Source organism: Triturus cristatus, chromosome 3_1, assembly GCF_964204655.1.
Source record: "Triturus cristatus chromosome 3_1, aTriCri1.1, whole genome shotgun sequence".
Taxonomy (NCBI): domain Eukaryota; kingdom Metazoa; phylum Chordata; class Amphibia; order Caudata; family Salamandridae; genus Triturus; species Triturus cristatus.
Genome location: NC_140583.1, coordinates 851,997,737 through 852,141,915, shown reverse-complemented (window position 1 = coordinate 852,141,915; position 144,179 = coordinate 851,997,737). Strand labels below are relative to the sequence as shown.

Genomic DNA, 144,179 nt, shown 5'->3' with positions numbered 1-144,179 from the left:
TCCTATTGTAATATTCAAAGCACTAATAAAATGTGTTTTCAAAAAAAGAAAAAAACGTGTAGAAAAAATGCACTAATGTTCTTTTCTCCCTTTTGTAGGACAGCAATAGTAATCTATGGTTGGGGCGTTGCGGAGAATCTCTGGGCTTATTATGTCCCACAACGTAAAAGCAGAATGTTCAGCTCTAGTTGGCGACTGACTGAGCAGGGCTTGGGCACAAATCGACTGGACTTTGATCCCTCGTGATATGTACAGCTCAAAGTTAACCGTAACTGTTTTAATGTGTAAGCGATAGCAAAGGGCACAGCTCTGTTGACTGTTCCCACTGGGAAAGTCTTGTTCGTCCACAATTTTCAGTCAATTTAGAAAGAAAATGGCACTACATTATGAGCCAGGTTTTCACATTCAGTGCATTATGCAAAATCAGTATACATGTTATAATAGTGATGATCATGCCACATATTTAAAAACCGAATCAAAACAATAAGGTTTGGAGTAATAAATGACTGCACAATATTGGTCGTAGTACACTTCTGCAGTCAACCATTAACTTGAATTTGAAACGAGCAAATAGTAATGAAGAACTTTCAGAAAATTGCTTTGACCTACATGTTTTTTTACCTTTACTAAGTATCTCAACGTATCAATGCTGGAAGTGCAGAGTATCCAACCGGATCCCGGATCCACAGCTGCTATGAGTCATATCTGGCACCCTGCCAGCCCCAGTGAGAGATGCAGACTTTCTTTGTCCTGATGCCGACACCAGGATGTATCCAGCAGCGCAGCACTTTGGGTGCTTTGCATCCAGTGCTTCTACTCGCAGTGGGAGAAGACGGCCTCTTCATGTTAAGTGCAGTTGGGCCCAAAACAAATACCTCAATTGAAGGGCCATCAGCACTCCTTTTGTTCGATCCTCTCCTGTCTCAGAGCTAGCTGGAGGTTTAACAACTTGATGTCAGGAAGCAAACACAATCCGCTTGCCTCTTCTCAGGTACTCGAGAGATAAACTATGGTTTGGAGACAGGTATTGAGTTTTATAAGCTTTAAGTGGGAGTTATGTATGGACAGTAAGAATGCAAAATAACTCTTTATATAGCTCATTATAACTCTCCAAAAGAGACGTTTTAAGCAACCTTAGAATAACAAGATTGAGAAAAAAATGTCAAGGCTTCAAACTCATGCTTTACTGTCTGCATGAAGCTCCTTGGTCCCAGTTCATAACTCGGTACGTCATTCTAAAAGGATAGTAACTTGCAATAAACCAGGATTTCTGAAACAGAGGAAGTAACCCACTGAGCTAACTGCATAAAAGACAAATAGGTGGCCTGCTTGCTACATGCCCTGCTTTGCAGCAGACCCATTAATCCTCTATTCAAATTTATGATGAGTCAAAGATGTGACTAGACTGCATATAGAACTTTCCAGCATCTCTCCAGCAACTACAGTGAACACAAGGGCTATCTGAGCCCTCTTATGCCATGCAAATGAAAGGGTACACAGAGATATCTGCAGCAGATACCTTAACCCCGTATGCTATTTTAAAATGCAGTGTTTGCGAAAATTAAGGAAGTCAAAGCAGATTCACTATTACATGTGTCCTTGTTTGCCTTAAAATATAAACATGCAGTCATTTAGCAGCAACGGCTCAACAGATCAATGTAGGTACTTATATTTCACCTAAGGTTTCATTCTAAAATCCTACACTTAGATTTGACTTTTTATGAAAAAAGCATTAAAATTATTGGTTTGTGCCTGTTAATTATCAGGTGTGCATTCTTCTAAGCTAAACGCATCTTCCATTATAACTGTTGTTCCTGGTTTTCTTGACTTGCCTCATTTTCTTGTGCTTCACGGTAAAGTGTGTGTAGTGTTGCCTGTTGTAAGGAGGCTGTGCCTTTGTTTCAAAGGTGAAATATGGTTTGCCATGATCAACAGCTATTTTTCAAAGATGGCATTGCCTTATTCTCTAACCTTAGGGACATAGAAAGGATTCAAAATCTCAACGTAAAATGAAGAGTATAAAAAAAGAAGAGGGCCAAACAAAGGTTCATCCCACTGCAAACTGATGAAGCGCGAAATACTTAAGATAAAATAAAAAGCACAACCCACTTGGTTGTAAGTTGTTGACGTTTTTTGATTCCACCACCAGGCCGACAGTGAAGCCATCCCTTAGGAACAGGAGATAGGATGATGTAAAATAGCATTTGTGGTGATTCTTAAATTAGTTAGAGTTTGGTTCGTCAACATCCTGTGTTGCCTCACACCACAAACCCGGTTGCCATAGCCTGCTCAAAGTTTATTTTCAATGGAGTGCAGCTTTTTCACATGCTCACAGGGAACGGCCCTGATTTCGCAACCTTTCCTGTTTTTACCCATAGTCACACTGCTCACCTGAACTTTAAAGTTCTGGTCCTGCAAAAAAAGCGGAAAACAGGCACTGACACTAGCACACTCGAAGGCCCCTTGGAATGCCACTATCATCACTTGCTGGGCAGCTGGAGCCACGATTGCAATAGCAAAGCAGTCCCCTCCAATACAGGAGAGCTATTAGAAAGCTAATAATACGGAAAATGTTTCCGGATCCAGCCCAGCAACTGAAGGATATTTCAAAGGTTAAGAATCTGTGGGGAGAAGTGTCTTTCAGAAGGGATATCATTAGGAAATCTATAATAATGATACGGTTTAGGCTGATCTAGTTATCAACTGTGTTTCACTTTTGATTCCTGAGATGTTTAGTATTCGATTGTGGAGATATTTATTATTATGATGATAATTCACGTTCAATTATTTATATGAGAACAGTACATAATAAACAATATAACAATATTTGCCTGTGCACTAATTCTGGGGTTTAGGGTCCAGTTTTGCAATATCTTATGATATATTATGTGCAGTTCCTGAATGTCGATTTAAACATTGCTGGTACTAAATGTCAGATTACTGAGTACAAAAATACTGATAATGGAAATATCAACAGTAAGCATGTATTTCTTTTCTACATTAATATATAACTTTTCTTGTGTAGTATTTACTTTTTTGTTTTTAAAGTTAGATTATGTAATGTAAAATATATTGTTAACATTTTAACTTTCAAATGTTTATTTGTTTTTAGTTGTTTTTTATTGGGTGTTGGATAGTTTGTGTTTTACAGAATATGTTTGCATTTTAATTGAATATTTTAAGTAATACATTTTATATCATGTTTAATTATTGCATTAATTGTATATAATTCTATATTATTGGATTATGTGATCTTGGCTGTGGGTATTATTAGGGAATATCATAGGTAATGTTTTAAAATAAAAAACACATGTTTTCGTGTACTTAAATAGTTTTTCTCAAAAGAGTATTTAATACTTTTAAATTATTTTATAAATTATATTTGAGGATTTTTTTACAATTTCCATTAAAAAAGAATTAATTTATTAGCTAACTCAATAGAAGTATTTTAACATATAATCTTATAATATTATTGATGTTTAATGTGTTTTACTTACATTGGTTATAGTTTTAAATTATGTAATATTTTTGAAAGAGTGTAGGATAAAATGTTTAAATTAAAGGTCATTTTGTTTAATAAAAGTAATGTTTTGACCATACTATTGGGTATCCTAAGGGATTTATATTTCGGCAGACGGGATAACCGTTAACATTGTGAAGGAGGAATCCATCCGCCAATATCTAAATCAGGCCTTAGTCTCTGAAATGGAAGTTGAAATCCTCCAGCGGGGAAAGGCCTAAGGCTGTATACGGTGAAGCCTCTGGAGGAGAGCAGAGAGCTACTAATTGAGGTCCAGTTGCAGGTTAGTCTTGGCAGGAATAGCTCTCAGAGGGAAAACTCAAATTTCACACCCTCTTTCTGGTTGGTTATTTTTCACATGTTGGCCCAGTAAAGAGCTCTACCTTCAGACTTAGGGCCACATATACAATATATACCACCCTCCGGATTTCTTAAAGCAATGCCAGGAACCACCGTCACGGTGATTTCTGTAAATGCTTTTCTTAGTTTGGTGCAGCATGACAGAGCCCTGCACCAAACTTTTTAATATTATTATTTTCAAACAGAAAATTCTGAAGCGGGATTTTCTTTTTGAAAATCAAAAAAGAAAATGCTCCCCACATCATGGGAGCCCTTTCCCATGGTGAGGGCAGCATTTAACAGTTTTCACTGCTCCTTACCACCAGGGTTTTTGTGATGGTGCCGGGCATTGAAAACCAACCTCTAATTTCTTCCATCTAAAATAGGTGGCCAGAATAAGAGGTCTGCCTGCAACGGCCCTTACTCCACAGAGCCGTCAGAGACGTTTAATCACAGCGGAGATGGAGTGGCCTCCACAGTGATTAAAACAGGACAGTCCGCATACAAATTCAGTGGGCGGACCATTATCTTGGCGGTAAGCATACTCTGTTGCCGTTGGGACAGAGTATGCTTACCACCAATATATAAATCGGTCCCTTTGTCTCCTTTTTGGAGCTCAAAATCTTCCACTGGTGCAAGCCTGAAATTGTATCTGTTAGAAATTGGGTTACCTTGGCAGAGGTATTCACCCTGTCGAGGCAGGAACCACAATCCTTGTCAGGGTAAGTGTAGTACACACTAAGGCCCTAATTACAAATCTTAAACAATATAGGGTTCGGCCCTCAATCAGCAAGGATAGGCCATATATAATCTCTAACCAACACACTATTGCCAATACTGATGTACACTCAATGCATCATTCAAACTAGATGATCACACACCTCAGTTGTTATGATCATTGCATGATTTATTTCCAGAAAATATTTGTAATTGATTTATTTATTTTATTTGTTTTTTAGTTTTGCAAAAAAGTCTTAATTAATATTTTATGGATCCAAGTTATTTAGAAATTAAATAATTAGAACAATTTTACAGAACACAGGGACAACACACTTACAAATTGCTCTCATATTTCTCACTCTCAGGTCTACCTGTCAAAAGGTTCAAGTTCAAGTTCAAAGGTTATTGTCTGATTAATTAAAATCTTCACAATATATTCACAGCAGATGCAGATAATGTATATTTTTTTCATAAACAGTGATTATACTCATTAAAATCATACAACTAAAATGCTGTTTTGTCCTAACCTTGGAAACATAAGTACAATTTAACATCATTATACTCATTAAAACCCTACGGACTAAAGTGCAATCAAAGGACTAAAAGCTGTGTGCATGAACCTGATGATGGCAGCTTTTAACAACATCGTCTTTAAGTCTAACCTCACACTACAGAAAAATCTTGGTTACATCATCAGTGGACTGACCTCACAGGTTATATTAATACAGTAAGACTTAATAAAGGAAGCATTTGAGTCTAAATGCATTCATGGGGATTTGAGCTATATTTGCAATACTGCCACGGGCAACCCTTGCAAATGCAATTACAACTCATTAAAACAATATGGGCTAAAGTGCATTGGGAAGGATAAAGGCTATATGTGCAATCGTTATAGAGACGGTATTAGCAGGGCTGTCCTAAGCCTGGTATCACAGATATAATTTAACATTATTTGACTTATTAAAGTTATACATACTAAAGTGCATTCAAAGGGATAAAGGCTGTGGGCCTTACTACGAGTCTGGCGCTCCAACTCGCAGGGGCGCTGCGGTGACATTCTTTCGATTGGGGCAGTCTCTTATCCCTGGCAGTGGCACGAAGGTCTTGAGGCCGCAATATCCTTGAGGTGACCGCTACGGACCGCCAAGCATATTACGAGTTTATTCACTGCTAATTTTCATGGCGGTGCGACAAGCCCCCCTTGTGCTACTGTGCAATGGGGTGCCTGCAGGGAGGCACATGGTGTGCCCCTCTGTCTGTATGCACCCCTATGTTCCTGCAGAGAAGAAAAAGCACAACATTGTGCATTTCAGTACGTGCAGAAACTTGCTTTGGCGTTCCCACTGCGGTGCCTATTTCAAGGGCATCGGCTGGGAACACCAAATAACTGCCCACCAGAGACTTAAAAAGTTTTAATCTGGCAGGCGGTCTGTTTTGGCTTTGGCGGTGTGGGAGCCGGGCATCGGCGTGGCAGCCCCGCTCACACACCGTCAAAGTCATAAGAAGGTCCTATAAGTGCAATCGTACTGATGACGGTTTTAACAGCATCATCTTAGGCCTGACATCACAGGTGCAATTTAACATTATTTAATTTATTGAGACCATATGGGCTATAATGCATTCAAACAAATAAGGTCTATGGGCCTTATTACAACTTTTGACTGCCATCGCCGCACCTGCAGGAGGACCGCCATGGCCATAGTGCACCTGCCCACCGGATTCCATGCTGTGCATGCCACACCATGCAGGAACGAAAGTGCACCTGAAGGAGTGCACCACATGTGCCCCCCGCATGAAGCCCTATGTCCAGATGTGGCTGGGGGCCCCTGCATCTCTGCCACACTTTTCATGGTGGGCTTCCTGCCATAAAAAGGACAGTGGAGAGACAAGTCATAATATGCTCGGCGGTGCCGGCATCGGCACTGCCAGCACATTACTTCCACTGTCCACACCGCCAAGGGACCATGGATCCTGGCAGAGGCAGCGGTCCTGTGGCCGACTTCCACTAGTAATACTGTGGGCGTGCCCGCAGTGGTGGCGGTGGTCAGACCGACACAGTGAGCACAGCAGTCCTGAGGACCGCTGTATTCGTAATAAGGCCCTGTGTGTCCGATCATGTTAGTGAGAGATTTTGGCACATCATCTTATTGTCCTACATCGTGCTACAGGTGATCTTAACTACATTATATTTTACCTGGCCTCTCGGATGGACTTATACAGGATTACGAGCAGTGAGCCCTCAGTTCCTCTTTTATAATGGCATAGAACTTGGAGATTCTTGCCAAGTCTATAGAAATTGTGTATGTATATATATAGTAGATGGTTTCCTTACATGATCAAATTCCTTGCTGCAAAAATATTGGCCTTAATAGGAGGCACCTTTGTAGCAACAATTCGGGGCAAAAAGTCAGTAGGGATCAGTGACTCCCTGGTTTTGAATTCACAAATTGCCAAGGCCAGGTACCTGGGGGCAGATGTACAACCTATTTTTGCAGTCGCAAAGGGGAATTTGTCCCCTTTCCAAACGCAAAAAACATCTGCCCAAAGTACTAACCCTATTTTGCGAGTTGCTAACCTATTAGCGACTCGCTAAATATGGTTAGCGACTCGCGATTAGGCAGGAGCATGCCAAGGGCATCTATTTCTAATAGCGAGTCCAATTGCCATACCATTGAAACAGTTGCAGTTTACCACCCTTGTCAAAAGGGTTGTAAGCCACTCGCAATCAATTTTGTGAATCAGTTACTATATATTTTTCAAGAGCAGGCAGCGGTCCCAGGGACCACTGCCTGCCCTTAAAAAATGAAACTGAAAAGTTTCTATTTTTGTTTTAAATGCATCCCGGGCAAAACAGGCTGCATTTTTTTTTAAAAACCTCAGGGGAACAGTCCAGCTCGAACTGCCAATCTAGGTCCTACCTAGACCAGAAACAAGCATCCAAGGACCATTTTCGGGGTCAAGACTGATTTGCAGATGGCCAGGTCTAAACTGGGGTGGCATGGTGAGCAAAAGAATGATGGATGTAACCCAGATCTCTTGAGTGGGGGTAAATGTTTTGATTTGTTCAGCATTCCATCCATCAATTGTGTGTCGTTTGCTTATTAAAAAAGCAGTCACAGACATGGTGGTCTGCTGACCCCAGCAGGCCACCATCCCTGGGAGTGCTAGCCCTTCCCAATGGGGTTGCAAATTGCGACAGCCTCATTAATATTCATGAGGCATGCAATTTGCGACCCCATTGAGAATTGCAAACAGTGTCTGAGACACTGTTGTACATTAAGTTTAGCGAGCCACAAACTGCTCGTCGCAATTTAGCGCAATTTGTGACTCGCTAAACTTAATGGTCGTACATCTGGCCCCTTGTGTTTAGGATGCTCCTAACGGCCTGCCTCCCCATGGTGGCTTTCAAGTATGGTTGACAGAACATATCCATGTACGAATTATAGAGTGTCAAGTCACCTGGGGTTTGCATAGTCACGGAAAGGTCATAAGGTCATGCTCTTTCGAAAGAATTCTTTCTAGCTTCTTTAGGCTGCTCTTTGAAACTGGCAGGGTAAGGGCTTGCTGAGTTATGTTTTACAAGATAAGATTTAACATTGTAACAGCACTGTGGAAGTAATGTGCCCAGGGACTGCATACATCATTAAAAATAATGGTACGTGTGTATTTCATTGATACAACATCAGCCCTGATTACTTGATGGTAGCATTATGATTTTTTATTTACATTCCATATCCACATTTGTTAGGCCAAATTCTAGCCATATTAGTTTGACTCTTGTAGTTTTTGGAAGTCCAAACATTTTACTGTAGGCTGCTATATGACAGTGTTTCAGTGAGTTTTCTAGGATGGGCGAGATGGTCGGAGCTTATTGTAGGCAAGAATGTGGCTCGAATTACAGTGCGTATCAAATCCGCTGTTGGGCACTGAAACTTATGACGTAATTTAGCTATGGAGGATGTGGTTTTCACCGATTTGACCTCTATTGCCCTTGCTTGAAGAGAGGCTGTGTCTGAGGCAGACAACCAGACCCTGAGATAATTATGTTTGTTTGTTGGGGCGATATTCAAGTGACCAATGTTCCATGATACCTGCAAATTCTTTTAAATATTGGCCAAAGATTAGGACTAAGGTTTTTGTAGTGTTCATCATTAATGTGTTTGTGGTGTTATGATTTCGCAAGATGTTCAGCGCCCTCCTCATTCCGACACGAGTGCAGTCTAGAATTACCAGGTCATCGGCATACTGTCTGATGGAAAGCTTAAGTGATCAAAGCCTGGGAGGATACAGATTCCCTATCATTAATGTCTGACCCAAGTCTGCCGTATACAGTTTGAATAATATTGGTGCAATGATGTATCCTTGCTTCAAACCCTTATTGGTGTAAATCTTTGGTATGGCATGGGATTGTGTTAATTTTACCTGGGTCCTGGTTTCTGACTATAGGGCAAATATTGCACCCAATAGCTGTTTATGGATCCCCCGTGCAGCAAGTGTATCCTTTAATGTTCTTTGATCAATGTAATCAAAAGCCATGCTGTAGTCTATAAAGAAAGCATGTAGTGGGATTCAGGATTTTTTATTGCTCTACGCATCAGGTATGAAAGGGCCATAACACTGTCATTCGTAGAGGCCTTTGGGTGGAAGCCCATTTGATAAAATGGTACTATATTGTTGGTGGTGACCCAGGCTTCCAATTAGCACAAAATGGGCTTAGCAAATGCTTTCCCTTTTACGTCCAGCAAGGTGATTAGTCAGTAATTTTCTGGTGCTGTGTTGTCGCCCTTTCTATGGATGGGATATAGGTTGGAACCCTCCATGAATCTGGAATGTTGGATGTCATCAGGCTGTTCCTGAAAAGAATATACATGTAGGGTGCTCAATATTCTGCATCTTACCTACACATACTTCCAGGCAGTCTGTTTGGCTCAGGAGCCCCATCCCTACATATGGCTTTAAGGATTTTGGCAGTTTTCACCTCTGTTACCTATATTCAATCATCTGTGAGGGCTTCATTCAGACCGTCAAATAATTCACGCAGGGTACCTGCTGGTATCTTGGAGTCAACGTATAGACAGCGTGCATAGGCTATCTATCCAGTTGTCTGCAGAAACACCATTGTCTTTTCCCATGTTTTTTTTTAGCAGGCCATTTACATGGGTCCAGAATTGTCGCTGTTTACCTGGTGTGAGAAGGTAAAAGAAATGCAGCCAATCTTCCTTCAAATGCGTTTGTTTTAGAGCCCATAGTATTTTAATATGTACTTTTCTGATTTTACTCTTTCTTTTAGTTAGCCGACAGAGCCCTTTACTATATTTCAATTAATTGTCCCTGAGGAGTGGCTTGTGGGTATATATCATTAATGGCCATTTTTGATCTTGGTGCTGTAAGTGGTTAATGCGGAGTGAAGGCCCCTAATCAGGTTCCTCCAGGCTTTCTCTACTTAGGTCACGCTCTGAGTAAGTATGAGGGAGTTGTGTTGTGCCTTCAATGTCTGGCACAAGAGGTTATTCCATGGTCCCCACTTAACTCTTTTCTGTAGAGGGTTAAGTTCAGGTGTTAGCAGGACGCCTGCGGATATGGCAAGGATGTGAGTGGTGGTATGCACAGTAATTGTTATTGTCACTGGGTGGTGATCGCTACTGGTACCTTGTATTCGACACATCTCCTTCACAGATAGCGACTCAGAAAGATGAAATCCACTGTTGAGATGTTTCTATAGGTGGATTGTCATTTGCTCTTAGAGATGTCCTGTTGATCACTTGTATGGAGGTCAAGTTCCTTATTGTAAATCTCTAGGAGGTGAGAATTCACTTCCTGCTGGTTATCTTCCGTTTAACCTAAATTTTGTGTGTTAAAATCACCTTCAAGGATGATCTCTAATCTGGGTTTTGATAAGTGATTTCCCGTATTGCATCACAAGCTCCCATGACAATCTTTTTTTACTTTCTTAATGTGGGTTAATGTATATGTTCAGTACTATTGTGCTAATAGATTGGCCTTCTGAATCTAAGCCATGGAGTTCGAGTGCTTTCAAGTTGTGACTGAGTATTTTTTATATCTTTTACGTTAAGTTGAAGATTGAGTTCTATGAATATAGATAACCTGCCAGGAGGCCTTCCGAAAAGAATTTTCTTCTGGGCAGTTTTGTGGAATCCGTAATAGCCTGGGATTGAAGTGACCACTGTGGTCCAGGTTTCCTGTAAACATACGTGTGCTCCAAAAGTTAAAGATGTCTTTTTGCTCTAGTAGGCCTGCTAGTCCAGCAACGTTCCAACTGATCACCCTAATACTGTCTTTTACCCTATTTTTATGTAATTTCGGGGTGCTAGGGGAGCTGCTGATCCCTTGACTCTAAGGCTGCTGATGGCCATCCCCAGTTAGTTTGCACGGCCGATGGAAGGTTATCTTTTGCTCGATTGGCAGAAGTGTTGTCGCCCGGCCTATTTGTCAAATAGACTGTTGTGTTTTTATCTCCCATGAGGGGATCAGTGGCTACTTAGTGCCTGACTGTAAGCCGCTTCCTCCACTAGGCTCCAGATTGTCATTTGATGTTCATGATAGCATGTGGAGGTACTTTTCTACCACTGGCTCGTTGATCAGTATACCGTATGTCTCAAAGTGCTTGTTTTCCTTTAATATGTTTTTTTCATAACCAATGTCCCTTCATTCTGTTACTGTTGATTCCTTAGGATCAATCTAAGAGCATGTTTTAAATTGCACTGTTATTAGTTGTTCCGATGTGAGGTACTCTTTCTAGTGCGGGAATGTTTTTTAATAAGCGTAGAATATGTGCTCTGTTTAGTATGTCATATCCCCTCTTGTGATGTATTCGGGAGTAAATATGAAGGTTCCAGTAATGGGAAGTGAACAGAAGTGTCCCCTTCTATAGGCGATGCGTGGCCGATGTCTCGATGGCCGTCTTCATGTGTAGCCTCACGGGCAACATGTTCCTCCTTGGGTTTGGCCTGACGGGCGTTATTAACATTTGTAGGACTTGCCGCCTTCCAGTTAGTACAGGTCCCGGTGGGGGCACCTGTGCCAATTCCAATACCGTCCCTGTGCCGGGCAGCTCTTCGTGGCAGGCATTATTTACTCTTAAGATGCTCCCCACCTTCCTTTTGGTGCAGGCTGCCTGTCATTCAATCTCCGACGGACGCCCTGTGCAGGTTCTGTTATTTCCGCACTAGGGGCCATATGTAGGAAGCCCAATACCGGTCGGTAACGGCCGATTTTCGGTAAAAATCCCGTTACCGACCGGTATTCAGGCTTTTGGTATGTAGGGGGCACATTTCAGGATTCGGTAATTTACCGAATCGGTAAAATTACCGAATCGGTAATTTTACCGATTCGGTAAATACCGAATCCTGAAATGAGATGTAGGGGGAGTGTGTGGGTGTTGTGTGGATTCGTTATTTACCACCAACTAAAAGTTGGTGGTAAATGACGAATGGCTTTGAAAAAGCATTTTTTTGCACTTAGAAGTGTGCAATGTGGCAGACATACATGCCCTTAGGGCATGTATGTGTGCCACATGTGCACACATGCAGGAATCAGGGGTGCAACAGGGTGTCACTGTGACACCCTGCCACCCTTGATTGTGCTCCCCCCATTACCGAATCGGTATTTACCGATTCGGTAATGGTAACTGGCTTCCCATTGATTCCTATGGGCCTCCTGGCCCATAGGAATCAATGGGAAGCCAGTTACCATTACCGAATCGGTAAATACCGATTCTAAAATACCGACCCATTCCGAATCGGTAAATATTACCGATGGATTACCTACATAGCATTTACCACTTCATAAATACCGAATCGGTAACATTCTGTATTTATGAAGTGGTAAATGTTAGGCCACCTACATATGGCCCTAGGTGCTAATCCCGTAGCCTTTATCTGGTGGTTTATACTAGCAGTTCTGCCGCAGATGCACCCCTGCTCTTCCCCTGTGAGGATTTCTATTTATTCCTAAGGACTTGGCTTGTTTATTGGGATTACAACTGAATTTTCTCTTTTGTTCTCAGCCTTGACCCCTGCTCTTCTGCGTTTAAGGTCGCTAGATGGTTCTCAGTTGTACAATGTATTGCTTTTCCTGAGCTGATTATATAATCTTTATTTCTTTAGAGCCTTTTCATTGAATGCCGTAGTTTCTATTTTCCCTGCGAGAGAGGGGCGTGTTGCTTTTCCACCTCCTGTGGGATATTTCTACTGAATTTTTATTCAAATTCCTTTCCTCCTGTGCTTAGGATGTCTATTTCATCACGAGGGTAGGACATCTAGGAATCTTACTAATTACTGTGACTTGTTGTCACAGCATTGTACTTTACATAGCAACTTCTCTCATCCTCTGTCCATAGACACTAACACCCTTGTCCATTGCGAACTAGGTCAGTCATCATTATGCATCCCATCCAATGAGTCTTGTACAACTGTACATGGACCTTTGCCCCTCGCTTACTACAGTCTTGAAAGAATTGCAGGATAAAGTAGGATAGGGTGGGAAAATTATGGACACAGATTTTGGAAGCCTTCATCAACCTCTACGACATATTATTTTTGCAAGAGACGTGGGCCTTGTAAAAACATCACAGATTAGGTTATTGCAACTTTGGTACAGTTGAAGCACCTTCCAAAGCCGGATGTCCCGCTGGTGGCTTCTAACTTGGGTCAAAAATATGTGAAATATAACCTTAAAAAAATTGGAAATCTCAAGCAACGACATCTTGGGCCGGACTATAAGGGGTAGGAATGGCAACAAGATTGATCTTTACAATAAAAATAATCAATCTGTGCAGAAGAATAAAGTATCGCCCACATTACAAAAGCTTGCTACAACAGAGCAAATAGCGTACCTCTCATAATTGCTGGATATTTTGATACAACATTTCATGGCTTAGCCTCGGGTATTGACTGAGAGGATGAAGCTAGAGGCATACCCTTACTAGAGAGTGAACCTGTATCTCCATGGTCAGTGCCTGCCACACAGCTATTGTCAATTATCCTGAATCATGGTACGCAAGCTTGTGATGGGAAATTCACATATGATAGACAGAGTGCCCACACATTTGCATGGTGCGCCAGCCAGAGTAGAATTGATTATGATTTTCTTAGACAATGATCTTTGGCATGCAGCGATTGATTTTTTAATTTTGACCAGATCGTATAGCGATCACAATGCTCTTAAGCTATCACTGAAAGGTAATCTGTTGAGAAACACCTCAGATTCGGGTGCCCTGTCAGAGACAATCATAACATTGGGTAACAACAGAAAATCCATTAACTGGTCCAGACAACTTACATTTATGAGCAAACCAAGTGCTCTAGCAATAGTTTGTGAGCGGCAAACCTGGAAACACATGATCAAGAATTACATTACAATCTCAGTTCACCGACAGCCGGTCTATTAAATCCTTGTGTCTCCAAGCTGGGGGAGGATCACACAATCTCCCCCTATATTCATTCCATTTGTCCCAGATCTGTGTCCATTTAGTGGGGCACCCTCTAGATATATATATGGCCTTCTCTGTCACCATAAACCAGTCCATATCCTTCCGCCATTCATCTAAAGTTGGTGGGTCTCGAGCCTTCCACTTTCTAGCTATATTTCTTCTGGCAATCATCAGCCCCAGGGTCACCCACATTCGTTCTTTAGAAGTCAAATCTGTCGGGCCCCAGATGTTCAGGAGACATCATTTGATGTTACAGTCAATTTTTGTGCCCCATTACTCTTTCCATGCACCCTGCAACCGCTGACCAGTACCTTTGAATAGTCATACACTCCCATATGATATGGATTAAAGTACCCTCTTGACCACATTTCCGGACTCACCCTGCCTCCGTGCCATATCCCATTCTCACCATTGTTGGTCCAGTGAGGTATATCCTATGAAGTATCTTCCATTGCACTAGCCGGAGCCTCGAGGAAATGGCCACCTCCGTGGGAGAGGCAAGTGCCTCAAGCCACTCTTCGTCGTCAAGCCCCGCCACATCATAATCCCATTTTGCTTGAACCCGGAGTAGAGAGTTCATCGTGTTATTAATTAATTTTTTTATATACTAGCGATATGGCTTTCTCCGGGAGGTCTCTGTCTAAGACCCTATCCTCAAGCAGGGAGAATTCTGGCGGTGTTTCCCCCTTTCTAATCACCGTTAGTAAAGAATGCAGAATCTGCAACTATCTATAGTATTCAGTGTCAGCCAGCTCATAGTCTGTCCGCAGTTGGTCAAAGGGAATAACGCCACCCGCTTTCCATAGGTCTCCTACCCTTGAAATACCAATCAAGTCCCAACAGTCAAATACCTAGGTGCGCCCTAACTGGATGCTTGTTTCCGGTCCAGGGAAGACATGGCTTGGCAGTTCGGGCTGGACTGTTCTCATGAGGCACAGGGTCAAGACTGATTTGCATATAACTGTGTCTGAACTGGGGTGGCAAAGTGAGCTAAAGAATGATGATGGATTCAACCCAGATCTATGACTGGGTGTGAGTGTTTGAAAAGTTTCAGCACTCCGTCCATCATCTCCTTCTGTTTGCTTTGTGCGCCCTAACTGGCCTAATTGGTCTGCATGACAGAGTGGTGTGGCCAGCGTGATCTTGCCCTAAGCTCTTCGTAGCAGCCTTCCAAACTTGGACTGCGAGTCCCGTGGGCCCAGTCAGCTTCATCTTAGCTGGGTTCGAATACTGTGCGCCCATGAAGCTACCCTCAGGCAGGAGCCATCTATCCATTTGGTTACCTGGGTCTTCCGGTGGCCGATATGTACATTGATTTATAGCTGCGAGTTGTTTCGCCCAATAATATTTTTTGATGTCTGGGAGGCCAATTGCCCCATTGTACCACCCAAGTGTTAGCTTCTGAGTGGCGAATCTTGGTGGTTTACCGTCCCACAGATGTTCCCTGAGAACACTATTAATGTCTTTAAAGTATGCAGACCCCACTGGGTGGGGCGTATTCTGCAAGACATATACGCAGGAGGGACATCATTTTAAACAGGGCTGCGCACCCCAGGAGGGACAAAGGGAGCGATCTCCAGTGGAGGACGTCTCCCTTAAGTCGCCGTAGAGGAAGCTGAAGATTATGCTCGTGAAAACGCGACGTGTCTTTCGATACCCATATGCCCAAGTATTTGAACTCGTTCTTAGCTTCCATGATAGTGAAACCCCTGGGTAATGAAGGTGGCGCCCCACTTAAGATGTAGAATACAGACTTTGACCAGTTAATCTTATATCCAACGAATCTGCCAAAAACAATGAAGATATGCAATATCCTATTAAGAGAGGCTGCTGGCGACGCTAAGTATAATAAGATATCGTCTGCGTACAATGAGATACGGTCCTCCCAAGCTTCACCCCATCTGAGTCCCCTAATCACTGAATCTCTACGTATCCACATTGCGAGCGGTTCGAGTGTCAAGGCAAAAACAAAGATGAAAGGGGGCAGCCCTGCCTGGTGCCTGTCATGCCTGGTGGACGGACGGGTGCGCAGGTCCAGTATATAAGGACTCGAAACTGGAACGAACGCGCTTAGCGTTCTAGCTCCAAGCCCTGTTTCCGTCTTTGACTTCGTTTGCCTGACTTCCGTCACGTGACTTCCTGTTCCCGTCCCGGAGTCGTTGTTGTCTTGGATTGTTTTCCTACCGAGTAGAGAGCACAAGTTCTCCGGCGTTATTGTGCTGTTTGTGACGCCGTTTCAGTTCGTTGCTCTTGTGCCTTGAGCGGCAGAGTTTCCCCGGTGTATCCAGTCTGTCTTCTCTGGGTTTCGCCGTGGTTACGAATTGCCTGCAGCATCGTGAAGCCACTCACGTCTTCATCACCTGAGTGAGTGTATCTGCGCCTTTCCACCGAGGCAGATTTTCCCCCTTATCCCAGTTCCTTATTTGGTCCCCCGTTTTTGTGTGTCTTTTACCTGATTGTAGGCAGTACCCCTATCTCTCCTATAATCTGGTTTTGTCATAGTTTGTCATTAGTCGTTCCTACGCTCATTTGTCCAGTTTGGTTGGAAGTTGAAGTAGAGCAGGATTAGCCCTTTTTATCCGCGCTGTCTTCTGGCATTCTACTGCTAGCTTGGTTCTGTCGCCCCCCTAAGAAGAAGGGATAGCTAGCGTGAACCACCGTGCCTCAGTCTTGTCAACACCTTCAGAACGAAAACGGATTACTGCAACACTAACCACACACCAACTCCACTCTTCTTAGGAGACACTTTACGAAGAACATACTGTTCCAGATTGAAGTCATCTTTTAATCCTGGTCAACATTCGATGTGCATAAGCCTTGCAGAGTGATGCCCCATCCTGATTCACATCAGAAGTAGCTGTGCTTGGTAGGCAAATATACAGACAATATTCCTGAAGAGATAAGGGGGCTGTATGTTGTGTTTGTTAACCCATTCTTTATGTTACAGCAGAGTGTTGCCAAGTCTCGAAGACCTCTTCACCCATCCATAAACCGGACCCCCCTCCTTCCCTTGTTTTGTTTCCCTGTTTTCCCCTGTTGAGTCATCCGCTACTCTAGTGTTTGATAGAGTCGGAGAACCACAGGGGAGGATTGAGGCATACTCTACTGATTCCTGACGCTCCTGCAGAAAGACCTCAGATTCCTTACAGTGCCCCTGCTGAGTGGAAAGGTACCTGATTTCCTATTGTTGACTACCACTTGGGGCAGCAGATCTTTATAGAGTTGTCAGATCCACCTGATGTAGTCCTCCCCACACCCCACTTTCTGCAACACAGCGAATATGGAGGGCCATTCGATAGTATCGAATGCCATGGCCGCATCGAGAGACATCACCACCGTACCTTCCCTGATCGTCATAACTTGGTTTAGTACACCGTGAAGTCTACGCAGATTGAGGGAAGTGTTTCTTGCTGGCATAAAGCCTGATTGGTCCGGGTGGACTAACTTTGTGATAATCGAGTAGCCAACACCTTTGCCAATATCTTGGCTTCCGCGTTGAGCAACGATATTGGCCTTTAGGAGGAGCACAGATTTCTCGGCTTTCCTTCCTTAGGAATGACCACAATTGTTGCAAGCCTTTGGTCAGCTGGAAGTCGTCCCACCTCCTTACTCTCTTGGGACATTTTAGTTAGGTAGGGTGCAGTTTTACTCATAGTAAGCTTACATAGTTCAATGGGCAAGCCATTGGGACCCATTGCTTTACCCACCGCAATTCCTGTAAGGCCTTTTCTATCTCTATACAAGTCAGCCCTTGGTCCAATTCCAAGCACTCTTGCTCAGTAAGCAACAGCAGTGACATATCCTTCAAGAAGGAGGCCGCCTCCTCCTCTGTATATGGCGTCTGCGACGCATAAATGGTCCGATAGTATTGGCCGAATGCGTCTGCTATACCCTGCGGCTCGGTGAGCCTTATACCCGGCCCTGCTTCTATTTCCACCACTACTCTATTTGCTTGATCCCTGCGGTCCAGCCAGGCCAGCAGCTTCCCCTCCTTGTCCCCAATGTCATATATTCTGTTAAGCGTTGCAATATATTGCACCCTAGCTGACTCAGTCACCAAGTCGGTATATTCTTTTGTATTCAACTGCAGAGCCAGCCTAGTGTCATCTGTGTTGTAATATAGAAGTTTACTCTCTAACTGTAATATGTCTTCTTCCAGGCGAACTAGTTCCGCCTGTTTCTCTTTCTTTGACCCTGCGATCTGAGCCATGGCTACACACCGGATGACCACTTTGTAAGTCTCCCACAGTGTCAGAGCTGAGTCCACTGAGCCCTGGTTTTCCTGGAAGTACACCTCCGTGTCTCGGTGATTTTGTCAATTATTTGGGGGATTTTGAAGCACCACGGGCTGATAGGGGCCGTTCTACCAACGGTGGGCTTGCCCACCTCTAGTCAGCACCAAACGGGCGAGTGGTCTGATAAGCCCCTGGCAAGGTGGTTCACCTCTTTGATACCACTCATTTGGCTCGCCAACGTCACCACATAATCTATCTTGGACATACTACGATGGGCCCCTGAATAGAAAGTATACTGCTGTTCTTCCGGATGGAGCCTCCTCCATGTATCAACTAAACCCATTGCACCCAAAAAACTGTGTGTGTGCGTTTGGGAGGGAGGCAAAACTCTCTGAGGCCATATATCCAGGGAATCTGAGACAATAGAATTGAAATCCCCCACAATCACTACTCTTCCCTACGGCAGGTCAAGAAGGAGACTTCCAAGGTCCCTGAAAGCCGGGGCTTGGAGAACCGGGGGTATGTAGACTGGGACTAGATTTAATGTGCAACCTTCCCACGTCCCTGTGATCGCCACAAATCTACCTGGGTTATCAGTCAGGGTAAGGTCAATCGTCATTGGAAACATTTTGTGCACCATTATCCCCACCCCCCTGGATCCCGAGCCAAACACTGAATGTGCCACAAGTTTAAAGCCCAGCCTCGACATTGCGTTACATGCATTTCCTAATAGGTGCATCTCCTGTATGAAGATCACGTCTGGGGTATGCCGTTTATACATTGAAGCACAATTCCCCTCTTGATCTTCTCCCCCAGTCCATTAACATTCCAGGAAAATCAGTCTGAGTTCTTGCTTAGCTGTTGGGTGCATACTCGTCTAGAGTGGTAAATTGCTGTCGCAGGGGAAGCCCCTTTATAGTACCTAGTGTTTTTTGCGGCGTTTAATGCCCATACTGCCCTACCATGTGTCCATGTCGCCTCGGTGAGCGTGCTCATTTCGCTGTCCCTAGTGCACCACTTGTTGTCCGTCTTGTCCGAACTGTATTTAATGAACAGAAATAAACTTCCCTTCCACCCGTTCTGATGCTAGTAAGACTTACTGTGCGATTAGTGTCATAGTCATACAATGTATTGGAAATACTGAGCGACAAGAACCCCACCCCCCTTAACTTAAACAACAGTACCCCTCTCCCTGCCTCCCTGCATGGTGGTATCAGAACCTCGTGCCACCCCAAACTTGCAGAGTGCCTATCGCCCACCCTTATAACTCAAGGTGCACGTGCTCAACCTGAAACACGTTCAAACAATTACTAATTTGCATACATCACTTCTTGAATAACAATGTTCAGTCCTGCACCGACTATATGGAATTGCAGATCGTGCCTGTGCCCCCTCTAGCGTTGTGTTGGAGAAACCAACCGTTACCAGGCCCTGTGGAGGGGTGATTGCAGTGACTGCACAATTACAATAAGTCATAGAGACCAGTTCTCACATGGCGCCGTCGTCTTCTGCACGTTCTTTTGGTGAGGATCTTATCCCCTGATCCCCTCGAGGCTGCTCTCGACCATTACGCTGACTTTGGTGATTCTTCTTGCCGCCGAGACGCCAGCCGTCAAGCCAGTCCCATGCCTCTTCAGGGGAGACAAAGAACCAGACCTTTCCCTCTAATTTCACTCTTAATTTAGATGGAAAGAGCATTGCATATTTAACATTCTTGTCCCGCAGTGCTTTCTTTACTTTTAGGAAGCTGCGCCGCTGGCGTTGTACCCTGAGTGTGAAAGGATATCCCTATAGTTGAAGAATCTCGCTACTATAGGCCTGGGGGGGGCTCCAGCTTTTGGTTTGCACCCTGGCACTCTATGCGCCCTCTCAACAGTGAAGAATTTCGACAGTCTAGTAGGTTTCAGGTAGTTCATGACTAGCTCATTCACAAACAGGTCTGTTGCTTGGTCCTCTGCGCATTCCGGGACCCCAGTATGCGTATGTTGTTGCGCTGTGAGCGCCCCTCATATTCATCCAGTTCAGGCTCCAGTCGCTCACTCAGAGAATGCAGGGCATCAACCCTCTATTGTAGGGTGGTGGTGTTTTTAATAAGGGAGCCCGCAGTCGATTCAATGTCTTTGAGCCTAGTGTTCATGGATCGCATGCCGCTCTGATTAAGGATACTTCCGAGGACACAGAATCGATCCTGGACTTCAGAGACGTTCTCACGGTTGTGATAGCAGTGAGGATATCCTGCAGGGTCGGTTCCTTTATCCCATCAGCATTCTGCTGTTTCTCGGGCGGGTCTTGTGGTTCGTTTTGACTGGGACCGGAGCCCTTGTCCCATGCATACTTGTCCAATTTGGCCTGCATAGAGGCCATGGTGCTGCGACCCCCCACCATGCTGAAGCAGCGTGAATCTGCGCACAGGTGCGTGGAAACCGGCCAGGCAGCCCCACTAGCTCATTAGGCGGTTGCCTCTGGGTTGCGTCCGCTCTCAGGGGAAACCACAGCTTGTAACAGCTGTTACCTCTGGTGTTGTGCCCCTCCGGTAAATCTTCCACTTTTGCGCCCCTAGTGTCCCGAGGAGCGGCACGTTGTCAGCGTTGCTTTCTGCCAATCACCGGCCAGCACTTGATCTTCAAAGTGTACTCAGAGGTCCCTTCAAAGACACAGGTCCTCCCCCATCCACCTGTAAGTGCGGCCACAATTCCTCGTTGACCCCTTAATGTCATGGATGTGCTGACGTCTCTCTGCTACAGCCGGTGTCTGCTCCCTTGAGGCGTCACGACACCTGTAACTGCTCACGTTAGTACTGCGTAGTTTTGAGCTGCCAACCAGCCTCTCGGGCCAACTCCCAGAACTCCTCACTGCTAATGGGAATGGTTCAGCTCCGTGGCGGCTCCCTGTAGCCGGATTGTCCCCATGGGCCCCGTGCGCTCCTTCGGGCGCTCCCGACTACGATCGGGTGATTCTGTCCACAGGGGGAAACCAGAGGGAGGGAGGGGGGGACAACTGCAGCACATGTCTTACGCTGCCCTCCTGTTTACCGCCTCGGGGGGGGGGGGCAGGGCACTCTGTGATCGGATCACTTGCCCCCTCCTTACATTAGTTAGGCCCTAGCAATGCAGGCCCCTCCATGACGCCTCCGCTTCGCCAGTCTCCCGCAGCGCCGATAGCGCTCAGGCCGCTTCTTCTTCAGCGCGCTGTTTACTGGAGTTACCCCCACCGGGGTCTCTTCACCGTCTGTTGTTTCTGGGCATGCAGCTCAGCGGTCTCTGCAGGATGTACGACCGGAGGAATAACCAATACCAATACCTCCGCCACCAATGCAGTTTCTCCAGAGCGGCCGCGACATCAGGCGAATCTCCGGCGTCTCTCCACCAATTTGGTCGGTTCACGGCTCAACATGAGCCCGCAGGAGTCATGGACACAGAGCCGATGACCACAGCTCAGCCATCCCGGATGTTTGGACGGATAGTCTCATGAACGGGTGCACTCGGACCGAGCCACCTCAAGGTGCGGCCATTTTCCTCGGCAGTTGGCCAGGCCCCCCATTTAATGGTATTCTTGAACACCTCATAGAGCACCCATTAGACACAGCTTCTCTACCTGAGCACCATGATGACCTATTTAAGGCCTTGCATTATTTTTGTTCAAAGGAGTTCAAATTGCTTGTTCAGCAGTTACCTGCTTGTTACTCTTAAGAGTGTCGTAAGGTCATAATAGCAATTAATTGAAGCTGTTAAGCAAGGAGCCCGTGAGGCAATTTGCATTGCACGCTCAAAATGCAAACAGATTACAATTACCTCCAAACAGAATTGGATTGACTCAAATTGGTTAGCCAGGTCATCAGTGATGTTATCAGTGATGTCACTGACCATGTCATGAATGATGTAATATGTGACGTCATCAGCAGTGCATTGCGGGGGCGCGAGTTATAGTTAGCTGAACTAACTATACAGGCGGAATTTCTATGGTTTTGTATGAGTGAAATGTCCAACTAACTATAACGTCCCTGAAACCTATGGTTTTTTCAGTGAATTCCAAAGGTTTCTTAAATGCTATTTGTAACTATAACGTCCCTGAAACCTATGTTTTTTTCAGTGAATTTCAAAGGTTTTTTAAATGCTAATTTCTAATTATTTTGTTCTTTAAACCTATAGTTTTTTCAGTGATTTTAAATTATCACTTCATTGTCAACCTAGTGAAAACAGCCAATATCCCCAGTTTTCCAGCAATAGCTTCCACAAAAGAAAATTCGTCACAATGAGAACAACTACTAACGGTAATAATACACGTCCCCGTGCAAAACTTAACACAAAAGCACCAGTTCCCGATATTTTCAACGAACAGCCAAATCTGGGGTGCAATCCAAAAACAGGGAATAAGCCACGTTTACAGTAGGTATCTAACATCTGCATTTTACTGGTGTAAACCAGGACGACTACCTACAATGTGAAAGGGATCGCAGCCCAGAATCACATCTGAAGTGCAACATATGTCATAGAGTTACTGATCACGCAGCTCAAACACCCATGAAGGCCACAACACTCACTGCCACCAGCCTCAGGACGTCCCCCACCGGACCACACCCCTCCTTAATACCACGAGGCAGCACAGAACAGTACAGCGGACCTTCCAAAAACGGCATGGTCCCTCAGCCACACAATACTTCAATGTTGGCAGATATGGCAAGCAAATATGTGTGAAGGACGCAACTTATCCATCAATAATAATAATGCACACAATACCAAGTCTAGCGGTGATGTGCTGGACAGACCTCACTATACAGATCATAAACCTCTCCATCTGTACATATACTGCTGGTGCTTGTAGTGTTGTGCACAATAGACGCAACCATGTTACCTCAGGCAGTGGGGAAGATCTTGGACATGTAGCTGTGTTGTCCTCCCCTGGAAGCGGAAGCGCAGTGGGCTGGTCCAACGTATGCCACTCCAGCGTAGGAGTATGAATAAATAAGTCGGGGCTCTGGGGGTGGTTCACTTGTGAACTGTGAAGACCAACGAGTCTGCCAGAGCGGCGGGCATCACCCTGCCACGTGGCTGCTGCCATGACCGCACGTCTCCTCGACACAGGCCCCCTGCGAACCCAGCGGCACAGCACCGCAGACTTATGTCTGTACAGACTATTGCCTTCGATCTACACTGCGGACAGCAGGCATCAGAATTCAGATGGAGTAGAGATTGCAGATGACGCAGTCATGGACCCAAGATACATTGCTCTCAGTGCGGCCCTCTCAGACCACGCATCATCGCAGGGTGCACACACACTGACTACTTCAGGTGCCAAAAACCCACTGCACCACAAGTCATCGTCACATGGCCTTATCGAGGCAGAATTCAATAGACAAAAGACATCGTTCCGAGTGCGGACCCCCGGACCACGCATCATCGCAGGGTACGTACATGCTGAGCGCCAAAGGTACTACTAACTCAGTGCACCGTAAGTCATCGCCACGTGGCCTTATTGAGGCAGAATTCAATAGACAAAAGACATTGGTCCGAGTGCGGCCCTCCCGGACAACGCATCATCGCAGGGTACGTACACGTTGAGCGCCAAAGGTACTACTAGCTCAGTGCACCACACGTCATCGCCACGTGGCCTTATTGAGGCAGAATTCAATAGACAAAAGACTTTGGTCCGAGTGCGGCCCTCCTGGACCACGCATCATCGCAGGGTATGTACACGCTGAGCGCCAAAGGTACTACTAACTCAGTGCACCATAAGTCATCGCAAGGAAGAGTGAACAGTCTTATGTCAGCAGTGAGGCATACTATCACTCGAAAATCACCCAAAAATACTTATAATATAAAAAGAACAGAAGAATCGAAGTACATTAAAGATTACAATCCGGTGATTTTGAATATGTGGAATGCAAATATGGACATACAATATGTTGCAGATAACTCAATTGCTGTTCCTCGCATACTATCCAAATAGAAGCCCATACCTGGAAAACATATGTCTATATGAAATACTGCAACATTATAGTTTTTAAAAAAATGTTACAGAAAAAATAAACGAAGGAAAATATTCTGTACTTGGATCTGATGGATGTTTGGTAAAGCATGCCAAAGGAAATTTGATTAATCACAGGAAATTAAGTTCTGATACTCCAGATAAGAGAGAGTTTTTCTATTTAGCTCTTCTGCAACTCTTCAAACCTTGGCGGACTGAAATGGGCTTACTTGGAGATTTTGACTGCTATGAAGATTCTTTCAATGTATGTAAAGATTGCATTGGATCTACAATTTTCTAAATTATCTCCAAATGTTGAATGAAGAGATTAATCAAGAAAAAACTATTGCAGCTGCAATTGCTCGAGATAGTTCACAAATGGAAAGAATTTGCTGCTTATCTGTTTGTGGAAGGTTGTTTTGAGTTAGGTACTGTCAATGTATTTGTAAATATTATTACAATAAATGAGAAGAAAACAAAATGCCAGCTAGAGCTGTCCATAATGACTTAGAATTAGTTGCTATACCTCCTAAACTTACCGATTTAAATACATACAAGGCCATCCTTATACAATCTGTGCACCCTTTTCAGGCTATAATTCGTATGCAGCCTAAAACAGGTAAGCTGCCTTCAACAGATCTATAAAGAAGTTTAAAAGGAAGAGTTGTGTAATTTACCTTTAGATTTTAAGAAAAATGTTGCAACTGTAAGTGTAGAAAGAGACGATACTGAACCTGTAGTCATTCTTGTTAATGGTGTACCCACAAAGAGTCGGAAAATATGGCAAGAGTTACTACATGTCACGAAAGTCCAAAAGGCTACATTCTTCATTCATTCATCATACATTCTATCTGGTGCAAAACAATATTTACTATAAAATTGTAAATGTAGAAGGAGAAGAAATAACTTTAGAAGATGAAACACATATTTCAAGTGGACAATTCAAGAAAAGAAGACATTTATGAACACTATACTATACATCCTCTACATTCAAAAGAACTGATAGGACATACTATTGAATTGTTCCAGATGAAAAAAGCAAAATGAACTCCCATGAGTGTGTGGGAAACAAATTTGGAAGCTTGTTGTTTTCCACAGCTCTTCCCTTCTGAAAAAGGTAGACGATATGATGAACTACCAGATCAGATTCTAGCTTCAGAATACCGTACTTTACAACTGTACTCAGAACAACCAAGATTTCCTCAGTGTATTCCATAAATGTTCCATCATTTGTTCCATACACCTACACTGGGGTCAGCAGAGCTCACAATTTAAATTGAAACATGATTTATTTATTAGAGAGAATTGTACTCTATGTCCTCGAACTTTGTCAAGAGGAAGTGACTAAAAACATTCCTTGATGTCTGTGCTGACTACTGCCTTCGATGTACAGTAGCGATAGCAGGGCTCTCAATTCAGATCGGCGTCATTACCTCATGTTTAGCAACAGGCAGAGGTGTTACTTTCTTTCTCTTGCAGGGCCGCCCAATAATGTATGCAAACCTAGCAGGGCAGGGGGCCTGAGCAGAAGTGGCCTCACTTGTTTTTAAGTCACCAGTTTAAACGAATCTGTGCATTTTTTTGTATCTCCCCCACCCCCCCTTTTCTAAATAACATTTCGCCAAAGCAGTGTTTTGAGGAAAGGCAACATGCAAATGTGGGCCACTTTTATTTTTAGCGTGCCCGGGCCGATTTTGAATCTTAATCCAACGCTGCTCTGCCATTACTAATTCTGTACTATCTTTCAGATGTGGGAGCTTGAGAGTTCCACTAGGTCGTGGCACGTGGTTGGAGACAGAGCGGTGGCGTAAACGTAAGCTGTGATGGTTTTGTACACAGTGTGGGCACTCAGTGTCCCTCCTCATCTCTTCCTTTCTCTCCCTCATACTCTTTCTATCTCCCTCTTCCTCTTGCACTGTTTGTCTTTTTCTCTCTCTCTCTTCCTCTGTTTCTCTGTTCCTCTCTCTCACACTCTTTCTCTCTCTCTTCCTCTCCCTCACTGTTTCTCTCTCTCTCTCTCTCTCTCTTCGTCTTTCTCACTCTTTCTAGCTGTTTTCTTCTCACTTTATTTCTTTTTCTCTCTCTCTCTCACTTTCACTGTTTCTCTCTTTCTCTTGCTCTTCCTCTCTCCTTTGATGGACGCATGACGCACAATCTTATCTTGCTTTTTATCTAACAGGCTGTGAATCACGAATCGACGTTCACCACCCCCCCAATAGCACCAAAGCTGAACGCGCGAAAAATCTGCGATGATGCGTGGCCATCCTCAACACATGACCAAGTTGCTTCAGCATGTGGTGGACCCTCTTACACACACGCCGGTGGCGGAAGGTGAGCAGAGAGACTTCTTTCCGCAGCAGCGGGCAGTCACCTCTTGTCTCTCATTCTTTTTTTCTCTCTTCCTCTCTCTCACTCTTTCTCTCTCCCTCTTCCTCTCTCTCACACTGTTTCTCTCTTTCTATCTTCCTTGTATCTTACTCTTTCTCTCTTCTTCTCTCACTCTTTCTCCTCCTCTCTCTCTCACTCTTTCTCTCTTTGTCTGTCTTCCTCTCTCTCACTCTTTCTCTCTTCCTCTCTCACTTTCTCTCTCTCTCTTCCTCTCTCTCACAGTTTCTCTCTTTCTCTCTTCCTTGAAACAGTGTGCAGTTGAAAGTACTCTGCAATAACTAAATCTATACTATCTTTCAAATCACTAAACTTGAGGGTGCACTATGTCCTGGCACGTGGTTAGAGACACACCGGTGACACAAAGGTGAGCTGCGAAGATTTTCTCCAGTGTCAACACTCCCTCTCCATCTATTCCTTTCTCTCTTTCACACTTTTTCTCTTTCTCTGTCTCTTCTCTCTCCCATTCTTTCTTTCTCTCTTCCTCTCTCTCACTCTTTCTCTCTTTCCCTCTCTCACTTTCTCTCTCTCTCTTCCTCTCTCTCTCTCTTTATCTCTCTCTCTTCCTCTCTCTCACACTGTTTCTCTCGTTGTCTTCCTGTCTCACTCTTTCACTCTTTGTCTGGCTTCCTCTCTCTCACTCTTTCTCTCTTCCTCTCTAACTCTTTCTCTCTCTTCCTCTCTCTCACTCTTTCTCTCTCTCTTCCTCTCTCTCACACTGATTCTCTCTTTCTGTCTTCCTTGTATCTCACTCTTTCTTTCTCTCTCTTTCTCTGTCTTCTTCTCTCTCACACTGTTTCTCTCTTCCTTGTAGCTCACTTTCTCTCTTCCTCTCTCCCACTCTTTCTCTCTCTTCCTCTCTCTCACTCTTTCTCTCTCTGTCTTCCTCTCTCTCACACTGTTTCTCCCTTCCTCTCGCTCACTCTTTCTCTCTCTCTCTATCGCCTTTGCTGGACGCATGACGCACCATCTTATCTTTCCTTTTGTCTTGCAGGCTGTGAATCACAAATGGACCAGCGATGACACGCCACGGCTGTACAAAGTTTTATTTGTTGTTTTGTTTTAATAAAATGTTTTATATGTAAATCTATACATGACTAAGATTCTTATTTCTCCAACCTCACTAACATCTTTTTATTAATAAGTTAGCAGGGGGACACTTCCGGGCCCAAGAAGGTTGTTGGGGGTATGCTGGTGATGTGGGAAGAGGGTGCGTTACCTGCTAATGTGGGGAGTGGTGATGTTGGGCACAGGGAGCGTGAAAGGATTATCTTCCTACTGGTGTCCTGGAGTGGAAGTCGTGCTTCCTGGCGCTCACCTGTTTCTCCTTTATTGTTAATAAATCTTAAACCTTCACTGCGTCCAAATCATCATTACACAGAGCTCCCCTATATTAAATTTCCCCCAGAACCTTTCTTTTATATATTCACGCGATGCGAGGCACAAGATGGCTGCTAACAGTTCCTGGTTTGAAGTGTTAGCAGCCAATCAGAGGACACTTCCTGCTTTGAAGTGTTAGCAGCCAATCAGAGGCAAGCTCGTGCTCAGGAGTTAGGCACCGACCATATATATATATGTATATATTTTTCCTTTAATATCTCAAAAACTACTGAACGGATTTACACCACTACAGAACCGCGCTTTCTGGACCAAGATCTTTCTCCCTGCCAAATTTGGCGTAATTCCGTTCAGCAGTTTGACCTGTAGCCTTGTTTAAAGTTTCCTATAGAAAATGCATTGAGAAAACACGTTTTGACCCCCCCCCCCTTTTTTCTCAGTCCCCCCTTGACCAATCATCCCTAAACTTTCAAGATAGGAGCTGATCAAAAAGAGAAACTGTTTGGAAAAGTTCGTAAAGAATCATCAAACGACGCCAAAGTTATAAGCAGATGGAGGGCTCCAGGAGGGGGGCCGCGCAACCCCCCTTCCAACATGAGTGAAGCCCGAGACTGCGGGCACCCCAGCAGCCCCCCGTAGCCCCAGCGAGCCCCCGCTATTATTTTTAAAGAAATGCCCCCGGGACCTAGCCCACCCCGGGGTCTCATTAAAATAAAACACGGGAACCCGCGACCCCAGCACGAATTGCGCCGATTTCTTTTTTTTTTTTTTATGTTTTCTTTACCCCGGGGGTCCTTCTGGGACTCCCTGAGCAGGTCTAGGGGGTCAGGGTGTTTCTACCCAGCCCCCTTCTCTTTTTTTCTACCTTTGATTCTCTGTTTTCTAGCGACTCGCTTCTACCGAGCCACAAGATGGCTGCCAACACTTCCTGGTTTGGAGTGTTAACAGCCAATCACAGTGAAGCTCGTGCAGAAACTTTTATTTTTCTAATTTCTCAGCCACTACTGAATGGATTTACACCATTTAAAAAAAGGTCGCTTTCTGACCCTCGCACTACCTTTGTGCCAAATTTGGGGTAATTCCGTTCAGTAGTTTCAGCTGTAGCCTTGCACAAAGATTCCTATGGGAAATTGATTATTTGACTCTTATTTTTTTAATTTCTCAAAAACTACTGAACGTATTTACACCATTTAAAAAAAAGGTCGCTTTCTGAACCAAGCTCTACCTTTATGCCAAATTTGGGGTAATTCCGTTCAGCAGTTCGGGCTGTAGCTCGTAGCAAAATTTCCTATGGAAATTAACATGGGGAAAACGTGTTTTGGGACCCCCCTTTTTTCTCAGCCCCCCCTTGACGAATCACCCACAAACTTTCAGGATAGGAGCTGACCTGGATAGACTTTTGTTTTGCAGAAGTTTGCAAAGATTCTACAAACGATGCCAAAGTTATTAGCAAATCAAAAAAAAAAATTCCTATGGAAACTAGGTTTTAACTATAACTACCTACTGGCCAGTAGGTAATATATATATATATATATATATTCACTTAAAAAACCATAGGTTTCACACAGGATATAGTTAGGTGGACATTTCACTCGTAAAAAACCAATGAAATTCCCCCGTTATAGTTAGTTCAGATAACTATAACTCGCGCGCCCGCAATCCACTGCTCATGACGTCACATATTACATCACTCATGACATGGTCAGTGGCATCACTCATGACATCACTGATGACAGCATCCTTGTGATAGAGTGGCGGTCGCGCGAGTTATAGTTATCTGAACTAACTATAACGGGGGAATTTCATTGGTTTTTTACGAGTGAAATGTCCACCTAACTATAACCTGTGTGAAACCTATGGTTTTTTAAGTGAATTTGCAAGGTTTTTTAAATGCTAATTCCTAACTATAACGTGGGTGAAACCTATGGTTTTTTAAGTGAATTTGTACGGTTTTTTAAATGCTAAGTTATGTATTTATTAATATATATTTTTTTTTGAAGGTTTTTCACCGTGCGCGCATCGTGCGCGTGCTTTGGGCACACGGTGCGCTTCGCGCACCGTGCGCGCTCGTTGGGCACACGGTGCACGGCGCGCACCGTGCGCGCACCCCGCGATTTTTATAAAAATGTTTATTTCACCCATGGGGGTCCGTCTGTGACCCCCTGACAAAGGCTAGGGGGTCAGGAACTCTCTTTTCACGTTTTCCACCGTTTTTCCCCCTTTCCTTTTCAGTGCGAGAGACAAAATGACGTCCGACACTTCCTGATTTCGACCGATTCGAATGTTGACTGACATCTAACAACCAATCAGAATTTCGCTCGCGCACGGCACCGTGCGTGCACGGCACCGTGCGCGCACGGTGTGCGCGTATAGATATTTATATGCTTTTAAATGCTATTTTCTCAGGAAATACTGAACAGATTGACACCAGACCTGCAAAAGGCACTTCCCTGACCTGAGGACTACCTCTCTGCCAAATTTCAAGTAATTCTGTTCAGCCGTTCGGGCTGTACCTTCAACTAAAGGTCCTATGGAAAAATACATGGGGAAAACGCGTTTTGGGACCCCCATTTTTTCTCGGCCCCCGCTTGACGAATTACCCCGAGACTTTCAAGGTAGGAGCTGAGGGGAGCGCCCCATTAGTTTTGAAACTTTCGCAAAGATTCGTCAACCGGCGCCAAAGTTATTCAAAATAGAATTTTGAGATTCCCTATGGAAACACGGTCCGAACTATAACTATCTACTGGCGACCGCCAGTAGATAATATATATATATATAAGGTTGCCCTCTGTGAGTATGACCACTCGGAGAATTACGCCTCTCGGAATGAAGACTGCAGCCCCTTTGGTATTCGGCTACTCAAAATGCTGGCTCAACGCGTTTCAGAAGCAAATCCTTGATCACGAGCCAAATGCTGAAAGACAGACAGCCACAAGAGTGTACATCACCTGCAGTTTTATTAACAAGCTCCAGCCCCAATGGGTGTATTCTCGCTTCCTTGTTGGCGTGTACAACAAGGCATTCTGGTATATGCAGTCATTACACTCTGGTAAACCCCAGTGGGTGTTGCCACATGTCTCCAAATAATTTGCATAATAATACCCAAGTGGGTGCAAGCAGGAATTGTATAGGGTGCTGCCATTACACAGTCATTCATTTCTTCGCATCCACTGTCTTTTATCACTGTGCCCGGTCCTCCTGACACAGCGGGTCCGCACTTGTGCGGCGGGTCAATACTCGCGTCTTAGGCATCGCCGCTAATATTCCATCAAAAAAGGTTGCCCTCTGTGAGTATGACCACTTGGAGAATTACGCCTCTTGGAATGACCCGCCGCACAAGTGCAGACCCGCTGTGTCAGGAGGACCGGGCACAGCGTTAAAGGACGGTGGATGCTTAGAAATGAATGACTGTGTAATGGCAGCACCCTTTACAATTCCTGCTTGCACCCACTGGGGTATTATTGTGCTTTAATTTTTTGAATAAGTAAAATGGTTATATTTAGTTCAAAATGAATTAAATATATTTAATTTGTATTATATTAGTGTTACTTTTTAATATACTTAAAGTGTAATATTGATATTTATATATATTTTAAAAACGATATTTGTATAACAATATTATTGGCAAAGATATTGTTAATTCAATATTTTTGTCATGTACATTCTAAATTTAGCATGACGATATTTTTGACAACAATAATTATGGGCCTGATTATGATGGCGGTGGGACAACCATCCGACTGCCATTCTGTCAGGAACGGAACCATCCGGCAAGTTGTTGGCAGTCCCGCCATCGGGATTAGGATGCGATCGCCTTCAGGGAGGGCGCAATCTATATATTTTGTATTGCCGCATATGCTGCGGGCTGCTGCACTTGCCACAGTCCAAAATAAACACATTGCAGAAGTCCCTGCACTATGTGACAGGCACCATGTGGTGCATGCCACATGGTGCAGGGATATGTAGGGGTGCACCATAGGTGCCCCCTAAGACCCTTATCGAGGCACCAGGGGGGAAGGGAGGCTCGCTACGGCCCCAAGTCACTTTCTGCCTGCCTTTTCATGGCAGGTATACCGCCCTGAAATGTCCGGCAGAAAGGAACATTGTAATCCCTACGGTGGTGCCTGAGCAGGCACCACCACTGTTGTAGGGATTGCAGTCCCTCTGACGCACCGATGGGTCCTTGCGCCTATCGGATGCTTGGCGGTTGGTTTCTCCACCCAGGCTCCATCCGCCCACCCGCCATCATACTGCGGTGGGTGGTCATGCAGGGTCCGATAGCAGTGGGCCCGCCACCAACGGCCTGACGGTGGCGGTCCCACCGCCATCGTAAAGGGGCCCAATGTCATGAAATTTTGGTACGGCCATATTTCCAGAAGCAATATTTTGTCATTGAACCATCTCCTATTTCCTTGTGTTCAGCCCCTAATTTTGGGCAGGATCTTAAAGCCCTTTGGCTACTTACGTCAGTTAAACTATGCACCTTTGGTGTTCCTTCATCAGAGGCCTGCTTGTAGCTAGATGAGGGGTTGAGCTTACAGATTTTTGCATCTCTTGTATCACTTTAATTTTGTTGCTTATTGATAAATATGGGGTCTACCTAGACCTAGGCCTAGGAAGGGATCTATGAATAGTATTGTGTTTTCTTACGATGGAGCCTGATCGGCATTCCAAGGCACCTATTGCACTTGGCTTTTCCACCTTGTGAGTTCTTCATCCTGGGTATGCTTGGGGCAGGTCTTCCATGGGGGCGATTTCTTTGGCTATGCCCTGTAGGGACTGGGCCTGATAGCTTACTCTCTCATGAGTCCAGCTCAGCACATAGCCAGTGTTTTAACTTTCTGTTGAATTTTCAGAAATCAAAAACTCAATGGGAGATCTTACAACTCAGAGGGAACACTGGTGTCCGATCTCGTTGATGCCGCTCTTATAATCGCAGTGCCAAACTTACCACGGCACTGATACTCCTCATGTCAGCAGCAGTACTGAAACTGAGTAAACATGCATTAGATGAAGTGTCTTGCAGGGCATGTACTGGTGCTTGTATTTTCGTCTCTTTATGCTTCACAACTGCTATGATTGAACCTTGACAATGACAAACTTTTAGGTGAGGAATTTGATGACAATTGACTTCATTCAGTTTCTACTTGCCTCAACTCATGTTGCTGTATGGCCTTGTGGGAGTGGTTGGAATGTCTCTGGAACTTTCTGGTATCTATTTTTTTTCCCAACGTGATGCACTAGACCCTGTTTCCATTTTCTTTAATGAACGTGACGCACTTGATCTTTCTTTCGCTTTGCGAGTTACAAAATGGTTTTCTTTCCAGCGGCCTGTGCATATCTGTCCAATGACGGGACATTTACCTTCATGTGGAAAGGAAAATCCACATCAGTAACATAACTTATTTTCTTTTGAGACATTACTTTATGGTCTTCTCCCTTGTGTTTCTACTCACTTTTCACACTCAGCACTTATTCATTTGGGCCATTCCGGCCTCCATGTTAGCTGCTTGTCCATCAGCTCTTTTTTCCACTCAGGCAACCATGAGTACTCGCTCCAAGCTGAGTGTCTCTTTCAGCATTCGTTGTCTAAAGGAATTGGAGAGACAACCATCTATTACTCCGAGATGCATGGCCTCTTCAGCATTGAACTCATTAAACTTGTCATCCATTGTTTCACCGCCTTTCTGCCTTTCTTGGTTGAAAATGTACCTTTCATAGTCGACATTTGGCATTGGATTGAACATAGTGTTCAACACCTCCTAGATTTGACAGAGTGGTACTTCACCACCTGGTGGTATTTTCTTTATCACTTCTTTCACTCCTTCACCCACTAAATTCTTCAGATATTTAATGATCTTTTTGTCATTTACTTCTTGTAGTGCATCAATTAAATCATCAAAAGTTTTGATCCAGGCAGTCCATCAATCGCCAATATTCTGTTTTCTGGCGCTATTGAAAGGAGACAGTGATTGTAGGAATGCAGTAGCATCATAACCTGTGGAACTTTCTGCTGTCAAGAGCTGAGCTTGCTCTGGCATCATCTGCTGCCCACTTGGACCGGCACCTTTGTCATGCACTAGCCGTGTGGTAACGATTGGGTCTTCACGTTGCTCTCTGGCTGTGAGGCCCTTTTTTCCTTGCCGGTGAGTAGTGGTTTTGTTTCTTGCACAGGTCCTTCTCTTTTCTCACCCTTTTTAGACACTCACCCCCAGTCACAGATTTGGGTTTAATCCATCATCATTCTTTAGCTTACTTCACCACCCCAGTTCAGACCCAGCCATATGCAAATCAGTTTTGACACGGTCCCTCATGGAAACAGTCCAGCCTGAACATCAAGTAAGGTCTTCCCAGGACTGGAAACAAGCATCCTGGGACCAGTTTTGGGGTTTCCCTCTTCATCAGCCATGCTAACTTAAATCCAGTGGCAAAGTGAGCAAGGTACCCACGTCTCGGCATACTTTGCCAACTTAGGGTGAACAAAGAAAACACAAGGAGATGATGGACCGAGCGCAGAAACCTTTTTCAGACACTCACTCCCAGTCACAACTCTGCGTTTAGTCCATCATATTTCTTTAGCAGACTTCACCACCCCAGTTCAGACCCAGCCATATGCAAATTAGTCTTGATCCTGTTCCTTATGGGAACAGCCCAGTCCGACCAGGCTTGGTAGTTCGGGCTGGACCGCTCCCATGAGGAACAGGTTCAAGACTGATTTGCATATGGCTGGGTCTGAAATGGGGATGCGAGTGTCTGAAAAGTTTCAGTGCTCCGTCACTCATCTTCTTGTGTTAGCTCACTATTTGTGTTCCTCTAAGGCTAATCTTTTGATGCAGCCAAAAGTCAGACACTCTCTGGTTGGTGGCAAAACTTTCTCAGTTCTGCTGTCTCGCCTTTTGAATAGTCTTTCAATCTCCCGTAGGAGGATCGCAATACACAGTCGTTCAGGAAGCTGTCAAAACCTGGTTGGTTACCCTGTAATTTTGTGTGTAGATGGGAAATGGGGCCATTATGCACACCACCAGGATGCCTTTGCAGGCAATTGTGTGCTCTATAAATGTCTTTACTGACTGATGAATTGGTTCAGTCATTTATTTTGAATTTCTTTGTGCTTTGTATTCTAAATATCAACTATAATCTTGGTGTTTATAAAATTGTTAGATAAATCTTTCATATCGGATTGAAGATTTATTACATTTTTATTATGTTGTAGGGATATTTTTACCATTGATATGTCTGATCTCAATATTTGTCTTAGTCTATTGTACTGTTTCGAAAACAATATTTCTGTTTTTGATCATTTGTAGAGGATATTATTGTTTTCAAAATGTTACTTCTTCTATATCAGATATTATGGTATTTTACATAGGTTGTGTGGAAAGTCAATATGTTTGTACTCCGTATTTAGCCAATTATATGTTTATCAGTTTTTATGTAGTCGATATTGTTATGGCAGCCATATCCATGATGTGTACTGTCACTTATCCCAGAGTCACAGGACTTGATGTATTACTGTTCTCCAATTGATTAATCAAGGTATTCCTTTGGTAAACTTGGCATTCTTGACTAGCAAGTTGAACAGTCAATGCTTACTCTTGGAGACAGAAAAAGGTTTAAACCTCTAATATTTCAAAAGAGACCCAATTACACTGAAAAAGCTTAATCACTTATGTTGGTGTGGTGTGAACAAATGGTAATTTAACCAACACCCATCCCACATGGTCATCACAGAGGTGAGCATAAGTTGCCAACACAGTCAAATACCATGATCGCCGGGAATGCAACTCATTGAAGCATCCCTATTTGAGATTTAACCACTAAATCCCAGCAGTGCAGTTTTATGACATGGCTTCACATAAACCATGCAAAAGAGTCTAAGACAAAAAATATAGCCTTGTTCTCAAAGGTCGTGTGAGACTCCAGGAGAACCAACAATGTTGAGCTCCATGCCCTCAAAAGGCCCGGACTACTGGTAGTGCTATGAGGGCACCTGCACATATTGCAATCAATTTGCAAGTCTGAAAAATCAAGCAAAGCCTGTGTGATTATTTCCATGCCAGGAAGTAGAACATTTATCCTTTCCCTTGATGTCTTGATTCTGAGGCACTTTGCCAATAGTAATTTGTGAGCTAACTACAAAGCAAAATTCCTGTGGACCAAGAAAGACAACCACCTTGAGGCCAGTACTAGATTCAGGAGCTGAGGGTGACCTGAGAAGCAGCTAATATTCCTAAACAACTTGAATTGCCCAGTGTTTTTGCCTTAAGAATGTATCTCCACTATCATGTGCCGTGCCTCCAGAGTGAGCAACTCCAGAGTGTGAGCACCGTCAAGGCCTGACAAAACCCATCACTGTCTGGACCTCGCACAGCTATGGCAGGCTACTAACCTGGAAGCTGAAAGGTGCCAGACACTACTTTGCACTGCGCTCTGCACTTAGGTTCTAGCTGAATCCTTCTTCAACTTAGCCTATGTTATTGCTCTCTGTGGAAGTTCCTTCTCAGAGGTCTACATCGTGGTCTACATCCTAAGAAGGAAGCACATCTGCAATTTCTAACTCAACTAGGTTATTCGCCAGCTCCCTGCTCAGCTCACTTAGGCCTGAGCCTACATCTACACCACAGCAATGGGGTAGTAAAATGTTGGGTCCAATGCTGGTTTAGCTGATCTTAGGTTCTATGTGATAGATGTATTGGGGTTCTCAAACTTGTAGTTTTCATGATAATTCGGATAACAGGATCTCATAGAGCACTGAATGTTTTACATCCACAAAGACTGTGTGGACATACTGGTGGGAGTTTAGAGGTACCCTCGAGAGATCCTCATGATTTGCTTACTAATCTGACAAAGACATCAAGACTGATTCAATGCGAAGACCAGCATGCCCTTTGGTTCATAAAAACAGGTTGGAAATATATTGGTTCAGCCATTGCAATTTAACAGAAGGCAAAGTACCACTTCAGAGGCTTGGTTTCCGCATTCTTGACCTAATTGGTTTCCTGCTCTTGATCGAAGGATCCCCCATGGCTTCTGTCTCTGCTTGTAGTCATGTTGGTGGAATTCTTCTCTTTGTGGCCATTTCTGCTATGTGACCCATGCGTTCCGCTGTACTCTGTTAACCACTTATTCATTGCTTTGGTCAGCTGCTTGGGATCAGCAATCTCAGTATATACCCAGTGTTACCTCACCTACATAAGATAATTTTCCAAAGACCTTGATAACACTAGTTTCTTCAAATCATAAGACATCAGTGTCTTTCTCTAATACATCTAGTCATCACATGTTCTTGTCATGGCATGTATAAAGCTCCACTATAACACTAAACAACCCGGGTCTGGTGCTAAGTCAACAGAGATAGACAAAAAGCATATCTACTGGTTCAGACATCTCCAGTTGGAAAATAACCCTTCTGGGAACAGAACCCATCAATCACCGAGGAGTCAGTGTGTTGTCATCATCTGGGTCTGTCTCTCTTGATACACCGCAACAAGTCTAGGTGGAACGACCCGTTTGCGAGTAAAGAGAGATGGCATACAAGGGTTGCAGTCAGATCTCCACTAGAGATGACAAAAACCAAAAGATGAACTCTCGCTCACGTGAGAGGGGTTCTAAAAGTGCAGCACTAAATCATAAAGAGTGAATAAAAATGGCTAGGGGAACTCGAAAGTGCTTTAATTGGTAGAGTACCTCTGCCAAAATTAAAAAGCAAAATGGCAACCTAGCATAAATACATTGTCATTATGCTCATTGTCCATAGTATCTGGTCGACATGTTTCTGCCCGCTGCGATCTAGAAAGTATCAAGGGCATTCATCAGGACCTAATTTGCTGCTACTATGTAAAAGGTGTGAAAGTATAAAAATATAACAGACATTCCTACCACCGGTTGAACTCTACGGATGTCAAAACCGGATACCTAGGAAAGTAAAGAGACAAGGATAAGAAAATGCGAGAAGTCATCAATGTCGACTAAGCCAGCAAACAACAGTATATGAGTACCGTCCTGGAAAGCACAAATAATGTGTCATATACATCCATAAATTTATTAGATTGTACTTACCCCAGAGTTCTGGGTAATACCCTCACCTCAACCTGGCTTCTACTCAGGGAAGGGGGCCCCGCTCTGATAGAGAGGAGAAGAAAAAAGAAAGAAGGCTCTTGAAAAATGCCCAAATCTTTATACTCCCCATCTAGATGGCTGAAAAGTATAGAGTTTGTCCATGTCAAAATGAAGTAAAATAGGTGGAGGCATTAAAGAGAGAGTAGATGATGCCTTGGAACAAGGTTGGATCACGAACCATGAGGCTATGTTTTTGAGAACCACTTTTCCAGTAGTTCCCTACTTCTATGTATTACCGAAAATACATAAAGGAGTGTTACCCCCTCCAGGTAGACCCATAATCTCGGGGATAGGGTCACTCCTTGAACCCCTGTCTACCTTTGTAGACTTTTTTCTCAAACCGTTAGTGAAAACAATGCCCACATATGTGGAGGACACGAAGGATCTTCTGCGCATCCTGGAGGGAATGTCATTTGACTCCACACAAGACTTCCTCGTGAGCTTTGATGTGGAGTCACTATACACCTGCATTCCACAGGATGAGACTCTAGCCGTTATAAAAACACTTCTGGAAACCACAGATCTGCAGAGTCCCACGCCAGTCGAATTCATCATGTTCTGCGCGACACTGGCGATGAAGGAGAATTTCTTTCAGTTTGAGGACCAGTTATTCCTACAGATCTCCGGAACATCTATGGGGAGTATTTTTGCCCCTTCTTTAGCCAATCTTTATGTTCATCAATTTGAACTGGCTGAGGTATTGTCTATTACTAATCCGTTTCTAGGCCATATCTTGTCCTGGAAACGGTACATAGACGATATTTTAGTCATCTGGAGAGGTCCTATGGAAACAATTGAGAACTTCCACTCATGGTTAAACAACAGAAATGATTTTCTAAAATTTACCTGTGTGGCTTCAAAAAAGAACCTTCCATTCTTAGATCTTTTGATTAGTTCTCAGGATGGCACTCTGACTACAGAACTATATAGAAAACCGATGGCTCGGAACTCGTTGTTACACTTTCAGAGTTTCCATCCGAGATCTCTACGAGAGAACTTGCCCTTTGGGCAATTTCTCCGTATTCGGCGCAACTGTTCTACAACGTCCAAATACTATGAGCATGCCAACCAACTTTCTTCTCAACTACTGGATAGACAATATCCCAAGAGAGCCGTAAAAACATCTATGAAGAGAGCCTACAACAATCATAGGGAGGCTCTCCTGGAGAAACGAATTTGGAATCCTAACAGTGAGAATAACAGGATCACTTGTGTCAACACCTTCTCCAGCTACTCAAATGCTCTGAAGAAGAGCATCCTCAAGAATTGGAGAGTAGTCAAAATTGAAGGGAAGACTTTGCCTCCTCCTCTATTTGCCTACAAAAGGAGTCATAACATCAAGGATCAACTGATACATACACGCCCCCGAGCACCCCAGAGATCTGAGGTTGTGCCCTTGTGGGGTTTACCTCCAGTAAAAGGCCATTTTCCCTGTGGGAATTGTTCGGTGTGCCCCCAGACATCACACATCACAGAGGTTAATATCGGGACGAATAGACCTTGGCGGCTTGACAAACACACCAACTGCAACAGTGAGAGAGTGATTTATCTCATAAAGTGCCCCTGTGAAATGAACTATGTGGGGATGACATCTCGCAAAATTAAACTCAGGATTGCGGAGCATAAGAGCACCATTCGGTGCAAGAAGAGTGCTACCAAACTCACCAACCACTTTATTTCAGCAGGCCATAGAGAAACAGACCTACGTTGGGTAATACTTGAACAACCTTATATTCCCCAACATATTATGGACATCCAACGTTTTCTCCTTTGTAGAGAACAGAAATGGGTTTATCGCCTACATTCAGATGTGACAGGACTCAATGACGATATTCCTTGGCTTTTGCTGTGAGTTCTGTGTGGGTAGTCATGAGTATGTCCCCTATTTCACCCTAGTCAACACTTTGCTTTTGCAGGTCTTATACTGTTTTATAGGTCTAGCCCTGCCTCTCCACCTGTGAGTTTTGTGCACAGAGCTCAATAGGTTCATTTGAAGGTCTTCTCAAAATGTCAACACATACATAATTGAATCCATCCTCGAACCTTCTTTCTTTTATTCACACGCCGTATCTTAATACGAACACACCATAGTTCTCCCATGACTGACGTGTTCGATAAGAATTTAGCTGTAACGGGTCTTGCCTTCAATCCCTACGGTTTCTGTCTGTTTGGCCAGGCCCTACATCTACTTCTCTGGCTGAGCTGGGTGAATTGGCATGCACACATATAGATATGCGCGCTGGCAAGGAACACAGTTATTACACATTTTTGTCATGCAATTCCTCATGCAAAGTTGATTTTACCTGTGTAAAGTCTCTTTAAGGCTCTCGCGTCATTTCTACACGTAACAAATTCCAAAATAATTGTAGCGGGTTACTCATATCAGCTAATACACATGAGGACATTTCCGTTGTTCGGAAATTAATCACGTTCACAGTGTGAGAGACAATGTCAAAGCACCGTGTAGTTTGTGAGCTGTCTTAGAGTAGTGTCTTTAACACAATACATGCGCACTCTCAGACATAACAGTATCACACGTTCAACACATGCGCATTACTGCACGGCGTGAGCTGGGTCCTCACGCTGTTTTTAATACAACAGGCAGCGCTGTGGTCACATGCGCACTTTCAGGCACAATAGTATCACACGCTCAACACATGCGCATCACTGTACGGCGTGAGCTGGGTCCTCACGATGTTTCCAATACAACAGGCAGCGCTGGGGTCACCCCGTTGTAACTGACCCACCTGTTCATAGTTGAGCTTACTATATAACATTGCCTCTCGCTCACGTCGGCACCTCCGGTCTTCACTCATAGACCGCCCCGGGGCACCGACGGAGAGGTAAGCATGGCTCACACGCTGAAATTGCCTTTTTTAGATAGAATCTGTTTTTGGACAATACTGTAGCCTCTAACACTGGCGCTTTTTAGAAGAGCACCTTGGGACTCTAAATTACTTTGTTTCCATACACTATATCTCACGCTAAAGTGTTAGAGTTTCCCTCGTTGTTCTCAAGTAATTCACTATATTTTTGTAAAGACTTCATTGCCATTAACGTTTGCCTCCACCTATTTTACTTCATTTTGACATGGACAAACTCTATACTTTTCAGCCATCTAGATGGGGAGTATAAAGATTTGGGCATTTTTCAAGAGCCTTCTTTCTTTTTTCTTCTCCTCTCTATCAGAGCGAGGCCCCCTTCCCTGAGTAGAAGCCAGGTTGAGGTGAGGGTATTACCCAGAACTCTGGGGTAAGTACAATCTAATACATTTATGGATGTATATGACACATTATTTGTGCTTTCCAGGACGGTACTCATATACTGTTGTTTGCTGGCTTAGTCGACATTGATGACTTCTCGCATTTTCTTATCCTTGTCTCTTTACTTTCCTAGGTATCCGGTTTTGGCATCCGTAGAGTTCAACCGGTGGTAGGAATGTCTGTTATATTTTTATACTTTCACACCTTTTACATAGTAGCAGCAAATTAGGTCCTGATGAATGCCCTTGATACTTTCTAGATCGCAGCGGGCAGAAACATGTCGACCAGATACTATGGACAATGAGCATAATGACAATGTATTTATGCTAGGTTGCCATTTTGCTTTTTAATTTTGGCAGAGGTACTCTACCAATTAAAGCACTTTCGAGTTCCCCTAGCCATTTTTATTCACTCTTTATGATTTAGTGCTGCACTTTTAGAACCCCTCTCACGTGAGCGAGAGTTCATCTTTTGGTTTTTGTCATCTCTAGTGGAGATCTGACTGCAACCCTTGTATGCCATCTCTCTTTACTCGCAAACGGGTCGTTCCACCTAGACTTGTTGCGGTGTATCAAGAGAGACAGACCCAGATGATGACAACACACTGACTCCTCGGTGATTGATGGGTTCTGTTCCCAGAAGGGTTCTTTTCCAACTGGAGATGTCGGAACCAGTAGATATGCTTTTTGTCTATCTCTGTTGACTTAGCACCAGACCCGGGTTGTTTAGTGTTATAGTGATTTGGTTAAGGGGATTTACAACCTGCTGGTCTTTAAAATTCTTCCCTTGGGCCTTCTCCCACTTTGTCCTGTTGTTATTATGTATAAAGCTCCCCCATGAGACTTGTTAGCTCTTACTGTCATTATTGGAATTTGTATGGTATTGCACAGGGGCAAACCCAGACCATCTGATTAATGCATTGTTCATGAAATCATATCCTATTTTCAATGAACTAGATTATTGCCTTGTTCCCACTGAAAAAAAAAATGAGAGCCACGTCTCCTCTCCACTCAGTTTCCTCATCTTACAAGTGGGTCCAAAACAATATATCTCTGTAAAAATACTGGATTGGTTCAATACCAGATCCTTGAGGACAGTGGGGTGAAGAGTAAACTACATAGAAATGTTCTGCTGGAGCTGAAAAGCAGGCTGTGATAAAAGCATTCATGTCAGAACACTGGCAAACATTTTCTGCCCCATTACTCTGTCTTTCCCTCTCTCTCTCCACTCTTTCTCACTCCCTCTCTATTTCTATGCCTTCTTCTCATCCTGCTGCTGTCTTCAGAGCATGTCTACTTCAAAGTCTCTGTGGATCTTTTGCACATCTTGGACTATTGGAACAAAACTGGAAAAGAAATTGGGCACTGGGAGTCGGAGCTAAATGGGGTAAAGTACTGGATGGGATCTCTGATGGAGTCTATTGCCTCAACAAAGTGAAGAATATTCATGCCCACCCCAATATTTCGCTTGACAAAGCTTTTAGATAGGTTTGATGCAACAATGTTATCAATTCATTTAGCCTGGCCAGGTGCGCATTGCACATTGCATTAAACCCTAAATCCAATGAAAATACAGTGTTTGTGATCCCTGATAGTTCCCAAAAGTAGTAGGGAGTACGTGGGTTCATATTTTTTTAATTACTTTACAGTGCAATTTTTTTTATAATTGAGTATGAAAACTAGAGTGGCTTGGGATCCCAGAAAAAGGTGTCAGCCATTCCTTTACAGTTTGCTATCACGGAAGGGCCAAAATCTAGTATTTGAATGGGAATTTGGGTAAGTATCCTTTTCAAAATGGCAATCATGCCTCTGATCACATTAACCATTTAAAAATAATTCAGACAGCTATAAAACACATTTTAAGTCATTTCTTCATGTGTTTCCTGTTTAAAGTTTAGATTTCAAAGAGGGAAAAGATATAAGATTTTACTGATTAATGATTTGCTTTTGTTGGCCTTCGTGTAAAAATATCACCAAGGATGGTAAAATAACAGCCAGGTGACTATCCTAGGCAGAAGGGATGTAGGACGGAAGAGAGAAAGACAAGTTAACTTGTACATTTAAGCATTCTTTATTTACAATTAGCATTTGTATATTTTAATTACTGTATTCTCACAAATTTACATGAGGCTGGAAGATCTTTTTTCTTGAATATGACATCTGTATGCTAAAAGCTTTCTGTCAAAGGATACCTACAGAGGCCTGTGAGACTAATATACAAAAGCATTGTTCTGAAAACAAAGAGGCCATGCTGAAATAATATTTGGCAACCTCCGGAATCAAATTAAGAAACTGTTATATTGAGTCACAGGGAATTGAAGACCAACAAATTGCTCTTCACTTTCAAATGGATACAAAATTTAAAGAGAGCTTGGGCTACATCTATAGAGTCTCATCCAGCATTTAGTATATCACTGAAGTGTAGGGTCCCTCAAACAGAGCCACTTTAAGTGTGCCCTCTGCCATAGCTCCTGAACAAATCTGAGAGCAGAACGGGACAACTCAGTGAGTTTTAATGGCTGAGCCAGAATCCCTTTTGGCAAATATAAATGCTAAGTGGGGTGCCATTTTTTGGGGCCACACTACATTCCTTTTCCTTTGTAAGACAAATGAAAGATAAGAACCCTAAGGATGGCTAGGGTTTTTTTTTCCCTGTTAGGTGATGGTATTGTTTATTTTCTGGTATTGCATGGGGAGCTAGGTAGGGTACTATGTATTGTAAGGACTGCTCTAAATAAAGCGGCTTTTCAATGATGTAGGAACCTGTGGCAGAGTTGTCACCTTTGACTAGCTCCAAACAGGATTAATCAGTGATTTTCATACCTCTAAATGAAGCCGGGGAGTTTTTAATTTACAGCGGTACTCTTTGCCACCCTCCCAATCTCTAATTGGCCCTTCCTTGGGGTCCTGAATATAAATGAACAAATAAAAACAAATAGAAATATACAAATTTATACAAATATACCAGCAACAGTTGGCTATACATTTATATTTAATTGAATAATTTGGAACTTATTAAAATACACATGCAACTCTTACACAAACTACATGATACTTTATTTGTTCCGAAAGTTGACTGTAGAGTATGTCAAGAGGAAACGTATTTACCTTGAAAGCAGACTCCAGTCCATTTGACTCATGAAATGCCACATTGAGGACCTTTGCCAAATGATGGTCAAAGTCATTCATCTGTTGAGTGTATCTCTCATGATCATAGAGGAATTCCTGCAGAAAGACATTGAAATGTCAATTAAAACATGAATCTGAGCACAGATTTCAATTCAAACATTTTTGTGGGCCTTCATCAGGGTGCTATCTATTTTTCCAAGCAGCAATGGATTTTGGGTGAAGTTTGAATTTAGGAATCAAAGGTCAGTAGCCAATATTGCCATATCTTGAACAAATCATTGTATTTCTACCCTTCACAACTATCCACCTGTTAATGAGCGTAGTTTAAATTAAAATCAATACTACACAATATTTATACTGTTTACAGCTTTGGCTGTATAAAGAGTACTCGCTGCAATATCTGAAGACACAAACATGGCAGCAACCTCTACACAATGAATCAATGTAGGTTTTCTAAAATAAAATCTCTGAAACCTGGAAGGCCGGATCCATGGCAGAGTTTCAGGATTAAGGAATGGCTTTGTAAAGGAGATCAATTTAGATTATTTGTATAAAAATGTATCCATCCTATGTGTAGAGCTTTAAAATCTGGCAAAGAACCAGCTCCTCACCCCCAAAGCTACATTGGCCTCCTCTACTCTAAAAACATTAAAAAGCTAATTTATAGTTTGGTGGTTGGTTTGCCCACTATGTTGGTAGATATCCTGGTCCACCTTATGGACATAGCCCAGGGTAGAGCTTCTGAATGGGGAGCTCTATGCCTGTTGTGAGTTTGATAGTGTGGCAGGTACATTTTAAGCACAGCTGAATGCTAAAAAGACACCATGTTAATGGGACCTGCTCCACAGACATATTTTGGTTCTGCATAACGAAACCCACAAGAAGGGGTATCATTCGGGGAAACAAAATGAAAATGTCCATGAAGCACAAGGAGTTTTCTTTCCCAGCGCATCTGGTACATTTTTCTATTATCCTGCCCAGGGCTGCTGTGTCTGGCAGGGTGGTCCAAGGTAGAAACAAATCAGGGATGGTCATTACACCTTAAATAGGTCAAGGGTTTCCAAGCCAGCTGAGACTTCACCATCAGAAACTCAGCAATTCCCTTAAATATGAATGAGGCAGCAGACCTGTACGTTAAGCTTGGACAGGATCGTATTCAAAGTATGGTGGAGCTCTCACTCCCCCAAGCACTTAATGATCCCCTCATTAGTACATGACACATTTTGGCAATTTGTCCTTGAATTATCATTTGAACCCATGAATTCTATCTGTTAATCTGTCATCAAATTTTGGTTGACTAATAACTTACTCTGCATTCCCTCCTACAATTTACTTCTCTTTTCTGCTTCTTCTCGTTCTCCCGGACATCTTTAACTCTGTCTCCCATCACCATTAACTATTGTTCCTTCTTCTAGTGCATACAGTCATGGTATCATTTTCAATTCTTTAACTATTCACAACCAACTCTCATGTTACACATTTGCTATTTTCTATTATATAATTTGCAAACAGATATGAGTATGTATCATTTGCTAAACTTCTTCTGTCAACCATCTGAAACCTTGCCTCATTTACTATGGCGATTAACCTCTGTGTGCTCTTCTGCCTGTGAAAGGATTTACTCTTCACTCAGTTGTGCATGCTCTTTCGAATCTAAACTTTTCATCTGATGCATTTATGTGTTTTGACTACATAAGCTTTCTCATCACTTTGAATTTCACTACTTACATACTAACATTTAATTGTTTATCCTTGCTTGCTTCTCCTGGTCTTTCCGATTTTCTTACCTCTTGAATACCTGCTCACAACCTTTGCCCCACCTCTCCTTTCCTGTCCTCAACCTCTGTGGGATGCCTCTCTGATTCATTCTTTCTCTAAATCGGCCCCTAAACCTTTGAATTTCCTATCTTCTTCGAATCACCTATTACTGTTTGAAAAAACACCTGGGGGGTGGAGCTGATGGGCCCCATTTGTCTCCCAAACCTGGTGATCAGACGGCACCATGGATGCAGCAGATGTGGGGAAGTATCTCAGTATCTCAGCTCTCAAGCCTTTGGGCACTTTACTTTTAAGGCTACTCATTCTACAAATGACATCACCTGTCCATCTGAGCCTGACCTGAAGTTAGTGCACACCGGAGGCACAGAACCAGGAAGTGCTGGCAGTGGCTTTCGGAGGGAGGCAGAGCATTTGGAGAAATCATCAACCAATCAGTGAGCATGATTGAACTTGCCATACAAGAGGACACTGGAATTGCATGTTGAAAGAGGCAGAATATGATATAGTCCTGGAGCATGTGACCAGCCATATTGTATCTGGAGTGCAAGGGGACTTTGTCTTTTCCCAGTATGGGGCTGGAGTGCAACTGCATTCTGTCTGTGTGACTTTAAGCATCCTTCACTTTGATAAGCTTTTACCCCACTGGATTTCCATTCACTCTGTATTCTTAGCCTGACCCTTGCAGAACTCATTTGGGAGCGGCTGATAGACAGTGATGATATGACAAAACAGAAGAAAAAAAAAGAATTCTCTAAACCCCACACTACAGAATGTGGCAAAAAAGCCAGAACGAGACAAATGATGAATCATCTGATAAGGTAGTGAGCAAGAGAAAAGGGAACAGAGGTGAGAGCAAGTATCAAAGCCTTCGTAGAACGTGCAGTATTTAGCATATGCTGTCTAATGTCCTGTGAGAAGATACTTATTTATTAACAAGTATTTGCAATGCAATAGGTCTCGCATTTACACGAGTTTAAGCTATTGGCATTGTAAATGACAATGCCTTTTATTTATGTTTAAAAAACAAAATCTAAATAAAAGGCATTGTCATTTACAATGCCAATAGCTCAAACTCGCGTAAATGCAAGACCTATTGCATTGTAAATGCTTGTTATCATCTAACATTTGAGAAAGGATGAGGAAGAGAGAGAATAGGTAAACAGTTACGAAGGAAAGCATGGACCCAAAAGAACATCTAGAGTGAGCAAAGGCCACTTGAAGTGTAGGGTGTTGGGAAAAAAGACATCAGGTGGAATCAAAACTAGTGAGAAAACAAGGACGATCAGGCAAGTGAGCCCTCCTAAACACCCAACTTTATCCAGGACTAAATATCGCCCCTGGGGGACGGGGTAAGCGATCTCCCGCTCACTGTGGCTAGCCTGATTGGCCAAATAGAACTGAAAAAAGACTTTTCTTCCCGGACAGTGGGGGAAACATCAAGGGGCTGTCTTCTGTAACAACCCCCTCTGCAGGTGACGTGGCCTTTCCAGCTTGCTGGCTCTTTCGATGAGTGCATGGTTCTCAGTGCAGCATGGCCACCCCCGACGTTGTAAGAAGTGTTCCCTCAGAGGACGAGGTATCGCCTCCGACCAACAACAGAGGTGAGCGTTTGCTGGTTGGTTTACTGTATTAGTTAGATTTCCACAGTCCTTATCGATCGATTGATTGATTAGTAATGCCTGTCTGTCAGAGTCAAACGAAGGCAACGGTATAGCTAAATATGATCTTGAGGCAATCTAGGCCCGGCGGTCAAAACCGGGCATGTTGTAATTAAGGTCACCGGATAACTTCATGTTCTCCACTCTTACATTATTTTAAGTTGCCCATTTGTTTCAGCAGAAATTAACCTAGTCTACAACTCCAAAAATTGGAGGAGGTGGCCTAATGGACAGAGATGGAGAACATGAATCGGGCGTCGGCTCAACATCCTGTGATTCTGGGCCAATCACTTGATCTCCCCGTACCTAACAAAAACAAGGATATGAATGAAAAGCATATGAAGCAAGCTTTCAACAGGAAGTGTGTGTGGCTCACAGTATTGAGAAAGGAACGGAAGCTCTGGAAGCTTTAAAAATATACTGTGATTAAGAAACACAATTAACAGCGTAGTGTTTTTTTTTATCAGAAACAGGGAGCAAGCAGCAAGATCTGGCTTGACGATTTACGGCAGCATCCCGGGTGTGGCAGTTGGCCACCAAACCGGACTCGCCAGGGCTGTGTGTGGCCAGAGGAATCAAATTAGAAATGGCTGGAAAATTATGTGTACGCACAGTTAAACCAGTGGTGCGCGTGCACCACAGAGGAGCAGGGCTGGGAATCAAAAGTAGTGGTGCGCGCGCACCACAGAGGAGCGGGGGGAGGGAGCGTGGTAGCTGCGCGTGTTGGCCACCGTCAGGAATGGGCAGAGCAGAGGCGGGACATGCGCCGCCTTTGCCCAATTGTGTGCTGGCTTTTTTTAAAAAGAGCACGCGAAAGCCAATAGAGCCGCGGGAAGAAAAAACTCACGCACGAGCGTGTGAGCAGCTTTACAAATCCCGTACATAAGGGCTTTCGCATCTAAAGCAGAATAGATTTGTGTCTGGCCACAATCTCAAAGGCAGCATGTTACACAGTGTGGCGCTTCAGCTGTACAAAAAGCACACTCTCCATAATGATGGAGGGTTATCTGAGGTGTAGTGCTCTAAGGACAACTGTTAGTGCCCAAAAACTAGCCCAGGTGACAGGATAGCCAGTTTGAGATTACAGTACTGCCAACATAAGCGATTTGTAAAGCTTGGCCCACAGCATTCTGTGCAAGTTGCAATCAAAGTAAGATTTTCACTGGATATTCAAGGTTAATTTAAATACTGTAGTCAAGATAATCTGTTAGAAGACAAAAGTAAGTGAAACAGGCGCAGGGTACATTTATGGATTTGGCTTCCAAGAACAGGGTGTTTCCAAAAGACCCCCTTAATTCAGCACCACTATCAAAGGATTGGTGGGTGGGTATTTTCAGATGCCGACTATTTGCTTTCAGACGCTCCATTTCAAAAAGCTTATATTAACATAAATTGAGTGACATAACATTTTATTATTTTTGTATAAACATTGTTCATAGGTAATAGGAACTGAATACATAAATTGTACAGAATATCAACAACAGTCCTTTAATAAAAAGAAAGAATAACATTCATTTAAATATTTGGTTTATGTTATCTCTCTCTCTCTCTCTCTCTCTCTCTCTCTCTCTCTCTCTCTCTCTCTCTCTCTCTCTAACAACTTCTGCCCATGCACAAGGATCCCCCAAACAGCCTTGATGCCTAGTGCAGGAGGTCAGGGGATTCATAAGAAGAGGAGGAGGGACTGACCTCGATATCCTGTGTTTGTATAAACTTGAGTCAGGACAGATTGCCAGACTCTTATAATAGGGATTCTTGGGTCAATCACATTAAGGCCAGGGTACAAGAATAGGAAAGATACAAGACTACGTAGAAGTTGTTTGGCAAGAATGTTCTTTCTTCCCGATAAAATCAATCAGATGGTTGAGAAAAATCATTCGGGCACTTGCAGAGGAGAAAAAAAATTATCCTCCCACTCCTGCCAATCGCACAGGCTGATAGAGGTGTGGCTCTAGAAGCTTTACCCAGGGGCTTTCATTTACTCCAGCACTAGTTCCCACAGGAATGGCCCCGTCTGAAGAATTCTCAGACGATCCTCCTAATTTTCAGTCAATCATGGGACAAAGCTTTAGCAGTATCATTGTTTCTCAGTACAACGTTTTAGAATAGGCCACAAGGCTGATTTTAAATCATAGCCTGTGGCTCTTTAAGTATACTTATTTAGTGTAACAGTTTTAGACTATCCTTAGTAAGAAACAGACTCTATTAGCTTATCATGATCTCAGAGAAGAATTAATGAGGTACACTGATTAGTTGTTAATAGGACCACCACAACTACAGTAATAATTGGTCTCACCGTACATATTAACACTCAGCAAAAATCAGTAAATATGATGGTATTCTAAACGACCTGAAGTCTTCTCTCGTTGAAGGTTTGCTAGGAGACCACTTGTCCAGAAATCATCTTAAATAAGAGACACGTAGAAAACTGGAACTTATTGACTCTCCTGCTTTTGCAGTACTATTGGGAACTCCTTTGCTTAACAAACATAGGGCCTGAGTTAAACCTTAGCAGATGGGTTACTTCGTCACAACGGTGATGGATATCCCGTCTGCCTAAATATAAATCCCTTAGGATATAATGGGATTTATATTTTGAGGGACGTGATAACCCATCCGCCAAGATCTTACCCAGGCCATTAGTCTTTTAATTAACTGAAAAGAATAGACCATCACCTTTTTTCATACATCTTTTGTGCTAACAAACACTCAAAAACGCTTTCCTGGGAAAGGTTCAACTATGCCTTCCTTTAAACTGCTGTGACATTAAACTAGAGTTATGTCTGCTTTTGGTGTCATGATACAAGTAATTTAGGGAGTAATTTAAGGATGTTTTCAGTAAGAAGTGGGCAAACCAAATACTTACTCATTGTCCCTAAGAGAATCCTATTGATCTGAACCATGGGTCCTAGATCATGTATCCTGTATGGTAGGATTTATTCACTGACTGAGAAAGAGAATTCTATGCTTCAAGATTATTTGAAAGAAATTCTAGAGAAGAGATTCTTGTATCACTGTAACACTGTAAGGAGCTCCTATACCTTATATCCCAAAACCGGAAGGATAATTTCATCCCTGCATTTACTGTACCACTAAATGCAATCATTATTCATAACAGATATTTCTTACCTCTCCTCTCAATTTTACTGGATCAGATTAGGTATGCAAACGTATTTTCAAAGTTAAATCTGTGAAGCGCCAATTATTTGGTATGGATATGCTATGAGACTGAATGGAGAATGGCCAACAACACAAGATATGAACACTTTGAGTACTTAGTGATGCCATTTGGGTTGTGTAATACTCCAGCAGTCATACAGCACTTCATGAATGACATCTATTTAGATGATGTACTATTGTTTTTTACAGAGAACCCCTGTGAAAGAGATATTGAAAAGACTAAAAAGATTGCAAAAATGGAAAAATCTATCTTTGATGCCCCATTAGTATTCCAGATCTCCGACAAAGGTGTTCTTATAGATCAGGAGAAAGTGGAAATGGTCAGAGAGTAGCTCGCACCAATGTTTTTTGCTTGTATGAACTCTGTTCCTTTTATTTCATGGTTTGTTTTTCATGTAACTGACAGGCAAGCACTTTTCCCCGATGGAATACAAACTTAATTCCAGAGAGGCAGACAGACAGACAGACAGACAGACAGACAGACAGACAGACAGACAGACAGACAGACAGACAGACAGACAGATAGATAGATAGATAGATAGATAGATAGATAGATAGATAGATAGATAGATAGATAGATAGATAGATAGATAGATAGATAGATAGATAGATAGATAGATAGATAGATAGATAGATAGATAGATAGATAGATAGATAGATAGATAGATAGATAGATAGACAGATTCATTCACTGAAATAAAAAGGTTAAAGTGACTTAGGCTTAGGTAAAAACATATGGTAAAACATAACATTTGAAACTCAAAAAACACTAGATACCAGATATAGTTTACTGAGCTAACTAGAACTGGAGCACCCACCCTCCTCTGCTTATGTCCTCATAAATTGCATTGCTCATGACATCATCAATGCCATCATTAATGACATCACTGATAACATCTCAAATGTATTGATGGTATTGACCATGTCATGAGTGATGCAATCTGTGAGATCATAAGAAGAGCATGGTGGGGGCACAAATTCCAGTTAGTTCAGTAAACTGTAACTGGTGAATTATAGTGTTTTTGTAAATGTAATATGTTCTGCTTTAACTGACATTTTCACGTAAGTATAACATCACTTTAACATTTGGTCTTTTAAGTGAATTTCTGGGATTTTTAAAAAAATCAAAGTAAGATAATATTACACCACCAATTATAAAATTGCTTTAACCTTTGTTTTTTTCAGTGAATTCCTAAGGATTTTTAGCATACACTAAGGTCATCTTACCATACTCAACCACAGTTCAGATGGCAAAACCCCCACTACGCACGACCTTCACTGCAGTTTAAAGAAAACAGCTTCTCCAAGCAAAGTACCGCAAAATACATAAGTACTATAAAATAACATAACAAGGTCTGGTCTCATAGTGGACTAATGAGCACCCTGTAGGGGTCTGTGTTTAACTTCATGGTCACAGGTTCAAATCCTGGCAGGTCCACTCAGCCTTTCATCCTTCTGATTTGGATAAAATGAGTACCACTGAGTTGGATAACAATAAACATCTATTATTCAGCTGCAAGAAACCTTTCTGGGTGAATGCCTGCTTTACAAATACATGTTATATTATAACCTATGAATGAATGAATTCTTAGAGAGCTTGCATATGCCCGTAGGTGTCATGGTGCTGGTAAAATGGAGAGGGCATTGTACTGCAGTAAACAAAAATCTAATGAAGCTAACTGGAATATCACCTGAACTACGTATTTGAAAACAGCCATGTTTCAAGAATTTCCAAAATATGTGCAAGCTATTTTGGGTTGTTAGGTGCATGGGTAGACCATTCCATAGTTTTGCAGCGGAGAAGATAAAGCTTCTACCTCCCCAGGTTGCTTTTTTGATCTTTGGTACCACTAAGTTGAATGAATGGGTAGAACGAAGTGTTCTTGTGGGAGCATACCACAGGAACCTATTTTTTAGCTATAAAGGGCAACAGTCACGAAGAGCCTGTTGTGCACTACACAGGGCCTTAGAGATGGTTCGCTTTTTTACTGGTAGCCAGTAAAGTTTGGGTAATGCATGAGATATGTGTTGAGCTTTTGGGATCCCTGACAGAAGACGGGCAGCAGCATTATGAAGAACTTGCATGTTTTTTGGAGGTCCAAGCGAATACAGGGGACATTTATTTGTAGTATTATCAAGGTGTGGAAGCATGACGATATAACATGGTTGATTGGGTCTGAAAATGTCAGCTTATCATCAAAAATGAATCCAAAGTTATTTACCGTTTTGGAGTGGGGTGGGAGCGTTCCATGATATTGTCATATGTTGATATCTATGGATTTTTGTGATATTCATAAACCTCTCAGCCTTTGATCTCATGGTTTATGATGCCACCAGTATTATATACTTCTGTTAAAACACACTATACTTTTTTTTAAAAACATTCAATTACTTTTTCTTAATTATTCTTTGAAAATGTGAAACACGTAGGCTTTGTATATGCTTATTAAACTGCAAATATATATTTATTTTTGATGTTTACATAGATTTTTAAAATATATAAAATAAGTATACTTTCTTTTTTTTTTCTTTTAGATAAGAGACAATCTTATTTTTCTTTACATTATTTTTTCACCAATATTTTACACAATATTGGCCCAATTCACAAAAGTCAATCTGACAGCAGAGTTCTAGACATATGTGAATATCTGGCTTTGCCAAGGTGGAGAGCACCACAAGGATGGTATTTACCAACCCTAGCTGGAAATTTCTGCCTAGTAGTAGGATTTACAAGTGTACACTCCATCACATCAGGGGGTCGAACCATATACAACAGAAATGACCAGAAAGTTAGTAACTAGTCTCTGCCCCACAGGCAGAAATCTTCACCAAAAAGGCAAAGAAATCTACCACATGGAGGAGAATGCAAAATAGAAGGGAATAGGGAAACACCTACCAAATGACCAAATCTCACAAACCTGACACACAATAAACCTGTAATCTTACACCCTAGCCCGTGCCTCTACCAGTTCAACTTCCTCACTAACAGGACACTGCTCAACAGCTTCAAACTGCAAGATTCAGCAAGCCCCCTACAAGAGGAATAAACACTTCACAGAGGAGACAGACTTTGTAGTTACCTTTCTAACTGATCACTACAAGGAACTGAGTGGCCTGTTTTCATACACCTTCAGGGGAGTGAAGTAGAGAGCCATGCAGCAGGAGTTGTCAGACTAGGCATTGGTGGCAGAGGCACAGCACCATGGGAGACCTCAGAAAAAAGTGGTAGAACGAAAGCAGGCTGGTGAAGGAATAGGGCTCCCAATTGATATAGGGACAAATGCTCTCCCTGCAGGGAGACCTATATCCCCTCTCCATTTACTCTCCCAAGAGAATTGCATCCTCACCAGAATGCACCCTGAACTTCTATGTGGGCTGCCAGTTCTGGAGAACTCCTATGTAAAGCCAGGTAGGAACTGTACAGCCCTCTCGCAAGACTAGTTCTTGTATCAACACTCATCTTACTCTGTCCTCCCACACCCTTAACAGATATGCACGGCTACACCTCATACACAACCTCTAACACCTCTCCTTTCCAGAAAGAACATTTATAACAGTGTTCTTAATGCACTCTATCTTTCTGACATACACTACCCCGCTCTAGGTGGAGCAAGAGCACCTCCACCTGGGACAGGGAGATGCATTGGTGCACTCAGCTGGTGACAAACCTCAGTAACTGTCACAAGCATCGTCATGAGCTTACCTGTCAGAGGTCCACAGTGTCTCCACTTAACTCTGTGTAACTATCCAGTAGTCAGAGGACAACAGCCATTATTTTGACATGTACATGCATGGTTTGGGAGAGAGAACTTGGTTTTAGAAATACAACTAAATGAGTTACAGATAAAGTTATCAAAGGACTGGTAATATTATGCATTGACATGTGGAATTACCATATTTGTTCATTTCAAAATAAAGGTATCTACCTTGCCAGAAGGCAGCATACAGTTTTGTTGGTGCAGAGAGACAAGTAAGGACTTTAATTGGGTTTGGCAAGATCTATTATTGAAACGGGAGAGAAAGTGAAGTTCGAAGAGGCTACCTGGTATGCCTTGCAAGGAGTAGCCATATTAGAAAAAGACATGAAGGCTGTGGTGGGTGTGCATTAGTGTACAGGAACATTATGTTTATTAGGGATTAGAAGCTGGAAGATGTTTCCCATCTGTTGTTGTGCACTTTGTTGGATCAGCATTTTTAACCATTGAACATGAACATGTGTTTGTCATGGAGATAACCAGATTTTTTTAATGCTTGGTTCTACACTTTGTCTACTTATCTTTTACATTGACAATCTTCAGAAACAACATTGTTTTCAGTAAAGATTTCCACTTAACTTGTGAAGTAAAAATGTGTTGTGTGTGAGACTCAGTCCACGAAAATTAGAGAACTGATAGTTTGTAACTATGCTGAATGCTGGAGGACGTTTGCTAATCAAGTATTGAACTCTTTTGGTATCTTTCTAACAAAGATGATTCCTAGCGAATGTTTGTAACTACAATTTAAGAATGTTTAGACTCATGATTGCATGGAATAATGAATGTTTCTTTTTTAATTGCTGTCAAGATAGAATGTATTCGAGAACAAATAGTCAAGAATGACGAAACAATCGGAAAGGCAAGCTGGTGAATCTAGAGAAGAAATACAGTATTACAGACTTGTTTATGTCTTTCATGCCATGCAGGGTCCTTCACCTGGACATAGGTTGAGAAGAATCCTTATCCTGATAAACTGTTCTGTGCTCCTTTGCCGTTTTCTCCAGTGACTCTATAAATTCTATCCTATGTAGGATTTTAAGTTGAGAAGTAGGTGGACAGAATGGAAAACATCAGCATCCATATACCTTTGTGGTTCGGAATCAAGCTAATGATATGAGGTGTGCAGCCATGTCAAGGATCACAGTAGGTGAGAAGTGGTATATAACAATGGCTGCCTGTAAATCATGTCTCTCATCCTCAAATATTTTATCTACAAAATGAGGGGCAATGCACCAAAGATATTCCATGTCATAGTGATTTATTTTTTATCTTTGCCTTGCTTTATTACGTAAGCAGGCTATGTGTGATTGGCTGACATTGTAATTAGTTTCACCTGTTGATAGATGTGGCAGAGTCCTATTCAATCCTTTCCCCCTTATAGTAGCAGGTAAGTTGCTGTGTTCGGGCCTTGTGGTAATAGGTGTCTTTTATAACTTGAAGCTATTTTTAAAATTTTAGTTTACTAAATAAATAAAAAAATTCAAACATTCAAAAATACTTTTTCATTTAGGTTCCTATTTTTAAATTTGTTGTGTTAGTGTTACTCATTGCCTCCACTGATTTCTATCAGTGTGTGCTGCAGTACCAGTGATGGCCATGTGTGGTGCCTTACCTTCTCCAAGGCTAGACTGGAGTTAATCCAAGCCTATTTTGCCAATAGTAGATTTAGGTGTAACTTTTGTGAATAGCAAATGTTTCACGGGAGAAAGTGGAAAGTGGAGAGCTCCAGCCGCAGATCTGTAAATAGGCTTTGTGAGTACTACAAGAGTACTACTTCCTGTACTCATATATATTTCTGTGAATAGGCCCCATGTTTTTTAAATAGATATTTTGCTAAACTCTATTGGTATTTTTTACATTTGTAGTAGATATTTTAATCTCAAGTGCATATTTTGGCCTACGATTTTTCTATGATGTTTTTTTAGCTCAATATTTTTATAGTTGATTCTCCAATATACAACCCGGACTTGCTTATAGTGCAATCAGGCAGTATCCAAAGAGATGGTCTGTAGATCAGTCAATGGGCAATTTGTGTTGGCTGTTCATAGGCCTGTTTTAATGGACCTTTTGATTTCCCTGATATTAAAACAAATATTGCCAGTAGAAAGCTAAAATCCATGCAGTCTTCCATACCTTGAACAATACTTCAACATCTTGTCTTTACAAGTTCAAATCTGTCCCAATTTGCAAACATAGGTCATTTTTTTAGTTACTTAGTTCACTAATGGGAGTCGGCTCTGATATCCACACGGACAAATATTCATGTTGTTTCCATTGCTTTGGGAGGAATGACTCACTCAAGACTTCTTGATCTGTGAGTGATTGCCACAACAACATATCTGTAATTTTCAGATGTACCGATCATTGTGTGTTTGTGTGCATATATGTGTGTACATGGGTGTTTACCAGTAACAACATTTACTACAACTTTTATTTCACTGTTTGAAAATGTCTAAACCACAATTTCCGCCACTGAAATTGCAAAAACATAAATCTTTCCACATTTCAAATGTACTCCTATTTAACCCCTTATAAGGACCACTTATACTTTAGCTTTCTATTTTTATAGCATATGGGGAAGATAAAAGGAAGATAAAAGTAAACATCTGCAGATGTGCGTTTACCATATTCCTGTAATCCAGGGGATCATACTTGCTTTCCTGGAATACTCTCCAACTTTCTTGAAATTCTTCATTCATAATGTGGATTTCTTCGCTGAGAATTTTGCCTCGCATTCCTCCAATTGCAATTCTCTCTAATTTGAGAAAATCGATGGCTGAGATGAACATTTCCTTTAAGAAAAAAACACTTTTCACTTTGTGTGCTTCGATTTGCACCACTAGCTTCTCATTCAATCATACAAATTACTTGTTTTTATGTCTGCTCCTATGTTCTGCAGGCTTTACAGAAGGTAGATTGATATTTTGTTGAAATAATTGTATGAGAATGCAAATAAATGCTCTGGAAACAGTGAAGCTTTTATTTAATATTGCTAATCGCTTTGGGGGAATAAAGAACTGAACAGTTCACAGGAGAACGCAGGAAATAGTATGCTATTTCTGCGGCACCCCGTTACCTTTAGTGCAGCCACTGCTCAACTAGCTGGAAAGTTACAGTAGCAAAGATTACCAGGAACAAATATTAACATGAGTAACCCAAATATGTGATCGTTAGTCTGAACCTCATAATGCAAGTGCATAAATGACATGTCCCTCTAAACTGGCCTATTGTGGGATTTATATTAGCCTCAAACTTTTCAGATGCATTGGCTCACAATACCACTTACTTTGCACAAAGGATGAATCATCTTCAAACAACAAAGAGGTATGTGGGGGGCAGCAGCAAAAAGCTGTTCTTGCAAAATAATCATTCCTATGGACAGCAATAAACTCTCGGTTTGGTAAAATAGGTAAAAGCGCGTACAGTAGGGTTAAATACACTGAATAACTTGATGAATAACCCATTTGTGAAAAGGGGAAAAATTTCACTGTAAAGGGATTTTAATCATCCCCTCCACACAAACTTTTAAACCATTACAAAGGTTACCCTACTTCTCTCTAACAAACCTTCATCTCCGCCTGAATGACCCAATTTCTCAGCAGAGTGGTAACAAGGTAATTTTAGTTGAGTACTGCAAACTAGTTTGTTTTCAGGATCCATGAATCCCTTAACTCCTTCTCAACATAGCTCAGCGGTTTCAGAAAAGGAAAAAGCACACTTGTCAACTCTGTGAAAATGGGTACTGGTTAAAGGGGGTTAAACCCCACTCAAGCAATAACCACAATCAAATAACACAAATGTAGTCAGGCTTAACTTACACAATGTGTAAAGTATTTATGCAGCACAAAAACAGTAATACAGTAAAAACAAAATACATGAAAAATCCCACCACAATTTAGAAAAATAGAGCAAAATGAAATACATTATTTGCCACCAACCGGATAAAAACCTAATTAGTAGAACCAGAGATATGTAATTTCAAAGATGTAGGTAAGCATCACACCTAAAAAGCCACCCCCAGTCATCTAATCTTGCTCAACCGGTTGATAGACTGGGGCAAAGTCACAAGTTCAGGCTGACAGCGATGGAGCGCAGGCTGGATACAGGGAGGGACCAAGTTGGTCCCACTGAAAATGTTAACTTCTCAAAGTCCAGTGCTAATAGTCTGATTCACAATGGAGTAGGCTGCTAACAGCAGGGACAGCTTTGCAGATGGTTGTTACAGTAAGCTGGGCGTCACAAGCAGTCTTTGCTTTAGTGCGAAAATCCTGTCGGCCGTTGCGGGTGGTCGTTGATGGAGCTACACTTTGGCGTTCATCGCGGGCTGCTGATGTTGTAGCATGAAGTGCAGATCTCACATTGTTGGTCATCGCTTGCTTGCTGGGCCAGTTCGCAGTTATGAAGAGCCCTATTTGATAATCACAAAACACCAATGTACAAAAGTGTGCTTTACACTTTCTGTGATTCCCAGTGGGTCGTAAATAGACCCACCTTATTAATATTCATGAGATAGGTCTCAGTTTGCGACCCATTTTTAAATGCAGCCCATTTTCCTCAAAGGAAAATGGGATGTGTTTTCTTTTTATTTTTTAAGAGTAGGCAGTGGTCCATGAAAGGGGTGCCCTAAACACATACCTTCCTAATAGCGACTCGCCAACCCAATTTGCAATTCAGCCATGGGTGACTGAATCGCACATAGAGATTTGTTCATCAAAAACTGCTTTTTGTGGTTGCAAATGGCCTGATTCTGTGAATTGGGCTGTTTGGAAGCTCAAAAAAGCTTTGTACATCTGGGGCCAGATGTATGACCCGCCAATTTGCGAGTCACAAATTGCATCGCATTTGCGACCCGCAATTTGCAATTAACAATTTGGATGCACAACAGTGTCTAAGCCACTGTTTGTGATTCCCAATGTGGTCGCAAAGTGCATGCCTCATGCATATTATTGAGGCAAGCGCAATTTGCGACCCCATTGGTAATAGCTGGCACTCCCAGGGATGGTGGCCTGCTGGGGTCAGCAGACCACCATGTCTGGGACTGCTTTTGAATAAAGCAATTTTTTTTTTAAATGCGGCCCGTTTTCCTTAAAGGAAAACAGGATGCATTTAAAAAATAAAATTGAAAATTTTCTGTTTCATGTTTTAAGGGCAGGCAGTGGTCCCCCTTCCAGTTTGCGAGTGCTTTACCACTCGTCTGTAAAGAGTGGTAAACTGCAACTGTTTTGCAACCACAGTTGCGGTCGCTAAACAGGCATTCATAGCTTCAGGAATCGCAATTAGGAAGGGACGCCCTTGGAATGCCCCTTCCTAATAGTGAGTCGCTAATCCCATTTTGCGAGTCGCAAATTGATTTGTGACCCGCAAAATAGGATTAGTACATGGGCCACAGGTTTTTAGTGGGCGCAAACGGGTCTCAAACCCATTTGTACACACAAAAAACCTTAGTACATCTGGCCCCTAGCCCATAGTGCCTTTAAGTTAAGCCTGGCTGCTTTTGTGCCAGGCTACTCGAGGGTTAAGCACAGGTTAGTATAGTGACTTTTGTGGTTCACCCTGGCAAGGATTGTGGTTGTTGCTTGAGTGGGGTTTCCACCCCTCTGAACCATTACCCCAATTTCCTACACATTCCATGTGTGATGACAGAGCCAGGCATGAAGAGTAGTAAATGTTAAATGTCCTGCTACTATTTTAGGCTTTTTGAAGCATGTTAAGACGAACACAAGCATTAGACTACACAAGCATCCTCGGACAAGACCAGGTGTTAGGTCATATGGGTGCCTGGAGATAGCACAGAGTGTTAGACCCTTCAATTAACTCAGGACAAACACGATTTTAGTTCAGACATGAGCCTTTAGAAGCCAGACATTATTACGTTGGACTTATTCCTCAAGGTGAAGACAAATGAACATTTTCCAAGATCATTTGTAAGGGTTGTGTTTCGTGGTCTCGCAGATCTGTCCAGCATGAAAAAGAACACCAGAACCAATGGCCTGCAGGATAATTAATTTTACTTGGAATACTGTGCTCACTGGATTCTGAAGATGGCCAACCACCAAAACTGATGTTTGAAACATCCTAACTGAAAAATAATGTTAAATACACATAGTCTTATAGAACTTTAAGTTTAAAAGAACTTCCCTCCACATTAGTAAGGGTATGCTAGGAAAAGGTAGAGAGGACCTAAAACTCACACCCACCAAAAACTGTCCTGGTGTACTGAAAAGAACTGAAGAGTGCACAACGCTCGGTGAAAGAAAAAAAAATTACTAGGAGCAAAAAAAAGAATATCCGTGGAATGAATCCAGCAGGAATATTGCACACCAGGCTGGGCATGCACATCCGCTTTCAATTTCTAAGCCAAAAATACCATTTGCTGTGCATATGTATGCTCTGTTCCACCTGTATGGTGGAATACACAGAATCTCATGATTGCAGTAGTTTAATTTGGTTAGATGCAAATATTTAATAGTTCATTCTATCATTCATTGGAACCCCAGTGCAAGCACTCTGATTTTGACACCAATAGGAAACATGGAGATGATGATTTTACAGATATATCATAATGTAGAATTTAGCACCTGAAAACATAAGTGGGGATGATTTGCACACTCCCTGTCTGACAGTATGACACAAGGGCTTTCCAAAAGGCCACCATTTCAAAGGGAATTTTTCAGACAACATGTTTTAATATGGCACAGAGGTTGCCAACTATATGACAATTGTACTTGATGATAGTTGCAAGTATAGTACTAGTTGCCCACAAATTTAAGTAAAAGCAATATCACATTGAAGTTCAGGTGACTATAGACATCTACAAGTAGGCCTGCGATAAAGCATTTTGCATTTTTCATGCAACAATTCCCTTGCACCTTTCTCCAGCCTTCTACAGAAGACAGTTCTCATAAATAAGTTGAAGCAAATAAAAGAGGCATGCTTTCACTGTCTAAGCATTTTACTGTGCAGTATGCTTTGTTTAGGCTTACGTTAATAAAACAAATACATGAATACCATCTTACCTCAATATTTATCAGTCTTTCATTGATTTTGTCAAATCGAGAAAATATGAGATGAGATGGAAAGTCCCAAAGATTTACTTTTTCCATTTTCTTAAAGTTGCTAGCAATCTTCTCCTTATATGTAGAGAACGTCCTTTTAAAACTTGTAAAGACCTGTATTGTTTGTTGCACTTTTTCCATTCCTTCTTCCAGGTCCATTTTAAATATTTCTTCAGGAATTAGGTAAGCAAAAGTCTGTTTTAAAAATAAACATTAAAATTCCTTTAATATGTTGCTTCTGGGTGTCTTTGCATGCTTATTAATTTTATATTCGCTTGCCCCCATTCTCTGACAACAGTTCATAAAAGTAGAGGGTTTGTGTTACTCATCTGAAGATATAGGGGCATATTTACCATAACTGGCGCATCCCTGCATATCAGCAGGGATGCGCCAGTTATCGTGCGCCACAGCTCCGCCACCATGGATGCACCGCATTTACAATGCGGTGCACCATGGGGCAAAAACGGCACATCTGTGCCGTAAAAGTGGCGCATTGCTGGAGTTGCGTCGCAAGTGCGACGCAGCTCCAGCAATGCTGTGGGGGGCCCTATCTTGTTAATGCTGTGTCAATTCTTATGCCTGCTTCAGGCAGGCGCAGGGTTTTGACGCAGCTTGGGCCTAAAAGTGACTGAGTGAAATCTTGTAGATTTCACTCAGCCACTTTTAGGAGGCGTTCCTGCGCAGGAACGCCTACATGTGGTGCAGGGCTTTAAAAACGTGGCGCATCTCCCAGATGCGTCACGTTGTAAGTACCCTGCACCATGGCGCAGGATTTGCGCCGCCGCTGCGTCACAAAAGTGACGCAACGGCGGCGTAAATGAGGCGCAAGGGGCTTGTAAATCTGCCCCATAGGCTCACAATACCAACTTAGCAAAGTGCTTACCTGACAGGAATATAAAATAAGGGAGTATACCACTCAATAGAGAGTGAATCTAAAGCAACACTAGAGACTACTACTCATACCAGGCTGCCAGGCTAATCACTTCCACAGAAGAACTTATACTTTCTGTACTTTTGATTCCTTTTTGCATGTTCATTGACCTATGTTCTAGGGAAATAGCATTATAGAATAATTAATGTGTTGCTTTCTTGTACAGAGCTCTGATACCCATGGGTCATGTTTGTGCTTAATAAAACTTTGTAAAAAAGCAAACAAATAAATAAATACATAGATAAATAGAAATTTCTAATGTTGATCATTAACAAACAATATAACGCAAGCTTCCAAATATCACACACCCAATGTTTTGGATATGAACCTGTACATAAATAATGGTAAAATTCAATGAAAACTATGTTGAAAGCCCACATCCTATAATTCGGTGTGGACCCTAAATCTCAAATTAACTTGATTCTATGTGATGAAATGATCAGGTTAAAATGTAACCGCAGCACAGAACTGGATTTTAGCTTGGCTTTTAACTTGGCATTACAAGATTTGAAGAGGAGATTCTTGGAGAGACAATGCCTCACACAAGTGATAGAACAAGCTGCAATTACATTCAGGAAAACCAAATGAGAATCTAAATATAGACAAACAAAAACAAAATAAACATCAAATGAATGCTATGATAACACCATGTAGCAACAAAAGTAAAGAAATGCATTGGATGCTTAACAAACATTGGAAAATATTACTAGCTGACAAGAATTTACAAGATGAGTTAACTACTAATCCAAAAATTATACATAAAAAACAACCAACAAAATGGAATCTACTTTACTCAAGCTTTCTCCACTATACCCTGACAAGTTCCCATTGGTTACTATCCCAGCCAATGGTTTTTACAAGTATGGAACCTGTACCATATGCCAGTATGGCATCAATCACTGTCTGGAATTTTGGTACAATACACACTAACATACACAACATCAGCAGTTGCTCCCAAAAAGCATTAGAGGGATAAGGGGGGGGATGGGGGGGAGTGTGGTAAAAAATAATGCTTACCTGCAGCCAGTCAGCTGGCTGGGTGCCCCCTCTCCTCGGTCCTCTGCAACCTCTTCCTCTGTTCTGCTTAACAGGAAGCAGGAACACGAAGCACCCGCCCAGGTTTCCCTGACCAATCACAACACTGCAATAGAGCGTTGTGATTGGTCTTAGCAGCGTGGTTCGGCACTCAGCCAAGGAATGGGAGGCTGGGGCATGTTCTCCACCCAGGCTATAATGCATCCTGGACAGAGAACATGCAAAGTGTGCATGAGTGTTTGGCCGGCCAAACATTCATGCTCACTTAGAATGGGCAAACTACTCCTCCCCTGCACTGTTCTGTGAGCAGAGCAGCCCCGCCCACCCACAAAGCTGCTGCAGCACGGAACAATAAAATGATAATAACATCATGTTATTATCATTTTATTTTTCCTTTTTTTGCAGTGCTGAAGGCAGTGGGCGATGCTCCTCCGCCTTAGCGGAGGAGCTACCCCTGGACATCAGGCTCATCAACTAATTTTATGTTTATGTAATTATTTCTTAACACAAACTGTCATATTAATGAAGTTCATCAGACCACTCAAAGAAAGAATAATGAAGCAGCATTGAGCCATAAGAATCCAGGGAAAAAAAATATCCCATGGTTGCCCGCAATGAGAAATGTCACAAAATGAACCAACTGCAACAAGTGAGATTCCATGGTATACAGATCGCTTTGATTCATCCCATAATGGGATGGAACTCTTGCATTAAGAAAACTGTAGGGACTTCTCCCCAAAATAGCAGCAAGGCTGTAACACATGTGCACCTCTCTGCACACTTGATCTGGACCTGTCCTGATTAAGTGCACAACATACCCCCACACCGATATGCCTGGCCCCAACGTAAGTCACAGCAGCTACAAGAAAGTGTCCAGTGGCACAGAACCGAGTCGGGAAAGGCCAGTAATAGGAGATTACTGAGCAACCTTCCTTCTGGAGCATTCCGCAACATGTGACATTGAGGAGACCCACTTGGCGACCTAAGCTGAGGCACGAGACTAGCCCTCACTTAAGAATCCACACCACCTAAAGATACAGCACTTTAGGGAACCTCAAGACCACGCAGAACAGAAAAAGCAGAGGAATCAAAAAGCACAGGAGGCAAGGGAACAACACCTACACAAAGAGACTGATCCATGAGGGATCCTATGACTAAACCATAGCAGAGACCCTAACAGAGCTAACACTTACTCAACCAGGAAAAGGGAGAAGTGGGAAATATAAAAATAAATGGCTTTGGTACATGAGTGGGAGGGGAGTGGCAGTTGGAAAGAAACAAGAAGGAGGAAAAAACGGATAGAAGACAAACCATCAAAATATTATCAAACTTAAGGACAGCCTGCCCAGTAAGAGGGCTTGACAGAATTGAGGTAAATGTACTTTTGTTAAAACTGTGAGCACCAGGACCCCGCGGCCCTGGGCAGACTCAATGAATGAATTATGTAATCATTTGGGAGGTGGGTGTTAAGGTGTAGTTGTGAGATAATGAGAAGTTTCAGTTTGAATGCTGCACACTGACTAAAGACGTTGGTTATGAGCTCTGTGTGGGGCATGTTCTTGTGCATGCTCCTGGGCTGGGAGGATGTGACAACTGGCAACGAGTAGGTGATACGTGCCCTGAAGAAACAAGACTGATCTCCCTGAGAGTTTGCAAGGATATATCAAACTGCTTGTGTGTGCCACATGCACCTCATGGGAGTCGGCAGTTGGGGTATGTGGAGCACAAGCTCCACTTCAGCCTATACAAGGTCTTGTGGAGAGGTTAAAGGCTTAGCAGTGGAGCACTGTTGGAAAAGCCCTCCAAGACTTGTAGGCCAGGATGAAGACGAATACTGTGCTATGCCACAACACCAAGCCATCTTTCATGCAAAGAGAATGCTAAAGGCAGTGACAATCAGGTACAACATGGAAGGCAGCGGCAACCAGGTACGAGTAGTGAAATTTACTCACTGGTCTCACAACCTCAATGAGGAGACTCAAGAGCAAAAATCAGGGTTGTGCTCGCCAGGTTGTTGGCCCCCAGAGAAGCTGTTGATAACCAGGGAAGTCGGCATTCAGTGACCTTCAGCACAACTCAAACATTCTTCAAGATAACAAAGGCTCCCAGTAGCTGCCGCAAGAGATATGGAGTACGGTGCTGCCACATTTTAGAAGCCTTCACCACCGTTCGATACTGCCAAAAAGAAGAATATTGGCGCCAGATGGACCAAATGGATCTAGATTTTTGATGACTTCATTGATGGTCTGAAAGAAAAAAATGATGAGAAAATCCTTAAATACTTAAAGAATCTTGCTGGTGATCGAGAAAAAGAAGTGATAAAGAAAATCTCACCGACTGAGACACTATTGAACCATCAGCTCCAAGAAGCACTTGGAGCCAAGTTCAATCCGATGTCAAACGTCGACTATGAAAGGGACATTTTCAATCAAGCAAAACAACAATTTGGTGATTCGGTGGAGGAGTTTTTTGAGAGATTAATGTGCTTATCAAACAATGTAAGTTAAGTGAATTTAATGATAGAGAAGCCATGCGCCTCAGAGTCATTGATGGCTGTCTTTCAGACTCATTCAGAAGACGCATGTTGAGAGAGATGCTCAGTTTAGAAATAGTATTAATGGCTGCAAGAACCGAGGAAAGAGCAGATAGGCAAGCTGCCAACATGGAAGCTGGAACAGCAAAAAGTGTATAGGCATTAATCATGAAGAGCAAACGCAAACACAAAGTAAATGCATGTAAGTCAACATCCTCGAAAAAAGAAAAACTGTGTTTACGATGTGTATTTTCATTTCTATACTGGACAGACATACAAAGGTTGTGGAACGGAGGTTTGCAAAAGAGAAACCAATTGTGTCATGGCGAGAAAAAGGACGCCAGAAGGTTCCAGGCAGAAGCATTCTTGACACATCCACAAAGACGAAAAGCAACTTCAACTGCAACAGGTAGAATCTAAACAAAGTCAATCATCATTAAGTTCATCCTACAAGAATTCCTCGACATCACCGTTGAGCGACAGTGAAGAGGGTGAAGGTGAAATGATTATATCTAAAAGCAAGTGACATGCACATGAGGGTGTTGCCACTTACAAAGGAGACAAATGAACAACAAAAACAAGTGAGTCAAAGAAACAAAAGAATCTATAAGAATCCATATGGACATTGCCCCAAGATCACACTAAAAGTCAACGGTTGCCCTATAACCTTTATGATGGACAGTGGTGCATCATTCAACCTCATGCCAGTCGACCAATTAACAGCTTGTCACTCATACCATGACTCAAAATGTCTAACATGAAGGTGTACATATGGGTTACTTCCAAATCATTGCAGAGTCAAGGATCATTCACAGCAACCTTGGGGCATAAAAAGACGTCTGTGCAAGCCCCAATCCACCTTCTTCAAGGTACTTCATTCAGTGCATGTCTTCTTAATTTTGCAACTGCTGCTGACATGAGACTGATCTCTATCAATAACAACCTAAATACGCAATCTGAAATTGTGAGTCAGTTCCTGGTGCTGTTTCATGGCCTAGGAAGGCTCAAGACAATAAAGGTGCAACTTCACATTAACAAAGACATCTGGCCTGTTGCACAGCAGCACAACAGAATAGCATTTCACCTACAAAAGTGGTGAAAAAGAACTAGAATCGCTGTTGAGACAGGCCATCATTGAGCATTCTACTGGTCCTACACCGTGAGTGTCGCCCTTAGTGGTTGTACCAAAAAAAGGATAGTGGAGGTGCAATGCGCTTTTGCATGGATATATGCCATGCCTACAAAGCAATCAAGAGGGAAATACATCCTGGTCCGCACATTGAAGAAATGATCATGCAGCTCAACTGAGCCAAAGTCTTCTTCCGTCTTGACTTGAACAAGAGACACCATCAACTCGAATTGGAAAAAAACTGTAAGTATATTAATACTTTTGGAGTGTTGACTGCTGCAGAAATATTCCAAGATGTTATATCTAGAATAATTCAACCTGTTACGCATGCTTTCAATTACAGTGATGATATACTGGTATTTGTAACACCATGGAAGGAGCATGATAAGGCTCTCAAACAAGTGTGTCAGTTACTTACAAATGCAGGTCTTATGTTAAATGCAGAAAAGTGTGACTTTGACCAAACCAAACTCAAGTTCTTTGGGCACATATTTTCTGATGGGGGGATGACTCCGGATCCAGATAAAGTCCAAGCTCTGTCAGCCACCAGTCCCCCACAAGATGTCACCATATTATGGTCTTTCTTGGGCATGGGCAGTTATTATTCAAGGTACATTTATGACTTTGCTACAGTGAGTGCCCCATTGCGAGACCTGACCAAATGAAATGCCCAGTTCCAATGGTCCTCTGAATGTGACCAAAGCTTGAAAAGAATAAAGCATGCAATTGAAAATGCGAATCAGATGGTCTTTTTTGATCCTAAACTACAAACTGAGATTACTTTTGACGTGAGCGCGGTGGGGCTGGAAGCAATCCTTGCTCAACATAATGGGCATCCAACTGCTCAGAGACACATTGTGGCGTACACCTGTCAAAGTCTGTCTGACACAGAACGTGCATAGTCCAAGCCAGAAAAAGAGAGTCTGGCCATAGTGTGGGCCTGCAAAAATGTACATGTGTTTCTTTACGGAAAGCACAATTGTCACAGACCAACAGGCGCTGCTCACCATATTCAGAAATTCAAAGGCAAAGTTGCCCCCTCACATTGAGAGTTGAGGGTTGCATTTACAAGAGTATGACTATACAATTGTGCATAGGACAAGCAAGAACCAAAACCCTGCAGATTATTTATCATCAAGTACCACTACAGCTGCACAGCTCAACATTGAAAACTGTTGAGGAATACATCAACTATATTGTGAAGTCCAGCATGCCAGCTGCTGTACCCATTCAACAAATTGTTGATGCTACAAATGCAGATAAAGACATGATTATCCTTAAAGATATTATTTCAGCACAGTCATGGAGACGGAGTGTTCGACCTCTGAGTGACGATGTTGAATATATAAAATAATATAAAAATATTAAAATGTACAAGATGAGCTGTCTGCCATCAAAGAAGGCATTGTGCTGGGAGGCTCCAGGATTGAGATACCCAAAAGTCTGAGACAGCAAGTCATTGAATTTGCTCATGAAGCACATCCTGGCATTGTAACCACCAAGAGAGCCCTGAGAAATCAAGTGCTGTTTCCTCGCTTGGATTAGAGTGTTGAGAGGGAATTAAAAGAGTGTCACTTATGCAATTACTTTTATCCTAAAGTGACTGAGCATCCATTAACCATGTCTGATCTTCCTGCATATGAATGAATGATGAGCATTTGTAGAGCGCACAGCTACTCAGAAGTGTCCTAACACTAAATAGTCTCCTTCTAACAAATCTAGAGCATCCCTCACCAAAGAATAACCAGGTTTTGAGTAGTTTCTTAAAGGTCCCCAGGTCAGTAACAGCTCTGAGAGATTTGGGGGCAAGTTCGAATCTGTGGCTCCCAGGAACCTGAAGGAGCTACCTCCCTACCGGGCTCGGTGAATTCTAGGAACACAGGCCAGACCCAAGGAGGATGACCTAAGGGTTCTGGCTGGCATGCAATGTCTTACTATCTTTCTGAGACAGCCAGCGCAACTGCCATGAAGTGCTTTGAAAAACAGTACCAGAGCCTTGAATCTGATCTTCTTTCTCATAGGAAGCCAGTGTAAAACCTTCAGGTGTGGGGACATATGAGTCCTGGGCTTGAGCATTAGTACCAGTCTGGCAGCAGCATATTGAACCGCCTGAAGACGATGGAGAAGACACTCTGGGAGGCCTAGGTACAAGACATTGGCATAGTCCAGTATGGAAGTTACCAGTGCCTGGACCGCGGTTTTCCTGGTATCCAATGCAAGTAATGGAAGGAACTTCCTCAACATTCGTAAAAGGTCAAAGCAAGAGCCAACTACTGACTGGAATTGTGATCTCATTGAGAGAGCACTATCAATATGTATACCCAGATTTTTTTACCGTGGTTTGTGCCGAGAGAGGGCAGTGAAATATCCTCAGGCCACCACTGTCTCCACTCTTCGGAGGGCGGGGCGCCAAAGAAAATAATCTCGGCCTTCTCCGAATTGCTTTTCAATTGGTTCCTCCTGAGCCAATTGAACACCCTCATGAGGCAATCTTATCACCCTCAAAGTCAGCTCCCATATCACAGGTGAAAATTAGCTGGGTGTCATCAGCAAATGACATTATTTTTGCCCCACATACTTCCACTAGTGATGCAAGGGGAGACATATATAGATTGAAGAGAGTGGGGCTCCATACAGATCCCTGTCGGACCCCCACTTTCATACTAGGTATGGGAGATGCAAAGGGAGGAGTCCAAACTTCCTGACCGATCCGCCTATTCCAAGTTCCCTCATCCTTTCTAGTAGCCTGTCATGAGGGACCGTGTTGAATAAGATTTGAATGGCTCTACCTACCTGATCAAGCTTCTCTTTGATATGTTCAGTCACCTCCAGCAAAGCTGTTTCCGTGCTATCACTAACCCTAAAACCCGAATGATTAGTTTGCAAAAGATTATTTTTTCCACATAGTCAGAAGTAACTCTGTTCACACATTTCTCCAGCACTTTAGAGGAGGGTAGAAGAGATATAGGCCTGTAATTAGCAAGCACACTCGGATCAGCTGATGGCTTCCTAAGCAGCGGGAAAATTTTTGCCTGCTTCCAGATGGAAGGCATACAGCCAGTTCAGAGAGAGGAATTTAGAACCTTATTTACCACTGGGTTAATGGCTGTGGCTACAGAGGACAACAATTCCTCTGGACAAGAGTCAACAGGAGAACCTGACTTAAGACCCTTAATAATATTCAGGAATACCTCAGGCTGCAGCTAAGGTATCTGCAATAGAGCAGGGAATTCTGCGGACGGAAGCACCCTAGCAGGGACTAACCAGTGGATGTAGAAAGATTTCAATGCGGTCTTATAGTCCAGTCTATCATCCAGATTATAGTATTTCCACCACTTTCTCTCCAAGCATTTGCATACCCTTTTGCTAGTTCTTAGAATATCATTAAACCAGGGGGATCAGGGCCTAGCCTTCTTGGTAGTCTGTATTGTCAGTGGGGCTGGTTCATGGGTGTTCTGTCTCAGCCGGAATTCTAATTGAAGCACGTCCCCTTCAGGGTTCTTTGATAAAAGAGGGACAGAGGATTTGAGGGCGTCCCCCAGAGCTGACCAAGAGACTATATGCCGAGCTCTGTACTTAATTTTGACCCTATTAGGGAGGTCCTGGACGTCAGTCCAAGAGTTGGGTACCCTAAAACCAATTAGACAATGGTCTGACCAGATCAGGGGTAGCGGCCGATCAACCTCCATCTCTATATTAGAAAATATCTGGTCTAGGCTGTGACCCAAACTGTGAGTAGGAAGGGATATGAAAGGGACTAGATTGAGCGCTGAGAGAGTCTAAGTAAGGGAACTGACCTCCGACTCCATAGGTTTGTCCATATGCAGATTAAATCACCTAAAAGAAGAAAATGGCTATACCTACGTGCCTGTGGTGCAATCACCTCATTAAGAGATCGCAGAAAGGTGCCCGCAGGTCCAGGAGGCCTGTATATTAGGGCACCATCAAGGGATTGGTGGGGATATAGGGTGCAACAGAAACCCAGAGATTCTACATCCTCTGAGCCTTCTAGGTTAATGGAGGTACAATCAAATTCCTGTTTAAAAATAATGGTCACATCTCCCTCCTATCCAACAGGACGGTCCTTCCTAAGCACCTTGTACCCAGGTGGTATAGCTGAGGCAATAGTAGGATATGAAAATGTTGTCAACCAAGTTTTAGTTAGAAACATTAAGTCAGGGAGAGAGTCTTGCAGAAGATCAAAGACCTGAGATTCATGTTGCTGGAGAGAATGTGTGTTAACCAAAAGACCCTTAATAGTCCTACCATACCTCCCTTTTCCATGACTTACTTTGCTATAAGTTCCCACCGCTGGGGAGCCTGAGCTCCGTGTGGAAGAACTCAATTACAGTATGCACATAGAAAAGCAGCCCATTTCAAACAACTCGCAACTTCACCCTGACAGCGACACTGCATACCTAGTCAATGAAGTATTGCTCTCCCATATTGTATTCTTTGCTCCGTAACCCTTGCCGGACAGGCAGCGTGGCCGGCACCCGACGCCTCCGGGACACAGACAGACGCAGACAGGCTTGCGCACCCTCTGCGCAAATCCATGCAGCGTCTTTGCTTTTACACTTAAAAGACTAGAGCACGCACTGACAAAAAATGGTGCCACTCTGTCTTCAGTGAGTAGACAATACGGAATACTCAGGAAACCCTGTGGAAAAGTCCCCTTCTCCCAACATATTTAAACACAATATTCCCCACAGGAAGATCACTCACAGAAAACTTAAAAACTGTCAGGAAATCAGGTTACGTAGTTAAAACACATAAGAGGCAGGGTGTGCCGGTAAAAGTCAAAAAGAGACATATGTGTGGGAAAGAGTGGCCATAGACTTCTTTGGGCACTTAGCAAATGGTCATCACCTGATGGTGATCATTGACGAGCATTCCCATTTTCCTCTGGTGGAGGAACTGTCAACAACCACCCACGACAAAGTCACTGAGCGACTAGAGAACATATTTGCAGTTGAGGCATACTAGACATTCTCAAGTCTGAAAATGGTCCACCATTCAACAGCAACAGTTTAAGGGTTTTATGACCAGACTAACCGTGTCACATAACGTTTTATGGAAACTCCAAAACTAGTGATCCAACGTGGATCAATGGAGGGAATCAAGCCAAGTCAGGCCTTCTATCAAGCCCCCTGTACCTATTGTTCAACACTGGTGAGAGTCCTACCACCCCGATATTTGGGAGAGCTATAAGAACCAAACTACCACAGTGGACCACTGAAGGAACTCAGAATGATGAAGAGGTGTATGTCACTGATGCTGCTCTAAAACGTTAGATGAAAACGTATGCTGATCATCGTCAGCAAAATCAGGGCATCATCTTCAAAGAAGGTGACTGGGTTTTTGTCAAGCAAAAACTGAAGTGAAAAACAGATCCTCCATTTGCTATTGAAACTCTGAAAGTTGTGTTGTGCAAGGGACACGTGATAATGGCGCAACGTCCAGGCAAATCCATCACAAGGGACTGGTCACATTTCAGACAACTGTCTAGACAATCATCAGACCCTGTAATCTTAGATGAGGTTACCCCACTTGAAAGCCCAGATTAGACATTAGATCCTGTATGCTCAGTGTCCACTCAGGGTGCAGTTCAACTACCTCATACCACGTGGTGTGGGCGAACTGGCTGAGCACCTCAACGACGTATCGAAGAAATATGATGCTACTGTTATTTAAGCCTTTTTATTTAACAAGGGGGATATGTAGTGTGTTAGGACTGTAAGCACTAGGACCCTGCTGCACTGGGCAGACTCACTGAATGAATTATGTAATCATTTGGGAGGTGTCATTGTGGGGTTATCAACGATTATGAGATAATGAGAAGTTACAGATTGAATGTTGTACACTGATGAATGAAGACGTTGGTTATGAGCGCCATGTGTTGTGTGTTTTTGTGCATGCTCTCAGGCCGGGGAGGATGTGACAGTAGGCACCAAATCCCTGTATGCTGAGTAGATCTGAAGACAGAGTTATAACAAATATACCAAAGAAGGAGCAACAGACTCATTAAAAATACATTGAATTTAAGCATCACTTCTTTGTAAAATGTTTTTGTTAGTCAACTTCATATAGAGACTCCACAAACTATGATAACTCTTGGTATTGCTATGTGCACCACAGATGATATACCAAAACACGGTCACATCCCTGATCGCAGAGTTTTAAAGGAAACAAATATGCAACATAAAGTCCAATAGAGGATGAAACACAAAACATGCCCCATACAGATCTGGCCCTCAGCTTTGTTTAAATCTGTTGGGGTGGTAATACTTTGAAACCAAAACATGGGAGGAGAGAAAGCTGAGGTGACCAGGTACCAGAAGGGAGGTATGTAAGGGGCCATATCTAAATAGCCTGAACTACTACCAACTACATGAATATATACATTAATATAAATTCCATCAACACTGCACACAAGCAATTCTTGAAAGCCACAATTATTAAACGTATGGTGAGCTCGGCAGATGAGGTAATACTTAACCTAGTGCCCTACCCTCGATAAAACCAATTCAGGCATCCCAGCAACAGGGATGGTATTGAAGGGTTTAGGAAAATGTATAACAGGCTAGGGATACATGGTGTTACCTATGCACAACTATAAGAAACTTCTGTAGGGTGGATGCAGGCCGGAGGTAGAGTGGGAGGTCATTCCAGGTCTTGGCAGCCAGGTAGGAGAAGGTGTAGCCACCACTTCTGCTTTTGTGGAAGTGGTGCGTGTGGGCGAGCGAGAAGGAGGCGGAGGATAGTTGTCTGCCGGGTTGGTGGAAGTTCAGTGTGTGGTTGAGGTAGGCTGGTCCTTTGTTGTGCATGGCCTTGTAGACGTGGGTCAGCAGTTTGAACTGGCACCTTTTTTGGATGGGGAGTTAATGGAGGTCTCTGAGGTGGGGGTGATGTGGGTTCTTCTAGGGAGATCAAGAATGAGCCTGGCTTCAGCATTTTGGATGGCTTGCAACCTGCTCAGTAGTTGTGAGGTGATGCCCACGTAGAGGGAGCTTTCGTAGCCCAGGCATCTGGTGATGAGGGCTTGGGTAATGGTGTGTATGGTGTTCATGCAGAGCCATTTGAATATTTTCTGGAGCATGCCGAGGGTGAGGAAGCAGCTGAGGAGACAGCATTTATCTGCTTCTTTATGGTGGGCTTGTAAGAGAAAGTGATGCATAGGTTTCTGGCATGGTTTGTGGGAGTGGGCGAGGGGCCCAGTTCCCCTGGCCACCAAGAGTCTCTCCATGGGGAGGTGTTTCTCAGGAAGATGAGGACCTCTGTTGAGTTTGAGACATTTGTTTTGCATCCAGCTGGCTATGCAGGTCATGCACCTGTGGAAATTGGTTTTGGTGTTAGTTGGGTTTGAGGATAGGTAGAAAATGAGCTGAGTGTCGTCAGATGTGATGTTCATACCGTAGGATTTGACCAACGGGCCAGGGGGGGGCATGTATGTATTGAACACGGTTAAACTCAGTGAGAACCCTTGGGGAACACCGCAGACAATGTTCTTTGGGCCTGAGGTGTAAGGCGGGTGCTCTAGATTCTTCCAGTGAGGAAGGAAGAGATCCATTTAAGAGCATTTCCTTGGATCCACATCTGATTGAGTCTGCGTAGGAGGGTGTAGTGTGACACGGTGTTGAAGGCTGCAGAGAGGTCAAGGAGGATCAGGTCTGCGGTCTCTTACTAGTCTAGGAGAGATCGGATGTCATCTGTGGCTGTGATTTGGGTGGTTTCTGTGCTGTGATTAGCAAAAAATCCTGATTGCGATGGATCCAGGAGATTGTTAATCTCTAGGTGGTTTGAGGGTTATCTGTTTATTGCTTTCTCCAGGACTTTAGCCAGGAACTGGAGCAGGGAGATGGGCCGGTAGTTCTTGAGTTCTTCTGTGTCAGCTGTAGTTCTTTTTAGAAGAGGTTTCACTTCTGCATGTTTCCATCTTTCTGCAAAGAAGGCAAAGGTGATGGATGCGTTGAGGATGGTGGTGAATTTCTTACTCATGGAGTTGCTCCCCAGGTTGAACATGTGCTGAGGGCAGGGGTCACTGGGTGCTCCTGAGTGGATGGAGCTCATGATGGTAACAGTGGTTTGTGAGGTTAGTTGATCCCACGTAGTGATTATAGTGTTTGAGGTGGAGTCACTGCTGTTGTCGCTGGTTGGTTGCAGGTCACAGTGTTTTTAGATGGTGGCAATTTCATTGTAGAAGAAGTCTGTGAGGGTGTCGCAGAGCTCCTGCGAGTGGGTTACAGTGTTCTTGGGTGCTGAGAGGATGGTAAACTCTTTGATGATGCTGAAGAGTTCCTTGCTATGATTGGAGCTATCTATGAAGCGGGTGGTTGTGGCTTCCTTTTTGAAAATTTTCAGGCATATGTGATATTTATAGAGAGCCACTTTAGAGTTGGCTTGGTTGCTGGGTGTTTTGTTGGTGTACCAGATTGTTTCTAGTTGTTTGCTATTGCATTTGGAGGCTTTTATTTCAGGAGTGAACCAGTTGGTGTGTTGGAAGGTATGTTTGATGGGTGCGACGATGTCAATGCATTCAGTGATCCAGGTGTTGAAATTTTGGATGGCCAAATTGAGGTCGGCGGTGGTGTTCGGAGGAGAGATACTCAGTTAACTTGCTCCAGCTTCTATGGGCAGTGCTGGTTTAGTCAGTGGCGGTGTTGTGGTTTGTGGAGATGAAGAAGTGGACGATTGAGTGGTCGGACCAGGTGATCTCCGAGGTGTGGCTGTATTTGATTCAATTGTGTTGGAAGGTATGTTTGAGGGGTGCGATGATGTCAATGGATTCAGTGATCCGGGTGTTGAAATTTTGGCTGGCCAATTTGAGGTCGGCGGTGGTGTTCGGAGGAGAGATACTCAGTTAACTTGCTCCAGCTTCTATGGGCAGTGCTGGTTTAGTCAGTGGCGGTGTTGTGGTTTGTGGAGATGAAGAAGTGGACGATTGAGTGGTTGGACCAGGTGATCTCCGAGGTGTGGCTGTATTTGATTCAATTGTTGGCAGTTAAGATGTGTCCAGAGTGTGTCCGGCTATGTGCATGGGGTCGGTGACGATTTGGGTGAGGCCGAGATTTTTCATGTTCTCTATTAAGTTTGTCGTCTTTTGGATTGTTGATGTGGAAATTGAGGTCTTCGAGGATGATGAAGTTCACCAAGTAGATGGCCAGGGTACTAGGAAGTCAGAGATTTCCTTGCAGAAGGTGGGTGGGGTCCAGTGGACTTGCTTTCTGTGCTGAGTTTGAAATTGAGGCGTTCCATAAAGAGGGTGGTGTCTTCGGCTGTTGCTCTGCAGTGGAGGGACTCTTTGTGTATGATGATTATACCAGCTCTGTGTTTATTGACTCAGTCTCTGTGTATGATCTTGTAGCCGCTGGGAGTGACAATGGCGATATCCGATGCAGAAACGTGGTTGTCTGCATGAATATGTTATCCTAAAATGCAGTGCAGTCAAGTACTTTCTATTTTGTTCACGTATGATTTGCCCATTTTTTACTTGTTCCTTTTGTGTTCGTTCATCAGTGTGTAGTTTCCTTATCCCAGGTATCTATTGTGCTACTGTGTTAATAGACATTAGCATGTTATACATTGTAGAAACAGTGGGGCCCTTCACCTTGCCATAACAGCCTATTTCTCCTATTATGCCATCCCATCAGCTTATCTGCTTTGCATGTTTCTATGTATTATGTTGACACTCACTTGTGATAATCGCCTCAGTAACAGCTTCATTTTCATGAGAGACAATTACACTTTTTTAATATTACTGTGGCATATAGTTCAAAAACCCTTATTAAGGGACCAAAAGTGAGTCATTTTTTAAATATATCCTTACACCATTCACATATGACCCAATATACTACTTACTTTACCGTTATGATTATCAACCATGACTTCTATTGTACAGCCTATGTTGCACAAACATTATAGTTTGATGATAATAGAGCACATGTACTTATAACCAATTTTTATTTATGATACAGAGAACACTGAGCAAATTTGTACAGTTTGCTAACCGTCAATTAGATGCCCTACAAAATATACTTGGAGTCCAATAACAAGATCTTTGTAATTTATTTAAGATTACACCACACGTTAAATTATTTTATCCTTTTATATATGTCTCACTTCCACTACTGATCTTCTTTATTTCCCATTCAAAACTTTTGCTGCTCAACATGAACAGAACCTCATTGCTTTGCGAATTAAAGAGATGACTACTTCTACACTTTGAAGTTTTTTGCAGTTCAGGTCCCTGACCTCCATGAATCTTGCTTTCGCTGACATCAATGCTACAGTTTAGATTTCTATTTATTAAGGTGACCATCCCCCTTTACCATATTGAGACACATGTTTGTGTCCATATTAAACGTCATGGCACTGGGATCTTCTACATCACTCTTCAATGTGTTTTGTCTCTACTCTACTTTTGTCTACGCAAATAGTTTGCACTAGGTTTAATCCAGTTATCTAATCACTTAGACTTTATCCTAATTATCTAATACTCTTTTGAATAATCTTTCCGGAATTGTCCTTGGTACACCCTATAAGTTCTCTTGTCTCTGCACATCTAATTCTTATTATTTCTGCCAATGTGAGCTTAGGATGTATACCATCCTTTGGGCTACAAAAGGGTTCAAGTTCCTCCCTCAATGCCGTATTCAACCAACGATATGTTACAAATCTCTATTAACAGTGTAGACCTTGCAGGATTTCGATGAGTATTATATACTCCTTGCTGCCTTGAAAATGTTTCCGTAGGTACATTACACATGTTGTCTAGTCTCTTGTAAATCTCCGAATACCATTCCAGAGTGTTTTCTCCATCTAACACACAACTACAAGACCTTTCTTTCCTCAAGGGCTTATTGTACTAGCTATGTCTAACATCAACCGGCAAGCGCAACATAACTGAAATTCCAAAGTGAGTTGATCTTTTTTTGAGAGACTGCTGTGAGAAAAGGTTTCAAGATCAAAATGTGTATATACAGAATAGCATACATATAAAATCCATGCTTTACATAAAATGTCAGTATATAATACACTGAAACATAAACTATCTTCACCAGTTGCTGTATGTTTACTTACTATTGAGTAGTAGGCTACATTATTCTCTATGCTTAGCAATGACAACTGTTGAGAAGCAGAGTAGGATTGTGCTGTGCCCCACAGCCCACAACTATAAGAAAATGAATTCTCAGGCAACAAGAGTTCTTTTAAAGATTTTAAATACAGATTTTATTTGCTTCACTATTAATTAAATTTAATACTGGAAAGATTTGTGAATGTGGTTGGACATATTGGACATACTACTTTCACCTTTCTGTTAATTAGTTTCTGCTTAGCTGGAGTTGGCAGGGAGACATGTATTAATGTTGGTGGGTGGCCCACAACAGGATCAATGGAGTCTCTGTCCCCAGAGGAGGACCATCCACCGTATCGAGAGATCCCTGCCTCAATGGATGGTATCGCAGTGCAAAAAGTGCAGCCACCACTGCGGAGGATGCATTTTTGGCACAACTGAATGCCAAAAAGCCCAATCGCTATATATATTTTTGCTTTTCAGAAAGAAATCTTGCAAGCCTCATCTATCAGACTTGGGCATGGAACATAAGTATCAGCAAGTTCACCAAATTAGAATGTTCATGTTGATGCATAAAAGGCTTGACACTGTGACAGATGGCCAGCTGTTTTTTTAGACCCACAGAAGTGTCAAAAATGACTCCGCCAGCAGTCAAAGAACAATCCCCATGCTAAAAGTCAAGAGACGGAACTGCAAGTTTGGTTGGGCATGATAACAGCCAATTTACTGTGGTTCTCTTGAGCAGTCAAAGCTTAAATATCCCTTGTAGTGTTCTTATATACCCACAGCAAGCAGCATCTGGTGATTGTACAGGTTACTGCGAAATAACTGTCTGGCCCTCTCTGGGGATGAAGTCAGAGATGCTGGTAGTGAATATAGCTCCAACATACTGCAGCTGATTGTGTTGTCTCGACGGCCAGATTCCACAGGCCTCTAGGCTTGGACTACAATTCAGCTTCCATATTCGAATGGTTCATGAACAAACTTTCAGGAGAGTCCTAGGAAATCAGATGTTCATCTCATGCAACTACAGTCCTAATCTCTTAAAGAGCATCACTCAGTATCTCTCCGACATGAATAATCTCTGTAAACAAACTGAGCAGTCACTCTCTCTTAATTAGATTATGATGATGTCATTACAGGAACTTGTGAAGAAAACTATTTAGCAGGGGGTACAGAACAGATTGGTTTATTTCATTGGGAACTGAAACACAGATACAGGTATGGCACTGGCTCAGACAGCTTCTAAGCTGCCTGTACAAAGCTGTATATATTGCAAAACGTAGGGGCATATACTCAAGCCCCCATGGCAACCAAAACGTCACTTCCAGTGACGTTGTTGTGGCTATAGGGACTTAGCCCTATTCGCAAGGCAGCGTTAAGCCATGTTAACGCTGCCTTGTGAATAAGGCCCCCTTCACGCTGTTTTTAGCGTGAAAGGGGCGTGCAGTGGGTGTTGCGGTGGACGCTCCACCGCAACACCCATTCAATTTGACGCTACCTCCTATTCATAAGGGCAGTGTAAATAGGAGGTAGCGCCAAACTTAAGACCAGGAGAAATCGGGTCTTAAGGTGGCAAAATGTGGAGAAATGCTTTATTTCTCCTCGTTTTTGCTTTTTGCATTTGCGTTGCCTTGTGCAGCACACATGGCAAAATGCAAAATGCCATGGTTTTTTTTATGTACAGGAAGGTGTCCCTTCCTGTACATAAACAAACCTTTTTAAAAAATTTCGTTTTGTAACTTACATGTGTGCAGCATGAAGCAGCCCACATGTAATTTACAATCCGACATTTAAGGTTTGTTTATGTGCAGGAAGGGACACCTTCCTGTACATAAACAAACCTCCATGCTTGCAGACACCTTTGCTCTCTGGTGCAAGGGTGCCTGCGTTGGCTCTAAGGTGTGAAACTTAGTGCCATCATATGGGTAAATGTGAGGCTGCACCATATCGTTGAGAATAGGGTGCAGCCTCGCGTTTCCGAAGTGGCGGAGAGAGCCATTAAGCCAAGAAGGCTAATGCCTCTCTACGCCACTTCCTTGAGAATATGGCCCACAGTGTTTACTACAAGTACTTGACAGCAAAACCTGTTGCGGCTCGAGTTCGGCAGTCACAATGCATATTTACACCAGGACTTTTGAGTTTGCCAGTCCAAATTACCATCATCTACACAATTCAATTTCTACAGCTTAGGTGCAGAGCTACTATTTTCTTATTTGGATGGCACAGAACTTTTGAGGATCCAACATAAGAGTTTACAGGCAGAGACACAGTTAATCAAAATACTAAAGACGGTGTTTTCAGATTCTCATTAGGCTCTGCATAGCCTATATTCTGCCCGCTTTAAAGTCCTCAAAATGCTAAAAAAAAACAAGCATTGGCATAGCCAATAGGTCTCGCCTTTGGGATCTTATAAGTGTTTAGCCATGCAACAGTTCATGTTACTGCACCAAGGATATTGTGCTGGATAACTAAACACTTAAACGGTCCCAAAGGCGAGACCTATTGGCTATGCCAATGCTTATTAGCATTTGAGTGTGATTATAGAGGTATGGGCGAAACCGTTTAGGGCCGTTCTGTCCAGAATTTGATGGCCTGTGGTGTTGAAAGCACTGCTAGATAACAAGGGTATAAGAAGTCGGGAATGGGCACAAGTGAAGGGTATGACATGAAATTCCAAATGTCAAAATCATAAAATGTGTGATTTAAGATATGGATGTCGTTTAAGAACAAATGTGTTATTTTCTTGAAAGTTAAAAACAACCAATAACTGCATTGTAAATAGAGACACGAGTTTTCCATTTTTACTATAAATGCTTCCCTCTCTTTATTTTAAAAATCACAAAGAAGTAGAGGTTAAGGGTCTGATTTGCAAAGGAACTTACGTGCAGTAAAGGTACAAGTGTGGAGTCTCTGCACTCAGGGCAGCCTCTCTGTCCAGCGCACTGCAGTGAGTGCAGTGCGGGGATTTTGCCATGAGTGAAGAGACACGTAACTTTATTGCATATTAGTCCCTTTGTGATTTGAGCCCTAAGCCTTCATTTAAGGGTCTCACCATATGTTCAATCATGTCTGCTAGATCAAACGTTATGCATATAATCAGAAGCCCTAGTATTAAAACATGCCATCTTGTAACGTGCCATACATTGTCATGACCTTTTCTGTTTGCGAAAGGCACCAGTTATCGAAAGTAGTAAAATAAACTTTGACTAAACTCACCTTGGTGAAACTGCAATGATTGCTGCTGCTTATTGAGGAGCATAAGGGCTGGTACCCAGCTAATGCCCCGTGCGCTCATTGAGAAAAGTGTGGGGTGACCAGCAATATCAAAGGAGAGGCAGAACGATCTAAGAGTATGAGCATAGACAAGAACAGAGGAGAGGAAAGGATAGTGGAATGAAGGGTCCCGAACACGGGAGAGGGTTGAGTAGTCGGTTACAGGACAGGCAGTCAGTGAGAAGGGAAACGCAGGGGAAACTGTTGGATGAAAGAGGCAAAGATTTGATGAAGGGAGGACGAAATGGTTACAGGAGGGGGGGCACAGGGTGGATTAGCTACTTTCATAAGAGGAAACGTTTGTTAGGAGGATGTTGTGTTAAATCGTAATAATGTAACTGCGCAGGGTTGAGGCGAGTGAGGACTTGAGCACTGTGGACTAATTATAGTGTTAATCTTGGAGCAGATGTAGCAGGGTGAAGTCATGAGCAGGTAAGGATGAACAATAGAATACTGATAATTGAAGATGATGGAGAGAGTAAAGAGCTGAAGGTTTGCACAGAGCGCTTGTGGATGGTGAGGTAATGAGGTCCTGGAAATAGATAGATTTGACACCTCCTAGATCATTATGCAGTGTATGAAGGGCTTGCTTATTAACCAAGAAGTTAGCAGTGAATATGTGCTTTCGCCATTTATGTACTGCTGCCCTCATTTACTGTTATGCGCTCTTATTTCAAGTGTAATTCATGGCTGAGGCCTATCTTTGGTACAAGGTGGATAATGAAGCAGTTGTATGAGCTGTAGTGCAAGACTGAAGTGAGGTCTTTATGAAGATCACGTGGAAAGCAGTGAGAGCAGTGGGGTCCTGTTTTCTACAGCAGATGGGTACATGAGAGAGCGATCTACAAGGAGGCGAACTGATTTGCATGTGAAATGTGTGATGTCAGAAGGAGCGATGATGGGTTTAGATTTGGATAAAGTGTTTGAAATTAGCATAAAATTGAGTGGCTTACCTTGCTTGTGGGTGGGATTAAGGAAGGTGTCATTTGAGGAGTGATCAGACAGAAGTGGAGACACTGCCTAAAGCATCAGTAAAATATTTTGGCAAGTTATGGTCACACCAGTGAAAGCAGAATCGTTTGGTGAAGGCAATAAATAGGTGTGTAGCATAATTTCCGCCAGCTGTAACTGAAAGCCATTACTATATAGTTACAGAGACAAATGCGTTTCCAGATGTTTGGAATGAAAGAGGCTTATGGTGCGAGTCCTAATGAGAAAACATCTTGTCATCCATAATAAAACACTGACCAAGGAGAGTAAGATCACATAGGTATGCTTTACTAAGGTAATACCTAAAACAAAACAAATGTTAGATTGGTTTTGAAACAATAGACTTAGGACCTGGAAGGCCAGTGCAATCAGGAGTGAAATACGGACAGTATTGGAGCATGCTAGTATAACCTATGTTCAGGATCCTTTGAGACACCTTTAAAAATACATTTTAATACAAGTAAAAGGGATAGCTCCTTTCCGCTCCTAAAGCGTCTTTTTTTAACGCAGAACAAAATGCTGTATGGTGCTCTGTAAAACACGTTAGCGCCACCTGGTGTATTTCATGCAATACGGCCCCAGAAATGTTCTGCCAAATGCAATGGATCTCCGTCACATAAACAAAGGCAATAAAAATCAAACACCAAAGCGGCGAAAGTGAAAGTAATCGAGCAGAGCATCAAAGGGCTGGGTGAGAAGGGAGGGGGGAATGCAAGTGTCAAAGCGGCTAAAGTGAAAGAAAGCTATAGAGAAGGGAGGGGGGAGTGGGAGCAGCTGTGCACATGCATGTGATCGTGCACTCAAGGTTTAGGCCAGCCAAAAGACTGTGGGTAGCACTTTGAAAATCCCACATACAAAATGTCTCTTCGAACCTTTGGCTCAGCGAGACCTAAAAAACTGAAACGTGCCCATCTCATTCCTACCTATATCTATCAGATATGGGTTTTTTATCAAGAGAGTTACTGGTTGCGAAAGGGACTCTTAGAAAGGGTATTGGCGAGTTCCAGGAATTTTCAAGGTAGCATCCAAACATTAACACTATCATACCACAAACAATGTCAATTCTGACTGCTTTAAATGTTGCCTGCAAAACAGATGAATATTTGTCCATTAAAGAAATCCAATATGTTTTTGTTGATCACAGATTAGAGTCAGGGTGCTAAATCCGAATCAATTCACATTAGTCAGTCATTCAATCTTTATTACTATTTACTAAAACCCATAACCAGCACTTTGGGAGATAAGGGAGCAGACAAATCACTGACCATTCTGTCAAGTGTTTTAAAGGCCGCTTTATTGAGACAAGCGCAAATTAACAGCATAGTCCTGGGCAAACCGCCTTATGAAACTACCACCTCGCTAAACATCCAATTAACTAACGAATGTCCTATCCCCACACCTACTAACCCACCCACAATACCCCACCCCTCAAGTATCTCATTATTAATAAAGAGCATGTGAACATTTTAAACTTTAACTTACCCCTCCAGCTGCAAGTATTACATTCTTTTTTTTTTTTTATTTTTTTTTTTTAATTACATCAATGCGTCAGTGTAAGAATTCGAAATAATAATACCATAATGATACAACCTTTGTCCTCGCAAAGCCATCCATAGTGGGAAAAGGAACCAAATTTAATTTATATACAACTTTTTAACATTCTAAATTCTCTCCTCCTCTCTAGTTCTGGCCCCCCTCCAATTTGAGATAGGAGCCCAGATACTTTCCCCAAAATCCCCTAATTTCTTCCTCTTCTGAGCATACAGAGAGATCTCAATATTATGCAAACCAAGTAGTCTAGAGAGCCACATTTGGAATGAAGGAGCTACGATATCCTTCCACCCTGCAGAAATTAAGATCCGAAGTACTGCGACGGAGATGAAAACCAGAGCTTCATCAGCTTTCCCCAGTTTTAACCTATCGTCGCTACCTAATACCATAATGGTAGGGGATAAATCGATTTTTTGGCCTAACAGCCCCTCCCAGAATTTTTCTATCTCCCTCTGAATGCCTGCCAGAGACCCGCAATTGAAAAACATATGAAGCAGATCTGCCTGACCCACCTTACATCTGGGGCAGCTATCGTCTTCCCTTACCCCCCAGGCATATAGCTTAGCTGGCATATGATATAGATTGAACAAGGTTTTGTAGTGCTGTGCCCTCAAATTGGTGGAACGGAATATTTTCTTATTCAAAAGGAGGGCCAGATCCAAATCAACATCGGGATTTCCCAATTTTATAGCCAGAGCGGATTCAGTTTTTTCTATATCGTCTTGAATTTCTCCATTAAGTAAACTATAAATATCTTTTATCTTCTTACACCCTTTAACCAATAGGTCTACAATGGGGAATTCCGCTAATGATGAAATCCTTGGTCTTAATGCCTTCAGCCGACACACTAATTTGACATACAACAACCAGTGTTTTGAAGGAATACCGACACTGAACTGCAACGCCTCAAACCCCAAAATCTCATCTCCCCTCATTATATCACCTAATGTCTTAATTCCTAGCTCTTCCCATACCTGCAGATTCCTATCGGCTGCCATCTATGGGAATGAACTAAAATTCTTTAAATGAAGATATTGGTTTACCTTGGGGATTCTGCAAAACTTTGAGATAGCCCTCCAGACCCCCCATTCATCACCCAATACCTTAAAACGAACCTTCCTATAATATCTACGGTCGACTTTGCGCATTAAGAGGCCAAATGCTTTTCTCCCTACTAATAACTCAAAGATTGAGGGGGGCACCTGAGTATCATAATTTCCTCCACTGGATTGTGGCTCTGACTGGAAAAGAATGGACATATGCATCAATAAACACGACCAATGATACAACCTCAAGTTCGGTAAGGCCAGACCACCCCTATCCCTAGGGAGAGACATAAGATTAGTAGAACGCCTAACCCTCCCGTACTGCCAGATGAACTTTATAAAAATGGACTCCAGACTTTTAATTACTTTTTCTTCAATTAAAAGAGGTATGGCCCGGAAAAAATACAGAATTTTGGGGAACATCGACATTTTCAATACGTTGACCCTCCCTATCAACGAAAGGTGTAATACATCGATTCTTTTTAGATCTGCTTCTATAGATTTACTCAGGGGGCCAAAATTCTCAGCTACTATTTTATCTATTGAAGCATTGATTCTGACCCCCAGATAGCTCGCTGAATCCACGAATCTTGCATCCGTTTTGGTGATATTTTTAGTACAAATTATTAGTGTTTTAGATTCATTTAATAGATATCCTGAATGTTTGCCAAAATCCTTTGCCATTTGTGCCAAAACCAGAAGTGCCTGGTGCGCATCTAAAGTAATCACAGCCAAGTCGTCCGCGTACGCCAAAATCTTGGTTTCGTGCCCCTTACATACCACGGGACTGATTGTTGGGCAGCCTAGTATCTTTCGGATAAACGGGTCGATATATAGAGAGAAGAGGATTGGGGAGCAAGGGCAGCCTTGAAGCGTGCCTCGATTTATAGTTATTTTATCAGAGCTCTCACCCATAACCACCACTCGGGCAACCGGGTTGACATATATTGCCCTGAGTGCTCTTATAAATTTCTCTCCGAATCCCCTCCCCTCTAAAATCCTCCAAAGAAAATTCCAAACCACTCGGTCAAAGGCCTTCTCTGCATCGAGCAGGATCATGGCCATCCCGTCTCCCACAGTGGACTGGGCGTCAAACAGAGCTATTGCCCTCCTAGTGTGGTCTGTGGTACCATGCCCAGGTACAAACCCATGTTGCCACGGGGAGACAAGGCCGCCAATGATCCTGCCCAGCCTTTTAGCCCAGATTTTAGAGTAAAGTTTGGTATCCGCATTGATTAGCGAAATGGGGCGGTACGATCCCGGTTTCTCACTAGGTTTCCCCTTCTTATGAAAAACCACTATGTTTGTTTCCCTCCATGAGTCTGGAACCACCCCTGTACAAACTATGCCATTAAATAGATCTATAAGAAGCGGAGTAATCTCAGACTCAATGCATTTGTAAACCTCCAAAGGAATCCCATCAGGGCCCGCGGCCTTACCCGTAGATAGTTCCTGCAAGGCTGCTATAATCTCGCTCTCGCCAATATCCATCTCCAACTCTTCCCTGACTATATTGTCGAGTCGGGGGCCGTTGTCTACATATTCTTCACCCTGATGACCGCCTGGATTTTCCTCGGTATAAAGGCCTTGATAGAAATTCTTAAAAACCTGCAGGATGTCTTTAGCTCCTGTGTACTCTTTCCCATTATCTTCTATCCTGGTAATAGTATTTTTTACTCTTTCCTGCTTAATTTGTAGTGCCAACAGCCTACCGGCTTGTTCGCCAGTTTCATATCGTTGAACCCTTGAGGTTTGATATTCACATATCGCCCTCTGCGTTACCAACTTCTGTAAATCGGCTTTAGCTACCAACAATTTCCTTTGGCTCTCTGTGCTGTCCCTACCTTGTGCTATATCTTGTGCTATATCTAAGATATGTTGTTCCTCTGCCACTGATAATTCCCTCATTGATCTTTCCACCTCGCTCCTATCCTCTCTTCTCAATCTGGCCGCACAACTTATTGATTCGCCTCTTAAGGCTGCCTTAAACGTCTCCCAGACCCCATTTCGTGAGGTACTATATCTATTAGCTGCAAAAAATTCCCCCATCCATTTCCTAATATGTTCTACAAACCTTTTGTCCAACAGTAATCTCCTTTCGAAAGTCCATCTAGTTCTTACCCTTTCTAACCCATCCAGTTCATATGTTAAAACCAACGGATTATGGTCCAATAATAGCTTCGGGAATTTGTATATTGCTACCCTATTTATTTCTGAAGCTGACACGAAAAAATAATCCAACTTAGTATATCTCTGGAAAGGGTGTGAAAAATATGTGTAACCTGGGTTTTTAGGCACCTTAATCCCCCATACATCTAGCAGCCCATGCGAGCTGATAAGAGATTTAACAGCCCTAAAAACCCTTGGCTTCCGTCCTGAATATACTGCATCCGGGCCCCAGTCCGCTGAAATATTCAGGTCACCACAAAAAATGATGGGGGTTGACCAGGTGGCTAACTCTATTTCAAGAAAATCATAAATCTCGGGATCATCATTGTTAGATCCATAAACTACACACAGCGTAAAACCCTTTACCAACTCAACTAAAACCCATCTCCCATTACTATCCACTTTAGTCCGTCTAACCCCTCCCAAGAATGTTCTAACCAAGACTGCCACTCCCCTGTTTATCGAAGATTGCGTTGAACAAGCGACTAACTCATAGCCACTCACAGACTTGAGGTTCCTTTTTGCCCAAGGGAGGTGAGTTTCTTGCAGACATAAAACATCCAATCTATTATACCTCAGAAAATGGGCTAATTTTTTACGTTTCCTCCAATCATTCAACCCACCAATATTGATTGAGCACACCCTAATGCTCGCCATCATGAAAGTCTACTTGAACATCTAGAACTACCTGAGACCTTAACTGGTAATCGATTACTACATCCTTACACTGACTATTAAAACATCCATGATAATCCAAACTGCATCTTTTTCCCCCATTTTCTAGTTTAACGCCCCCTCCCCCACCTCCCCCCCTTCCGCCCTCTGACCAAACCCAACCCACTCGATCCCCACCCCCCCTGCACCACCCCAACATGCCCCTATGGCTCAGTAACTTGGACACATGAAAGGTGCCAAAGAACATCCAGGACATCAGGGTGGAAAACACACACACCTCCTCTTCTCTACTGCAGACCAACGACAACTGCTGCAGCACCCGGCAAAACAAGTTCAATGATAAGGGCCTCTGTGTCTCCGAAAGGCGCACTTGCTTCTTTGTCCAGCAACCTTTGTCGAGCATCCTTTGCCCCACTTTCCCGGCTGACGAGGAGTAGCCCCACAGCAATCTGCCCCCGAAAGCAATACCGACTATCTTCCCTGCGATTGTCACACGTGAAAAGCCCTTCTCTGTCAAATCTAGGATAAACTGCACCACATCCTCTGTCCTATGCTACCTTGCCTCCCTGCCCTGCACCCCTGAAGTCAAATATACAGCTAGGAACCCTACCATCAATTTTACCATCCTATGCCGCCTACTGACCACAGCTCCACTGACATGAGCGTCTAGTATCTGTCTGCTCCCTTGGCCAGCCCACGGAATCTCTCCTACAGGAAATGACACAAAGTAACCACCATGTCATTTTCCAACCCCAGCACATGCCGCTCCCTGATAGAGATATCATGTCGCAAGCAACCCAGCACAAAGACACGCAACAATGTTACCATCTCTCGTTGACTGTCTGTTCACTACCGGCACACAGCCATGTTGTCCACTCGGAACAGCACCCTCCGGTGCGCCAACTCTTCTCCCCACAGTGTAAATGCTACCACAAGTAGGAAGAGTTTGAGGAACACAATGCTTCGTCATCCTGCTTTCAAGGACACTCCTCCGGCAACCAGCGACCCTGCCAAAACAAACCGAGTCCCAGGCCTTCAGCCGAGTCTGAGAGGATCTGCACGTCCTAGTCAAAATTGTCCTGCCAGGTCAATGGGATTCAATTGAAGGAATTCAAGAAGAATCCCCTTATCCTGAGCTCTTCTTTGACCCCACCTGACAGACACACGTGATGATGTGACAGTAATCCCCCTGCAAGGGCTAAACCTAGCCTCCTATAAAATGCCCTTCCCGTCCAGACCACCCTACGGTCGAAATTGAGGTGACCCAAAAGGACCTGCACTTCCCTCAGCTTCGCCTTCTCGCTAACCAGTGTGGTTGGCAACAATGTCGGCACAGCTTCTTTTTTGTCCTGTGACAGCCATGCCTCCATTTTTTCTGCATCCAGCTCAACTCCAAGAAAGGGCAAAACAATCCTTGGGCCCATTGTCTTTCGGGGGGGAGCGGCTCACCCAGGTCACCCATGAGCTCCTGAAATCTTACCAATGCTTCCTGGCAGTCTGCCGAACTGGGTGCCCTTCACAAAAAAGAAGTAATTGAGGTAGTATGTTACCAGCCTATGCCATGTGAAAAGCCATTGATGAAAGGAACTGAAACACTCAAACAATGCAAATGAGATTAAACATCCCATCGCCAAAGTCTTATCCACATACCACTTCTCTTCAGAGTTAATTCCCACCAGTTGAAATTAATCCGGGTGAACTGGAAGCAGCCAAAAAGCTGACTTCACATTTCATTTTGCCATCTGTGCCCCCTGTCCTGCGGTCTCCACCAGGGACATGGCTATGTCAACTGATCAATCAAATCACTCACCGACCCGCCTTCAGCCATGTCAAGTGCTGGATTAAGCAAAACTGCCCCATTCCTTTTTGGGCACCACACCTATGGGTGACACAATTCAATCTGCCATTGGCCAATCGTCAAAGGGGCCCACAATCCTCCCTTCCGAAATCTCTTTACCAGGTTTGTCCCGCACTGCATCCTTGTGTTCTCTTGTGGATCACAAATTGTCCACCCATCTCCAGACAAATGTGCCCTCATACCCCAGTCGAAAACCCATTCTGAAGCCATCCCTCAAGAACCTCCCCTAGCCTATCATAGAACCCCTAACATTACCCAAACCTGTCCAGTTTAACCAGAGTAAGAGCCTTTCGCTCAAGGTCCATGTCCCCATCTCCCCCCTGGTGTTGAATTGTTGTTTTTGTTGGCTTGTTCTGTGAACAACCGCATTAGGCTGCCACTTCGCTGTACTCTGTCCCTGGTACCCCCAATGTTCCCAAAGTGTTGGATGAGAGTCTGCCTGTCAACACGTTGGGAGAACTTGTGCCTAAATTTACAGTAATCACAAGTGCAGATTCCCTTGTTGTAATCCCAACCAGCTCTCCTTGAAACTCCCTGTCCTTTGGTTGGCCTCCACGCCCCCCATCAAACCCCCCATCCGGTGTTGCATCCTTGAAAGGGCTTGTATACTATCTGCAGGCAGCTGGCTAGTCTTGCCCTGAATTCCTCGGCATATTGAGCCCAGGCACAATCTCCAAAAGTCAGTTGGACATTGCGTATGACATCCATATATTTGAACAGGGCAGCGCAGTGGTCAGGAAACTTCTTGCAGTGGACATTGATGTAAATTAAAAATGCTGCTTTGTCAGGGGTGCCGGACCCTCAACCTTTTGGCCCGTTCGTACTCTTTCTCTTTTGACCCTTCCTTGAAGTGCAGCTCCATATGAAGAAGTTTAAACATCTCTATCTCTACGTACTCCCCCTTCCATCCCATCCCCACGTTTGGCAGTTGTTTTACTTTCAGCTCCTTGCTGTCCAGCTTGTTCTGCTTCCCCTGTATCTGTCACACCAGTGTCCCCGAAAACCTCCCGAACTGCACCCCGCTGTCCTCTTGTCCTGCTGTACCCACTCTTGTCTATTTTGCATGGCTGCTGTGTCCATACCCATATCCACATCAGCCACGTACTTACCTCTTTGCAGCTGCTCCATCTCCCTGTTGTCACAATCCGCATCCAAACCCATGGATACTAGCACAAGGCCCATCCCACCTCATGTTCCTTACCTGGCTCTAAGGTTGGTGCCCGTGCCAGTGCTTGCCGCCTCACCATTGGCCTCCATGTGCCTGATACTGCACTATGTTGGGCCTCTCCCAACTGTAACACACCAGACAAGAATGCACTAGTGGTACCCCCCACCTGTGCACCAAGCTGTGCCCCAACAGGTTCTTCCCCCATCGCGTATCTCTCCTTCCTCGAGGCTATCCTTCCCATAATCCAACATTGACACACTGCGGTGTCCTCTGCCTTGGGCCAGCTCGGAACTGGCCTTGCAGACTGTCTTATCACCGTTGCACTTGCCAGTGCTGTGGGCTGGTGCATCCGGCAGCCAGGGGGGCTGTATGCACCCCACCATACCAGTCTAGTGACACCACCCATACTTTTTCCGCTCTGAAGGAGGCAGAGGTCACTCAAGACCTACTCATTGTTGGAGCTAGCGAGGTCATCCTAGACCTACTTCTGCTGGCTGCAACGGGAACCCCTGCAAGCATCCGGCGAACTACCTATAGGCCTAGCCATCTCTTCAACTCAGTGCCTGTGAGCTGTGGCAAGCTCTTCCGAGTCTGGAAAACTGAGACGTTCCTCCACCTGGAAAAAAGAGGACAGGACTGGTGTGCTGGAGTATCTGATCCCACTGTCTGCCCCTGCGTCTACCTCCAGTGCCCAAGACCACTGGGTCTGTCAAACTCTGCCATCTACACCACCTGGGGAGCACTCCACTCTGGAAGCCACCTCCCCACCCCCAACCTGCCCCCCCCTCCCTCTGGTCATCAAACTCTGCTCCTTCTTCCTCATCGCTCCCTTTGAGCATCAATGCCACAAAAGCAGTAGCCAGGCCCAGAATTAGCTGGGGGCCCCCACCCCTGCCTGACTCAGCCTACCCTCTATGGGCCATTGTGCAGCCTTCGCCACCCAGCCTCACCCAGCCCCCTGTGACCCACCATCAGTTTAGCATTCCTGAAAACCTTGGGGAACCCTCTGCATGCCAGTTCCACTGGCCCTGCCAGGGGTCATCCTCTATCCCTGAGAAATCCCTCTCACCCACCCAGTCTCCATCTGCTTGGTGTGGCCCTAATAAAGATGGGTCCCCACGAAAATGTACAGGGGCTCCCGCCCCAACCTCCGTTTCCATTCTCTTGTCCAGAGCGTGCAATATACTAGGAGGCACTGCAGCAGACTCCAGTTCATGCTTCTAGCCTTGGTTGTATGAAGTGGGAGGCTCATCCGACATCTCCTACTCGTTCTGTGCCCCCTGGATGGGGGAGGCGCTGCAGGCTAGCCCTCCCACTACGCAGCACCAATGCAGACCACAGAGGTGCCAGGACCTCTTCCTCTTACCCGCACCCGCCCCACCACTCTTACTTTAGGCGACGCCACATGCATCTTGCGGTATGGCAAACAGGTGATGACGGCTGCTACCACGCGGTCGGAGGCCTGCCATGTTGGCCTCATCGGGCCAGTTGCTTTTCCCTCTGCCACTATCAAATCCAGACCAGATGACCTGCTTCGTGCAGTAGGCACATAGCCTTGGCAATTTTCGCTGCATTAGACACCATTATACTGCCCTACTCTAAACTTTATGCACTGCAAGAAAAAAACTACCAGGGTTCCCTGCCACCAGGTCACCAAAAATCATGATGATGGCAGAGAGCCCAAAGGAAGCCCGATTTTACAATTTATTGAGCTACAGCCAGAGAAAGGGGAGGGCAGTCAATTCTGACTGCACCCACTCCCAAAGACCCCTGACCTCCCTGCAGTCAGCTGGCCCCAAAATCCCCATTCGCAAAACATACAACAGAATTAAAACAGAAGTATATCAAACCGTAGCTCTCTTAATAATAAATGGAAATGACGAAAAACAATTTAAAAAGGATATAAAACAATTGACAATGTGACCAGTTCTTCCACTTTTGGTCTCGCCAAGAAAAACATGTCATAATGCCATTTTGGAACAGTTGAATATAATATCAGAAATTGAGTTTCTCTTCCAAGTTCTTAATGCATATCTCCTTATGCTCTGTGGTCTTTAAACAAAGTTCGAAACATGTCAAGCCGAATATTATAATGAAAACATATCAGCTACTGTTAAATATAGATTAGACTAAGAAGTTAATGCAAAAGTCATTGACAGGTTTTCCTTTGAAAAACATTTTCTCTGAGAAAACACCTATTATTTTTTGTCTTATGCAGGCCACGTGGTAACATGACATCATCCGTGGGAACATCATCAATACAGTACAAGTTCTTTTGTTAGATTTCTTTCTTTTCAAATCGGTTTAGATACTTCATAGACTCTTTCCTCAATTATTTAAAGGCGCTTACAAAAGAGACGGAAACGCGTACAGTACTTACAAACGAAAACATTCAGAGGTTCTTTAAAAACTTTGGGAACCTGAGAAATACTAGTAGCCGAACTACTGGTGATGCTAGCAGAACTAAAATATACACACGTGCCCTATAACACACGTCTGATTGATAATCAGCCAAAGAAAACTGAAAATTAACTGCAAAATAAGCAACATCACAAGAGCATATAATTCAGTCATGGTACATAAATTTCTCATGAGCAAGGTGGGTTTTAAATGGTCTAAAATATAAGCGTATGGCGTGTCAGCTGAGCCAACATATGTAGTTTCCTTACCCTGTCGATTAGAAGATTGCAAAACTCTTGTAGCAGGACAACTATCCTAGCAGGAGAGCAATAATATGGGCAGTGCATCCATATCAGACATATGGTGTGGTAAAGAGGTGCTATGAAGCGTTCAATATCAGGGAAGTTAGATTCCTCCATGTATGCGATGTAAAATTTCAAAGGTCTGAGGTACAGCTCAATACCCTGAGCTTCGGCCAGAGCTGTAAAATAAAATGAAATACTCTTTAATTGTGAGCATAAAGACCCACATAAGAGCACACTGGCAAAAGGAAAATAATTTCATTTTAAAATACTGGTACATTTCACTTTCCTAATATCTCTTTATGCATTGAATAAGTCAACAAATTATGGAGAATTTCACACTATAGCGAAACATTTGGGTTCAAATTAACTAAAAATCAACATTTGCTTTAACGGGTTAAACAATATGGTCTTTTCAAGTAATGCTGAGGTAGTGCGCCCAAGAACATACAAAACTTGCAAGTGTAAGCTATGCCAAATTTTTTTCAGTGTGAAAAAATCAACACACTAGCGTCAGACAAGCACAAATAAACTGCAATGTCTGTCTCTTCTAGAAGCAAAGATTTTCAAAACAAATTCCATGTGAATGCAGCTCAACATACCCACACCTAGCTAAAGACATTACTCAACATTACAGCTACAATTCTTACAACTTCTTTGCACATTAATAGACAAACTACATTTGAGAAAATCCATTTAGCATTCATAAACAGTAGAACCCCAGGCTATTCTAATTCAATTCCAAACAAGCATTGGCAGAGCGAATATGTCTGGCTTTGGCTATCAGACTTTTGACTTCGCAGATGCATGTTTTGTTTTCTGAAGGCTTTTGTAAATGATTATTTTTGCGTGAGTTATCGGTCCATCGCCAATGCGTATAAAAATTGCCTGAAACCAAAAATCCTTTTTTGGTCTTAAAAAAAGCACACACTAGTAGACCCTAACACTGAATGGAATTAATTTGTGTGCGGATGTGCTCCTTGTGAGCAAACAGAATGTGCATTCACTCACAGTGAAACTAACCAATGGCACAAGTGAGCTGACCAAATCCCCCATGGTGTGCACTGTTGTGCTTGGAATCAAAATTTGGATGACACAAGTGCAGATCAATGAATGAAGAGGGGCTGGCTAAAAGCCAGTTGTAAGTTAGTACATTATATCAAAAGGTTTTGCTAACGCCAGACCTAAAAAGATGCTACAGTGTCATTGCAAAGCAAAAGAAATACACACACACTCTCTCTCCTCCCTGTTCCCCCGTCTCTCCGACACCACGCCACCCCACCAGGCAGCCGCGGTGCGTCCATTGGGGCGTAGGGGCGTAGCCCCACCAGCCAGCCCTGCTTGGACCCGCGGCTGAGAACAGCAGACTTTCAGCAAAACACACCTACTGAATGCGCAGCAAGAGCTTGGACCCGCGGCTGAGAACAACTGACAATTATGTCAGTCAGCATGACGTCAGACCACCCGTGGGCGGTCCGGCAACATGTTGACTGACATGCAGTCAGACCGTCACCAGGGGCATGGAGCAGCACAATGCACAAGTGCGCATGAGTGGGGACGGAGGACAAATTTTCGCACCGTGCCCAGTCATGCGCACTTGTGTTTGCAGTTCTGGCGCATGCCCATTAGGAGAGCGAGGGTTGAGCAAAGGCTCAAACCTCGGTCTCCTAATGGGCAGGCGGGCGGAGTGTAAAACGTGCCCCCAGCCAATCCTGGCGCTGCCAGCAGCGCCAGGATTGGCTGAGAGGGTTTTGCACGCCCACTTGCAAGCAGTCTGTTCCCGAGTGTAGGCGCCATTGCGCCAACGGACCCGTCACCCGAGGCAGCGGACCGACCTGCTCAGGACAGGTAGGATTTCTTAATTTTATTTCAAAACTCCCCCCCCCCCCCCACCTCCGCGATACACTCCCCCCCCCCCGCGACACCCCACAAGCCGCAACTGCCTAATGCATTCTTGGAGTTACAGTCCGGATTTACTTTAATTGACGAAATGAGATGTGCACAACTGATGGCTGTGATTTGGGGGTGAAAAGTTCATGACTAGGGACAGTGTCCGTGATGACGTAGAGTGAGGTTGTCTCCCTGACTGTCATATTCCAGGGGTCGTCACATCTCTGTCATTCAGAGACGTCACCGCTTGGGCTGCCACCAGTCTCTGCTCTCTCTCACTAGAGCTTGTGTTTTTGCTCTATGCTGAATCTTGGTGCCTTACGTGCACACCCGAAGACTGTCGCTGCTCCTGTCTGTCCACCCGCAAGTGCCGTCACTAGTTGGTGCGCTCTCAGTTCTTTCAGGGGTGTCTGCTCTGACTCGACTCAAACCACAGTCACTGTTCTGCCCACAAAATGGAAATTGCCCTCTTTCAACTTGCACTCATGGGCTCTTTGTACCGCCTTCCCACCCCAGGGCAGTCACCGGCTGCCTCTACGGTCTCCTCACACTCAGGGTTGTCAGTGCTGTTCGTTTACATCCAAAGCTGCGTGTGTCTTCCGCTGACACTCACTGTTAAGTTTAGTCACTGCATTCTGCTCACTGCGGGGTTCTGCCGGTATTGTACGTGTCGTTGACTCTATGCTTTTCTTACCTCGGAGTTGTCACTACTGTCAGTTCACACGTGGGCAGTGGCTGCTGTCTTTCACACTCAGGTGGTAGAGTCGTGTTGTATAGCAGCATTTATATATCGCTTACTACCCTTATATAGGTCACTGAAACGCTTCCCTACATTGGTTGCATGCTACGCAGTGCAGGTTGTGTGGTTGAAAGGATTTTGTCTATGTCGTAACTTTTCCCCCTTTACCCCTGCTTCTTTTCTGATTTTCCTTCCTTAATTGCCCCCCTCCCCTTTTTACCCGTCCCATGGTTCGGCCCTCCTGACTAGAGTAGAATGTTCCAGAATGTCCTCAGTCGGGACATGAAATAAAGAGGATTGCTTTTCTTTCTTTGACATTCCAGTGGCTGCTTTACAACAGTTTTGATCCTATGTGGTTAGTGTTTCCATGTTGTGATGCAGTGAATGTGGGAGCGGATGTGGACTAACCGGCCGGAGCTGCTGACTTTGGAGCCAGGGAGCCAGGTTCAAGTCTCAATGTTGGCTCAACATCCTGTGATTCTGGGCAAATCACTCAATCTCCCTGTGCCTACTTAAAATGAATGTGTCCTTGTGTAACATAACTGGTGCTCATGCACAAACCCCAATATTTGTTGACACATTTTATCGTCACTGCTTGACTTTCATAAAATCTTCATTGAAAGCATACAAATGTGTGGAGCCTTCGGTTATTTGGTGTACGTGTGGCAGACATCACAGTCAGAAGGCACATGCATCAAGTACACCACAAGGCATTGATTGGTCTCACTAATGGGGAAGTGGTCCATATAGCCATATAGCATCTTCTCCCTTGTTTTCATTGATTGCGGACACTGTGGCATTGCTCTTATCTACCTTCGAACGCATCTATTCATTTTTGTGCTTTTTGTTGACTGCAGAGGGATGGGATTTCTTTCACCAGAAGTCACAGGTTCAATGCAGAGGCGGTTGTTACATGATAAGATTTGGGGAATTCACTGCTAGGGGCTTTCATAGGTTTCCATTTCAAGCACTCACCTTAATGCTGCTTACATTCCCTCCGCTCTACGCTGTAATCTCCAGATTTTTTTTAAAGAAGTAAATTGTCTTTCAAAACTAGCGTGCGTGCTCCATAGATAGCAATATTATTCCATGTATGTTAAAGACGAGTCGGTAAAAACACTGTACGGGGAATGCTGTAGATGAAAACGTTCCCCGCGCTTCCCATACGCATGCAACTTTCTGCATTCCTGGAATGGTAAAGAGGTTGGCAGATGTTGGCCTGCAGCAGCTCCAAGAGTTAACACTACGGCCCACATTTGCATAGTTTTGCACGAGCGCCCACAGGGCTTTAAAGCATATAGTCGACGACAGCGCCCGTTTGCACTGCTTTTCTTCAAAGAACGCCTACGCAAAACCTTAGTACATTTGGGCCCAGGAGAGAGAGTGTAGTCTTACGGGTGTGTACTGTTTATTTTTTTATATTCATTCTTTATAGGAACCCGCTACCGAGTAGTAGGATGAGATTAGAGTTCTAGGCAAGGGTGTCCAAAGTGGTTTCAGGAGGGACGTTTCAGTGTGATTTTTCGGAATAACCCATGAACATGTTGATCAAGTCCACTGAGGTTCGTTGTATGCAGATGCGTGTTAAGTTGGGCAGCCCTGATGCAGAGCAGCGGTTACAAGCATCATTTTCATGGAGAGCAGCGAGTGAGCTGGATGGGCCTCCGAGTGGTGGGGCAGCCGTGCCTGGGACGCACTGAGTGCTGAGAAATACCCTTGTCCATGACAGTTCAAAGTTCGCGTGCATGTGATCTACTGTGCGTGTAGTTGGAGACGGCTCATTTGGGAGTAAAGGTGATGCGCTGAGATAGCGAGAGCAGTGGAGGCCACCTCGGTCACTCAACATATCTCAAATGTTCAGGTACCTGGGGTGTCTTATCTAGGGACTGCCCACACTGCTCTTAAGCAACGGTTTACAATGGGAATGGTTGCTTGGTTCATGGACATCTTAAGGGATTTGGCGGCCTTGTGTCAAACGTATTTTACTCTTAGAGCTGAGATTTCCATGAGTCTTATAGTCTGAATTCAGCACCTGAGCATAATAGGACAGAATGTATGAAGCTCTGTGGTAATACTGAATAAGCAGCTACCTATGTTATGCCATCTATTAATGTAATAACTGCACTTTCACAATTGCTTTATTAACCTTCCTGCTTTCTCAAATTTGCTTGAAAATGCACGATTTTTCTTCTTTTTTTTCAAAATTTTCGTGGGGGGGGGGTAACCCCCCCAAACTCCCCTTTTGGGGTTCGGGCGCGCTCGCTGCGCTCGCTCGCTACGGTGCTGTATGATAATTCGTTTGCGCCCCACCACTTTAAAATGTCACCCACCGCCCCTGCCACCAGGCCAAACAATCTTCCTAGAACTGGAACAAATAGTCTGCAAATTGGACAGCACAACGTGGTAATATGCAATGCATACAACACCAAGCGACGTAATCCACAAAATAAACGACAACTAGGCAGGATGGACTAATAAAATGCATGACCTGCTTTTAGTAAAGAAGAAATGGTAATTGTATCGCGTGAGTGACAGTCACGTGTAAACACCCGAACCTCAACACACACATCTCTCTTTGTCTCTCTCTCTCATAGCAGGAATTATAATTAACCTCTGATGCAAAAAAGGGAGAAACTGCCCTATCGGGGTGAGAATGTGCTAGCTACAGTTTATGGACAACAACTCACCACAGCAGGTGATTAAACTCCTGAGCTACCTCATCATAAACAGACATGACACCACAACACTCAACAATTAAGAACATCTCTCCAGATTTCACTCATGTTGCTAGCATCGAACAACAAATCTCCCTGAAACAGACTTTCATTTATTGAGAACAAGGGTCACTTACAGGGATGAACTGCATTGTTAATTACATATAGTGCTGCTTGCGTTGTTGAAACCTGCCTGTTCTTAAAGTAATGTAAAATCAATCTGCTTTGCTAGCTCTGATGCACTAACGTCATGTGTGACACCAAGCAGTCCTGACTTTTGTGTAATAGTTCTTTGCATTGTGGAATATGCAGTTTTGCTTTTCCCATTAATGGTGTGCTGTATACCCTGTCTAACCGTGCAAACTGTTAGTGGTTTAAAGGGCACCAACACCGCTAGGTGTCAGACTTCCGAACCCCAAGTGTTCATATTGACAATAAACACACTGCTCCTTGTAAAACAAACCTGATGACACCGAAGTGTGTCCACAAAGACACTACAAATGGAGCGTTACAATTTGATATACCCTGTGTGTGAATTGGGTGCTCCCTGCATATTTTTGTGCTTTAATAAGAACGCTCGATGTGTCAGGCGCTTGGCAATGTCGTCAACGAGTCTTACATTTTTTGCATTGACTTGAAACATAGAGCCCGGTCCTACTATTAAACCCTCCACCATAGAAAAAACAACACTTGCAATGCCCTGCCCTCCGAGTCAAACTATGGTCTCTGTAGCATGTTAATCCATTTGTTTGTTGAGCACAGTACAACGGAACTGCAGGTGGGAAGAAGTGAGGCAAAGCAGCGGCACTTAGTGCAATATAATCAGGGGCAAAGTCAGACGCACAACATACCAAGGAAGCGCTTGCGCTGTCTCTTTGAGACATGCTGTATTCATCCGTCCATCACCACCCTCTTTTGTACCGTATTCAGGATATGGACATAAAGCTCCGCCCACTTTCTGCCCATCTTTTTAATTGGGGCCTGTCCCTGTCCTTTGTAAATGGTGGCTTTTTATTGGTCAGTAGGCTTAGTAGTCCCTCCTTAGTACCGCCTTGTCTCCTCTTGTAACCTCCCATGAGGAGACCCTCTGTTACAAGAGTTGTTACTCCCTAGGTTTTAATTACATAATTATTCCAAACAAAAGGTTCAGAGTGTACAATTCAAAAACAAATATCCAAAAGCAATAAAAACATGAATTTATGTAAGCAAAACAGGAGAAAGAAAAAGAAAAAGAAGCAAAAAGAAGAAAGAGACCCTAATAGAAAAACATACAAAATGTATTCAATAAAACAGCTCAGTGTGTTAAGCTGGTACATATAACATAAGAACATATACATGACCAGACAAGTGGCAGACAAGGAGATGAGTACATAACAAGGGAGTTTACACAATTTTTCATAAAACTCCAGTAGACAAAGAAGTGTGTCCTCCAATAGTTGCGGCCACAATAGCGTCGACGGCGTTTCGACTTTTGGTGTTAATCCATGGTCATCTTCAGGACGAAAAATATACTGAGCATCCTAAACAAGTAATTTCTGTCTTAAACAGATTAGATACCACTGTCAATCAATCAATCAATCAAAAACCACTTTATTCGATTATTTAAAATCATAAAAGTATACAGTACATGATTAAACAGTTTAAAAACATTCCAACAGTTTCATAGTTAAAAAAGATAAATTATCTCGGTGGATCAGATTTATAAAAGCTAATTAATTTCCTCCAATGCTGCCTGTCTATTCCTTCTTGACCTAATGGCTGCAACGAGGAAGCTGGCAACACCAAACATAGTTGCAGGATATTCCATTAAATGTAAAAACAACAATGCAGGTTTAACTTGTACAAAGGCTTTCCCCCTCAGACTAGGGAAAATAAACCTTTTCCTAGCTTCCAGGTACAAAGGACAAAAAAACATAAAGTGCATTGTATCTTGGAGAGAAAAATCATCACATTTACAAGGGGGCATATCTTCCGGCCTAGACCAACCCTGGGGGACACTTAATACTAAATGAATCTGGTTGAAACGGAGTTTAGCTAATAGCCATCTATGATAAAAGTTCGTAACAGTTGACAAATATGGGTGCATAGCTATAGATAAAATAAGCAAGAGGTGAGCCTTTACTGTAGGTTTACATAACTCCTGGGATTCTCGCTCAACCTCGCAGTGCTTAAAATAATAAGTTTTAACCCACATTAAATCGGCTTTACATAGGCCTTCGGGATTGGTAAAAAGCTCCGGGCGTCCAATTTTCTTAGATATCTGTTTAATATAGGACAGCCACTGAATTTCCTTCATATTATCTAATTTAATACAATCTTTCAGGATACTATGATTCAACGTGAGATCCGAATTCAACCAGGTTCTGATCCATAACAGAATTGGAGCAATTTTTATAATGTCATAAATATAACCTGTCCCCAATTCAAGATGGACCGAATGTGTCGCAGTTGATTGGGAAAGACCAAGAAGAGCACGTAAGAATTTATTCTCTTCTGTTTGTATGGGATCAGGTTTAATGTACCCCCAAATTGCGGCCCCATACCAAGCTATTGAAACCGTTTTAGCTTGGTATATATTTAGAATAGCCTCACAGGGTTTCCCTCCCAACCTTTTCGCGAAACCCAATATTGCAGCCGAGGAGCTACGCACCGCATTAACCTTGTGAGATAACTGAGGTGCCCAGGTACCTTTATCGTCGAAGACGACTCCTAGGTAGGTGAACACTTTCATTCTAGTGATAACTTCTCCATTGCAATAAAAAGTTTTGGGGAGGTTCTTTCCCTTACCCAGAGCCATAATATGGGATTTACCATTGTTAACCACAAGGTCCAAATATTTCATAAAATCCCCAAAAGAATTCAATAATCTTTGTAGCCCAAGCGGAGTCCGGGCCAATAAAACTGTGTCATCCGCATAAAGAAGTACGGGTATAGGAGTACCTTCTACCCGTGGAATGTCAAGAGATGCAGATAACAAATTATCTTCAAGGGAATTTATGTACAATGTGAATAACATAGGGGCAAGAATACAACCCTGGCGTACCCCTCTACCAGATTTAAAACTAGCAGTACATTTCCCCACCTGAGTCATCCTTATTGAGGCTTTCAAATCTTTATGTAGTTCTGCCAGAAAGTACACAAGGGGCCTATCCAGACCCAATTCCAGGAGCATAGACCAAAGCTTAGACCTGTTAACCAGGTCAAAAGCCGTGGACAGGTCCATAAATCCTAGAAAAATCGAGCCCCCTGAAGCTTTTGTGTACTTTGCAATGATTAGGTGTACATTAAGACATTGATCCTCTGTTCCCCTCCCTGATCTAAAACCATACTGGGCGATGGAGATTACTCCTTTCTCTGTAGCCCAGTTTGATATCCTAGCCAAAATAACCTTTCCTAGGATTTTAAACGAAGAGTCCAACAGGGATATGGGCCTATAGCATCTAGGGTCTCCCCTTTGGCCCTTTTTAAACACAGGGATTATAATCGATTGGGACCACGACTTCGGGAGAGTTGTTACGGCCGCAGAGTTAAAAACATTTAGCAATATTTTAGCCCAGTACTTAGGGTCAGCCTTATACATATCAGAAGGCACCCCGTCTGGGCCTGGCGCCTTGCGCCCGGCCGTACCCTCGATAGCTTTCTCCACCTCTTCAATAGCAAAGCTAATAAGAGGAAGGGGAGTACTAGAAATTGGTACCACAAAGGATTCCAGCTCAAGGTTACTCCCATAGATTGTTTCAAAGTGACCTAACCAATCCTCCTCTGAGATATTCAATTCTAGCACAGAATTCTGGGAGCCAGATAGCAAAGGGGAATTAATAATTTTCCAAAATTTAGAGCTATCTTTCAGAATTGCTTTATCCATTAGGGCTACCCATGCATCTTGTTTAATTTCCCTTTTACGTGCCTGAATTGCTTGCGAATACTCTTTCCTTAAGAGGATAACTAGCCCTTTATTTCTAGGTTTGTCATTAAGGGCTTTTTTAAGTCGATTATGAGCTGCGGAACAATTATAATTAAACCAACCACAGGCAGGTTTACTTTTATTAACACTGCCTTTCGTAGTGAGTTCATTGGCCACTTGTGAGCAAATAGCTTCGAAAAGCAGTTATTACATCCCTGCCATAAGATGGCGGATCAGCACATATGCTTAAATGTAGGCCAACCTTTAAGGTAATTGACTTAAAAAAATCTTCAGGGATTACCTTGCTCCATTTTAATCTCCTCCCCTGATCTTTAGCTTTCACGGTAACTAAGGCAGGTCTCAGAGCTGATTTATCCATAAGGGGGAAAACATTAGATAATATCATTACCACCGGGTTATGATCGCTAAAACAGGAACGTAGAGCATTATAAAAAATCACATACCTTAAAAGCCCTGCAGATAAAAATATGTAATCTATATTAGAATCGCAGTCCCTAGCATCATACGTGGGGACACGGATATTCTTGTCCGAGAACCCTACTTCATACAGTTCATTATTACTCAAAAGGGACTCCAAGGCTTCCCCTTTGGAACTATGTTCAAAATGTTGAGGGGTTGTGAATTGTGGGCCATCCTTATCTCTATAATGGCAATTTAGATTACATAAATGCACATTAAAATCACCCATCAGGATATAATAACAAAAAGTGGATTGATTGTCCTTATAGGATTCTAAAAATTTTGACAGCCAGTGAATGTGCTCATTAGGGGACTCTTCTTGCTGTGAATTATAACAGTTAATTAATATAAGCTTGGTGTTATTTGCCAGACTTACTTCCAGAATAAGGCAATTATAGGAAGTACATACAACCTTCTTAAGTCTTCCTATAATATTTACTGAGATCAAAAACATGAGACCACCCCTATCTCTTCCTGCTATAGATTTCTGGGCCGGGACAAAATAGGAAGTAAAACCATCAATCCAGAAATCACAGTCCTTATCCCAAGTCTCTTGGAGGGCTATAATGTCATATTGTTTAAGAATATTTACCCAACCACTATCATTCTTTTTAGTCCGTAAGCCCGCAATGTTCCAACTTAGCAATTTTACCATTTCCCCTGTATCAGTTACAATGCTATCAAAATTAGTTTGTGAGTTGCCATGTTTCATTATTGGTTCTACAGTGTCTTGATAACCCAGACCAGCCGGGCTGGCACTTCCTTGAATCTCAGGGACCTCTCGTCAATCACAGGCCTCCAGGCCCGAAAGTGCCTCATATCTATTATGGGTGGTGATGTTAGGACCATACCCACAATGATTATCAACATTAGACACTTGAGGGGCTACAGGCGTCTGGTGCTCCCTGGGAATAAATGGTCTGAATCTCACATGACTCGGGGAACTAATTAGGTGCGTATAAAAATAGCCCAACGGGCGCACACTAACACTGTTAGCATCACCCACCAAAGAGGCTGCACGTAGCAAGACTGTATTAACATGCTGGGGGTATCTAAAATTAACTATAACACAATCCCCACTACAACTTTTTCGGGATGGGCCAACCCACTTCGTCCTTCTAGTAGATAAAATGTGGTCTGCGAAGTAAGTCGGGAAACCGCATCTTCTATTGAGCCAAGACACAGTTTTGTTTTTTAAAGACTCATGTGTTTCCTCACGGGGCTGAGCATGCTGATTTTCTAAGGCGGGCACATTTGTCAGGACAACCACGTATGGCGCGCAGTCTGGAGGAAGATTAGTAAAGCCAATATTTGTTCTCTGTCTAAGAGTTGATGTGCCTCCTTGTCCCATAGAAGATTGCTTACCTAAACCGTTAAATGGTATAGAGTCGAAGGGGGTGATTTCCGGTATAACCGGGCACTGGGTGGGTCGCTGAGAAGAATCACATATTGTGCCCTCGGAGACAGCAGCAGAACCCGTAGCTAGTGCCTTAGATCTTTCGCTACCAGACAAAAGATTCTCTATGAGATCACCAAGCCTCTTAACTTCCAAGTTAGCCGTATTAATTTGAAGTATTAAGGATTGGGTATGCTCGGCTAACTTAGCTTCAAATTTAGCCTCTAAGGTACATACTAGTAATGCAAATTGGTCTGGAGATAAATTAATACAAGCTGAGCTATTACCTTCCTGCGATACGGTTCCATGGGCAATACTATTTGGGGCTTGGTGCAGAGCTTCCGCTCTTTTTTTAGTATGCATTCCCCCCCTTTTGCTCGGTTGTTTCCTACAAGCTCTCACAGGTCTAGGACTAGGGGGAGCTTCCTCTAGATCAATAGTGGTTTTATCCAGAAGATCCATCAGAGGCTCTGGGTGAACCTGAGCTTCGACCGTTATGACAGGCTGGGTGCTCATACCAGTTGTATCCTCATTTAGGATACCAACCGCAGAATTGAAGATAATGTCAGGAGAGGCAGGAAGGCCCCCTTTACAAAGAGAAGCTCTCCGGTCACTATTGATTTTGTTAACCACTTTGACTAGGTAATTATCAATTGGACCAGTTCCAGCAGCAGGTTTATCATGTTTGCCAATGGGCATGGTCAGTAGTGGGATATTACAATTAATACAACAGTAATAAACCAAAAGGGGGCAACAGCGCTAATAAGGATGTCCTGATTTTGAGAGGAACCTAAACAATAGTAATTTATAATTACTCCAACACAAGGTCAGGCAAGGGCCACAGACTAACAAGGTCTCACGTGCACAATGTCCGTATCGATCAACTAAGTGCTGTGGCCCAGCCCGGCCTCTTCTGGCCCCTGACGGCCACAGACGGTCCCGCCCTTGTCCCGGGGCTTCTCCCGGTGCCGCCCGCGTGCGTCTCGCGACGCGGAGGGAGCCTCTCGGTTTTAAGCGCCTCCGGGCGCGACGGCGGGCGGAAGTGCCCCAGTGCCGCTTGGGAGGCTGGGAACTGGAGTCCTATGCTGCCGCCGTGGATGTCAGGACGGCGGCAGAGAAGAAACAGTGCTGGCGATCCTGTTGCTGCAGGCGGGACCCCAGGTACGTAGTGCCTCGTTGCCGGCTCCGCTGTAATGTGCAATGTGCCCCCGCTCCACCGAGGGAGCCTCTCGGTTTTAAGCGCCTCCGGGCGCGACGGCGGGCGGAAGTGCCCCAGTGCCGCTTGGGAGGCTGGGAACTGGAGTCCTATGCTGCCGCCGTGGATGTCAGGACGGCGGCAGGGAAGAAACAGTGCTGGCGATCCTGTTGCTGCAGGCGGGACCCCAGGTACGTAGTGCCTCGTTGCCGGCTCCGCTGTAATGTGCAATGTGCAATGTCCTCAACTTTTCCCCTATTTAATCCAGGCGGGACTTAAACACCACACGGCAAATCACAGTTTGCCGTGTGGTGTTTAAGTCCCGCCTGGATTAAATAGGGGAAAAGTTGAGGACGATTTGCTCGCTCCTTGACCCCCTGAATTTATAATCATTTATGATCGGCTCTTCAAACTGTGGTTGTGGAAGTGACCCCGACGTTTGCCTATTATCTCAAGTGGCTTCTGAAATTGTGGCCGCTGAAGTAAACTGACAGTGGTATCTAATCTGTTTAAGACAGAAATTACTTGTTTAGGATGCTCAGTATATTTTTCGTCCTGAAGATGACCATGGATTAACACCAAAGGTCGAAACGCCGTCGACGCTATTGTGGCCGCAACTATTGGAGGACACACTTCTTTGTCTACTGGAGTTTTATGAAAAATTGTGTAAACTCCCTTGTTATGTACTCATCTCCTTGTCTGCCACTTGTCTGGTCATGTATATGTTCTTATGTTATATGTACCAGCTTAACACACTGAGCTGTTTTATTGAATACATTTTGTATGTTTTTCTATTAGGGTCTCTTTCTTCTTTTTTCTTCTTTTTCTTTTTCTTTCTCCTGTTTTGCTTACATAAATTCATGTTTTTATTGCTTTTGGATATTTGTTTTTGAATTGTACACTCTGAACCTTTTGTTTGGAATAATTATTAAATGCCCCTGGTTCAGGTGGTTTGGGCTGCCCCTGTGGTGGTTATAGGTTTTAATTACAGCCTCAAGGCACTATTTTTCTTAAAAGGCTTCAGGCAAGACACAGACATGGTCCTAAGCTAGGCTGGCAGTGGTTACTTTGCTCACTAGAACATCTCACATTTATGAGACCATCTATTCATTTCCTTTCATCAGCTCCACACAGAGTACAACCTAATCCGAAATTAATGTAATAATTCTTCTGTCACATTTCAAAAGCTACTAATTGTATATATGGATGTAGCTATTTGAATGTAGTCATACTACTGTCTTGCATGCAATTCATTGTGGGTAGGGTGGACTTACTATATCTTCTGCAGGGTGCAGTACCAAATGTAACCAAAAGAGGTCTGCAGTGCTGTTACCTTGCTCACTAGGGACCTCTAGGAGCAGCTTTCGGTACTGCACCAAGACATGCAGTGCTGGTGCCTTGCTCACTAGGGACCTCTAGGAGCAGCTTGTGGTACTGCACGCAGACATGCAGTGGTGGTGTCTTGCTCACTAGGGACCTCTAGGAGCAGCTTGCGGTACTGCACCCAGCCATGCAGTGCTTGTGCCTTGCTCACTAGGGACCTTTAGAGCAGCTTGCGGTACTGCACCGAGACATGCACTGCTGGTGCCTTGCTCACTAGGGACCTCCAGGAGCAGATTGCGGTACAGCACTGAGACATGCAATGCTGGTTCCTGGCTCACTACCCAAGCATTTGCAATGCACTCGGTCTTGCATTTCGGTCTTGCATTACTGAAAGTATGAGCTATTGGCGTAGCATCATTATTTGCAACGCCAATACCTCAAACTATCAGTAAAACGAGAACTATTGCATTGCAAATGCTTGTTTGCCTTCGTGTTGTCTAGTTGAACTGTCTTCCATCCATGTCATTGTGCTGTGTCTCACTTACATGATCACGTGATTTGCTGCAGCAGGGCTCTCGGCCAGAGGACAGCGCAAGTAAGACCTCTGTAGGCGTGAAACAAGAAGCTGATAGACAGAGGTGCGATGCATTCTTATCTTCTTTTAACCCTGAGGTCCAGCTGGAAAGCAATAGCAATGGACACTGCCCAGAGCATCCCTGGAAAAACATTTTCATACATTGTGCACACTGCAACTGATTTTAGAGGCTTACAGCAGCGTGGCAATAAGTTTAAGTGTGTCAATAAAGTAATAGATAAATATTTGCATTAGTGTAAACTCTAATGAGTGTCACAGCATTGCTGGACTTACTGGAAGAAAGGAGAGTGGCATAAGTGAGCAACATGGCATGAGTCACTCAGCTTCAAAGAAAGAGGTAAGCCAGGCAGTGACGAACAAGCTACTTATCTACAGTAACACCCTTTTTGGTGATACTCTATCTAACCGCAAATTCCTTATCATGTGAATATTCTCCAGGCATCAGACTGGATCTGGACAACCCAAAAGCAGAAGTCCATTGTCCACTTTTCTCATGCCTTAATACGTCTCTGGGCTCCGAGTCGGCATGAAAGTGCAAATGGTGCAACATATAAGCATCACCTATGCGAGCTGGCATCAGTTTCTTTCACAAGCTTGTCAGAGCCTTCAGATGCAGAGCCTCTCAGCAAACTGGCAGGACCAGTATGTAGGTCTCTAGATTGGGACCTTTTGTTGATAGGAAAGAGTCCATTCCAAAGAACGGGGAGGTGGAGGGGTGATAAGGAATCTGAGGTTGGATAATACACCATAAAGCGAGTTGCGGAAGGTAAGTAACTTGTTCTTCTGATGGATACTTCTAACTACAGATTCCTCACCTTGTGAATAGATACCAAAGAAGTAACTCACCAGGTGACGGGTCTGTGGAATAGCTCAGATCAAAATGTCCTGCAGGACAGATTGGGTGAAATGCCTAACCTCACTGACGTGTCAAGACAAGAGTGCTTCGTGAATGTGTGTCTTGATGCCCACGTAGCAGCCAAATAGATATCAAGGACAGGCTCTCTGCATGCCAGTGCAGTAGTATCAGCCTTGAACCAAGTGGAATGGGCCCTTAATCATCCTTCATGTAGATGCTGCTTAGCTAATGTGAAGCAGATTTTAATGCAGAGGACTATCCACATATAGATGGTTCTTTTCTGCACTGCCTTGCTTTTCTTTGCTCCTGAGAAGCCCAGTAGACCCGATGGTCTCTGGTACGATCAATGTAGAATCTGAGCGTTATCTTCAGATCCAAACAATGGAGTATATTCTCTTCTTTTGAGGAATGAGGTGGGGCAAAGAAGGTTAGTAGTAGTACTTAATTTGAACTGGTGGTTGCCATTGGGGTCCACCGGCACTCATTTTTGGGGATCAGCACTTATTTTCCTTATCAGATAATTACCACAAGCAAGAGAGGTAAAAAACATACAAACGGTAAAGGAGGAGGAAGAGAAAAACTGAAAAACAGGCAAAAAGTGTGAAAGAAGTAACCTGCAAGAGTGTGATAAAGGGGCAGCAGTGTCTGGTAGTGGATTAAAGAGGCTTGAGCTGAATTCAACTCTACGCAACCTTGGTATTCAGTGTGCCGATTTTTAATACCATTGTCGGAACAGAGCTGTGAGCACCAGCACTCATTCTTTTACAAATTAAGCATAGGCTGGAAGGGTGACAGCCTGTTCACAATAAAAAACGTGTCATTAGTTTCAGCAGGAATGCAGCTGGAGTTCTCAGCATCAGTTAGGGCGGGAAAAGGTTGTATAAGGCGCCTAGGCCAAAAGTGCCTGTAGCTCACTTATGCGACAAGCTGATATTATTGCCACCAAAAAGATTGATTTCAGGGACAAAAGTAATAGTGGGCAACTCTTTCTCATCCTTGGGCTGCGGTGGTGACTCCCTGATCCTTCTGCTGGTGCTGTGCCCGGTGTCTTGCCGCCGCTTCCCACATCTACAGCGGCCGCGGAACAGACGCCGGACACCGGACTTCATCCCCCAGAGCTCCTAGCGGCAGGAAGCCGCCGCCCACGCCGTCTTTCGCGCCAGGAGGCGCATATGAGTCAGCTGTGACTCCGACAGAGCGGGTAACTCTTTCTCACCCTTGGGCTGCGGTGGTGACTCCCTGATCCTTCTGCTGGTGCTGTGCCCGGTGTCTTGCCGCCGCTTCCCACATCTACAGCGGCCGCGGAGCAGACGCCGGACACCGGACTTCATCCCCCAGAGCTCCTAGCGGCAGGAAGCCGCCGCCCACGCCGTCTTTCGCGCCAGGAGGCGCATATGAGTCAGCTGTGACTCCCGCGTCGCGGGACGCGCGCGGGCGGCGCCGGGAGAAGCCCGGGACAAGGGCGGGACCGTCTGTGGCCGTCAGGGGCCTGAAGAGGCCGGGCTGGGCATACCCTCTGCGATCTTTACACAGATAAGGTACTGTAAGTAGTGGTGCTTGTAAATCGTGATTATGGTGAAAAAGAAGCCCTCAGGCATTAAACCTAATGGGATGGCAGGAGCAACTCTGGATTCATATTTGGTTAGAGCTGCTAATGTGTTAACGGAGGAAATAGAAAGAACGGAAAGGCGTCTGTCAATGGGGGTAGGGAATAAGACATCAGCCCTCATCCATGAGAATCCTGATACCCCAGTGTTAAACACATCGCAGCAATCACCTGGCATTCCTAGGGATCTAGTAGACCAGCTAGAACATATGCCATCTCCACCATATATTACTGAACATTGTGTGTCTATCTCCCCAACACCTACTCAAGTGCCCCCGGTAGTAGAGGTCTCCCTCTCCCCCCCGATTCAAATCCAGACAAGACGTACAAGAGCGGGGGGTTTGGCTCCAGTGGGACGACCAAAGAAACTGCCTGTGGGACGATCTGCTAAAGCGGGTTCGGGTCATCTGTCCCAGGTGGAGGTTTTACCTAAAAAACTCTGGGCAGCAATTAAGAAGAAACTGGATGTTATACTGGCCCCTATCAACAAAAGACTGACATCTATTGAGGACAGATTTTCGTCATTGGAAGTGAAGCTCAATGCCATGACTACAACTGTGCAACCCTCTACTCTGGAGTTGCCAGGATCAAGTATTCATGATCATACCCAGTGCTTGGTGCCAGTAATAACGAAGGAAGCCCCCTCGAATGTTGATCTTCTGCCTCCTTTAGTGGTGGCAGGCTCTTCTTCGCATATTCCGATTCCGACATCAATTTTGCCTACCCAAACCTCTCAGACTGATAATGTTTATCACAATACACCTCCTACTACTGACTCTACCAACACTATGAATGTCAATAAAACTTATCCAGGGAAAGGACTCCCATTTGTTAGAGAGGCTATCCCTTTGGCTCTTGTCCTCGCCAATGTTCCCCACTTAAGACCAGGCCAAGTAGAGTCTACAACTGCATTAATGGACAAAGCCTTATATTGGCTTAGTAGGAATATGTATTTTGGAGGAATGGGTGGGCAACAACAACTGGCAAGAGAAATTATAATGGCCAGACGGGTCCCATGGCTTGGAAACAATACGAAAAAGTTTGGGGGAGATTGTGTTGTTATTAATTTCGCTACTACGCATGTACTACCTAATGTTCTTGCTAACTTACTACCACCTCAGAAAAGGGATTCTGATATAATTCCTCTCACATTGGAATTCTTTATTGGTAATTCCAGGCCCCTGAGATGGAATATGATGCCAATACTATCAAACGGCCCAAATGTAGTTACAGGGAGGAGGGCACTTTTAAGTTTCTCTACTGATCTTAGGCTAGAAAATAGATATAATGCCTTGTCCAACTTAGAGGAATGCGATTGACATAGGGAAAGTGATATCTACCCTGTTCATAAGTTCCCTCATGAAAATAAGTTGATCAGAAACAAAACCCAGGTTGAAACAATTCCTTGTATTAGTACCCTAATTTCGTCGTACACCCCTAAGAGTAACTATCAAACAGTGGTATCTGCTTCTAATAATCCACCTGAACAAATGATTTCGCCCGGTTATATTGCAAATAATCCTTTGACAAGCGATAGGTGTAGATCCCTACATAAAATTCCCATTGGTGGTAGTAAAATATCTCTGGTATCATGGAATATTGCAGGCATTGCCCAGAAATTGTTGTCTCCCGAATGGGGCAACTTTATTGATAAATATGATATCTGCCTATTTCAGGAGTCCTGGGCTGTTGATCCTGTTTTTAGGGTCGGATATCTTAATTTTTACACTCCTGCAAAAAAAAATCCTAAAGGGCGCCCTGTAGGAGACCTTGTGGCCTGGGTTCGGCAAAAACTAGACTATAATGTGGTATTGTTAAAATCCTCTGACATAGATATCCTAGCGTTCAAACTTAGTAGGGTTAACGAGAGTACCCTTGCCATTTTCAATGTGTATGCTAGGGGGCAGAGGGGAGGTCTTAGCTCAGAGACCATATCGCCTCTGGACTTACAGTTAGAAAATCTTCCCATTCACATTACTCCTATTGTAACAGGGGATTTCAACACTACATTTGAACCATTGGGTAATGAGGTACAAGAGCTATCAATAGAACAAGATCTTAGATGGGGAATCCCTAGGCTTGACCTACCGCCTGTTAAAAAATGGTCTAACGCTGCAATCCAGCTTAAGGCGTTGTGTTTGGAAAGAGGCCTTAGGGCTGCAAATGGGCGAACAAGATCCGATCTGAAAGGTGAAATTACTTTTGATAATGGGCGTTCTACCAGCCGTATCGATTATATACTGATTGATCTTAGGATATGGCATAGACTTGATGACATGAAGGTAACATGGCGGCTCGAAAGTGACCACAACCCTCTATGTATGGATTTTTGGGCCATTATTAGAGAGGGAGACGTGACCCATGCTGAGGGAACTGTTACCTCGGATGTAGTGATCACAAATGACAAACGCCGTGTAAAATGGAATAAACTAATTGAATATCCTGAGAAGTTGGAAGCTCTTAAAGCTGAAGTAATCAAGAGTACCAACTACCTTATGTCAAGAGTCTTGAGGGAAGATTTCCCACAAATTGTAATAGAAGCCCATACTAGCCTATTTGATAACCTGAAATCCTACTTTCTAAGGGATGCGAAGCCAGGGAGACAGGCTTCGATAACCAATGATGTTAGCTGGTTTAATACTTCATGTAGAACTGCTCGACAAAGGCTGAGTGAAGCCCTAAGGTTAAGAGATCACACGGGGGTTAGGGATGCAAGGGATCATTATAGGGAGGTGCAAAAAAAAGCCAAAAAAGACTGGGATCAACTATGGTGGCAGGATTTAAGAAGTGCCTGTGCTGCGAAGGATTCGAGAACCTTTTGGAGCATTGTCAACTGGGATAGGGGTGGGCGTCCGGAGCCCCCACAGAATAATGTTCCCCAGGTAAAATGGATTGAATTCTTTGGCCCCCAGTACGCTTGTAGCGCAACTAGCGAACAGACTTCACCATCCCTCTCTGAAAAATGTTATTCCGGTCCAGTGTTTTTTATTAAGGATGTCGAGGCAGCACTTGACTGTGTGGCAAAGGGAAGAGCTCCAGGTATGGATGGAATCCCGGCCGATATATTTTTAAGTGACAAGCCAACTTGGTGCCAGTACATAGCCCTTCTTGCTAATGCAGTGGCTAATGGAGCTCCAGTGCCCCCATCATGGAAAGGTGCTGAGATAATCCCTGTTTTTAAGAAAGGAGACAAATCCCTCCCCAGTAATTATAGGCCCATAAGTCTTATTGATTCAATCCAAAAGGTTATGGGTCGTTTAGTGCTAGGAAAAGTACAGACTTGGGTAGAGGATGCTAATATCTTGTCCCCATTTCAAGCGGGATTTCGTTCCTGTACCAGCACCATAGACCAAATTTTTCGGTTTATAACTATCTACTGGAGGAACGTGCTCCTGAACGAGGGGTCATTATACGCTGTTTTTGTAGATCTCAAAACAGCGTTTGATTTGGTCCCTCGGAGGAAATTATGGGGTGTCCTCGGTGACCTGGGGATGGCTCCAGAGTTGTTAACACTTCTCGTCCGCCTACATGAGGGCAACTTTGCAAAAGTCAGATGGGGGGCACAGGGGGAGGTTACCGACTCTTTCCCTGTTGGGCGGGGTGTCCGACAGGGATGCGTGTTGGCTCCTACCCTGTTTTCTTTGTGTATCAACGGGGTAGTTGAGTATCTTTCAGCGGTCCCCACCGATGCTCCCCTTCTGGCTGGCAACCATGTTCCTGTCCTCATGTTTGCGGACGATACCTTGCTCATCTCCAGGACTCCGAGTGGCCTCCAGAAGGCCATTAATGCATTTGTAGATTTTTGTTCCTTAAGAGGGTTAGAAATAAATATCTCGAAAACCAAGTTTATGGCTTTTAATCAGCACAAATCTTTCAGAGGCAGTATTTTATTAAATAATGAGCCCTAAGAACAGGTGAGTGCGTTTACGTACCTTGGTATCTCCCTCCAAAAGGATTTGGGTTGGAAACACCACCTGGACATTACAGCTCTAAAACTACATCAACACATAGGGTGTTTGACCAAGAAATATAAATCCTCCCTCACCAAACCAGTTACTCCTGCCTTAGAAATCTATAACGCTAAAGCAGTGAGCTCGGCCCTTTATGGAGCTGAGCTCTGGGGATTTAATGACTTAAAACACCTAGCAAGATTAGAAAATAAATTTCTACGTAACCTTGCAAGTGTCCCGCAAAGCACTCCCACGATCCCGCTGCATCTAGATCTAGGGAGGAAAAACATAGTGGACACAGCAAAGCTACGGCCACTCCTTTATTGGAGGCGTCTTTGGGTCACCCCAGAACTTGTGCAATACGCTATGGGTTTCAAGGATGTGATCTTGCGGGACTGTTTCCACAGAGTAGGTTGGTTAAAGGAGGTTAGGTCCTTACTCATTAAACTGGATCTAGAGATACTATGGGATAATCCAGAGACGGCAGTCTTCCCGTCTAAGGTGCATTTGAAACAGAAATACTGGGAAATGGTTTATGCATCTATAGGTCACTCCAGTACTCCAACTAGCCTAACAGGTCGTTTTTTGGATTTTAAATCATGGCCTGTATGTGAGGCTTACTGGGATTTGATCGAGAGGCCCTTTGATCGAAAACTTTATTTTCAGTTTAGGGCAGGTAGTTTGCCTATAAAGACTTTTACGTGTAAATGGGCCTCTAGAACTGATGACAAATGCCATTATTGTGTGACAATGGCAGAGACCATTCCCCATATGTTCTTTGTTTGTCCATTATATGCTGCCCCACGGAGGAGATGGCTGAGGCCGATCTGTAACCTGTTGGGTGTCCGGAGATGTGCCGTTGCGTTGAGAATTTTAGGGTCTGATTGTAGCCCTAGTATAGCTATAGCAATGGCCAAATTTCTGGGCTGGACCTGGATTATTCGCACTCGCACTTTAAACAAAAATGTTGCTGCTATCTTATCATAAGTTGTATTTTTTAAATAGGACTTGTCTATTCTGCTGCCTCTTCTCCTTCTTTTTTAATTGTTCTTAAAGTTTTTTAGATTTCCGACAGTATATGGAATTTAATATCTTTTTTAATCGGTAATTGTAATGTATTATGTGTTATTTATATGTGTGTTATGTGTTGTTTGGTTGTGCTTTTATGACAAACTGTCAAAATAAAGCTATTTGAATTGAATAGTGGGCAACTATTTGGCTTAAAGGGGGTGCACATCAAAAAAGTGAGAACCAAATTCAACCTCTAATGTTGCATCACAAAGGGCTTTATGGGAACATATGTTTTAAACATTTTAGAAAGCTCATAACAACATGTGATTTGAACAAAGAAAGCTGATCAACTGTAAAATACCAAAAGAGCTGCTGAGTAGCGTTTAGCAGTGCCCAGAGGGAGATCAAATGGAGTCAACTGGTACCATTCAATCACCACCCATGGAGGTACAGGTTGCACAGGCCCGGGTGCAAAACCCTGCCCTGCTGGTGTGACAGAAGTTCCTAACAAAGTGGCAGCCTGACCAGAGGAGAGATGCTTATGCCCAGGAGTTCCAGGTACCACAGTCTACACCCCAAACCGGAACCGCAATATAACTTAGGCCTGGTGGTTACTGCTCTTTTTCAGAACTTGAGCCAAAAAAGAAACAGAGGCAGATACAGAAAACCCGAGTTTCCCTCTAGTAGGGCCTCAAGCCTTCTTGGAAACTCTAACTTGCTAAAGTGCTTACAATGTGTAGTCTTAGAACCGGCGAACAGACCAGGCCAGGATTCTCCAATTGCTGGAAGGTGCCCTGTCCCACCTCCAGATTTAACTGCCATTCGTTATCCACTAAGCTACTGGATATGTCCTCTCTGGCGTTCAGAAAACCTGCCAGGTGGTTCAAAGCTAGAGAACTACCCTGGTGGGATTCAGGCACTTTCAGAGATGCAGAGCCTCCTGGCACAGGACCCAACACACCATCAGCCCTGCTTGTGGTAGTACCACATGGTGGTGGTGTATCTGTGAGAACCTGCACCAGCCACCCTTTGATTGTTGGCAGGAAGGCCTTCAGTGCCAAATGGATCACCTACAACTCCACCAGACTGATGGGGAGCTGGGTTTTCACCGGCGACCAGAGTCCTCTGATTCATCCTTCACAGCTGTCAGCTCTGCATGGGGTAAAAAGTGTGCCACTGGCTCAATCGTTGTTGAGTAATCACCACTGCAAATCTTTTGCAGTCTTCTTTGAAACCTAGATGTAATCTGATAGATTCCTCTGGTGCTGTGCCCACATGTTGGAAAATGGCCCTCTCTGAAGGGTCACCCCAAACGTTTTGCCTTTCTCCTCCTCTTTTTGCTGAACTCTTTTCATTGGCCATAGGGCTCTGAGTACTTTAACACTGCTAACCAGCGCTAAAGTGCATGTGCTTCTCCCCTAAACATGATGGCATTGGTGTATACCTGATTGGCATATTTGTTGTACTGGTAAGTCTCTTGTACAGTACTATACCATAAACCCAGTGCCTGTAATTCAAATGCTACTAATGGGCTGCAGCACTGATTGTGCCACCCACAGAAGCATCTTTTCAAACCTGTCTCAGGACTGTCACTGCAGTGCCTGTGTTTGCAATTTACAGCCACTTTGACTTGGCATTTAAAACTACTTTCCAGGCCTTAAACTCCCCTTTTATTACATTTAAGTCACCCTTAAGGTAGGCTCCAATTAACCAGAAGGGCAGGGTGCCATGTAAGTAAAAGATAGGACATGTGCTTTTATGTTTTACATGTCCTGGTAGTGACAAACAGCCTATTTCATTTTTCACTACTGTCAGGCCTATCCTTCTCAGAGGCCAGCATGGGGAATTCCTTAATACACTTTTAAGCTGTAATTCCTGATCACAGGGGAGTAGCTTTTTCATGTTTCATATCTTTGGAATGGTAACATTAAGTCCTCCTTACTGGTGAAGTTGGATTTAACATGACAGTTTTAGAAATGGCACTTTTAGAAAGTGTACATTTCTCTGCACTTACTGCTCTTTGTGCCTTTCAGCCTGTGTTCAATACATGTCTGGGTTGGGTGACAGCTACACTTGGTGCATTCCCTCTAGACAGCCACAAACACAGGAAGGTGAGGCTCATCTACATTCTGAGCACTCATCTGCATTCTGATGGGTCTGTCTGGGCAAGGAGTAATGGGAGGAGCAAACACTTATACTTCAATAGATAGTGTCCTGTCCACACACAAAGCACTGATTCATCCCCCAGGGTTAGCCTGGCAGACAGGACTGGGCTGAAAGGGCTTGCGTGCACTTCAGAAACCAGACTTTGATGTCACTTCTACTTCAAAGGTACTTTTGGGTGTAAGTACTGGGTCCCTGACCACACAAATTAGACACTACTGTACTTGTAACTGAAGCTCTGCCAGAAGACTGATGTGCTGCTTAAAGGACTCAAATTCTCTACTCCTACTCCTGTGCCTGGCTCACTGGAAGTGGCCCAGATACTTGCAACACGGATTTTGACGGGGCCCGGAGCTAAGGGTAGGATGAACGTTAGTCGTCTGCCTCCCGATCCCTAGGACAACAATGTGCTCTGCCTCCCCTGTCAGCCCTAGGGTCCTGTACTAGGGGTCTACAATACCCCAGTACAAGCCTACTACGGTACTACCTACCATGTCTAGCAACTAGTAAAAAACATTGTAGTACGAGACGGTAGTGCACCATTCACACTTTAGTTTTTTCGGTCCTGATGAAGTGCCACTTGACCCGTTAGGGGCTACTGGGCATGAAACATGTTGACCCACTTCACTTAGACAGCCCTTTAGGAACATTAAATCCGCATAGGGCACCCACACCTTTTAATCAGGCTTGAGCTACCTTAACATTAAAACCAGACCAGAGTAGGATTGCTCTTGAACTTTTTTATCTCACTTACCTGTGCACTACCCAGCCCTCACACCCACACGCATCCAACAGCTTCTTCAAAAGACCTCCGACTTAGAGCCCCGTTTACGGGAGCCCGTCGAGGAGCAAGGCCCAATGATGAAGCATGGCATCCTCCGGGGTGTGTGAGGGCATCACGAAGAAAGACCTCCCTTTCCCCTCACGTCCAGTCAGGAACTGCACACCCTTCTGATATACAACACGGATTTTGATGCATCTCCTATCTGCGTGTAGCAGAACCAGTGTATCAACGAAGTAGCCAGAGTAAAATTGGCACATCAACTTGGAACCAGTGCTTTGCCTCCAGAGATTGGCACATTGGACAGCGTTTCGTCGCCGCTGCAGCTTGGTGAGTTCAACGCATTCCCTTGACTGCATGGCACAATCCGGAACGTCGTTCAACGCCTCTCAACTCCGGCACCCAACTTCGGAACCGACACATGGAGAAGATCGACGCATCCTGTGCCCGAGGGACTCGACATCGACTAATTTTGTTGCTTGCGATCAGGAAAGGTACTTTATTCACCGGGGCCTGCATGGGTCCTGTAGCTGGCCTGTGCTTCCACTAGGCCAGCCCGAACTTTGACTTTGTCATGGTCCAGCATGACCTAAAGTAACCTTTTTAGCGCTACTTGCTTCTAAGTGCTTTACTGCATTCACTCCTTTAAAATTCAATATCTCAACTTCAAAACATTTGATTTTTTCTTTTTTGGTCTTGTTTTGTTTCTAATATAATAATACATTTTTATAAACCTGTATTAAGTCTTTTTGTGGCATATTCATTGTGTTACTGTGTGTGTGTGTTGCACAAATACTTTACATATAGCCTCTTTAGATAAGCCTGACTGCTCTGTGCCAGGCTACCAGAGGGTGAGCACAAGTTATCTTTTAGTGAGTATCTAGCTTACCCTGATTGGGACTGTGGTCCCAACTTGGACAGGGTGCACACCTCTGCCAACTACAGAACCAATTTCTAACAGTATTTAAGAGTTAGGGATGCATTGCAACATATTTGTCCTCTGATTTTTTATTGCCCACATGTTATTCAGTTTGTCTCAAATGTTTACGTATCGCCTAGGCAGCACATGTGCTGACTCTCAAAACATGCTGTATCTCCTGTATGGGCTTTCAGTACGCCCATCCGTTTCAATTCGTTCGTTCATGTGTCTTTCAAAATTAATTTGTTTCGTTGGTGAATAATGTACATTTGTGCCTCCTTTATCTGTTTTGTTCATGCCCTGGACAATGGCCTTGTAACATGGATCACTTCACTGTCTGTCATGTAAGTTAGTTTTGGCGTACTACTTTTTCTTTTGAAAGGCTCGTTTTGGCTTTCCAAAGGCGCTCAGCCGAGGGCTGCAAATCATTTCAACCGTCTTTGGTTTTATGAGCGCTTTTTCAGTCCGAGGCTATGTGGTTTTTCATCCTATAACATTTTTGGTTTCAATAGCTCAAATATCCATACGTTAATTAATAATACTTACCTAATGGAAGTGTAGTTTAAGAAGACGGTCAAAAGCAGGATCAAACTATATACATTGTGCTTTTGACAGCATGATTATTTGGATACGATTAAAGCGGTAAACATGCTGTATTTCTCCGTTTTATTAAAATGGAAGCAGCTTTAAGTTGTGTGCTTTTAACTTTTCATGCTATCTGTTAGGTTTCAATCACTGGTGAAATAAAATCAATATCAAGGGATGCCTCCTTGTGCTCTCCAAATGCAGCATGTGATTTGAGGTTAGTTAACAATATATCCTACAATTAGACAGTGCAATACCACCTCAGCAACATGCAGCACCACCTCAGCATCAGTGCAGCACCACTTGAGCACCAGTCAGCGTCACTCAGCATCACTTCAGCAGCACTACCATAATACCACATAAGCATCACTCAGCAGCACTGAACACCACCACAGCACCAGCACAGCACCACCTCAGCACCACTTCAGCACCACTTCAGCCCCAAATCAGTACACCTCAGCACCAGTCCAGCACCTCAGCACCAGCCTAGTACCGCCTCTGCATCCGGAACAGCACCACCGCACTACCAGGGCAGCACTACCTCAGGATCAGTGCATCATCACCATCTCAGCATTAGTGCAGCACCAGTACAGCATCACTCAGCACCACCACAGCATCACTCAATACCACCACAGCACCACCTCAGCATCAGCAAAGTGCCACCTTCCCATAAGTGCACCACCACCTCAGCATCAGTGCAGCATCACCACAGCATCAGTGCAGCACCACCTCAGTACTAGTGCAGCACCACCTCAGCACCAGTGCATCATCACCTCAGCACAAGCACAACACCAACTCAGCATCACTCAGCACCACCTGAGCACCAGCACAGCATCACCTCAACACAACCAAAGCATCACTCAGCACCACCTCAGCATCACTCAGCACCACCTCAGTATCACTCAGGAACCACCTGAGCACCACCTCTGCACAAGAACACCACCACCTCAGTATCATTCAGTACCACCTCAGCACCAGTGAAGCACCAGCACAGCATCAGCACAGCACTACCTCAGCATCAGCTCAGCACCACCTGAGCACCATCACAGAACCACCTCAGCACAGCACCTGCTCAGCATCAGCACAGCACCACCTCCTCATCAGTGCACCACCACTACCACTACAGCACCAACTCAGCATCAGTGCAGCACCACCTGAGCACCAGCGCAGCACCACCTTAATATCAGCATAGCACCATCTCAGCATCAGCACAACACCACCTCTGTATCAGTGCACCACCACCAGTGTATCCCCACCTCAGCACCAGTGCAGCCTCACCTCAGCAACTCAGAACCAATGCAGCACTACTTCGGCATCAGTGCAGCACCACCTCAGCATTTGTGCAGCATCACCTCGGCATTAGTGCAGCATCACCTCAGTGCAGCATCAACTCAGCATCACTCAGCACCACCTGAGTACCAGCTCAGCGCCACCTGAACACCAACACAGCACCACCGCCTCAGCATGACTCAGCAACCCCACAGCATTACTCAGCATCACTCAGTAGCACCACAGCATCACTCAGCACCACCTCAGCACGACCTCAGCATCAGTTTTAGAAATGGGGGGGTCTCTATTTGGCAGTGGCTTGCACCCTGTCCAAGTAGGGCCCTTTATTATAGTTAGGGTAAGGGGATTCCACAGCTAATATAATCCCTGCTCACATCCTCGGTAGCTTGGCACAAGCAGTCAGGCTCATCTCAGAGACAATGTGTAAAGCATTTGTACATACACACACAGTAACAAAGTGTAAACACTACCAAGGGACACCAGTTGAGAAAAATACAATATTTATCTGAATAAAACAAGGCCAAAACAACACAAAATCCAACATACACATGTAAAAGATACCACTTTTAAAAGGTTCAAAATAGTTCAGTCAATAGGAAACTATGGATGCGTCTCTTTTATCACAAAGTAACTGGGATGCATCAAAATCAGAGAAGAAAACAGGCGCAGGAGAGCTGTGGTGCCATAAAAACAAAGCAATGCGTCAGTTCCTTACTCCCAGGGAAGGTGATGCTTTGATTCCTTGTTGCCAGGGGAGGTGATGCATTGGTTTCTTACTGAAGTGCAGGGGAGATGATGAATTGATTCCTTACTGTCAGGGGAGGCGATGTGTCCGTTCCTTACTGTGAGGGGAGGTGATGCGTTGATCTACAGACAATCGGCCTCAGCTCCTTACTGCTGAGTAACGTTGATGAAAAATTGGTGCACAGCTGCAATGCGTCAAAAATCCGGACGTGCTGGGTCGCTGAGGCAGCGAAACAGGCGCTGTGTCATATTTTCCAGCAGCGAACAAGGTGATGCATTGATTTCTTCAGCCGCACCACAGGGCCTGCGTCGGAGTTGGAGCGGGTGCCACTGTTGTCTGTGACCCAGTGCTCGGGACTTGGGCTGCAGTGATCTTTCAGCCACACAGGAGGCGCTGTGTTGATCCTTCGGCAGCACCGCTGCAATGTGTAGGCTTTTCTACCACACAGCGGTGCTGCGCAATGTAAAACAGATGCTGGAGGTCGATGCATGGATTTTCTTTGCAGCAAAACCGCTCAGAACTAGAATTGGCACCGGTTAGCAGGTCAGAACTCCCAGCGGAGGAGTTCAGGGGCTGCAGCTGAAGTCTTTGCTGGCCACACACAAGCCCTTGGAGAACCTTGACAAACAGGATACAGAAAGCAAAGTCCAGCCCTTTCACTGTCCAAGATAGAAGCAGGAAGCAGTAGGTCAGCACAACACAGCAACAAGCAGAGTGGCAGTTCCCCTCTTACAGCTTCTCCTGCTCTTCTTCGTGGCAGAATCTCCTCTTAGTCCAGAAGTGTTCTAACAATGTAGGGTCACAGGTCCAATACTTATACCCCTTTCCGCCTCTGAAGCAGGCATACTTCAAAGAATAGTCTTTGTAGTGCACAGATTCTTCCTTGCCCTCACCTGACTCCAGACACACCTTAGGGGGGGGTGAAGACAGCGTTGTGTGATGACAGGCATAGCCCTATTCAGGTGTCAATGACAACTCCTCCAATCAGGAAGGCCCATCAGCCTGGTGATGGGCCATCAGGATATGCAAGGCACACCTCAGCTCCCTTTGTGTGACTGTCTAGAGTGAATACACAAATAGTTCAGCTGTCAGTCTGAACCAGACACTGATTTCAGAGGCAGGTAGAGGCACAGAATGGGAGAGCAAGAAAATGTCCACTTTCTAAAAATGGCATTTTCAAACACACAATTTAAAAACCAACTTCACAGAAAGATGTATTTATAAATTCAAAGTTCAGGGAACCCAAACTCCAAACCTCTAGCTCTTCCCAATTCAAAGATACACTTGTAAGATGTTACAAGGCCGTCTAACGATAACCTACGGGAGAGATAGTCCTTGCAATAGTGAAAAACGAAATTGGCAGTATTTCACTATCAGGACATGTAAAACATACCAGCACATGTCCTACCTTTCATATACACTGGGCCCTGCCCATGGCGCTACCTTGGGCCGACCTTAGGGGTGCCTTACATGTAGAAAAAGGAAAGGTTTGTGCCTGGCAAGTAGGTACACATGTCAGGTTGATATGGCAGTTTAAAAATGCACTCACAGACACTGAAGTTGCAGGTCCGAGACATGGTTACAGGGCCCCCCCCCCACCAAGCTACCAACTCTCATGGGAGTTCTCATCACTAAGGCAGAAGAACCTGGATAGACCATCAGCATTGGTGTGTTCTGTGCCAGGGCAGTGTTCCATCGTAAAGTCCATTTCCTGTAGCGATATGGACCGCCACAACAGTTTTGGGTTCTCACCCCTCATCTGCATTAACCATCTGAGGGACCTGTGGTCTGTCTGAACCCAAAAGTGAGTCCCAAACAAGCAGGGTCTTAGCTTCTTCAACACTCAGACCAAAGCAAAAGCTTCTCTTTCAATGGCACTCCACCTCTATTCCCTGGGACGTAGCCTCCTGCTGAGGAAAGCTACAGGTTGATCTAGGCCCTCTTAGTTTATCAGTGAATGCACAACTCCCACACCATGCTCTGAGGCATGAGTCTGCACCACAAACTCCTTGGAGAAGTCAGGAGTCTTGAGCACAGGCGCCATGCAAATGGTCTCCTTGAGGGCATCAAAAGCAGTCTGGCAGGCCTCAGTCCAGAGCAACTGACGTGGCTGCTCAGTCAAGGGGGCAACAATGGTGTCATACCCCTTGCAAACCAGTGGTCGTACCCAGTGAGACTTAAGAAGACTCTCACCTGTGTGGGTTTTGGGGGGTGCCCAAGCCAGACTGGTGTCAATCTTGGGTTGTAGGGCAGCCAGCTGGCTGCTTCCTACCTGGTGCCCCAAATACACCACAGATCACTGCCCTATCTGGCACATACTGGCCTTGATAGTGAGGCTTGCCTTCTGCAGAGTCTTCAACACTTCCCAGAGGTGGTGAAAGTGATCTTCCCAACTGGAACTGAACACTGCAATGCCGTACAGGTAGGCGGCACTGAAATCCGCCAGCCCAGCCACGTCCTGAAAGGTGGTAGGGGTGTTCTTCAACCGAAAGGGCATGAACAGGAACTGGTAGTTCCCTCTGGTGTGGAGAACACTGACCTCTGCTGTGCTCCCTCGGTCAAGGCAATCTACCAGTACACAGACATTAGATCAAACGTACTGAAGAACTTGGCAGCTCCCAGCCAAACAATGAGCTCATGAGTTCGGGGGATGGGGGGAGCATCAGTCTTCGTGACAGCATTGAGCCTATGGTAGTCCAAACAGTCCAAACAGAATCGCAGTTCCGGAGTGGCACTAGGCGCATAAGCTTTGAGGACCAAGACCACTGGGCTCTACTGGCTTCATCACCAACACGGTCTGTCCAGGTTGAAATGCAACCAGAGTGGTCCTCCGGTCATACCAGCATTTCGTGTCCTCCTGGCTTGCTTCTAGGTTGTGTGAGTGAGTTTTCTGAAGCAGGCTACCTGGTTTCAGAAGGCCATCATGTAGCTAAATACATCTTGGGGGGTTTTCCAGGGAGCTTCCTCCCAGTCCTCCTTGACCAAACTGTTCCTTGATCATATGGTGCCAGTACAACAGCTAACTGGGGCTAAAGCCAACCCCTTTCTGTGGTACCTCCCTTTAAGAAAAGAGAAGGCATGGCAAGAACATGTCCAACTTAAACACCTCATGGGTTCCAACATGCCCCATTCATGCCTTTCAGGGTACAGTTGAATCTCTCAACCAATCCATTACTTTGTGGGAGGTAAGGAGTGGTGAATGTGTAGTTCACCCCACACTCCTTCCACAAGGCCTTTATGTACAGCGACATGAAGTTGGTGCCCCGGTCAGATACTGCCTCCTTGGGGAAACCCACACGAGTAAAGATCCCCATGAGTGCCATGGCCACAACCGGTGCTGTCACTTCCCTGAGAGGGATGGCTTCCGGGTACTGTGTGGCATGGTCCACCACGACCAGGATTAACCTGTTGCCCATGGCTGTCTTGAGGTCCAGAGGCCCCACAATGTCGATGTCCACCCGCTTGAAAGGGGTGCCCACGACAGGGAATGGTTGGAGGGGAGCCTTACACTTCCCCCTCTCTTGCAACTTGCCTGACAGGTCTGACAAAACCTGGAAAATGCATCATACTGCCTTCACATTTGGGGCCATTAAAAGTTGGTGACAAGCCTGTCAAAATTCTTGCCCTGCCCTAAATGTCCGGCCAACGGCACGTCATGAGCCAAACCCAGGAGGAAGTTTCGGCACACTGGCTTCCCCAGGCTCAGCAACCTTTGGCTCACTGTACAGGAGGCCATTCGCTCAGTAAATCACATGTGACCTGGCCTCTTTGCCAGCTGCCTGGTTCTCGGCCTGCTGCCTAAGATCCACAAGAGTAGGGCATGTCTTCTGCTCCACACAAAACTCTTCCCTGGTGGGACCCCCTTCTTGCTGCCAATGGGTCAGCTCAAGCACATCTCCCAGTTCAGCTACCTCTTTCCCTGTAGGTCCTAGGGTGTCCCCCTCAGATTCAGCCTCCTCCCAGACCATGGGAATTTCTTGGGCAGGTTTCCCACACCATCTGCCCTTCCTCTTACCGGCAGACACTTGGGCCACTTTTTCAGGCTCCAGGTCCTCTTGATTACCCTGGGCTGCCATGGACCGTGTGTTCATGCACACCCACTCAGGCAATCCCAACATCTCTAAGTGCAATCTGAACTCCACCTTCCTTCAGGCGATATGTTCTAGGTCACTCCCCAGTAGACAATCAACATGCATGAATGGGCTCATAGCTGCTTGCAAGGAACCTGAGATTCCCCCCACTCAAAGGGAACCTTAGCCACTTTACAGAAGCTCTCACTTTTGTCTACTGCCACAACTGGATGAAGTACATAAGGGACTACTTGCTCTTCAGATACCAGATGACACCTGACAGTAGCCACACTGGCTCCTGTGTCTCTCAGAGAGTCTACCCTCTGTGCATTGATGGTCATCCGTTGCCTGTACTTCTTAGTGTTATCAGGCATTAGGTTTCTCTGGATCATCTCACTGTCCTCTAGTGATACGAGTGTCATCTCAGCTGGGTCCCCAAACACTCCTGCGACCAACTTCTCTGCAAGAGCTAAACTAGCCATCACATGTGAATGACCACCGGTGGGAGGCTGTGCCAACTTGGGACTCATGCGGTCCCTTCTCATGTGATCCAACTGATCACATGCATAACACTTGCTGGGACCCCTCTCTTGAGGCTTCTCTGAATAGTTCCATGGTTTCTTATCACCTGGGGTATGGGAATCTTTACCCTGGGAACTAGTTTGGGGCCTGTTTGAGAACTCCTGCTGCTTACCCTTGTCCCCCCAACTCTTCTGATAGGGACCCTGCCCACCCTTGGCGGAGTCTCCCATGTACAACTTCTTTTGGACCCTGGTGCTGAGCCAGCAGTCCGCCTCCTTTGCAAGCTGCCTGGTGTCAGTAAGCTTGCTATCAGTCAGTTGCTGGCTCAGCTCTGGAAAACAATGATTGGACAAGTGATCCCAAGCCATCAAATTGTAGAGCCCTGTATAATCTGTTACCTCACTGCACCACAGTCGAAATCAACATACTCTCCCTAAACTTTACCCTGTACCTTTTTGGGGTGAGACCATACCTCCTGACAATGTCTTTCTTCATCTCAGTGAGCTTCATCTAATCCTCTTTGGGTAAGGCCAGCAAGGGGTCCCTCTCCTCCTCAGTGAAGCGGTTTCACAGACCTGCCCCCAATCTCTCTCAGGGACCCTGTGTGCCATTAAAGCTACCTCATAGCCCCTAAACCACTGGTAAATGTCATCCCCCACAACATTATCCTTAACAGTATCCTTGGGTATGTGTACCTTTCCGTCTGACTGCACTGAAGAAATGCTGCCACCATCCAGGCTGAACTTGGAGTTCAAATCCAACTTACTTAAATTCACTTCCTGATCCAAAACCATATTTCTGCTATTTTATAATTCCAACTGGAGCTTCTCTTGATGGTGCATTTTCAGCCTTACTAGCTCCATCTCATGTCTCCTGGCCTTATCCCTGTGCTCCAGCTCCTCTGGGGACAGACCTCTAGATGAGACACTGCTACTTGACCTGGAGTGCGCCTTCCCAACATCCAAATCCTGAACCATCAGTACATCCTCATGCAAGGTCTGCTCCTCCATCTCTGTAACAGGATCTTCAGATTGCCCACTGGCATTCCTGGCAGCTACCCAGGACCTCAGTGCCTTTTGTAGCTCCTCCTTTTTGGTGAGGCCTTTGAACGGAATCTTGCATTCCCTACAGATTTGTTTAAGCTGCTGCACATTGTAGGACTCCAACCTTTCCTCCTCAAAAATTAAATCTGCAGGGGCAACTGATGATTCCCTAGACTGAGACATAGTTGGAGTAGGAAGTTCAAAAAGTATCCAAGCTCAAGAAGATAAAAAGAAAAATAGTATGTGGTTGAATAATGGGCTGCACTCTGGTAGCGGTGAATACCAGTCTTTGTATGTCAAGTACAAACACAAGTCCTATCCCACCACTGACACGAATGTTAGAAATGGGGGTGTCTAGATGGCAGTGGCTTGCACCCTGTCCAAGTTGGGACCCTTATTCTAGTCAGGGTAAGCTAAAGAGCTTGGGGAGGGGAGTTGGCCTAACAGCTAGGGCGGTCGACCTCGAATCTGGGGAACTGGGTTCGAGTCTCGGCAATGACGCTGAACATCCTGTGATTCTGGGCAAATCACTTAATCTCTCTGTGCCTAACAAAAATGAATGTGTCCTCATGTAATGCAACTGGTGCTATGTAAGGCGCTCTGATACCCGATTTGGGTCAAGTTCACGCTATATAACCACTTAGGAGCTTGGTACAAGCAGTCAGGATTATCTCAGAGGCAATGTGTAAAGCATTTGTACATAAATACACAGTGGAAACACTACAAAAAATACCACACCAGTTGAGAAAAATATCAAATATTTTCCTGGATAAAACAAGACCAAAACAACAATATATTTTTCAAAAGGTTGACAATAGTTTAGTCAATAGGAAACTAGGGATGTGTCACATTTATCACAAAGTACCTGGGATATATCAAAATCAAAGAAGAAAACAGGCACAGGGGAGGTGAGGCACCGGAAAAACAAAGCGATGCTTTGGTTCCTTACTCCCAGGGGAGGTGATGCGTCGGTTCCTTGCAGCCAGGGTAGTTTATGCATCAGTTTCTTACTGTCAGGGGAGATAATGCATCGGTTCCTTACTGTCAGGGGAGGTGATGCATCCATCTTCTGACATGCTGCCTCTGCTCCTTACTGCTGGGCAACATCGATTAAGAACAATGCGTCGAAAATCCGGACACGCTGGGTTGATGTGGTGGTGAACAGGTACAGCATCGACTTTCTAGCCGCAAAGCAGGTGATGCGGGATTTCTTCAGCTGCACAGCAGAGCCTGCATCAGAGTCGGAGCAGGTGCCACGGATGTCGGTGACATAATGTTTGGGACTCGGGCAGCGCCAATCTTTGAGCCACACAGCAGGCGCTGTGTCGATTCTTCAGCCGTACCGCGGCGATGCGTTGGTTTTACAACCGCAAAGTGGCGCTGTGTCAGGAAAAACAGGCGCTGGAGGTTGATGCATGGATTTTCTTGAGTCCTATGCAGCAAAACCACCTCCAAGGGCCCAGAACTAGAATTGGCACCACTTAGCAGGTCAGATCTTCCAGCTGAGGAGTTCAGAGGCTGCAGCTGAAGTATTTGATGGCCCTGAGACTTCTTAACAGGAGGCAAGCACACACAGCCCTTAGAGAACCTTGACAAACATGATTCAGAAAGCAAAATCCAGTCCTTTCACTGTCCAAGACAGAAGCGGGAAGCAGCAACAGCAACACAGCAACAAGCAGAGTGGCAGTTCCCCTCTTACAGCTTCTCCAGCTATCCTTCTTGACAGACTCTCCTCTTAGTCCAAAAGTGTTCTAACAATGTAGGGCCACAGGTCCAATACTTATTTACAGCATGCAGGGAATTTCAGTGTCAGCAGAAGTGCCTCCTCTACCAATCTATTGGGATGCCCATTATTTATAATAAAAAGCAGCCTTCCCGATGTACGTGCTAGATTAGTGATGTTATGGAAATGTAGATAGCGTTGTCGCCCCGTGGATGAAGATAGGACGACTTTTGTAACTATTGCATAGACAGGCCTAGTACATGATGTTTAAGGCATCGTGATAATGTTGTGTGAAGCTGGATGTGTGAACAAGGTAGTTTCAGAGAAACTAATCAAACATTGTCGTGCATAAAAATGTGTGCAAATGTTCACTGCTGAAATGTTATTTTCTAGAACAATATAAGGAATAAGCTGCTTCGCTACATGGGCCTAACCCGGGAATATAACACCGACTCCTCAACCCAAGGGTCGATATACTAAAACTATCTAAAAAAAAAGCCAATATCGCATTTATATAAAAAGGTAAAAAACTACTCTTTAACAATGTCTGAAAGCAAGGTTACCTTTAAAATATTCATAAAAGCTTTAAAGTCATTATACTTATTTGAAATCTTAAGCACTCCGAAAGCCATGGTGCTAAGCAAAATAAAAATAAAACAAAAACTGTTTTGGATAAATCTTGTTTAAAAAAATAAGCTGAATTGTTCCCACACGGTGAAGGGCCAATAATTTCATGTGTTCCGAGTGGCAGACACAACATTGTTGCTGTCCATAACCACAGATGACGATCCCAGAGGTGCACTTTGAAGCAGATTTATGGAGCAAAGGTGATTCCATCCAATTCACACAGCAGCCGCTGAGGGAGAGACTGCATCCTGTATGTGTATCACAGAGCCTCTTTCTAAGTCACTAGGATCCGAAGCATCCAAGGGAAGCTCAAGAAATGCCTTCATCAGCAACGGAAGACGCAATACCCATGGGCCGTTAACTGTGCCAGCAGTATGCCAATGTCCAGTGGCGCAACCAATTGTGATCCCAGGCACATGTTCAATATGCATTCTTGGCCACAAAGCAGTCAGTAGAATACAGGTTGTATGCAGTTCAGCCAAACAGGCCTGAAGGACAAGAACCTGTGCTCATCCAGTTCTCAAAGTCAAAGTGTGCCAAGCGTGTGAACCATGAAATCACGGCATGATAGCACAAGCAATGCTGTCTCCGTTCCAAATCGAACTGAGACGTCCATTGCGAAGCAGAAAAATTAAAATCAGTATTCCTGCCAAAAGTTGCAGGACCAGTGGGAGCCCTCCAAAAACACTTTCCAGCCCGGAGTGTAGAAATTATGGAATCACTACGAAGATTGTCTGAAAGGTGCTAACCAATCCAGAGCCGATATATTAAAAATAAAACCACTATTCTTTTAGTATCTGAAATGTTAAAGATACAATGGACTAACTCCCCAAAATGCAGCAGGAAGTTAGTGTGGAGTAGTATCTGTATCTCCGAAGATGACATTGCAAACTGGAGATCAAACGTCTCTCTGGCCGAAGTTAAGGCCACATCCTGTTGAAAAAGCATGGCTTTCTGTCTGCTAATGGAATCAAAGCGTATGCTGGAAACATTTATTGAAGGCCACAGCGCTGCCTCCCTACTTTTACGGGCAGGTAGAAACAGTACTTGTGTACAAGTGTCTAAGGAATTAACCATCACCAGATAAGTGATGCCCGGTTCTCTTCCAGAGCAACCTTGATCATTCAGCATCAAGTAGCTCCCATTCGAGAGCAGTTTGAAAACAGGACGCATCACAGCAATTTGTGAACCTTTTCAGAGAACATGACAAGTTCGCAACAGAAGCATTGCATGCCCTGTGAAGAGAAATGTCTTTGCAAACCAAGGACCTGCTTAACGCTTCCTCACAGTTGGAACCACTAAAAAAACTTCTGTGCCCCCTTTCCTGCATCTAAACCTGGATGGTAATTCCTAATACTCATGCACATAACCTTCCCCTAGTGCATCGAATCTGCCTACCTGTTGGTATTGGAGACAATATTGGAATTGGAAAGTCGTGACCGGTAGGGTGATATAACCATGGATAATCCAGTCTATGTATGGTGTCTCTGCCATGATAAAAGTTAATTGGTCTAATTTTTCAATGTGCAACCTGTGTATTTTGCATCCCTGTGTGCCATAGTTATTTGTCTTTCTGTTGATTCATATTCAGAAAACAGACTGGTAGTGTTGCTGTAACACCACGGCACATGGCCAGAAAGTAGTGATTACAAGATCCAGCTTAGTACTACAATGGAACGTAATTGTGACTGTACATGTTGCAAAATAGACATGTCCTGCTGAATTATGTCAAGTGAAAAAGACACATTGTTGCGCAGTGAACAAATTCTGGATAATAAAGTGGTCATACCGTTGTCAACCACAGCCAAAGCCGTTTCCATATTAACCCTGTTGATCTCAAGCAATCTCTCTGCAGCTTTCTGCTGAGAAATTTTCCATAGCTCATTGTATATTCCATACAAGAAGTTCTTTTGAAGTGGGTTTCTGGGACAAAATAACAAATCCCTGAGATCCAAGTAATCAGAAAGAAGGGACAAGTGTTGTTTCACCTGGGAAAGTGTCGAGGTCTTTAGCCAGTCTAGGCATAACTTCCCAACACAATATGATGTCACTACCTCTGCGTGTTCTGATTGTACATAGCATAGGTCAGGCCGTTTATCGTTAACCATCCTGTGTTACTCAGGAATCTAGACTGACATTTATCTGTGTCTAGAGGCCAAACCAACCAACCCTGCTGATCGGGTCTGATGCATTGTGCGATCAATTGCGGAGCATGGCATCTAATGTATCCTCACTATACTTTTTGTTTTGTTGCCAATGTTCAAAGCGTGCAAATGTGGGAATGCGAGGTATGGTCAAGTCTTTTGCCTTAGCTAATCCAAGACAGGAAGTCTATTACACTGTTTTATTCAGGAAAATCATTTGGTGTGGTATGAGGCATGCTCTAAATAAGGCCTTTTGACCCTGAACTTGCCAAACTATTGTTCCCCAGACAGATTGTGTGTCTATTGTATCTTTCCAAAAGTTCAAAGCTTGTATAAACAGTTGGGAAATAAAGGAAGCAGAGTAAATAGCTTGGTTTTCGTGAGCATATTTTTCTTTGCAGATGTATGTGTAAGCGCTTTTTAAGTTTGTCACTAGATTCTTTGGAGTTTATTTAACTGTGTGTAGCTCTCTATCATTGACACATTGACCTTCTGGGGGAAGGCTTCGTGTTGTTATGAGAGTTCTTTGTTTGCTGCATGTTTATTATGAGCGCTTTTATGGAGGCAGCATTTCTGTGGCAAGCGCTTTCACTGTTAACAGCATAAGCGTGAAAGAGTGTTTACATTGCTAAACTGTCAAAAGCTCATGTTTGAATGCTATAATTCAGATTCATTTCGTTTTACAATTTAATCATTGCTACAGCAGAGTTTTAAGAATTAAGACTCCAGAGTGTTGGGCCTATGAGAAGTGTTCTATAGATTGAATCTGCCAATTACGAATGAACATTTTTAGGAGTTTATTTTTAGGAGATTCTTGAGGAATCATATAACAACTGTTGAACTTGGAAATTGCAGATCCAATACACAACTGAGGCGCAAATTCTCAGGAGTAATTTGATTTTCTTCCATTTGTAGACTTCATTTATAATTACTAGAAAGTAAGAGACATTTGAGGAATTATTGTATTATTTTGTGTATATAACCATTTTTTCCTTGCAGATCTCCTTCCCAGCTGTTCCCTTCCTGAATTCCCTTCCCCCCCGCTGGATCACTTCAATACTCTGTGTTAATTGCATCCAGAGTTGGAGGTATCGAGAGGTGGGCCCTTGTATTGTCGTGACCAGACTCTGAGGAAGTGCGCTCAGCTGACACCTGGTCTGATGTGTCAAAGCCAGAAAAATATGCAAACCTTTGTGCAAATGTTTTGACTACCTTTTGGTGGTGATGTGCAGTCTTCCCATTGGGTGTAATTGTAAACAGCACGTGGGATACTAGCTTTGTGTAAAAAATGGTGACCATAATGTTGACAACAGAAAATGTCCCAAAATGACTTGTACTATAAAACAATTCATCATTAGAAAATGCTGCTGATTGCTCTAGATCTGAAGGTAAATTCTGCACAGTTTCAATGTCCCAATCATTAGAGAATGTGCTAGAGGTGATGATATAATTTAAAGAAAATTTAAGCAAATTTGGAATTTGCAAAAATTCAGTAGGACCATATACATCATACGATACCCTGTCCCACACTAGTCCTTCAGGAACTGGAATCACTGTAATGTTCACCAGGACAGGTCCCTCAGTTCACGGTGCGATGACGCATGTGGTTTGAGAACACATTTTTCACGTTGGACTTCAGAGCAATCTGGGAGATAATGCCTATTCAGAAGTAGAAAAAAGACAGTCAACAAACCAATCCAGAGTTTCAGGAAAGGTAATCCAATTGTAACCCAGAGATGTATCCAGGGAGCAACAAGCTATGTCTTTTTCAGCCAAAGATAAAGAGAATAAACTCAAGCTTGAAAGGGAGTGGCAGTGTCGGCGGTTCAGGTTCACTTGTATCCGATGAAAAGTCATCATAATGCGCGAAGTAGCCAGACCCCGTCCGGTCTATTTTTGGCAGCTCAACAGGTTCTGCAGAACTGGGAGATGACTCGATTTGTGGCATGTTGACATAGATATCGTTAATGTTTCGAATTTAAATTTCTGTACTTGTTGATTGTACAGTTGTTCTTGTTTCAATTGGGAGAATAATCATGTCGTTGTTTACTGCTTCTCTTTGGAAAGTGGAGTCTTCATTTGATATTGAAGCTTCCATCTGAACATCCTGTATGGTAGTGAGAGGAGATCGGCAGCTACCCAGGAGCCCACATGGCCTACTGTTGAGAATAAGGCCACATAGTGTGGTTTGATCATATCAATGGAGACAAACCTTTTGGCTCTGTGACCAGCAAGAGGTGGAAGAAGTACAGTTCTGTTACCTTCAACAGCCATCGCGGCTACTTCCCCTTTTAAGTTGCTTAACATAATTGCATAAACTTGGGCGAAATTGCCTTTTACTTTCATCCCTAAGTTCAGTGCAGGTTCTGCTCCATACTCATTCTGTATTTGTTTCAATGCATTTGGTATTACCGGTATTGAAGGGGTACCAATGGTTCTGGTGTAAACGGCAGCAAAGACTGTATCCAAAGTGGTACAATCTTCTATCAGGGGAGCCATATCTATTGGCAAGCAGATTGTTAAAATTCTGTATTTTTCCGGTGGGCCCATATGGGGAAAGACTGCTTCAAGCTGTGCTGTTTTTTGTGCTATCCAGAACGGTACTTGCTCCCGACTGGTGGGAATCTTTCCCATTATGGCATTCTGTGTTTGAGGGCTGATACCTGTAGTAGCCAATTGAGGTTGTGCAGCCTGAGCAGCCCTCACAGGTTCGCATTATGTACTGTGTAAGATTTCTGTAAATTTTCACTAAATCTTCGTATAGCGTGCACATTTCTGCTGCTCCTAACCTGTAAATGTCAGGATGTGTTGTATACGAAGCTCAGACCATCCAGGTCATTCCTTCTTTACTGAACAGACCGAGTTGCACGTTTTCTGCGGTGTGGTTTAAAGGGGGGCGCCTTTAAACCAATGTATATGCTCTTGGTAAGTTAACGGGACTTCTATGTCCACGTATGGAAAGTATTCTTCTGGTGTCTCCTCTTCAATGTAAATGTAAACAGTTGTGTGAGTGCGCCTGCAGCTGGGAATGTAACCAAGAATAAAATAACTCTGTCCGGTCCCAGGATGCTTGTTTCTGGTCCAGGGAGGACCTGGATTGGCAGCTCTGGCTGGACTGTTCCCATGAGGCACAGGGTCAAGACTGATTTGCATATGGCTGGATCCAAACTGGGGTGGCAAAAGAACATTTTAACCCAGATCTTTTGACTGGGGGTGAATGTTTGATTTGCTCTGCATTCCATCCATCATCTGTGTGTTTTTTGCTTTCTCGCCATAAGTGTGCCGGGTATGCCCAGACGTAGGTTCTGAGCTCACTGTGTCACTGGATTCAAGTTAGCCTGGCTGATATGGGGTGATGCCCCGAAAAAGGTCCCAGCATGCTTGTTTCCGGTCGAGGGAGGACCTGACTTGACAGTTTGGACTGGACTGTTTCCTTGAGGTACAGGGTCAAGACTGATTTGCATATGGCTGGTTCCCAACTGGGGTGGCATGGTGAGCAAAACAACAATGGATTTAACCCAGATTTCTTGACTGGGGGTGAATGTTTTATTTGTTCTGCATTCTGTCCATCATCTGAGTGTCTTTTGCTTTCTCACCATAAGTGTGCCAGGTATGCCAAGATGTTGATCCCGGGCTCACTGTGTCACTGGATTCAAGCTAGCCTGGCTGATGAGGGGTGATGCCCCGAAAACGGTCACAGGATGCTTGTTTCTGGTCGAAGGAGGATCTGGCTTGGCAGTTCGGCTGGACTGTTCCCAGAGGCACATGGTCAAGACTGATTTGCATGTAGCTGGGTCCAAACTAGGGTGGCATGGTGAGTTAAAGAACAATGGATTTTACCCAGATCCCTTGACTGGGGTTGAATGTTGGATTTGCTCTGCATTCCGTCCATCATCTGTGTGTCTAGAGTGAATGCACAAACAGCCCAACTGTCAGTCTGAACGAGACATGGATTCCACAGGCAGGCCGAGGCACAGAATGGTAAAGCAAGAAAATGCTCATTTTCTAAAAGTGGAATTTTCAAAGACACAATTTGAAAACCAACTTCACAGAAAGATGAAGAGTTCAAGGAACCCAAACTCCAAATCTCCATCTCTTCCCAATTGAAAGTTACACTTGTAAAATGTTACAAGGCAGCTCCAATGATAACCTACCGGAAAGATGGTCCTCGCAATAGTGAAAAATGAAATTGGCAGTATTTTTACTATCAGTGTCGTATCAGTGGGTGCACTTGCCAGGTCAACATGGCAGTTTAAAACTGCACTCACAGACACTGCAGTGGCAGGTCTGAGACATGGTTACAGGGCTACTCATGTGGGTGGCACAATCAGTGCTGCAGGCCCATTAGTTGCCCTGGGCACACACAGTACACTTTACTATGTCTTACAAATAAATCAAATATGCCAATCATGGATAACCAATCACAGTCATAATTTACTTAGAGAGCACTTGCACTTTAGCACTGATCAGCAGTGTTAAAGTGCACAGCATTAAAAAACCAGCAAAAAGGAAATGCAGCACACATTCAAAAACAGGAGGCCAGAAGCAAAAAGACAGGGGAAAAACATACAAAAGATGCCAAGTCTAACAATCACCACAGCACAGCACCATCTCAGCAACACTCAGCACCGCCTGAGCACCAGCATAGCACCATCACCTCAGCATGACTTAGCACCATCATAGCATCACTCAGCGCCACCACAGCATCACTCAGCATCACCACAGCACCACCTTAGCACCAGTGCAGCATCACTTAACACCACCAAAGTACCACCTCAGCATTAGCAGAGCACCACCTCTGCATCAGTACACCACCTCCAGCGCAGCACCAACTCAGCACCAGTGCAGCAGCACCTCAGCCAATCATGGATAACCAATCACAGTCATAATTTACTCAGGGAGCACTTGCACTTTAGCACTGATCAGCAGTGTTAAAGTGCCCAGCATTCAAAAACCAGCAAAAAGGAAATGCAGCACACATTCAAAAACAGGAGGCCAGAAGCAAAAAGACAGGGGAAAAACATACAAAAGATGCCAAGTCTAACAATCACCACAGCACAGCACCATCTCAGCAACACTCAGCAACACCTGAGCACCAGCATAGCACCATCACCTCAGCATGACTTAGCACCATCATAGCATCACTCAGCTCCACCACAGCATCATTCAGCATCACCACAGCACCACCTTAGCACCAGTGCAACATCACTTAACACCACCAAAGTACCACCTCAGCATTAGCAGAGCACCACCTCTGCATCAGTACACCACCACGAGCGCAGCACCAACTCAGCACCAGTGCAGCACCACCTCAGCAGCAACTCAGCACCAACACAGCACCACTGCAGCATTACCTCAGCACCAGCCCAGCACCACCTGAGCAACACCAAAGCATCACTCAGCACCACTCAGCACCACCCGAGCACCAGTTCCTCCCAAGCACACTGCCACCTCAGCACCAGCTCATCATCCATGCAGCACCACAGTAGCATCAGCGCAGCACCACCTCAGCTTCAGTGCAGCCCCACCTCAGAATCAGTGTAGTACCACCTCAGCATCGGCACAGCACCACCTCAGTATCAGCGCACCACCAGGTTAGCACAACCACAGCACCACCTTAACATCAGCACAGCACCATCTCAGCATCAGTGCACCACCACCAGTGCAGCCCAACCTCAGCACCAGCGAAGCCCCACCTCAGCTGTAATTCAGCATGAATGCAGCACAACTTCAGCATCAGCACAGCATCATCTCAGCACAACACCAACTCAGCATCACTCAGCACCACCTGACAACAGCTCAGTGCCACCGGAGCACCAGCCAGCACCACCACCTCAGCACACCTCAGTATCACTCAGCATCACCTGAGCATCACCACAGCACCCCTTTAGCATCAGCACAGCACAATCTCCTCATCAGTGCACCACAACCGGTGCAGCACCAACTCAGCATCAGCGCAGCACCACCTCTGTACCAGCTCAGCTCCAACTCAACATCAGCACAGCATCAACTCAGCATAAGCAAATCACCACCTCCACATCAGTACACCACTACCAGCGCAGCCCCACCTCGGCACCAGCACAGCCCCACCTCAGCAGCAACTCAGCACCAGTGCAGCACCATTTCAGCAACAGTGCAGCACCACCTGTGATGCACCATCTCAGCACCAGATTTTCACCTAGTGTCCGTCCGCTACGCGTGTTGTAATTCAGTTACTATTTCCCAACCTCCACCCCGTAACACACAAAAAAGCTATATCAAACAAGCATTTGAACAAGCAAGAAGAAGTTGCCAGCATTGCAAGGACAAAAAAACTAGAAGACATTTTTTATGCTAATTCTTTTTTTAATAAGGTTGTTCAGTAGTTCATAATGTCTTCTTGGTTATATATAAGGTAACAAAAATGCTTATAACACTTTTTTATTATAACTTTTCAACATGCTGCACCGCAGCCGCAATGCTCTACAACATAGCTTAACATAGCTTAAAGACATTGGCGAAGCCAATAGTCTTGGCTAAACACTTATAAGTTCCTGAGGCGAGACCTATTGGCTCTGCCAATGCTTGTTTTCCCTTGCAGCCTGGATTTTATTTAGATTTTCTACTGGATATCTTTGCTTATCTGTTTCCTCTACTGTGATGTTAGGGAGAGTTTGGTGCTTTGCTTATCAACTTCTGCTTACTCTTAATCTTCAACAAAGCGTTATAAGAAAGCAGGGTGGTTTGTTTTTGCCATTTGAGGACTTTCCTCCTAAATGGGACCTTCTTAAAGAGCTAATTAGACATTTTACATGTGCTATCACATGCAGGAAGGCAGGCTGGATACTGGTAGAAATTCCTTTGGCAATGAAGAATGAAACTTGACAGACTTCACAACATTCAGTCTTCAACACACTTTGACACTAGAGCAAACCAGAGGACCACAACATTGAAATACTCATATGAAGTCAGCTGTCCCCAATATCCAAAGAGACTATTGTGCACATTTTAAGCAGTGCTATGTATTACTAGGAGTGTGCGGAATTGCAACATTTCGAGCTAATCTCATAAATACTACAATTACTGCCTGTGGTAGTCACACAGTTGTCTGCATGTGTGTTATTATTATATTTAAATCAGGATTTTCCTCTCGCTTTAAAGTTATATCTAGCAAAACGATCACTTAATAAATACAGCATCAAAGTCGCAAGAAAAGCGGTTCTAAAGTTAACTTGCAAGAAAACAGAACGTCCATTTTCAGTATAAACTAGAACTCAAAAGGGAATATTGCCACTTTGCATGGAAAAGATAAATCGAGAGAGAGAAAGGAAAAATGGGAAACTGCAAATTACAGGTAGTCTAATAATCTGGACCAAATGACACTTTGCTTGTGCAATAAAAAGTCTGCATGGCCCTATCTTTTATTTGACGAACAAAAGTAGCACAAAGATGCAATTGCACATTCCTTTTCAGATTATGCATATGACATCACCACATGTGATCTCAAAAGCTAACATGCCGTATCAATTATTTGCTAATTTTGTCAGGTCAAATAATAGATACAAAAAAATACAAATTTATCGAGGCATTTGTGATGAAAAAAGAATGAGCTGAGGAAAGAAAATGGCAATCGCATTTCTTACATTTGAGCAGTATTGCTATTTAAAGTTTTATTGAATGTTTTGCTGCATTACCTTTTTTGACATTCAAGATAAGTTCTCTGAAGCCCGGATAGTAGCTGCTCTTACTGGACTTCAAGATGTCTATTACCCTCTGGATCTCTGAATTTTGTAACTGAAAATTAGAAAAACGTTTTTTATGTCTATACACGTTTAACGAAAATGTATGTATATAAACGAGGTGCTCATAAATTCTATACACCACGTTGTTGTTTCAGTCAGTCATTTTATCAGTTCACAGGACCAAAAGTAACATTAACATATATGAACCACAGAAGTAGACCTCAGTACCTTCTTTATCACAGGTGTTTTGCTCATGTGAAACTCCAATTAAAACATCAATCTATGCTTAAGGGGAAACAACTGAGTAAATAGCTTTAGCATTACATATTTTTTTTAAACTACACACAACCGTCACACCTAAACGTGCAGAGGAGTACAATGGAATTTACATTACACTGATACCCTCGGGTTTGTACGTGATTTAACAATGCAAAAACAAATAATTAAATAAATTGCATGCTAAAAAGGGATGAAGCTACCTGTAGCCATTTGAAAATGTTAGGTTTTTTACTTTTTCTGGAAGGAAAAACTGTTGAAACAAAGCTGAAGGTGCTTTGGTAGCTGATTCCATAACTGAGGTGCGCAAGCTGAAATGGCAGGACCACCAGTCCGCGACATTTGGGAACTTTTAGAAGACACTGATGCTGGGGAGACACAGCCTGGTCTCAGAAGTCAAGTTGCTGAGAGGGCCATGTGAGCCGCCTGGGAGTGATTCTGCATGGACCGTCAAGTGAGAATTGGCAACGGAGAGAGTTGGCCATTGAACATTGGACCTGCTGTGTTTTGGTCTGGGCGGGGCAGCGGTTGTGGGCCCGGCTGCTTACCTCCCCTGCTGCTCTGGTCCCCTTATGCAGTTGGAGCTGGGGCTGCCTTACACTCTCATTGAGTGCCTTGGGCATGCTCGTGTCCCCCAGTTTAGGATATCTGAGGTGTGGCGGGGTTTGGCAGGGGGATTGGCACTGCACTGGACACTCCTTGCTTGGATGCGGGGTACTCCCCCCCCCTTGGAGCATCAGGTGACACTCCCCCCCCACGCCTCGAGCCTGCAGAGAGCAACCTCACGCATGGAGTGGAACTGGATCTGCTCGTGCCCCCCGGGTCTTGCTTCCTGGGGGGTGGTGGGATCTCTGTCACTGCACGGTCTGCCTCTCTGGGGTCGGCGACCTTGGTGCACGTTCGACAATACTGACTTTGCCCAAGTCCTCTGGCCTGCAACAAAGAGAAAGGTGATAATAAACAGTCCAAATTGTATTTTGAGTCTTGGCATCTCAAGCTGGAGCCCGGGGCCCGTGAACAGGGCTTTCATGACTGTGATGAAGCTTCAGCTGCATAAGACATCAAATCCATTTTCCTAGACTTCAAACACAGCTTAAACACCATTGCATCAAAGATGGACCTCCCCATTTGATTGCCTAAAGTAAAAGTTAGACCGGCACGAGGAGCGAATAGGTTACCTGGAGTGCCCCGTGTCCGATGCTGAAGATAGACAATCGACTGCCAGGAAACAGCTTCTTTGGATGGGAATTTGTTTTAGACGTTATCAAAAGTAAGAATGAAGACCTTGAGGCACGCTCCTGCTGGAATAACCTGCACATTCTCATTCTTGGTATCTCTGAATCGATGGAGATGGACAGAATGGAGTCTTAGGTTGAATCTATGCTCAGGTCATTATTTGGGGATGATCATTCTCTCATGTTCATTGTGGAGCGGGCGCACCGCACTTTGGGACCGCACCTACCCCCTGGAGCGTCCGAGAATTGCCCACCTCTTGAATTAAAGGGACAGGAACACTGAACTGCCCCTCGCCATGGATTGCTGGCCCCTTCTATACCAAGGAAACACCATCTTGCTATTCCCAGACTTTACGTTGGCAGTGAAGGGTGAGCGCCATGAATTCCTACCAGTTAAACATACATTGTAGAAAGCTGGTACCAAGGTTTCCTTGATCTAACTGGCCAAGCTTAGGGTCATCCAAAATGGGAAACCCTATCATTTCACAGACCCCAAGGCCACAGCTAAGTTTGTTTGTGGCTTGGACCACCCTGCCACCAAGTCCCCTGGAGGTTCAGTTGTGGCTGCTTAAGTGTCAATGACTAATCGCCACTTGATACTTGCTCTATCCATCCTTTGCTGTGGCCTTGGACTGATGGGACCACGGCTGCTGGCCCTGAATGGGTCACCTGCCGGAAGGCCAACCGAGCAAACGATGAGAACCTGCTAGATAACGACAGACCTCCTCAGTACCATGAGGAAGGCACCCGAATCATTCCAGAATGTCCCTTTACCCATGTTTCCTGGTCACCCGGCCAATGATTGGCTGGGGAGTATACTGAGACCTCTTCATCCCCTCAGGGAATTATTCCCTCCACAGTTTTGGTTTGCAGGTCTATCTTATCGTTATGGGGAGAGGTGGCAGAATCCCGCTCGATTAGGGAACTGAAGTGGGAGGTGGGTGGGGCACTGGTAAGTTGTTTGTTACCTCTTGTACTGTTCTTTCCTTTGTTAGCGGCGCGGTCACTCATTGCTATCGATACATTTGCTCTATGTGCAAACTATGTCATGTATGACAATGCTCCCCCTGATCACTAGGGACTCCTACTAAATGTTTGACCTGGAATGTATGGGGGTTAAATGATCAGCGCAAGACCCGGCTTGTGCTGGCATACCTGAAAAAAAACCAAATTGACATTTACCTGCTACAGGAACTGCACTTAACTGAATCAAACCAGTCCTGTTTGCGTGCAGGGATGGATTGCCGAGTCACATATCCCCCAGTATTCCAACCCTGCATCGGGTGGGGCTATACTTCTCCGTAAGGGGTTGCCATGACGCACGTGCCGGCTGCTGTGCGATGCGCAGGGTAAGTTTGTAATTTATCAGGCATGCTGCAGAGGCACCCTCTGATCCTGATTTTGATATATGGCCCCAATGCGGATGACCATCTTTTTTGTGCTGAGGTACCATGGGCCCGGGTGCTGTGCAGTGGGGGTGGGATTTCAATGTGATTTTGGAAGCTCAGGCAGAGAGGTCAAGCGATACTCAATGCCCAAACACGGGGGCTGCTGCACAGCTGCATACACTCCTATCAGACAAGGAGCTCACAGATATTTGGCCATTCCAAAATGCAGCCAGTACAGAGGGCACATGACTAAAGTCAACTCACAACACCTGGTCCAGAGTAGACTACTGGCTTGCTACCAGAGATTTGGTAACCTGGACTACTGGTATCACGCACCTTCCTAGGACGCTGTCTGATCACGTCCCTATCCTTTTGGAGATTGCTCCCCTGAGCTTACTTCACAGACCTTGTCCTAGAGACTCCCCCCTAATGTGCTCAGGGACCAGGTTTTCAGGGCAGAAATTAGAACGTCCATCATTGATTTCTTCGAGCATAATGCGCACTCTGTTTACTCTCTATCCACGGTCTGGGAAGCGTTCAAGGTTGTGATTCGTGCGCCATGCATTGATAAACAGGCTGGTGTGCTTCGAATGCTGCGGAAGGAGCTTGCACAAATAGAGACAGATATTAGAGCTCTGGAACTCCCTTTTTGTTGCTACCAATAGTGCAGCCAAGCTTGCATCCCTCAGGAATAAGCTATTGGAGTATCATGAGGCAGCACTTAGAGAGACACAACATCTCGGGAGGGAGGCGGTTGCTCAATGCTATGGTGAAAGCAGACAAGGTGGGCAAGATGCTGGCTGGACTGCTGCACAAACCATGGGCTAGCGATCATGTTATGGAGCAGGTGGCTGACCAACAGACTGCCCATGCGGGCGTCAAAGCTATAAAGGGCATTATGACCTCATTCTGAGTTATATGCCTCCTCCCTGCCACATGTATCGTCTGGCCTGACCTCCTACCTTGATACCTTGCAATTGCTCTGACTGGATGACAGGCGGTTTTTAAAAGAAACCTTCAAGGTGGAGGACATCATGCAGGTCATTATTAGCTTGTCTGAGGATAAGGCGCTAGGCCTGGATGGTTTAACTGCAGCCATTTATAAAGAGTATGCCCCGCTCCTTGGCCCCCAACTTTTGGCGATGTACGCAGAGTCCCTGTCGCACGGCGTGCTACCGCCCCCCCTCCAGGAGGCATTCACTGTTACCATTTTGAAATTTGACAAGAGCCCTCAGTGCTGCGACTCCTACAGACCACTCTCA

General features: G+C 44.1%; 1 protein-coding gene across 1 annotated transcript; it reads right to left on the bottom strand.

Annotated features, from left to right (window-relative positions):
• Window positions 1–44,150: 44,150 nt before the first annotated feature.
• LOC146861180 (dynein axonemal heavy chain 11-like) lies at window positions 44,151–140,917 on the bottom strand. The gene is made up of 7 exons (XM_085646212.1): window positions 140,843–140,917; window positions 139,971–140,070; window positions 93,994–94,205; window positions 61,851–62,084; window positions 57,459–57,626; window positions 44,442–44,558; window positions 44,151–44,240 (listed from the first exon to the last, which is right to left on the bottom strand). Exons 1-7 carry the CDS (start codon window positions 140,915–140,917, stop codon window positions 44,151–44,153), a joined length of 996 nt encoding a protein of 331 aa, XP_085502338.1.
• Window positions 140,918–144,179: the final 3,262 nt, after the last annotated feature.

Excerpts from the sequence above, each read along its gene's own strand:
- LOC146861180 (XM_085646212.1), bottom strand. The coding sequence starts at position 140,917 with ATGCCCAAGGCACTCAATGAGAGTGTAAGGCAGCCCCAGCTCCAACTG. Across the intron at positions 140,071-140,842 it reads GGACCAGAGCAGCAGGGGAG|TTACAAAATTCAGAGATCCA; the intron begins GTAAGCAGCCGG and ends TCTAATTTTCAG. Across the intron at positions 44,559-57,458 it reads CCCTGGATTACAGGAATATG|GAATTCCTCTATGATCATGA; the intron begins GTAAACGCACAT and ends GTCTTTCTGCAG.